The following is a 136,219-nucleotide window of genomic DNA, read 5'->3' as shown; positions in this document are numbered from 1 at the left end:
CTACTCTTTAAAATAAAACATTTTCTTTTTGTGGGGCTCAGAGGGATGATGTCAGCCAGGCAACACAAGTGAACACACTTTCCCAAAGTCTCCGACCTGAGATCTTCTCTCCGACGGTTGGTTTTCCCGGGGAGTTTTATCGCTCCTTCAAACTAAAAGTCCGACTGCTGCGAGATCCAGCCGCGCTCTCTCTGGCTTACGGACACGTGTTTCTCCCTCTCTCTTTTGAAGGTACCACCACGCCGGGCTAAATTTAGCGCCGCAGCCCACCGGGGGGATAGCTGATATCTCCACACAAGCGTGACATAGATGAGCCACCAAATCAATAGAAGCACCCTATTTCTGCACCGCCGCTGTGGCCGCCGCTGTGGCGCACGCAGACTCAACCAGAGTGGGAGGGTTTGGCGGCCTGATTTGTTTTTTTTAATTTTTTTTTCACTCTGCGTCGCCCGATGACGCAACACGGCCAAGTTGGGACTGTACTGGAAATTCAACACGCTGCTGATCTGAGGGGAGGGGAAAGGGGGGGGGGGGGGGACGACTGTGAGGGCGGGTGCAGTGTAAGTGGGTGGGAGGTTCGATCTGCCTCCGTCAAACACGTCGCAATCGTCTCTATAAAAGTGGGACACGAGTCCCGTCGTCGCGCTCGAGGGACGAGTGCGTTTTCGGTCGTGACAGTCTGCTTGTTCCTTTTCTTTTCTTTTCTTTTCACGTCCACAAGGTCGACGCCGTGATCACGGATCAAGTCGGCTGCAATCAATCAAATCAACGACCTTTGGCTCAGACTGGCCTCTGACGCTCGTGACCCGCCGGACGCCGTTAGCCTAGCAGCAACGCCTGGAATGTCTTTACTCTTGCAGCCCAAGGAAACGCACTGTACTGTACTGTGCTGTGCTTTGGGCGGGCAGGCAGGCAGGCAGGTACAACCCCAACCTCCCTCCCCAACCGACGCCCCCCCCCCACGGTGTCGGGAGATCTCGCCGCTGGTGTGACTTTCCATTTATCTTGCGTATCGGGTGACTGAGGAGTGGGAGTGCCGCCGCTGAGGTTATTTGTCAGATAACACCGAGGTCGGCCGGAGGTCGAGGGCCGAGGAGGGAGACGGGAGCCTGGGAACAGCGCATCGGCGGCAGCTGACCTCAAACGCGACCAGTGCACACGGCCACAAATTATGCCACCGGTTGATTTTTTTTTTTTCCATCCAGTGGACTCACGTGATTTGAAAAAATTCCTTAAGATCTGAGAGCAGAGACCTTTTCTCAAGATGGAAACTCAAACAACCCACTTCTGTTCCAGTCTATTAAAAAAAAAAAAATTCACCTGCTTTTTTTTTTTCACACCTCGTTCCTCTTCTTACAGCCTTTAATTCGCAGCCTCAGTCTGATATAAAAGAGCAAACGACCACATTAATAATTCATTCTGCGCCCCTACAATTAAACAAAAGTCAGAGCAGGGGTCGGCTAAAAATAACAGGAGCGCGGCCATGAGGGATTCATTATTTTTGGCGTTCGTCAACAGTGACAGCACTGAGTCACGTGACCTGAAAATCATTAGACAATTAGCCAACCCCAGCGCAGCGCGGCCACTCAGTGGGTGGCGTTTTGTCAGCCGGCGCAAAGGGACCGAAACACGCAAATAAATCAATTTAAATTGAGAGAGAAAAAACCCCACAAATGACTGAGCTATTTTTAACCACGGTGACGTCAGTAGGGGTGGGTGTGTGTGTGGGGAGGTGGGGGGGCTGAGCAGGTGCGCCGTCCCTCATTTCACGGCGGCTCAACGAGGCTCAGCGGAGGAACATGGCGTTATTAGATTCCACATCACGCGGCGCAGCTCCATCGCACCAGCCGCAGACGGAGGTTTGAAACGTTCTGTAGCGTCAAACCCAGTCGTTCCATCTGGCTTCAGGTGCGGTTCGAAAAAACTCAACTATAATAATCAACAGGAACGTTGGATCTTGGCGTCTCCTGCTCCTGCTGCTGCTGCTGCTGTTGCTGCTGCTGCTGCTGCTGCTGTGGGGGACAACGCTGCGTCCCTCACTGAGCTGAGTCACAGTATGAAGTCATCTCACAGGTTCAGACATCACCCATATCTGCCAATATGTGGATATATACCCCATGTCCACAGACTCTATGGACGACTTCAGCAACATGAGAATCCAGAATTCCATTCAACTTCAATTGATGCTCTGCATCATGGAGATACTTTGTGTGCTTGACCACAAAAACAACTCGTCCTGAAATGTTACCGGTGCATCTTGCCTCTTCCAATAGACAGCATCATTATGAGCCAGCCGTCATGATAAGGATTCACGACCAATCAGCTTCTTTCACGGGCAATGACGATAAGCAGCCACAGATCTATCAGAACTGGACAGCTTCCCCACATGAAGCCAGTCAACAAAGACAATTGTATCGGCCGCGGCAGGAATCGTTCCGTCCTGCGTGGCTCCTTTCTTTCAACAGGCAGCTTGTACTGATTAAAAAAAAATCAGTACAAGATTAAAAAAAAGATTAATCTTGTACTGAGATTAAAAAAAAAAAAAAAAAAAAAAACACGGAGTGAGACTCACTGGATCGGCCGGCCCACACAACTCCCTGAAGGTCTGCGGAGCGTCAGGGCCCTGGATCTCCAGCACCAGGCAGGGTCCAGAGCACAGCTCATTCACCATGTCCTGCAGAGGAGAAGATCCACACTGTATATCAGTGGTTCACAACTGGTGGAGTCTCAGCAACCCGACTTCCTTATCATGAAGTCACGACCCAAAATTCATCGCACAGTGCTCAAATTTATTCCACAAAGACAAAAATGCTAACCCGATGTCTATCATGTCCAGTAAATAAATCATTGAAATTATTGAATTGTGTGATCTCCAAAATAAATGCCCAAAAATGTCTCGATAAATATATATATTTAAAAAATTCGTAAAATTTGTAAAATTCTTTACAAATAAAGGGGGGTGGGAGGGCAGCCCATGAAACTGGAGCTGGATATTATCATTGCAGCGAATCAAAGTATCACACTGATGCAAACGACTTGTCTCGCTCGCATGTCTAAACACAATATTGCTACTTTCTCTCCTCACAGTGTTTGTGTTCAAACCACGAGGCCAGATTGCTGCTGCAGATTGCTGCTGCAGATAGCGGCGGCGGCAGCGGCGGCAATGTTGGCAAAACAGAAGCAGCGTTCACACTCACTGAATATTCCTTGACGACACCTTTGTAGACCTCGTAGAACTCTTCTGCGTTGGCCCGGTCCACAGTGAACTAGCCGGGAAAGTACAACAACATATAATAACATGTTTTTATTAGGGAGGCTCCGATACCACTTATTTTACAGAACGAGTAGATAGATAGATAGATAGATAGATAGATAGATAGATAGATAGATAGATAACTTTATTGTCTGTTTCAGGTAAAAACAGAAATGTGTCTTTTGTCACGGCTATTGACTTAAAACTCTCACACACATTGGCCATTAAAAACAATAATAATATAAAATGAACCAAATCGTTACAACAAAATCAGCGTCGTTGAAGCCCCACGGTGTTTAGCTCTTTAATGAAATGACTCTTAAAATGCTGAAAGAAAATGATGAAATACAACTTATAACTATTACTTACTTACTATTAATACAGTTTCTTCAAGTTTGGCAGGCCGGATTAAAAAGCTTAACGGGCTGTAGTTTGCCCATGCCTGTGCTAGAACATGGGTGTCTGTCACAAGTTTGGTGTTCGTGCATCCATGGTTTTATTTTTTTTTTACTACCCCCCCCCCCCCCCCCCCGTCTCTTTTCCAACAGGGCTCTTGTGATTTCACAAGCCACAGAACATCAAGGATGCACCGGCCGTTCGACAGGCACTTAGTTCATTTGCATTAATGGCCCGCCGTGCTCCGCATACATCTGCACTGATAAACAGCCTCGGTGGATCGACCCGGCGCCGCTGCGAATGGACGTCAAATCTAATGCAGCGCCGCAAATGGACTGCGAGAGGTCACCGCTGGCCGCGGCTCCACACCGCTGAGGTCAGGGCGGCCAGGAAGTCGGCGGCGGCCTGGAAGCCGCGTTGCATCGATAGAACACAAAAGCATTTTTTTTCGGCTGTTAGAATATGGGCGCGCCAGACCAGGGCGGAATGAAACAGAGGGAGATTAATATTTACCATTCTGAGGGCGGAGATCTGAAACCCAGCAGCAGAGATGGAGTTGAGGATTTTGCCAGTCAGACCTGCACAAAGGAGAAAAAGTTGTTGTTTATTATGAATTAGCTGTACTGATAACAAACTGGAACTGGCGACTTGTCCAGTGTGTCACCCTGCCTCCGCCCTGAGACAGCTGGGAGAGGCTCCAGCAGACCCCCGTGACCCTGAGCTCGGGAAGAAGCGGGTATGGAAAATGAATGAATGATAACAAACTGCGCTGGTTCTGCTGCAGCAAAAAACACAAAGTTGCTCTGGGCTAAAACTGTTGCTTTGATGAACATGGAGGAAAAACAGGGCTGGGCGGAGGAAACACGGAGGAGATAAGGGTGAGGTCGCCGCTCTGTGTGACATCACAAAGGGCCAGTTTCCAGAACTGTGTGTGCTTGCTTTCTGAAAAAAGAAATGGAGCGAGCAGAGGAAGAAAAGAACGGACTCAGCTCTGCATAGCTGACTGAGAGATGATAGATTTTAAAAATGATCTCGAACTGATGTTCTGCATTATTACACGCAGCCTTAAAACCATGATGTCATCATGTTGCCATCCAGACAACAGCCTTCTCACCCTTTTTTTATTTTTGAAAAGGAGCAGTCGGGCTGTCTCACACACACACACAGACACCTGTCGGAAGGAGAGAAGAAGACATTATTCTTGCCTGCGCCGTGATGTCGGTGTGCCTGTGAACGATTGCGCGAACATCACGGCGGCTCGGGCGGAGGTGGAGGTGCAGAAGCAGCAGCAGCAGCTGCAGCAGCAGCAGCAGCGAGGAAGGTCAGACGGCAGCAAACTCATTACCGAGGGAGGGCGCCAGTCACATGATCTCAGTCTGACATCCCCCGTGATATGAGAAGAGGGGTGGGTGCGCTCGTCTGCTAGCCCTTTTTTTTTTTTTTTTCCTCTATATAAATCGTGACTTTGTGTTTTGGCACAGGTGTTGTGCGGTGAGTGCTGATGAGGGTGGGTGGAACACACACACACACACACACACACACACACACACACACACACACACACACACACACACTCGCACGCACGTACGCAACCTCCCCAAACAACTGGGCCTGTTGCTAGGAGACGTGGCGCCGGGTGCCTGGCAACAGAAGCTTCTCTATTCCAGTCATGTCTGGGCCGAGACGTCGTCTGTCGCTGCGGCGATAGGCTGCTTCCCTGGGACGCGTCGCCACCACGTGACGCCCCCCCCCCTCCACCTCCCACCCCACCACTCTGTCATGTTTCAGAAAAAAAAAAAAAAAAAAAAATCAAGGTCTCCTTTTCTCGCCCCCCTTGAAACTCCATTTTGTCTTTGAGCCGCCCGATGACCCTTGAACCCGCTGCCGTGGCTATTTTCTTTCCTTCAGACCAATAAAAAGGTCACCTGACATCTGAAAGGTAAACAGACGCTCACCAGCGCGGGCGGCCGGATAATTAAAGACACAAAAAAAATAATTAGACAAACAGCTTTTACAGCTTCTTTCCAGGAACTTCAAACAGGCCGTGGCGCTCTCTGCCTGTCGCATCTCCTGCAACTTCTCTCAACAGTGTTTAAAAACAGGTTCCACGCCGCATAAGGCGCAGCACGTGCGAGTCCTCGCAGGAAGCAAAGGCGACCGTGTTTTGGAAACAGCCGCGACAGCGCGCGAAAGAGCTGCATTTCAGCGACGGCGGCCTCCTTAAAAAACATGCGGAACAGTCAGAGGGAGCCGATCGCTGTGTGTGAGGTCACCTCCACATCTGCAGGCCCTCAGGAGAGACGTGCAAATAAAGTCATCTGTGCCGTCAGGAAGCCATCATGCATAATTAAAAGCCCTGGAGTCAATGAAGAAACTTCAATTGAGTTTTAACTCTCGGCAAGCACCCAGAACGCTCCGTCCGAATTCCAACACCCGTCTGAGGGAGAGATGAAGTTTCATTCGTTGCTTCGTGTTGCTCAACTCTTTTTTTTCCTTTTATTTTTTTTTTAACCCTGCGGCGGAAAATCGAGCACGTCTTTCGCTTTCCGCGGCTCGCCCTCCCTCTACACACAAAGTTTCACAATAAAAGCCACTTGGATGAAAACACTGGACCTGTCGTGGCAGGCTTCCGCTGACAGTTACTACAGCACTGAGATTAGGGATGGCGCCGGTCCCACATAGGTGTGGCGCTCCCACGGGCCGCTAGCGTGCCTCGGTGTTACGCTTTGAACCTGTTTCAGGCGTGACGTCTGACCTCACAACATGGAGGACTGTGCCAGTTTACTTCCTTTTAAGGGGAAAAACAAGGATTCCAGGACGAGGTTTTAACAAAATACTCCAGAAAGTCTTCCATGGGGTCGAGAATGCTGAGAATTTTTGCAGTGATGTAACTACATTCATGATGACTCACATTTGAAAATACTTCCAATGGGGTGTGGTGGCTAATCAATGGTACAAATTGAAGCAAAGCGCCAGTGATTGCTGAGTGTGGGCTCCATGTGTTCACAGGCTTCTTGTTGTGTCGGCAGGCTGACCTTTCTACCTGCTCAAGGTCATATGACAGCGACGCCGCTCCTCCGTGAGAGTGACAACAATGGCCGTTCCTCCTTCCCAGCAGACAGACTATTTAAATGACTCGAACTACTGAAGAGCAAGTAAATGTTTCTCTGATGCCTTTCTAGTATTCTACTGCCATCACAGCTTTTTTATACTCGCATAACAAGTGCTATTTGGCCCTAATGCTCTGAATGACTGCTACCATTCACCATGTGTGTGCGCGAGTTTATTTGTCCAAGTCAACCTGCTCCTGGGCTCGGAGGCTCTAAACAACCGGGCAGTGTCAACACTTTGTGTGTTTGCATTCTTCGGCCCCTGTGTGGAGAATTTCACATTTCACAGGTCACAGCTCCGGCGGCATGCTCCACCAGCGGGGATCAGGGCCACCAGGCGGGTTCGGGGAACAATGCCGAGCCAAACTTGGCCGGCGTGTTGCCTCGGGGTGACACGAGAAAAAAACAACAACCTCAGAGTCGTCGGCGGAAGGAGGGAGACGCCATCCAAACAGGTCAATGGGGCCTGCTGCTGCTGCTGCTGCTGCTGCTGCTGCTGCTGCTGCTGCGGCTGCGGCTGCTGCTGCTGCTGCTGCTGCCATATCCAACGCAACTCTTTTATTTTCTTGAAGAACGAATGTTTATGAGCAGGCTGCAGAATGCGGCCACCTCCGCCCCTCCCTTCCCCCCTCTCAGCCGCCGCCCCCTCTCCCCTACCTTCGGTGACGGCGTGAGGCTTGATGATGCAGCAGGTGCAGTCGGCTGCACAGACGGCCGTGTTGGGGGGGCTGGAGCCCACCGTGGACGGGAAGAAGAATTCCAGCTCCTGGGCAAACAGCAGGAGGAGGGAAAAACGATGATGAACAATGATTAGTACTCATCACATTTGGTTTTTCTTGACAGTTTCGGCTGGTTTTCATGCCCTCGTTAGAAGAATCACACCAAAACTGTCAAGGTAAAGCACTATGTTTTATATACTGTTGTCCCTGAAAAGAAGAAAAAAAATTAACTGGAATTAATTCAGGACATAAAGAACTTCCACAATTTATTAAAGGTCCACTGTGTAAAATTTGGCCTGATTAATGATTTGTATATTGGTAAAAGCTTAATAGAGAGGGGCACAGCTCGGGGTGTCCAAACAGATTTCAGGGGCAGCCAGTGCCACCTCTGGCACCCCCCTGGCTCCGCCTCCGCACCATAGTTCACTGGCAAGCTCAGGAGAGGGAGGCAGAGTGAGGACAGCGCAATCTAAAATGTAACCACTTGATGTCACTGTCTCTTCCTCAAAATCTCCAAATCTTTAATGATTAATACTTCCAGCATGGGCGTCAAACTCAAATACACATTAGGGCCAAAATTTTAAACTTGGACATATTCGCAGGCCAACATTGATATTCATTGAAAAGAATCTTCCTCCAGACGTAACAGGGAACTTTTTCATATGGACCCAAATAAGCTTTGCTTCAACCTGAATATGAAACAAGCAAAGCTTAATACTGCACAATAAATAACTTAATATTGTACACATGCAAAATCAAATATTAAAGAAAAAAACGAATTAAAATAAATAAAATATAAATAAAAACCATATGGCTCTTTTTTATTAGCAGACTTCTGACTTAAATTTCAACAGTAACCCTTTTCCACGGGCTGATGATAAATTTAAAAATAAAATAAAAATGCACCAATTAAGTAACAATAATATCCTTCAATTGAACGTCCTGTCCTGATTGTCGCACCAAAATACCAGTAGAGCATTCTGGGATTTGTAGTATTAGCAGTACATGTGCTGTGTAATACCGGCCGGCCAGCTCTAGCAGTGGTTTTGTATATAATTACACTATGGACAAGAATTTGGCCCGGAGGCCAGAGTTGAACACCTAAGGGCAAACCATGCTGAGCCTCACGTGGCACACGCCTCCTCACCTTCGCCGCCGCGGCCAGCGAGTCCGAGCCGTGTCCGACAATCTGGGCACCGTCCGTGGCAAAGCGGGCGCGGACGCTCTGCGGCGCCTCCTTCTGTGCCGTGGCCGCGTCTGCGGGCCCCAGCAGCTTGAGCCACACCGACACGGCCAAGTTCCCCACCAGCTCCATCGCAACCACAGGGCCCGAGGAAATAAACTGCACCAGGTTACTGGAAGAACAGGGGAACCGACGCAGAACATTATTATTACCAGGTGGTGTTTTTGTTGTTCATCTTGGACTCAAGCTGAGCAGCTTTGCACGATTCATGTCTAGAAAAGCCTTTCTACTTGCAGCCACATATGATGCACTCAGTTGATTGAATGTCTCTGTGAGGTCACAAAGGGTTCTGAAAAGTGAAGCTAGTCAAACCAAGAGAGATTCACTGACAGGACAGAGACACTGGCTGTAATATAACAATATCACTAGAGTGACTTCTGCTTCATTATTAGACCTTCCAAATGTCGGCAGAGTGTCGCGACACAAGGATTATAATCTGTTAATGACGGTCGCCGAGTGACACAAATGCTCCCCAGCGGTTGGGAGCTGGCCAATCGCTGACGGGCACGCACTCACTCACTTATAGAGGGGCTTTGACTGATGCTCCGCGTAGAAGTCTGCTGCCTGGCTCCTGTAAGGCCAGAGAAGCACACAGCACGAGTTAATGAGCAGCCAAAGTGTACAGTGTGAAGTATCAGTGCAAACTGCAGATAAAGACATTTACAGGCATTGAGGCCGATGCTACTGCAAAGCTCGTCCGTGTTGTGGTGGAAAATCTAGACTGAGCAGATCGAAGGAAATCTAATGAAAGTAAAATTGAATTAACATTACTACATGTGCTTTAGGCTGAGTGAGAACCTTTGCACAGATTTTCGGACACCAGTAGCTTATAATTTTTACACATTTTTAACTTTGTAAAATGGAAACAAAAAAAAAGTTCCTCAAAAATGATTTGGAATGGAATGACGTCACTGTCGTATAAACTGCAATCTGCTCAGTTTTTTTTTTACAATTTCTTCATATTCCACTGCATTAAATTGTTTTTGCTATTTTAGTGGCTAAAAAGCAGTGGCGGTTCCTCGACCTATAATAGGATCAGGGGGGGCGCAGCGAGGGGAAATTGTGAAATTGCTCGGCACAAAGCCTCCTTCGGTGAGTCAGGTTTTTCATACGCACTTCAAGCTGAAATAAAATCAGTTCAAACATTGAGTTCAAAGCTTTTTTTTTGATTTTGGAATGATGGACATCGTTCTCTTGTTTTGTCCTCTAAAAGGACAACTAAAGACGGCGGTTGGGAACAAGCCAAAGGCCATAAGACATAATACAGACATCTAAGCCTTGCATTTTACTTTTTACATTACTTTAGTTTCAATTTGGCCTCCTCTGCGTTTTAATCAATGTAAAAACGGTTCTTTTGTGGCCAGACTGAGGCGACGACAGCTTTAACGACATAATGGCATCAGAGGCAGGCACCTGCTAAAACCGTTAATTAAATGCCAACCTCGTCTGCCACTCTGCCGGCCATATGTTCCTGGTGTGTGAGAGGATCCAGAGCCACCCATCTGTCTGTGTGAGGGCACCGCCACCAAACACACTGTGTGTCCACCCTGGCACGAGTTTGTGTGATGTGAGAGTCACGAAACATCTCTCACGTTTTAAGGTCTCCGGCCTTACCAAGTGAGCTTCGTCATTAAGGCTTTGGTCACTATCAGGTTGGAGGAGTAGATCAGGTCCAGGACGTTCCCCATCTTGTTGAGTACGTCTGGCTTAATCAAAGCGAGAGTTCTGAGAGGAGAGAGAAGAGGACGACTTTAATAATGATCAAAAGGCCTGCTACTGTGGATGTGACTGAGCGTTGTAACTCCCGCAAGAATCAAACACTGCCTGATTAAAATCAATGTTCAGTCAATATGTGTATATCCAGCTTTAGTTCTCCACTGTGCGGCTTATAATGTGGAAGCAAATCAACAGAGAGGGTGAAAATGTCATCCATAAGTAAACAACTGGCAGCCAAACAGCATTTTCAGCCCCTTGTTTACAGCCACCTGCTGAAACTCAGTGCCTTTTGTGACATCACAGAGTGATGATTTTGAGAACTGTGTGTTTTAGTGCACATTATCTAAAGAATTGGAGCAAGAAAAAGAAGGGTGGACTTCCTTTTCCTTATTTCTGGAGAGTCCACTTACAGACTAGAGATCAATTTCTTCTTTTTTGTAATTAATGACAATATTCACAATTAAATAATTTAAAAAGAATGTATGGAGTTGCTGGCAAGTGAAGTGATTTCATCCAACTGCCTGTCAGCTTCGTGGATTGCGACATGACTTGCGACGAGGCTGAGGAGTGAAGGCAGTGTGGCAACAGTTTACATGAGCCGCAAGGAGGAGCAGCGATATTGTGCTGCAGGGTGTGCACTGAGTTATTTGCATGGTAACGTGAACGTGTCACTGGAGAGGGACAGAGCCGGGGTCCTCACACGAGCTTCACAATCGCACCTTTCCTTCTTGCTGCCGAGCTTGTTTGCCGTGTAGTGGTCTCCGTAGTCCACCAGGCAGAGCTGCCGCGTGAACACGTTCACTCGGTTCCCGACAAACAGGTCGTCGGGTTGGAGGCCGTCGTATCTCGTCCTCCTCAGAAATATTCTCTGGTTCTTCACATCAAACTGTTGCAACGAGGAGAAGAATGAGAATACAGATGAGATAAACATGTACAATAACCAGATTGTACAGAATGTATCCCAGAGTATTTAGAATTAAAAAAAATATATATACATATATATATATATATGTGTGTACACAAAATACACAATGTTTTGAGGCTGTAAATCTCAGTAAATTCCAAAGAAGGCTGTAGATGCTTGCTTAACGACTAGTTGAAAGATAGTAAACAGCAGTAAAAAGAAAAGAATGCAAACCATTTCCACGGAGCTATCTTTGGGGTAGAAGAACAGTTGGTAGCGCCGCAGGAGAGCTGCGGTGGAGTCATACCACTCGGTGAGAAAGGCGTAGCGTTCATCCTAACAAGGTGAGGGAAGAACACTTTCGATCAATGAAAATGAAACGCGCAGAGGATTTAAAAAGCTTGCAGACTGGTAGCTTTAAAAAAGAATTTTTAGGGTGTGTTTCATAAAAAGTATCGTGGACGCCTGGAGGTCTGCATCTCATTTGGCAGTTTAACTTGCTGATTGTTATGCATGACCACACGGCAGTAATGAGCCACAAGAAGTCTGTCTTCGCTCAACTTGTGGCGAAATGACTGGGAGATATTGGAAAGACATTAAATGCAATAATTAACTGATCTCCTTTTCTGTATTTTGGACAACTCATTAGTTTTGATCTGACACTTAATCGTTCTGTCTATGGAAAAGACAAGCTTTATCCACTGCGACATGTGCAATACATGAAGGAATATCACATTTGCACTGGCATCGAAATGATTATGTGGCAATGTAAAATTATAAGATGACGAAAAGAAAAGGCTGACAATAAAAAGCAGCTGCTTGCAGTCTGCAAGCAAACTTTTACAACGCTTTTGGAAAACAAAACTAGAGTTATAGAACACAGGCAAAAATGCTTTCCGCGCTGTTACAGCTACGGGTCATTCCTGTGTATAAATACTGGCGTCTCCTAGCAACCAGGGCCAGTTTCCTCCTTAAGTCATACAGGTCAAAGCCACCAGAAAGACTCTGTCAAGGACACCCGCACCAAGGTGTTGCCTACCTATTGTTAAAAATAAGAAAACATCCCGACAGCGTTGGTGAAGAATTTACGTAAACAACTGATTGCCGCGTGACAAAATAAAAGCCACATATGAACTAGCTAATAACAAAGCCAATTCCTTTAAAAACCTAACATGCACCGACCTATCGAGTAACCTTCCAATCAGGCTTACTATCTAAATTATTTGACGTGAAAACTGTTTGGTTAGATGGACTTTTATCTAACCCTGGCAACTATTGACGTCGCAGCAATGAGTAGTTACCTAGTCTGCATAACTATGCATCGGCAAATTAGTTAAGCACGTCCCACAGTAATGCATTTAGTATCGCCATTAATCGATATAACTTAACATACAAAATAAAAGCTTGGAATTATCGTCAGCGGATTTTTGTTTTGTTTTGTTGTAAAACTAGTAATAAATCAAATTTAACTGTGGGCTAGCTTGTTACTAAGAGCTGATAAAACATCGGACAGTTTGCACGTGTTTTAACATCTAAACATTTATAGTGATCAGACAATATTAGTGCACATCATTTTAATGGGCAGGAGAGAAAAAAAACTCACCATTTGGTCGGTAGAATTAAGCCTACATCTCTCAGTGATATTTTAAGTGGCTAACGTTAGCCGTTACCTACGGAAGACGATTAGGGTCAAATGTTTTAAAAAGTCAAATAGGTTCTATCGCCTGGAACATTGATGTTACTTCAAAAACTGTTGTCTCTTATCCCAAGATTCTGACATAAAAGTTCAAACTCAAAACCAAATTTAAATGCACCATTATATTTGGAGGAAATGAGGGAAGGTAGTAAAGTACAACAGTCGAATAGCACGTGATCCTAATGGCTTTCCATAGTTTACAGGGAAATGTTTCGTTGCTATAGTGACTCTACTGAACGAGTCACATAGAACCGTCATTGACGTAAATGAAGTTCACTGCTGTATCTTCATTGTGTAAGATAAGCTATACAAGCCATAGTCACAGTTTACTAAGGCACAATCTATATAATAAATCACTATATCTGATATAGATAACGCGAGAGTGAAAGCTGAAAGAGAAGAAGAAAAGAAAAAAAAAAACTCACTCACCCTGAGTGCAAGTGTTAATTATTTGAATTATTTGAGCCTCCACTCCATAGGTAGACTATGGAGGCTCAAATAATTCAAGGAATTATTTGAATTATTTGGTAGACTCTACCACAATGCAATAACTTTGCGCCGTGCGCCCTCTAGCCGTGTCGTCATGAACTGGGCTATGTCTTTGACCCCGGAACAACAACGCTGAGGGTGACAAGTCAATAAACAAGTGCAGGATGTTGTCAAACCTTGTTTTCAACGCCAGCAGCAGCATTGTCAGTTAGTTCCATGGGACACGTTTCAATGCAAGTCCGCAGCCGTTCGATTTGTCTGCTGCAGCGTTTACTTCTGTGTGTTTCCAAGACAGCGTTCACTCACTTCCACCCAACCACCTGAAGCGTTTCCATGGCATCCTCGGAGCGTATAAAACAATGCCTAAGGGACGAAGCGCCGTTAATATTGGATGGCGGACTGGCGACCGAACTCGAAGCGCGGGGTGTCAATTTATTGGTAAGAAAAGCACGAGGTTACCAAGATGAAATGGGAGTCAGATCTGAATATTACAATTGATGAACAACTCTGGGCAGATCTACGTCAAAATAGCCTGTAAACTATCACCAATGCCATATATAGACTAATTCTTAATTATTAACTATAACATTTTACATCAACTATACCTTACCGCAGAAAAATGACATTCAAGGAAGTTGGTTGCTTTTTGCTCTGTACTTGGTTATGTACGAAAGTGAAACCCTTCTGGCATGATATCTGCTCCACTTTAACCAAGATCACTGGAGTTAAAGTTCCAGTGGACCCTGAATGGTGCTTACTGGGGAACTTAGCAAGTATTCGTGGCCTGCCAAACAAAACGCAACTCAAATTCATAGAAATTGCTCTGTGTAGCCAAAGAAATGCATCGCAGTGTCTTGGAAATCTGATGTCTTGGAAGTCCTTTCCAACTGATAGGTGGTCGTTTGAAATGAATAGTTGCACACACATGGAAAGAGTCACACATTGCCTCAGAAAACACCTTTTTGAAAATATGGCAGCCATATCTAGAACATACTTGCTTGTCTCTTACACCAAGTATCTAAGTCAGTAATTTGTGATGGCTTAATACACTGGCCTGTTTTTTTCTTTCTTTTCTCTCTTTTCTTGGGGAGGGGGGGGGCTTCCTTGTTAAGTTCTGTGTGTATATATATATATATACATACACATACATGCTTTCTTCTGGCAACTCGACCATGCAGCCCATTTTTCTTCAAGTGCCTCCTTATTGTGCATCTTGAAACATCCACACAACCTTTTTCAGAGAGTCCTGTATTTCAGCTGTAGTAATCTGTGGGTTTTTCTTTGCATCTCGAACAATTTTCCTGGCCGGTGTGGCAAAAAGTTTTGTTGGTCGACCTGATCGTGGTACACACACTGATTACAAGCAGACAGATCATAGGTGTGGATGGTTACTGGAAACTTTGTCTAAATATCAGACAAAAATCAGATGTGTTATTTTGTTCCTTTCTCTCAGGGAGATCCTTTGTGGAGCGCCAGGCTTTTGCATACAAACCCCCAGGTCATAAGAGACGCTCATCACAGGTCAGTCAAAATAATGTCATGCTCTAGTCAATGGTTGCGCAAAAATAAACAAAATAAGTTGCAATTCTCCCGATAGTTGAAGTTGTAGTTTAAGCCAAACTTCCAGGCATACTTTGGTCCTGGGTTGTGGTGCATTCACAGTAGTTGCCTAAAAACGGTCTTAAACATGTTTTTACAGCTTTCTACGCAGCGGCTCTGATGTCATCACCACAGCCACGTACCAGGCCAGCGTTCGAGGTTTCATCAGCCACCTGGACGTGAGCCCAGAGGGCGCCAGAGAGCTGCTGATGTTGGGAGTTCAACTGGCCAAAGAGACGGCGGAGCAGTTTGTCCGCGACTGTCGTCCTGCAGGTACCAACATTGAAACACGCTGAATTGTCGGTGCTCTGATGTACGTGTGGCGTAACATTGTGATTCCTGCTCCTTTAATTATCCGTCGAGGTCAGAGAGGCCCCCTGGTGGCAGCTTCTGTCGGCCCATATGGGGCTTTTTTGCATGACGGCTCCGAGTACACCGGAGTTTATGCAAAGGAGATGAGTGTTGAAGTAAGTGGCTCTTCATGGTTGTAATGGGTTTCTAATGGTTTTTAACCTTAGACAAGGTTGCGCATGTCGCAAAGGTGACGGAGCGAAGTAAACCAGAACTGCAGATATTATAATCTAATGCCCAAAATATTAAAAATCATGTGGTTAGTCTGCAAATCAAATCGCTGCAAATTAGAGGAAGATCCACGCTTTACGTCTTCATATCTTTATACTTGCATCACTTTTCAGGAAGCGTGGGCTTAACGACACAGTTCAGTAAATCAGCTTTGCGTGATGTCACAGAGGGCATCAGTGATTATATAAACCAGTGAGACAGAATGGTGTTGGAGTACAATGGCATCATTTTAGCATGCTGTTATTTATATGGTTAAGTTAACATAAGGGGTGAGCTATGGGGTTGTAATACTTTTCATATTCTCTTTCTGATCTTCCGTGTGTGACTACATTTCCTTGTACTTCACCATCTCCGTGCTTCTTGTTTCTCCCCCCCGACAGGAGCTGAAAGATTGGCACCGGCCACAGGTGGAGTGTTTGGCAGCAGCAGGAGCCGATCTTCTTGCTTTTGAAACAATTCCCAGTATCAAGGAAGCGCAAGCTGTGGCCGAGCTGCTCAGAGAGTTTCCAGACTCTGCCGCCTGGCTCTCCTTCTCTTGTAAGGTAAGTCAAGTCTGTTTGTTTGCGCTGCTCGGGAACGAATGAAGGCAAGATTCCAAATCCTCATCGAACTTGAACAAACGCTGCTGCTCGCTCTGCACAGGACGGGAGGTGTATTTCAGACGGCAGCCCCTTCACAGACGCCGTGAAGGTGGCCAGCAGGTCCCCGCAGCTGCTGGCCGTGGGCGTGAACTGCTGCTCGCCGGCGGTGGTGGAGCCGCTGCTGGACTCTGCCGGGTCCCTGCGGAGCCCAGACCTGAGCTGGGTGGTCTACCCCAACAGTGGAGAAGAGTGGGACAGCGAGCGGGGGTGAGTGTGAGCTCACAGCTTCCACAGTTCTGAGGCACTGGCGTGCCGCTAACTGTCGTCTTCCTTCACCGAGGTGGTTGAGCGGAGGGCAGTCGGCAGCGTTCACAGCGGAGCTCAGCCGCACGTGGATGAGGCAGGGCGCCGCTTTGATAGGTGAGACAAACCTGACGAGCTGCCTGAAACAACTGCTGCGAAACAACTACCAGACTTCTGCACTTCAGCTGCATCCACGCTGACCCAAACGCTGTTTACAATCTAGCTGTTTTGGTCACAGCTAATCCCAGGCTGTAGCTCCACCTCTAGTATACCAGTGGACCAAAAGCAGCTTTGCAATGTGAATCTAATAGAAACCCATTTTTCTCTTCTGTCCACTAGGGGGCTGCTGCAGAATCAGTCCAGTTCACATTGCTGAGATCCGACAGCATCTAAAGGGAAACTCTGAGTCCTCATCTTGAAAGCTGACAGTCATTGGGGGGGGGAAAAACATGACAGATTAGGAGTTTATAAAAACTTTATTGTAAAATAAATAAATAAATAAATAAAACACAACATCAAATGACACAATGGCATGATTGTTTTGGTGGTTGGGCAACAGGAGGGCTGGAGTAAAATGTTTTGATTTTGGTTTTGTAGAAGGAACCGTGCAGCCTTCTTCTCTGCGCGATTTCACATTAGAAATGTTTCCGGGGGATTTCCCAGCATCACCTCTGCACGGCTCGAGGATTTCAAGAACACACTGGGATCTTCGACACAGAGATTCTCACGGAAGGTTTCACTGACTGCACCACAAGGGAACGTCAGCCGACAGACGGCATTTCCACAGACGCACAACATGCCTGTCTAGCTGTACAATGAACTATGGGAAGTGCCTCCTTTCAACAGCTTCCTGCAAAATGTAAGACAGGAGTTTTGTCGGTATTTTTCAACAAACAATTATGTCATACACAACTCGAAGTGACTGAGGTTACCATGACCAACAAGAGGGAACATGAAAGGGAAAAAATTGTGTTCTCCTTTTATCCAAATAAACTCTTTAGGAGACCGTTTCTGTAATGTAATAACCAGCATTTTTTAATAATAAAATTTATTTTTTTGTAGCGCATGTGGTTTTAAGAAAATGTCACTGAATGCGGTTTGAAACATTTGCACTTTTCCCAGCCAAGCAGCAGTGGTTTCTTCTCCTTGCTGAAATATTCTCATAGTTTTTTCCTGTAGCTGCCTGCTTTTTATTAAAAGCCATGACATCAACGCTGCTGGAAGACCGAAAAGTGCCTCATCAACGGCACAAAACAATATTATGTGGCCCCAGAATGACTGTCAAGAGTTAAATCTACGGGGAACCGTCTGCAAAGACAAACTTGAGACTGAATTCACTAATGTTGTAGCACCGAGATATCCCATAATATTGTAGCAACAAATCCCATCAACAGACAACAGAGCACTGGTCACAGTAAAGGTCCACTACCATGACCACATGACATTATGTTTCATCCTGGACTCTGAGAGAGCAACTTTTGTGTGATCGTTATCATAATGTCTATACTCTGAAGCAGCATATTTAACCCTCTGTTTACAGCCTCCTGCTAAAACTGGGATTTTGTTGGACTTTCGACATCTTTGGCGGGAGACAATGACACGGCGGACTCAAGACGGTGGAGCCAACACCTCGCTGGGGGTGTTGTCACTAACCTGGGTGAGGCAGCAGTTCCCTTTGTGACATCACAGAGGGTTACTGCCAGAACCGTGTTTAGGAGCAAGTAAAGGAAGTAAGTATTCTTCACTTCCTTCCAGAATCCAGGACCTTCAAAGCTACGTGGACTGTGTGTGTTGGAGTCACAGCTGAAGCCTGCAGCATCTTTTTCCAACACGAGGAAGCTCCCACACTAGCGGGAATCCTTCTGAATAATAAATTTAATTTACATCATAATCAACTAGTGCCAGCATTTTTAAAGGTAAATTATCACATTTATAAACTATTTGTCTCTGCAATAGAAAGTATCTTGACTATAATGCGATAAGGTGCAATAGGCTCCTATTATTTACGAAGCTGCAGGAATTTACAGAGTGCAACATCCGCTCCGGTCACTCCTACACAGTAAGACTGGCCTGGTTGTTAAAGCTATTTGGTGCCATTTTCCAGTCCACCGCAATCGGCATCAAACTGCAGACTGGCTGCAGGTTCCAACACTGACGTTGGCGTAGTGCGCTTGATTAATTTGCTTTATGTTAGTGTATTGCTCGCTATCACCCTAAAGTATCCCAAAAATGGTTGAATAAAAAAAAAAATTGACCGAAGGAAAGGAAACAAGGAAATGAAGTCATTCACTATGACCTAAGAGAGAACTAACTACACCCAGGATGTTGTGATTGTTCAGACTAACGCACTGACTGACTGTTTGTGGGAATTTGTTGGCAGAGAAATATGAAGCCAAACAGAGAGCAGCTGGATAAAAACGTGCTCAGTCCGTCATGTCTTCCTCCAGGTCGCTATCAGGCGAATTTCTCTGTCTGTACTCGCCACTGTTGGTCTGCCGTTTCCAGCTCGCGTCCTGCTGCTGGCTGCCCGTGCTGTGCGAGCGTCCCAGGCAGGCCAGGCGCTTGGACGACGTCCTCCCCTCCTCGCCGTCGTCTGCGGAACTGCCGCTGCCGCCGCCGCTGTGATGCCGCTCTGCGCCAAAGTGGTGGACGTCATGCCGCAAGTTCTCCAGGTTGAGAGCCCAGGGGCCGAGCTTCTGCCAGTCCACCCTCTGGAAGGCCATGATGCAGTGCAGGTTCCCCCCCACCTGTGTGCCAGGAAGCAGTTTGGTTTGAGCTCCGACCAAGTCACGTTGTCATGTCATGGAATGTGTTAAAGGTTCTATAATATGTGAACTAGACTTTGCCAGATGCTTTCGGACATTAAAATGTATTAGGTCTACCAGTTTTAGCAGGAGGCTGCAAACAGCGGGCTACACATGCTGTTTTTATGCACATCTTTACAGGCTTTTTTTGGATGATAACTAGGGGTGGGCATCATTTGAATTTGAACGATTCCGGTTCGGGTTTCTATTTGGATTCCTCGTTTTGATTCCGATTCGTTTTGAACGATTCTTGATTTGATTCTTTTTAAGAGGCAGGGTCAAAAAGTTCTTTCTCCATGAATTTTAAATCTATAAACTTTTATGAACTTTGCTATGAATTTCTGACAAAACCAAATCTATGATTATGAACTTATGTTCAATAACAATAAAAAAAAAAATCAATCTTAAAAACAACAACATTGAGCGTGGAATAGATACTATTTGCGTGCATTTCTTGTAGCAAAGCTTAAGTCTTAAAAAACATTGATAAAACGATAAAACTATTTTTTTTAAAGTGCAAGTACACAAACTACAGTGACATGAGTAAATTTAAGTGCTGGCTGTTCACTTCTGTAATGATCCAGTGGGTTAGTGCTTGACTTTTGTTTACATATTATTTAGCGCATTTTAACCGCATTTTCCGAGTTACGTCGTCACTTTTAAACATGACAGGCTTTGTCATAACGTGCAGTCGATGCTCGATGCCCAACCCCAATGATACCTAAATGCAAGTCTGACGTGAGAGGGGGTTAGAATGAATGCAGCACCTTCTTGGTCTTGCGTCGCTGGATCCCCCGCTCTGTGTGGCGGATGTCCAGGTACTCTGGGTTCTGCGTGTTGAGGTCAGTCACAATGTCCATCCATCTGAGGAACAGAGCATGAAATGCGCTCAGGAAGCTCCACCTGCAGCAGAACGTCAACCACCAAAACGGAGGCCGGCTCTTACTTTTTGCAGTGGATGGCCGGATGCTTCCTACTGGGTTCTCCAATCAGGATCCAGTGTTCCATCTCGTTGGTGGGGAGAGGAGCCCTGCAGGCCACACGTTACAAACCACCACGTTTTAATTGAAGTGCAACTGTTAGCCAGTAGGTGGAAATTACAATATATATATATATGTATAATGATGCGGTTACCTGTATGCTTTTGCTGCTTTGAGTGGCGTTGCCTCGAAGCCCACTGGGCAGAAGTAGTGGTTCTGGCAGTGGTAAATGTAGGCCATGGACTCGTCCTTCAGGCCTTGTGTCAGTTTCATCAACGCTCCCTCGGCTGACGTAAAAAGTTTTAGAAAGATCACCATCGCGTCTGTTTGAGCAGAGCGCGAGCGGTGAGCGACTCACCCGTCTCTCCGGCCGTCTTGTGTTTTCCGTGCGGTTTATACAGGATGTAGGAGCAGCCTCGCACCCGGAAGTTGTCGTTGATCCGCCTGAACCACCTGTGAGGGAAAAAAGGGCTCAGCTGCGTGGCTCACTGAAACTGACTCTAAACCAGAGTTTCTCAATTGGTGGGTTGTGACCCAAAAGTGGGTTGCAGAGCTCCTTTTAATCGGGCCCCCCCCCAGCCCCCAATGTACCGCATCAGTGTTGCATTGCCGGTGAAAGGGCCAAATCTGATTTCTTCGAAAGGCGGCTGGAATCCCAGAATGTGCAGAGCCTCCTCCTGAGAGATCGGCGGCAGGCTGGCGATGCAAATTCAAAACACATAAAGGTGTCTCAAAAGATACAGTCTCACACCAAAATACACCATACTGAGGCTTCATGCTCAGCTCACCTTCCCGCACCCAGAGTGCTGTACAGGAAGTTCCAACAGGACACCAGAGAAGAGATCCCACATGAGGTCTTGTACTGCGGCCGGCTTATGCAGTACCTGCAGCAGAATGCAAATACATCAAGAACACACAGCTGCAGCAGAGTCTCTCCCAACAAACATCACGCCAGCTACAGAACTCATTACCATCGTCGCAGGTCCAGAACTTTCCTCTGCTTGATGTCCTCGAAGGAGGCGTGAGTGGAGACGTCCTGGAGGTTTCTGCTGGGCCTGTCTGACGACTTCATCTTCTTGCTGAGACTTTTCTTTGCGTTGCCTGCAATACAACAGTCATGATGAGGCCTTTCACAACACATGAGGCTGACAGTCAATACACGCAAACGTGCTCTCTAAGCAGAGGATGTGGCAGAATGTTCTCAGCTGATGTTTACCCTTTGTGACGTCACAAAAAGATCATTTAAAGCACTTTCAATTATTATTATTATTATTTATTTATTTTTTAATGGTGCAATACAAAAAAAAAAGATCCTTCTTGCTCGTTCTTACTTGTTCTCGTCTTTCTAGTGAGCACAGCATTAAAGTCCGTCGTGTCGATCTCCCAGGCCAGAATGGGCTTGCTGGGGACCTCCACCATGTCACAGTCTGCATCCGAGCCCACCGGGGCTCCACCAGCCTGGCAGGAGTCACCGGCGGGCTTCGGCTTCACCAGGGTCGGACCGTCGTCCGGCTTCTTGGCCCCCAGCTCCCTGTGCGGGGGCCGATACACGGAGGGGGCCTGGTTCAGGAGGGCATAGTCGGAGCACACCGTGTAGAACTTCTCGCGGGAATGCGTCACTGGGCAGGTCCATGGCAGGTGCAGCTCTGCGCTCGAAGCCCTCCTCACCCTGACAGCATCCCGGGCGAGGGCGCTCATCAGGCCGCGCTCGTCCTTCCCATCTGCGGGTCGTTGCTGCTGCACCGTCGCCCCGGAGATTTGCGCTCCTTGACCTTCCGATGTGTTTGGCATCGAAGGGCCACTCATGGGATGTTTGGCAGAATTAGCTTGCGGTGGTGATGAGGCGGTGAGGTGATTGGCTGAACCCCCACCCCTCTGGGGAGGACAGCAGGGGGGTAGAGAGGTTGTGATTGGGGACGACGGGAAAACAAGTCGACACCGTGGCAACGTTTTCGTTAAGCGTCGCCACGGCGGAATGTACGTGCTTTATGTTTGGTCGGCAACATAAAAGAGGAACGCTATTTACCTAAGCTAACATTCCACCTGCACTGCTGTCCCAGTGACGAGCAGTAGCAGCAGCAGTAGTAGTAGTAGTAGCGGCAGCGGATAGCGATAGCATCTCAGCGTGAAGCTAGCGGATGTAAACAACGCCGCGTCCTTCCGTCCTCTTCCATTCTATCCGTACCTTGTGCAATGTTTCGGAAGAGCAGGTGCTAAGAGAGAACAGAGCGTAACGACAACCGCATAGCAAAACAGATACTAGATGCTTGGTTGAAATGTTAAAATGTGGGTGATCTCCGCCACCACCGCCCTGGTGACCCACATCCACTTCCTGTTTAGCCTCAGCGGATTGTACCATTGTCAAGACACAGCGGGGGTGTCGAAGTCGAGCTTTTAATACAGAAGAGGGGACATTAATTGGGGGTTTATGTGGTCAAATAATGACACCAACAAGTGGAATGCAGGAAATTATTTAACGCTTTATGTCAATTACCTGTTATCTTAAGTATGTTAAATTGTAAATGGCACACTTGGCCTCACTTTCACTAGAACTTCATGGAACCCGTCTGAAATGTTAGCCAATTATAGGAGCCACTGCTCTGAGCACGTGATCGATAAAAACAAAAATGTAGAAGGTGGGATTTTTGAAAACAGCGATCGTTGCTGAGTACGATAGAAAGTCACTGTTTTGAGTGATTTCAATTATACTTTGCATCTTTTTTACTTTGTGTCTTGCATGATATTCACTGGCTGTAAAACAATAATTTAAAGGTGTTTTCAATGGGTTTTTTTTTTTTGTTTGTTTGTTTTAATCAGGTGGTCAAGATGTGGTCGATTACACTGGGGAACTAATTTTTTTTGGGTGCGGAATCCAAAACTGATCTCAGTTTTTGTCAAGTTTTTGAACTATAGGATACCCGTTTTCTTAAAAAATATGAAAAATACAGTACAAAAATACAGATATGTGCTTGTTTTTATAAAAAAAAAATACAAATATTGACATACAATGAAATATGAAAGAAACAGGAATGGCTGCAATGTTTATTTAACACTATTATGTTTTTACAAAGGATATGGCTACTGTAATTATAATTGTGTGCAAGTAGTTAAGAATTTCAGCTGAATGAGGCATTGGGCTTATAGCTGACGGTAGATGAGGATAGTCTATTTTACTTTTATTTTTCTTGTTAAACACTGATGTTTTCACTAAACAAAAATAACAGTCTGTGCAATGATCTTTTGGCTCTCGCCAAACCATGGGGATACCAAATGCCAACTTTTCACGTGTTCCGTTGGTCCACATCCGTAAACTCTCAGCACGCTGTCTGCACACTTTGTGAGAGGCCCATGGCTTGTCTTGATCACAGAGTTTTACTTTAAAATAGGCTAAATGTGCTTGTTTGACAAATGCACTGATGTTTGCCCTCTAACTTGGAATGGTGAAACTACCACAAATATAGCAAAAGGAGTCAGGGTTGTTTCGGCATTTACGACGAGAAGTAGCAGGAGCAGACATGATCTGGAACAAAAGAAATATATACCTATGTAAATAAAACACTAAGATGGAATAGTTACAAGCTTTAAAAACTCATTCATCTTCTATACCCGCTTATTCCTATTCAGGGTCACGGGGGTCTGCAGGAGCCTCTCCCAGCTGTCTTAGGGCGAAGGCAGGGGACACCCTGGACAAGTCGCCAGTTCATCGCAGGGCCACATAGACACAGACCACCATTCACACTCACATGCACACCTATGGACAAATTTAGAGTGTTCAATTGACCTCACATGCATGTTTATTGAGTGTGGGAGGAAGCCGGAGAACCCGGAGAGAACCCACGCAGACACAGGGAGAACATGCAAACTCCACACAGAAAGGTCCCAGGCCCGGTCCCCGGAATCAAACCCACGACCTTCTTGCTGTGAGGTGGCAGCGTTAACCACTGCACCACCGTGTCGCCCCGCTTTAAAAACTAAAAAACAAACAAAAAAAAACCCAGCACAAAACAATATAGAACTTACAACAGTATGCCCATGGTTACAAGGTCAAGAGAAAAGCCAACACAAATCCTCTTAATTCCTACTATGCTAGCTTTCTGTTTGCAGATATTCATAGTACTGACCTATTGGGAGCTGCATACACCTCTCACCGCACTGTCTCAATTGTGACTGCACAAACAAGTTGCCGCATAGTTGTAGATGAGTCCAATCGTAATCAGCTGGCAAGTCTTACTACAGCTAATCAGTGGAATCTTGCTTATCTGGATGGTAAGCTGTGAAGAAAAGAAAAATTGACGTGCTAGAAAAAAGATGACTGCAATTTTTGAATCAGTAAGCCAATTTTAGTTTTAATCAGCAACAAAATCTAACTCAACAGAATTATTTTTTTTCAAATTGTTCCCCAGTGTTATTTATCAACTGACTGTTTTCTTTGCGGGAATAAAAGCATTCTAGAGACAATTGGATGGATGGAAATTGCCTTTCTAAGAACCTTGCACTGGTTGGATTTCTTAACAAAAAAAAAAAAAAAAAAAAATCCAAAGCAGATGTACGATGTACTCTTTAAACTGTACAGTCCAACACAAGTTGACCTGACACAAAATTTGACATAAACCAGGCTTAGTGGAAACCTGTTAGACCAGTCCACGGTCAACAGGCCATATTTCCTCATCTCAACGATGCTCATCTAACGGTATAGCTGCAGACCATTGCCATCGTCTTCAAGGTAGTACTACAGACACAATGAACTCGGAGTTATGAACGTATAATTAATGTCGAAACGAAACAAATATATAATTTGGCTATGAAATGATCCGTCTGTTATACATGCAAAATTGTGCAACGGGAGAAACAAATAAAAAGCCTCCCTCTTGAACTCAAGAGCCCACTTCACTGATTAGGAAAGAGGTAATAAATTATTCTCTGTTTACACTTCTCAATGATACCTTTAAAAAAATAAATAAATAAATAAAATAAATAAATAAATAAAAATAATAACAATAATAATAATAATAATAATAAAAAAAAAACTTTACATGACAGATTTGTCCTCAAAAAGTGATGTCATATGTGTATTATACATTACTATTTTGGCAATACTACCGTCAGAGTCATCGCATGCATAAAAAAAAACAACAACTTTAAAACGTTTGGTAAAACTTTACTAAACTTTGCTATACTGTACATGTTGCAGGAACGGAATGTACTGCCGTTGAACAGCCTCGGGTTTTGACTCGGCTTTGCACTCTGTCCATCGTTTCGAAGTTACCCATTTGGCACTGGGAAAGAGATAATTGTTAAGTGGGCTACAAATCAACCTGACCTTCGAGCACACATTAACTTCCCGAAAGGACTGAATAATGAGTTGGTTAAAATTCCCACAGTCGCACAACCACTTCCTGTTCAGTTCCTGTCTGACTAAACCACGATGGGAGCGCGCGGGGAGGGAACATTTAATATTCTTCCACATGTAACAAAAATAGAACATAACATTAAAAAGTGAGTTGACAGAAATATATTCTTACTTGTGGAAAATTATAAGTTATAATCGCCTGCTGTTTTGTACTTTTTTTTATTTTGTGTATAAAAAAAAAAGAAAAGAAAAAAAGCCTCCCCCCTGCCATGGCATCATGGGCTCGTTCTTGAAGTCAAGCCACTCACTACAGCCAGTGACTGCTTTCTCCCACATACGGCCGGCAGGTAGGTCACTTTATTTCATATCTTGGGACAATGCACGTGCAATGTTAATTTTTTTTTTTCATGTCGTTGAAGTATGGTATTTTGTAATATGCCTTTTTTTTTTTCTTTTAAGGGAGAAAGAGTTTATTGGTTTGTAATCATGAATGAGTTTTCTGAAGTGTCATTGTGTGTATAAAAAAGCTGAAGTTTGACACATAGTCACAACAAAATATTTTATTTAACATTTTTAATGCATTACTTTTTTTTTACAGAGCCATGGAAAACAAGCGGGTGATTATCGACACAGACTGTGGCATCGATGATGCCCAGGCCATAATGATGGCCTTAGCTGCTCCCAATATTGAGGTGCTGGGAGTCACCTGTGTGTTTGGGAACGCGGCAATCGAGAATGTGTGTCAGAATGTCCTACAGGTGCTCTCTGTTTGTGAGCGTGAAGGGGTAGGTTGACTAAAGTACTTTGCTTTTAAACATTGATCATCTTTGTTGTTAATAATTAAAAGTACACACAGACACAATCTCCTTTGGCAAATCTGTCAATGAAATAGGCTGTTGACTTTTTATTCGTCACCATTTTCATTTTTGAGTGGTTAAAAAGCTAAGTTTTACATCGAGAGGATCAAGGTAAAGCGTCAGCACTGCTGCAGAAATGCTGTTAGCCTATCCAAGACTTAAGTCGTGGCTCTTACTGATTCAAAAATGTTGCTGTGAAATTACTCTAAGCAGAACAATTTCCTCCGCAGGTTCCAGTGTTTCGAGGTTGTAGTGGTCCCCTGGTCGTAGCCAGCAATCAGGCTAGTGACCACTTTGGAACTGATGGACTTGGGGATGTGATCAAAGAGAAAGATCCGCAGTGGCAAGAAAAACTTCAGGAAGAGCACGCAGTCAATGCAATGATCAGACTGGTGACTGAAAACCAGAACCAGGTGAGATGGCTGCCTTTAAGATTTTGCTGCTTCTCTCAGTCAATAAAAGACTAAAAATATACATTACACAGGTCTCACTTGTAGCCATCGGACCACTTACAAATCTGGCACTGGCAATTAGACTCGACCCAAGTTTCCCCCAAAAGCTCAAAGATCTGTACATTATGGGTGGCAACAAGGAAGGTAAAACCAGCATTAATTCCTACGTTTCTTCACAATCCATCTTTGCATCACTGTTTTTTTTTTCTGTTCACAGGGATAGGAAATATAACCTTATGTGCAGAGTTTAACTTTGAACTGGATCCCGAGTCTGCATACATTGTTCTGGAAGAATTCCTCTGCCCTACATATGTGGCAACATGGGAATATTCTTGCAGGAATAGCCTGCCATGGGTAAGTCATCGTCTTGTGATGAACTACACAACCCCTTACGGCCATGTGTGAATTTGATATTCTTAATTGGAATTGCATCTCTGCCTCACATCTGCAGGAGTTCTTCACAGAGTTGGTCAACCAGGATGCACCTGCTGCTGCCTTCATGAAGAAGATTACATCTAAATGCTGGGCCTACTCCAGAGAGGCAATGCTGAACAAGAGAGACATTTACTTTGGATCGGGCTTCGTATCCTACGACGCCTATGCGATGGCAGCCTGTATTGACAGCAGCGTGGTAACAGAAAAGATTGAGTGTCCCGTTCGTGTGGAGCTGCAGGGTTCGATCTCTCGTGGCATGATGGCGCTGGATCGCACAAATCATCTGAAGAAGGGCCACAGTGTGTTTGTGTTGACTAAATGTGACACAGCCAAGTTCAGCAAGTTACTGATGAGCTCTGTGAGACAACCTGTCAAGAAGTAGTCTTTATTGGCATTCGTGTAATTAAAGGTCCATTGGGTAAAATTTGGCCTGATTTATGATTTTTATATTGGTAAAAGCTTAATATACTGTCCATAAATACATTAAGAAAATTGTTTGCTTGTAGAAATAAAAGTCATTTGGTTTTCCTCCCCAGCCTGCCTGACAGCTGTCAAGACATTTCGTGTTTGGGGCGAACACTCATGTCCTCAAATAAATGCAAAAGATAATAATGAAAGTGAAGAAGGTGGACAAGGTATCCATATTTGTGTGTGCAGGCCACTGTAGCTCACTTGGCAAGTTTGGGAGAGGAAGGGTGATTGAAAGAACACTGCAAATCTCCAAACATGGCACACTTAACCTTTGAGCAGAACAAAAGATTTGGTTTCCTGAGCCAGAGCAATTTTAAAATGATACTGGCAGTCAGTGTCAAAAAGTCTTTTGCTGGTTAAGAAAATAACCATGAAATAATTTCATACATTTTACCTACTCATCCGTTTTTACTATTCATCTTATCCACTGTCACATTAGATCTCATAAAGACCGGATTGGGAGCTGCAGCGTGATGTGCACTGTGGCACCACAAATGTTCGGGGTTTTTTTTCAATCTTTGTCACAGCAGAAGTGTGCATTGAGTTTGCTGGGGTGAAAAATGCCACGGCAGGGGCACGGTGTTAGATGAAAATTTATAGGAAATGCTGTATACTTGTATACAATAGTGACATGATAATTCAAACACAACCTTTGATCCCATCCTAAGCCGATTCCTTTGAAGACTTTGATCTACTTTAAAGACAGTGTTGGACCATAAGATATCTTTAAATGATTTGGCCAGCCGCGACAAAAGAATTTGTTGATACAGCCTTCAATTAGCCAAGAGAAGTTCTGAAATGGAAATAAGTGAAGAAACAGTCAGCGAACAGGAACACATTTCTGAATCTCACGTATCTATAGATGCAGCAACACATGGGAACCCAGCAACGGTGAAATCACAGGAACAACCAGCAGATTCCAAACCACATGTAAAACCAACAGAAGTAAAGGTGAATGATGAAACAGAAATGGATTTAAGTTTGCTTGTGACAGAGACCCATGTGAAGCCTCAGGCAGACTTAGAAAGTGCCTCTAATAAACAAAAACATGCACAGCTGAATCAGCTTCATTCAAACTCAAATGCACAACCTGCAAAATCACCTGATGAAATGCAGGTGCAAATAGAACAAAACCTACACCGTGGTGTGGAAATTGAGGAACAACAAGTAATTGTGAATTTTGAGAAGGAAGAGAATGAGGAAACTGTAAGAACAATAGAGGGTTTACAGGCAGCCATGATCCCAGAGGAACCATCAACAAGTGTGCCCTCTGGTGATGCACAGGCAACCCAAACAGCTGTGGTTGACATATCTATCTCAGAAGTTGTGCGTGAGAAGGAACAGACAACAAAACAGAAGGAGCCAGTTAAGCATGCAACACATGTCAAGCATGAAAAGTCCCACATTAAACCCAAAGGGCCTCCAGCAGATCCTCATGTGAAACCTCATCCACATGCAGTAAAGGCTCTTGTAAAATCAAAGGGTCACCAAGAAACATTTGATAGTCAAAATGCTCATGAAACAAAAAACACTGAAAAAAATCAGGTCCACTCAGCCAAGACCCCTCATACGAAACATCATCCAAAAGGTCATGTCAAATCAAAAGTAGACTCTGCAAGACCTCAAGATGCAACACCGGCCAATGTGGCCAAATCCCCACAGCCTGAATTAGAACAAGATATAGCATCGTTAACCGAGATGTCAAGGCAGGAGGAATTCGTTGAGGCACCGTTGCCACCCCTGGAACAACAGGAAGACTTGATCCCAGAAGAACTTGGAACTGTGTTCGCTGAGGAACCACAACTCGATGAAACATTGGACGAATCCACAGTTGTAGAAACTCCATCTGTCTCCAACTATCAAGAGGTGATATATGAAAGTGAACCTAAGGAAACTGAGAAGCACGCAGTGCTTGTGAAACATAAAACCCATGTAAAACACAAAGGTCATCCAGTAGATTCTCATTCAAAAGCGCACCCAAAGTCAGCAAAAACTCATGGTAAACCAAAGGTACACCATGAAACATTTGACCACTCAAATGTTCAAAGAGCAAAAGCCCATGCAAAACAAGCACAGCAAGCCAAAGCCCCCCATGATAAGCATGTGCATCAGCCAAAAGGCCATGCAAAAACAAAGGTACATCTGGAAAGGGCAAGAGATGGAACGTCAGTCGAGACCACTGAAATTGCACACCCTGGTGTGCAACAGGATATACTACAGATTTCTGTGGACCCACAGCAGGAGATGTTCGAGGCAGCACTGTCTCCAGTGGAACTGTTGGAAGATGTCATCGGAGAGGAAGAACGAGCGTCTAAATCTCCTCAGCAACTAGACCTAGACGAAGCTGTGGAAGAACCCATGGTAGCAGTCTCTCCATCTGCCAGGTCTCCTGAGAGCATCTACGAAGTGGAGCAGACCGCTGAACTTAGGGAACCTGGGAAGGATGCAGCACATGTAAAGCATGCTAAAACTCATGGCAAACACAAAGGACATCCAGTAGATTCTCATTCAAAAGCGCACCCAAAGTCAGCAAAAACTCATGGTAAACCAAAGGCACACCATGAAACATTTGACCATTCGAATGTTCAAGGAGCAAAAGCCCATGCAAAACAAGCACAGCAAGCCAAAGCCCCCCATGATAAGCATGTGCATCAGCCAAAAGGCCATGCAAAAACAAAGGTACATCTGGAAAGGGCAAGAGATGGAACGTCAGCCGAGGCCACTGAAATTGCACACCCTGGTGTGCAACAGGATATACTACAGATCTCTGTGGACCCACAGCAGGAGATGTTCGAGGCAGCACTGTCTCCAGTGGAACTGTTGGAAGATGTCATCGGAGAGGAAGAACGAGCGTCTAAATCCCCTCAGCAACTAGACCTAGACGAAGCTGTGGAAGAACCCATAGTAGCAGTCTCTCCATCTGCCAGGTCTCCTGAGAGCATCTACGAAGTGGAGCAGACCACTGAACTTAGGGAACCTGGGAAGGATGCAGCACATGTAAAGCATGCTAAAACTCATGGTAAACACAAAGGACATCCAGTAGATTCTCATTCAAAAGCACACCCAAAGTCAGCAAAAACTCATGGTAAACCAAAGGCACACCATGAAACATTTGACCATTCGAATGCTCCAGGAGCAAAAGCCCATGCAAAACATCAGGGACAACAAGCCAAAGTCACTCATAGTAAACATGTGCATCTACCAAAAGGCCATGCAAAAACAAAGGGACATACTGAAAAGGGCCCAAGTGCAACACTTACGGAAGCAGCTGAAATCCTACAATATGATATGGAACAGGATTTATTACAGCAAACTGTAAACTCAGAACAGGAGGGGTTTTTGGAGGCATTAATAACACCAGATTATCTAGAGCCAGCTGTGACACCAGAAGAACTACCAATAGACTTGTTCTCAGAAGAGTTACTGCCAGATGACATAGTTGACGAGCCGCCAGTATCTGTCAGCCCATCTATCTCAACCTCTGAGCTCGACTTTAAAATGAAAAGGACCAAACATAAAAGGTCTGTGAAACATGCAACACAGAAGAAGCATGACAAGGCCTCCGCACATCCCCAAGGGCATCCAGCTGAGTCTCATTTGAAACCACATCAAAAACCAGTAAAAGCTCATGCAAAAATAAAGGAGCACTATGGATCTTTTGACCAATCAAATGTGCATGGAACAAAATCTCATGTAAAACATCCAACCCACCCCGCTAAAGTTCATCATACAAAACATCTGCAGAACACAAAAGGGCATGTCAAATTTAAGGTGCATTCTGGAAAAGATCCTGATCAAACATTTGTGGAGGCAGACCAAAATCTTGAGTCTGATTTGATACAGGATATGCCCCAAGTAACTATGACCTCAGAGCAGGAAGAGTTCTTTGAGGCAGCACACTCATCAGTGCAACTACGGGAAGATTTAACCCAGGATGAAAAACTTGTATCTGAGGAATCCACTGAGGAATCCACTGAGGAATCCACAGAGGAATCCACGGAGGAATCCACTGAAGAATCCACTAAGGATTCACAGTCAGACAGAGCAGCAGATGCATCCCCAGCAGTAGCGAGTCCTTCAGAGGTGCTATTTGAAACTGACAAGACTGCAAAGCCTAAGGTATCCAAGAAGCACTTGCGTAAGAAACAAGCGAAGGCCCCCATTAAAGCCAAAGTGCATCCAACAGCTTCTCAAACAAAACCTCACCCAAAACCTGTAAAGGTTCATGCGAAGCCAGAGGAGAGCCGTGAAACATTTGATCAATCACGTGTGATTGGGGCAAAAGGCCATGCAAAACCTCAGGCACACCCAGCAAATGAACATTTGAAATCTGTGCATCACACCAAGGGATATCCGAAATCAAAGGTGCAAATTGCAAAAGCCCCCGATGGATCACAGGTTACCGCAGTGAAAAAAGCTGATATAAAACAGGATCTACCACGGGTAACTGTGACCCCAGAGCAGGAGTTCTTTAAGTCAGCACTGTCTTCAGCTGAACCACGAGGATATTTAACACCCGAAGGAGAACTTGGAACTATGCCTCCTGAGAAGCCAAAGCCAGATGAAGCCATGGATGAACCCCAAGGAGCACTTACTCCATCTACCTGGTCTACAGAGGTGATCTATGAAACAAGTCAAACTGCTCAAACAAAGGAACCTGAGATGCATGCTGCACATGTGAAACATGCTAAAGCCCACGTTAAACCCAAAGGACATCCAGTAGATTCTCATCTGAAACCACATCCAAAACCTCAAGCAAAAACAAAGGAACACCATGAAACTTTTAATAAATCAGATGTGCATGCAGCAAAATCTCATGCAAAACACCAGTCACATCCAATCAAAGCCCCTCATCCAAAACATGTGCATCCCCCAAAAGGACATGCAAAAACAAAGGTGCATCCTGAAAAGCTTCCAGATGGAACATTGGTGGAGGGAGCTGAAACCCCACAGCCTGGTGTGGAAGAGGATGTACCACAGGTAACTGTGACCCTGGAGCAGGAGGAGTTTTTTGAGGCAGCACCTTCACCCGTGGAACTGTTGGAATATGTAATTCCAGAGGAGGAACTTCCAACTGTGCCCTCTGATGAAGACGAGCCAGATGAAACAGTGGATGAACCCCCAGTGGATGTCAGTCCATCTAGCAGGTCTCCAGAGGTGATCTATGAAACAGAACAGATTACTGCACCACCGGAATCTGCAGCACACAGGAAGCATGCTAAAGCCCATGTTAAACCCAAAGGACACCCAGCAGAGACCCATTTGAAGGCACATCCAAAACTTGCAAAGGCTCATGTCAAATCAAAGGGGCACCTTGAAATGTCAGATTGGCATGGAGCAACAGCCCATGCTAAACATCAGGCACACCCAGTAAAAGGTCCTCCTACTAAACATGTGCATCACCCTAAAGGCCATGCAAAAACAAAGGTGCATCCTAAAATAGCTCCAGAACAAACATCTATGGAAACCGGTGAAATGGAACAGCCTGATATGGATCCGGATGTACCACAGGAAGAGTTTTTTGAAGCACCACAGTCTCCAGTGGAACTGCAGGAAGATGTGATCCCAGAAGAAGAACTTCTAGACATGTTCCCTGAGGAACCAGAGGCAGACAAAACCATGGATGAGCCCCCAACAGCAGTCAGTCCATCTTCCTGGCCTCCTGAAGTGTTCTATGAAACTGGGCTGACAGTTGAACCTGAGGAATTTGAAAAGCGTGCAGCACACGTGAAACATGCTAAAGCCCATATCAAACCCAAAGGACATCCACCACAGTCACATTTGAAACCACATGCCACACTTCCAAAAGTCCAAGCAAAAACAAAGGAGCACTATAAAACGTTTAATCAATCGGACGAGCATGGAGCAAAATCTCATGCAAAACACCAGGCACACCCAATCAAAGCCCCTCATCCAAAACATGTGCATCCCCCAAAAGGACACGCAAAAACAAAGGTGCATCCTGAAAAGCTTCCGGATGGAACATTAGTTGAGGCAGCTGAAACCCCACAGCCTGGTGTGGAAGAGGATGTACCACAGGTAACTGTGACCGTGGAGCAGGAGGAGTTTTTTGAGGCAGCATCTTCACCCGTGGAACTGTTGGAATATTTAATCCCAGAGGAGGAACTTGTTGAAGAACTTGATATTGTGCCCCCTGAGGAATCATGGCCAGGTGACGCAGGCAAAGAACCTTCGGTAGCAGTCACTTCAGCTTCCCGGTCTCCAGAGGCGATCTATGAAACTGAGCAGATGGTTAAACCGAAGGACTCTGAGAAGCATGCTGCACAGGTGAAACATACAAAAACCCACACTAAACCCAAGGGTCATCCAGCAGAGTCTCATTTGAAAGCACATCCAAAACCTTCAAAAGTTCAAGCAAAAACAAAGGAGCACCATGAAATGGTTGATCATGCAGATGTGCATGGAGCACATGCAAAAAAACCAAAAGGTCATGCAAAAACAAAGGCACATCCCCAAAAGGCCACATATGGAACATCCCTGGACACAGTTGAAATTGCAGAGACTGGTGTGGAACAGGATACACCGAGACCACAAGTAACTGTGACCTTGGAGCTGGAGGAATCCTTTGAGTCAGCCCCTCCATCTGGTGTGTTGGAAGATGTTATTCTACAGGAAGAACTTGATCCTGTTTTTTTTGATGACACACTGCCAGAAAAAGTGATGGATGAGCTACTCGTAGCAGTCGCTCCATCAGAAGAGCAACTTGTTGAAGAACTTTTGACTCCACCCTCTGAGGAATCATGGCCAGGTGAAGCAGCTAAAGAACCTCCAGCGTCAGTCACTCCAGCTTCCTGGTCTCCAGAGGTGACCTATGAAACTGAGCAGACACGAGGTGATATTGAACCAGAGGTAGACGCTGCAAATGCCCGAGATGCAACACTAGCTGAAGCTGTAGCCGAAAGCTCACAGCTTGATATGGAACCGAATTTTGAACCAGAAAGTGAAATCCCACAACAGGAATCGTTTTTCAAGGCAGCACTGCCACCTCTGGAACAACAGGAGGGTTTGATTCAACAAGAGGAAGAAGGTTTCTATATAACTGAGCAGACAGTTGAAGCTAAAGACCCTGAGACGCATGCAACAACTGTGAAGCTATCTAAGGCCCACGGTAAAGCCAAAGGGCATTCAGCAGATTCCCATTCGAAACCACACCCGAAACCTGCGAAGGTTCATGCAAAACACCCAGACAGAGCCACCAGTACAAAACATGCACTTCAAACCAAAGGTCATGGCAAGCTGAAAGTGCCTCATGATAAAGCTCGTGATGGAACACCAGTGGGGGAATTTTTGGAGGCACAAAATGCGCAAAAAGAGCTACAGACAGCTGTGATCCCAAAAGTACTACCGTCATATGATACGGACGAAGAACTACAAGATGGTGCCACTTCACCAACGTCCTCACCGGAGATAAACTTTGAAATTGAGATAAGATCTAAACCCAAGGAGTCTGTGAAGTATGCCACACATGAGGAGCATGCTCAGGAACAGGCTCAGGACCATGTTAAATCCAAAGGGCATGAATCTCACTTGAAGTCCTATTCAAAGACGGAAAAAACTCCGGCAAAAGCAAAGGTGCACCCCGAAACAGTCCATCATTCAGATGTAAACAAAGCAAAATATCAGACTACTGCAGCCAAAGCCTCCCACGCACATCAGTCGAAAGACCAGGCAAAGCCCAAGGCCAAAGATCTTGATGGAATATCAATAGATTTAGGCAAAAAGCTACAGCTTGATTTGGAACAGGTCAGCGTGACCTCAGAGCAGGAGGAGGAGCTGCCAGGGGAGGAGGCTATGATAGTGGATGAATTACATACAGCTCTGATCCCAGAAGAAACACTGCCTGATGAAGGAGCCAAGAAACCACAGACAGCCGTCAGCACACCTCTCTCTTCCCCAGAAGGAAACGCCCAAATCAAGATGAGTGTCAAACAAGCAGAGCCTGCTAAGCATGTGACACACGTGAAGCCCCCCAAGACCGACGTGAAACCAAAGGTGCAACCAGAAAACGCTGCAAAACCAGTACAGAGGCTGACCAAAGCGCCTGAGAAACCCACTGCGCATGTCGTCAAGGCCTCTCAGAAAAAGGACGAACAGCACAATAAGGGACCAGTGAAATCAAAGGTCCAGGCGGCCAAAGCACCTGATGGGACAAAGGCGGAGGCACTGAGAGAACGGGAAGTAGACGTGGTCTCACAGCAGGAGGAGCCTACGGAATTGGTGGCGGTGGCAGCGGCTCCAGATGAAGTGGAGGCTGCTGTGATCCCAGAGGTACCAGTGGAAGTTGCGCCCCCTATGCACCCACTGCCTGATGGTGCAGCTGAAGAAAGCCCAGAAGTAATAATGACTGAGAATGCCAGTCCCTTGGAGATCAGCTAACTATTAGTAGCTCCATTTTCATTTAACAAACATAACTCATCATGAATGACATTTTAAATTGCAGCTTAAAAAGTTGTGCATTTGCTCTAGTGGAAAATGTTTTTTTTTATTTATTTATTTTTTTTATTTTAAGTTATTAAGATATTCATATGGTTTATGTAGGTGCCTAAACGTACATTTTATTTAAATTACTATATCAATAATTTACGTTCATAAAGGACAATATTGAGATTTGGTTTATTTCAATTAAAATTATAACTTTAAGAGGAAGGCTTTTATTTTGAAAGGTGATCCTTGGTTTAAGTGCGTTGCATTCTGGGTGGCAAAAAAAAAACAAAAAAATACAACAGAAAAATGTTTGTTTGGAAGAGGAGGGAAGCCATTGTGGGTCAAGCCAGATTTTGGAGCCCAAAATTCTTTTGACCTGTTTTTTTTTTTTTTTTTTTTACTCCACGTTCTTGTTTCAAACTGTAAAAAATAAATAATAATTAATTTATTTTTTAAATAAAATCAAATCAGTTGATTTCACCTCCTGGTCGGACGCTTTACGTAGAAGAGAGACTGGACTGAACGGATCGACATTCTACAAACACACACGTACACAATGGTTACCAGCACTGTCACTGGGTGTAATGCACATTACTAATTCCAGAAACTAAATTATTCGAGGACACTTGACTTGTTATTCCAATATATATCTGCCACCCCCTAGTGGCGAAGAATAGACAGTACAATACGTCTTGCTGAAGTACTTTATTTAAATTTGCTGACAAACAGAGGTAGTGTATACAACAAACCTCAAACTCAAACCTTCTCGGGTCCTGCACTTTTTTTTATTTTGAGGTGAACCAGATGAACCAGAAAACGAGGGAAAACAACCAATTTTCTAGCCATTTATTCCCAATTTTGGATTAAGATCCCTGCTGTCAAATTAAAGTCGAGTGCAACAACTTAAAAGTCAAAACTTTAAAAAAAGAAACAATAAGAACCAAAGTGAGTGTGAAGACAGGGTTTTTTTTAAAAAAACCAACTGCAATACTGTGTTTTGGAGAGCTTATGGGCCAAACAATGTAGCAATACCAGCAGCTTTCGTGACAGCAAAATGTTTCCACTGGCATTAGCATGCTACGCTTATCTTTTTTTTTTCTTTTCTTTTTTAAATCACGGGCGCCTTATTAAAACAAATTTTGAATAAAACTTTCCCCCCCGTCAAATAAAAAAGCTGCAGAAAATGAAATTGTAGGGGCTTTGCTGACCAACATCTGGGCCGCCAACCACGTTTTGGGAAACAAGGCTTTCTGCTGGGGTTTCTTTCTCTCGTTGGAAGAGTCGGATGTGGCGTCCGGGCGAGTTGCTGTCAAGTGCCGTCACTGCGTGTTGTCGGAGGAGCTGGGCCAGGGCTCGGAGCTGCTGCGGCGGCCCAGGGTGGGCGGCCACGCGTTCCACGGGTTGTAGGTGCGAGTCATCTCGGCGGAGGCCGGCGGCGACGGCGCTGGGCTGCTCACGTAGTCGGTCAGCGTGGTGGTGCTGGTCGTCTGCGTGAACGGGTTCAGGGTGGAGTCGGCGCTCGTCGACCAGATGGAGCTGCCGAAGGGAGCGGGCGCCGACCAAGGGCTGCGGGAGTTTCCCAGGAGTGACTAGAGAAGAAGATAGGAAGGAGGTTTGTGAAACGTTTGTGGTGAACCGGAGCATCATGAGGCATTTTTTGAAAAAAAGAAAACAGAAAAAAAGAAAGAATGATGCGTTCGGAGGCTCCTTACTGCAGTCGGGACGGTTGGAGAGCCGGAGCTGCTGGGCCAGGAGTGCAGGGCGTCGTTGGTGGGGATGTCCCAGATGGATGAGGGCACGGTGCTGAACTCGGCCCAGCTCTGCTGAGGTTCCAGCGGCTTCGGGAGATTCATTCCACTGAACACTGAGGCACACAGCAGACACTTGTTGGGGTGGGGGGAGAGAGAGAGAGGGGAGGAAAAAAAAAAAAAAAAAAAAAACAACCGGCCGCTCCCCTCTCCCTCCTCATATATTTCAAAAATCATGTAGCTAATTATATTATACTGTTTATTATGTTTATTATAGTATACTGCACTATTGGACTACAATTACAATTATTTTACTGATATTAATACGACTACAACTGTTGATATTATGTTATATTATGTCATATTTTTCATTCCATCGTTTCCAACTAATTATATTATATTGTATAGTATTGCATAACGCTTCAAACACCCTTATTTGTACTTGCAACTTTTTTAATCTTTTAACTTTGTATTTATGTAAAACATATGTAAAACTTGCCACTTATTAAATCCCCCCCCCCCCCCAAACACTTTCTTTATTCCTTGTATGCACAATGACGTCGGGTTCAGCCACACCAGCATTTCACTGCCATGTAATGTGACATGTGGCAGATGAAATCTGTAAATATTGAATCTTGAATCTCCATTTTCCTCCACCATCAGCAGCTTTTACCTCGCGTCAAGTTGAAGGAATTGCTGGATCCGAACGCCGAGAAGGAGTTTGCCGAAGGCAAGCTGGGACTGCCGACGGTGTCGATGGGGCTCCACAGTCTGGAGCTGCGGCGGGACAGAAGCAGAGATACAGAACTTGAACTGTGGATGCGGCTCCGAACGCCGCACGTTGAGGGCGCGAGTGGATTTGAGCTCGTCACCTGTCGGAGCTGTCGCTCTCCACCGAGGTCATGTGGGCCAGACTCTTCCCCGGGATGTCACTTTTACTGGGACCAGAGCCGCCTGAAGGACATCGCAGACATGTTACATTCTCAATAAGTTGAAGAAACAAAAAATAACCGTTCCAACTATGCCGCTGGCCCGTTCGGCCTGCAGGTCACCTGTGTGTATTTACCTGGACTTTTATCGTAACCTGCAGCCACAGCAGCAAATGTCGGGTTCCCATTCTTGCCTGGAAGTGGAGCCGCTGCAGGTAATTTGTTTCCTGGGGCCTTCTTTTGGTTCCCCTCACTGCAAGAATAATGGAATGGACAAAAAAAACCAAAACGATTACTTCTTGAGTCACAGCAAAATTGTCAAAGGATGTCATTTTAATGCATTTGTAGCTTGGAGTCCTTCAGCAGTAAAGACCTGAGGGAATTCATGAGGTTAGGTTATCAAAGGCCTCAAAGTTGGTTTTTCCACTGAATAGGATAATTAACAAACAAAATAACCTTAACTGGGCTGGGCGATTTTGAACAAAAATATCATCCCGTTTTTTTTTCTATGAAAGCTGGGGTAAATCTCGTTAAATATGCTCCTACAACGGGACAAGTGCATGTCGTACGCAACTTGGGAAAAATAATTTACCAACAGGTAGTGGCGAGGGCAGCATACGGAATCACTTCCTGGTTTAAACATCGGCTGCTAGGACAACTACAAATGCGAGTAAACAAAGGTAGCCAGTTAACAGCTTCTCGAGAGGGGAGGACGACTACGGGAGCCCAGAGGCACCGACCTGGAAGCATGAGAGGAAAATCCATTTTCTGATTTTTCTCTTTTTAACATCGTCTTGACTAAAAGAAAAAAAAATCCGATTTCAATTTAAAATTGATTAATCGCGCTGCCCTACACAGAGGGTAACTTAATTTCATGAAGTTAACAATTAGGATGAGGTCTTTTGAGACACACTGAACGACATTCATTGACATGTACAGAGTAAAACTGAACAGAAACCTTTTGATAGAACAATTAGAGGTACATTACTAGGTGGTAATTAGGTGGTACATTATCAATTTTTAAGTAAAGTTTTATAAATTTTCATGATTCTCCGCCTCTCAAACCGTGTTTTAAAGCACAACAGTTCTGGTAACAGTCTCTTTGTGATGTCACAAATGGCCCTGCTGATAAGGAGGCTGTAAACGGAAAAAATATGAAATATGTTATATAAGTAAGACGCTGTCTCTTGTGGAGATCCAGATGGCTGGTGCGCACCTGTTGCTGTTGAGCACGCTGCTGTAGGTGACCCGGGGCTGCAGGATGGGTGATGTGGGCGGCGGGGAGCAGGTCTCGGCCGTGGCCGCCCTCTTCAGGAATGGGTCGGCGTTGAGCGTCTGCAGGGAGATCTGCTGGAGGCTGTCTGCTTCTGCAGGGGGAGAGCAGGGTGGGGGGGCGAGGGCGCGGCCCTCAGTCAGTCTGCTTCTGGTTCTGGACGGGATGCTGGTGGAATCCCGGCGGTTACTCACGCAGGCTGTTCTTGGTGAGCGGCACGTCCCACTCGGGAGCTGCAAACTCCTTCTCGCCCTCGGAGCTGCTGCTGTGTCCCGGTTCGGACACCGAGCCGCTGGACAGCAGCTTGGACAGCAGGGTGGGCCGCACCTCCTCCAGCTTTCCGTCTGCTGTCGCAGGAAAACACCAGGTGTTGAAGCAAAAGGCCCGAGGGGCAAGATCTTCTTTTTTTTGTTACTTTTTTCAAAACTCACATCTCTGTTTCTGCACTTGTCTGGCTTTGGGGATGTTGGTGTGCGGGTAGAGCGCCTTGGTGGTGAAGCTCTTGCGTTGCTTGTTCTCCAGTGGCGTCACGTATGGCAGCTCCAGCGAACTGAAAGAACGGTGAAAAGGTTTCTGTAAAATCAAAATAGTCTGAAAAACAAATCAACGAGCCAAAGACGATGAGCGTCGCTCAACCTGGACTTTTCTATTGGATTCTCTTTCTTTATGGATGCTTGTTTCTTTATTTTGGGTTTGGTGAGGAAGCTTGAAGGTTCTTCTTTTGCCTTGACTGTGGTTACTGTCCGACCTTTCTTTTTCACTGGTTCCTGGTTGAGAAAAATGTTATGCAAGTGTTACATGGATCTCAGGAAACTGCAAGGGATTTCTTTCCAAAAAAAAAAAAAAAAAAAAAAGAGTCCTTGACCAAGTTACAATGAACAGTTCTTACAAAGAAGCGGAAGGTCCAAATAAAGGAAGCTGAAACAAAGCATTTTCAGCAGGGGACTGTAAACAAAAGGCTAATATTTTCTGGAGACTTTGAGATAATTGACGGTGAAATGCTGCACCACTGATGTCCCAGATGAACTTTTTAAACTAAATTTTGAATTTCAGCTCTGAGACTGACAAGATCAATTGGAAAAAAAAAAAAGATCAAGCACAACCTTCACTGGGATGGTGAACGGTGGAAGGACCCAGAAGGCGTCTCACCTCTTTGATGCTGTTCTCCATGTCGGGGTTGGAGGTCTCTGTGGTGGTGGAGGAGCTGTCGTCGTTGTCGGCCAGGCTCTCCTTCAGCTCGTCTCCCTGAGTCTTTGCTGCCGCCTTCTTCTCCTTCTCCTCCTTCTTCTTCTGGGCTTTCGCTTTGCCCCGCAGCTTCCCTTTGGACTCCAGCACTGCAACACCACAACAAGAAAAACAACCTCAGCAACCCCTCTGTCAAGTGATGGCACAGACAGACAGACAGGCAGACAGAGAGACAGGTAGGTGTGGGTACCTTTGCTCTGCAGCAGCTGGGTGCTGGGCGCCTCCTGCTGGCTGTTGTCTCTGCTCGGAGGCTCTGGACGGTCCAGGTCGTTGTCCATGGCTCCAATCAGGCTGTTGTACTCTGCGTCGTCGGGGCCGAGGCCTCGCTGAGGTGGCTGTGAGGCGGCCAGACTCTGACTGGAGAGGTCCAGCACTGGCTTGGAGCTCCGAGCTTTCCGGTTGGTCAGCTGACAGGGGGCCGGCGGGCCGGCGTCCTGGCCCGAGGCCGCGCCCCCTCCTTTGCTCGGCTGGGAGGAGGCCGTCTGCACGGACGCGCGGCCGAAGCCGATCCTGGACCTCTTGTCCTGGCCGTCGGAGTCGGACAGTGAGCGGCCGCCGCTTGCCCGGCCGCTGCCGCCGCCCCGAACCGCCCCGTTAGTGGAGGCGTAAGCCCCCCTGGAGTTCTGCGGTGGGTCGCCGAAGTCGTTGAGCCTGGACGGAACGAAGGAGGAGAGTCGGTCAACAATCTGCTGCCTTTCTGCAACCTTAACAATCCTTCCAGAAGCCAGCGGGGGGCGCTGTGAGCAGCTTCCTTTTAAATATGTCACCTGTTGCCTGATTTTGTAGTGGATGAACTGGTTCTACTGAAAGGCCCAGTGTCAAACATTTCAAAAGAATGACGTGGAATTAGTACGACATATGGGAGTGTATTTTTCCTTTTTTTCAGTAGTTGCTTGAGTTCTGTTCTGCTTGTGAATTTCTCCACATGTACCAGACAAAGAAAGGAATCAGAGTTACGTTTCTCACTATTCCATGGTGAAGATAAAACAGGACCTTTCTGACACAAGTAAAAAAAAAACAGTAAAATGAAAAATAACTACATAATTTCATCAAAAATAAATGACGAAGCAACTACGGTAACATTGGGCCAAAGGCTAGCTGGAGTTTACTTCATTTGTCTCATCAACAACAAATAAAATAATTTCCATTTGTTTCTGTGCGTCTGATGCAGCCAAACCTTTTCCAACACACACATAAAAAGCATTAATTTACCAAATACTTAACATAACAATAATTGAGATTGAGTATAAAAAGAATTAAGGGTGTCCAAAAACTCCCCCCCCAATACTGTTGGTTTCTGCACTGGATAATATGGGGGAAGATAAATAAATAAAGAATAAATACAACGTACTTTGAATCACTGTGATTTTGCACAATTTCCCTGAGATTGAACGGTCGGCCCGTCTCCAGGCTGGAGTTGGATTCCACCGACACGCGCTTCTTGAAAGGCTCCCAGATGCTCTGAGCCTCCAGGTAGGCCGTGGTGAGCACCAGCAGGAACATACAGCTGTGGAGGCGGGGAGGGGAGCACCGGAGTGAGCCGCATATACAAAATACCAAACCATGAAAAAGAAACGAGGTGACACCGACCTCATGATAAGACACACGATGATGTAGAGCTCCAGCTCCCAGCTCGGCCTCGGCAGGCTCTCGGCACACGCGGCCAACATGTGGTAGGGCAGGGAGGCGTTCAGGACGAACACGAACTCGGAACCGCCGCACGTGACCAGTTTCAGCTCCCGGATTACTCGAGACGAGGTGAAGTCGGGTGTAAACCTGACGTGGAGAAGAGAGACGAGTTGTTTGTGGGCCTGGAGCTCCGGGGTTATAGGCTGTTCCAGCAGCACGCTTCACACCCACTGTATGAACGCCTACAGCTGATCAAACCACCCACTATTTGGGCTTATTTGCTTTGCAAATCAAGTCTCAAATCCTCCAGGCGTTTAGTTAGCAGCGCATCAAAATCAAAGCTCCTGTGTGCGCAGCAGGGATCTGACACTGAGGTTTCTCACTGGCTCCTCGGCTCCTCGCCAAAAGACTGTTATTCAGAGGTTAAAAGGTTAAAAAGTCCCGCAGTCTTCCAGCCCTGCTCCGCTCTGACAGGTGCCGGGAAGTCGCACAACGCTCCCTCTTTCCCCTCTCACAGACACACTTGCACCAACGCAAGCTTGTGAGCTGTAGGCTGCAGTGTGGCAGTGGGGGTCTTTGGAGCAAACATTAGTGTTTCAGCTGCAGGACTGAGACAAAAAGTTCAGGTCACTGGGTCAGTGCCTCTCCTCTCCTTAAACTCTTTATTCGATCCAAATACAACCTTCGATTTCAAAGTACAGACAACAAATATCTTTAACTTTGCAATTTAAACATTAGAGATGTAGTTGTTGTTTTTTTGCAGCAAGACTTCAAGCGATGAAGAAGAAGAAAAAAGAGACTTGAGGGGACGAGCAGGGACACAAGGAGCGATTCATCCTCTTACTGAGGGCTTACTCAGTGCAAGAGGCTGAGGGGAAGTATAAATAGACCCTGTGGGAGATGTGGGGGTGGGGGGGAGCGCGCGCGCGCCACACACACACACACACACACACACACACACACACACACACACACACACACACACACACACACACACACACACACACACACACACACACACACACACACACACACACACACACACACAGGTTCATAGGCTGCAACCCAGAGTCGTCTTCTCCAGCTCCATGATCTCATTAGACACAGAGAGACACACAGGCAGCGTCGTCAGCAGCAGCAGCAGCAGCAGCAGCAGCAGCAGCAGCAGCAGCAGCAGCAGCAGCAGCAGCAGCAGCAGCAGCGTCTTCACTCACATTATGATGAGGTCCCTCGAAGTGTTTGGCTTAAGTGCAAATTCTTGACAGTTGAGGACTTTGAATCCGTAGCCCTCGCAGGGCAGCCCGTTGATTTCTGCCGACTTGATGGTGATGGGCAGCAGGCCCGTGTTCTCCACCCGGAAGATTTTTTTCAGGGTGAAGTTTGGCTCTCTGACTCTTGTCTCTGAAATACAGCACAACACGCATGAAGAGTTAATTAAAAAAATAAAATAAAACATCATTCATCATTAATATATCACTGTCACTTTTGGGTTGTCTCATGATTCTTACATAATTTTTTGCAATATAAAATATTGCACATATTTGTAACATTACACTGTTACAGTTTGATAAATCTACATTAAAACTATGTATATTCTAGTTAAAAAACAACTAAGGCTGAGCATCTGCAACTTTTTCTAAAAAGTAAATTGAGATTTTTCTTAGGAGCAGAATTCAACAAAATACCTACAACTTCCTCTCTTCTTGATCATTAAATGACCTTATTAAAATACAGTCAGGATTTAAACACACGGCCTCAAAAACAGCTGACAGAGCCGTTCTATGTTTAGACTGATTTGTCAGAGCACGTCCACACGCAGCTTTATTTACATCATTAAAAATGGGTTTCAGCCTCTCTGCACATACGGTTGTGGTCATGTAAGACTCACGTTCCGCTCACGCGGCTCCGAGGCCGAGTGCTCACACAATCGGCTCCCTCGTGCAGGGCAGAGTCGATTTGAATACAACCGCCAATAAATCGCACCAAATAAATCAATCAAGACTGGCGTGGTCTGGCCACCGGGGGGCGAGCGGAAACTCTTAAGTATTAAATCACACCCTGGCTGTGTAGGAGACGGCAGGCAGGAACAGCTGCGTAAAAAAGCTGCGGCGGCAGCCTGGCGTGAACAGCTGACTCACTCTCTGTGCACTCTTTGAGCAGCGCCTCGGTCATCTTGAACCTCAGCGAGCTGCCCTGACCCGGAGGCTTCCCAGCCACCTTGAGGCTCTCGGTGGCACCTCGGCCGTGGAGGAGGATCGTGTCGATCACCGTCAAATTGTTCCTAAAGAGGGGAAAAAAACAAATTGAGATGATTTAGAGACTTAGAGAAAGAAATACACACACACATATATATATATATATATATATATATTTTAACGGTGCTACCTGACGATGAGCAGTGAGGAGACGCTGTGGTTGCTGACGGGTGTGAACCTCACGCTGAAGGACCTGACCTCCCCCGGCTGCAGCAGCAGGTTGTACACAAACGGCCGAGTTGATCCCTCCACAAACCCCGAACTGCTCTTGGTTAGAGATGTCTAACACACACACACACACACACACACACACACACACACACACACACACACACACACACACACACACACACACACACACACACACACACACACACACACACACACACACACACACACACAGAGAGATAGAGAGCAGCCTGTTAGAGATAAACAGCTCGCGGACGATGAGTCTGTCACGCAGCGCTGCGGTTTGATGACACGGCAAACAGCTGATTCCCTCTGCGTGGCGACACTCACTCGGTTTCTGTAGACCTGAAACTCCAGGGTGTTTGTGTCGATGTTGATGTTGGACAGATTTCCCAAAGGCAACCTGGGAAAAGTGGTGGGAGAGGAGAGACGGTCACAGTCCGAAAAGGGACGAGGGGGGGCTAGAAAGAAAGAAAAAAAAACAAACAAACAATACAAAGTGGCAGCAGCTCTCTGACCTGTCGGCCAGCTTTCCGGAGAACACTGAAGGGTTGGGCAGCAGGGCCAGGGGCAGAACCTGGACGTAGAGCAGGACGTCTGCGGGGTTCTGCAGGACCACCTCCTCGTCCTGTCGCATCAACAACACAAAGACGGCGAAGCCGCCGACGTTTAGCGACGCCTTAAAATATCCCTCCGCGTGTCGGAGGCGCTCGTGAGACACAACAAGGGTGGGCTTGGTTGGCACTCACAGAGGAGCTGTTTGTGTTGGTGAGGGGGAACATAATTTGCTGGGAGGAGTTGACCACCGAGGGCCAGGTCAGCTGCGCCGTCACTTTGGCTTGCACGTTCTTCTGCAGGTCTGTGTTGATTTCAAAGACGGCCTCGATCCTTTGAGGCAGAGCGAGGGAGGGAGCGAGAGAGAAACGAGAGAGAGGGCGTCACATTCTATTACCGAAGTGTCCACACAAGGGCTGTGAAACGATTTTTTTCATTATTTTTTAATTGCGATTAATCGCAGAAGCTTCATAGTTAACTGTGATTAATCGCGGTTTGCATTTGCATGTGTAAAATTCTGCTTTTATTCTGAAACTTTACCGGATTCTTTGAGTGACTTCCTGTGCAGCTTAACGCAGATTGCCCGCGCACAAAATAGACCAGATGCCGAAACTATCGCTGCACGGTGTGAGCCGGCTGCGGAGGTGCGCGCCGCTTCGCGTCTGGTCTGAACGACACCATCGGTCAACCAGGGCGCCGAAAGGAAGCGGGCTCTGTTCCGAGGGGCTTCCGGTGTGAGCCAGGCCTCAAAAAATGTACGCGTTAAGGATTGCATTTAATTAATCGCGATAAATGCGTTAACGCTGACAGACTGAATCCACACGCTAGCTGGCTAGCTAGCTTAGCGGTCGTGCTCACTGGTGGCCCGAGCGCTCCTTCAGCTCCTTCCACCGCCGCAGCAGCTTCTGGTGCAGGTCCACGTCGGCGTCCCATATGTCCTCCTGCAGCGCCGGCCCGTGGGGTTTGGACTCGGCTGTCAATAACAAATGTTACATTTTTATCCCCTTGATTTTTCTTTCCTGAAGGAGACTCCAATGTCACACTGACTCCCAAAATAATAAGGAGAAAAAAAAAGAATAAAAATAAATATAACAGAAGCCCCTTACATTTAAGCACAAATGGCAGCCCCACATAACAGTGATCACCACACTGCAAGCTGGCGTCAAAATAAATATTTGCCACCTGAAAAAGATGGAGGAAAGAAAAAAATCAGTCGGCAGCAGACGAGCGCGGCGTCGCTCGCTCCGGGGCGAGGGTCGGGGGTCTGGAGGGCGGGTTGAGGGGCGTGGCTACCTTGGACTTGCGCCGGGGCTCCAGCTCGTCCTTGTTGCTGCGCAGCCGCTTGTAGTAGAAGCGGATGTCTTCGGTCAGCGAGCGGATCTGCTGCAGCCTCACCTTCTGCGTGAAGGAGCTCTGAATGCTGTAGCTCTGGTGGACCACTTTACCCTGGCACAACAACAAAACAAATGATACAATTGCAAACGTGGCGTTTCAAATATGCATTTCATTTGGCCGAGAGAAGCGCAACCTTCAGTGACGTGACTTACGGGGAATGAGGGCGGAAAGACGATGTGTTTGGGCGAGCTGCTCAACGTGCCCACTGCGATGACGGCTTTCACTGGGATGGTCAGTATCTGATGAGGGGGAAAAGGGAAAAATTCTGTCAGACGACAAATCCAATTTTCTGCCTGATGGAGCCACGTCAGATTATAAAGAAGAAGGAAAAAGTGCAACTAAATTGCATAAGGTGGTATTTCAGGCACGCCGCTAAAGGCACGTTTTACAAACGCTACAATATAAACACTTCATTGCATTTACTGGTCATGTGATGCACAACAGAGAGACACCAGCTGCGCTCTAATCAGCAGGACTCGGCTCCCCGGAGCACGACGGAGAGATCCTCCTGCTTCCTATAAAAGGTCATCCTGAAGTTTCTCATGCAGAAAAGATCTCTTCTCTTCCCTTCCAGCGGAGCTCCCTGAACACACCCACACTGCCTTCCAATAGCAATAATGACAGCGAGTGCTCTTTGCAAGGTTTTTTATTCTCATTTTGAAACACATCGCTTTAGTTTCATGTACAAATGTGTAATGGCTGCGTTCAGACTGCCAGCCAAAATCCGATTTTCAGCCCATCCAGACTGAAACCGGATGGCTCTTTTGTAGTCTGAACAGTCACAATGTCACATGAAATCCGATTTTCACAAAACGGATTGAAACCACATTCAGGAGGTAGTTTCAGATCACATTTAGACAGATGCGTCTCAGTGTGAACAGCTCCAAACACACTGATGGGTTTTGACTGTCCGTGACGTCACTGTACGTGACGCAAGACCCAATGCGCCAGACCAGAGAGCACGATTCCAGGTGCGGAGCTGTAACGCAATGGATCAGACAGAAGCAGTAGAAAACAGCAGTCCCTGGACAGAGGAGGAAACTCATTGGCTCATCAGTGTGTGGTGAGATACTGTAGCTCCATTCAAGCCAAGCTCCTGGCCATGTAGCGCAACAAGTGCTGCTGCCGCAGTTATATGACGTCACACACTACACGTGCTGGACGACGCCTCTGCTCTGACCTTGTTGCTACAGCAACCTGTCAGATCAGTCGATAATGTGGCCCAGTCTGAACAGAGTCAGATCCCATTTGGACACTTGCTAAAAACAGTGTGGAACGCAGCCTAGTAGTTGGATTATGAAGCGGTTTTCGGGACGAGAGCAGAGGATGTGGAGTTGGGTGACCCACCTCAAAGTCTGTGGTGATGTGAACGGCTCCATCATACAAGCCCTCCAGCTCTTTGGCCACCAGCGTCACCCTGAAGGCAGCGTAATATCCGGAGGCCAAGATCACCTGGGAAAGACAGAAATACAACAGTATGAGTTTCGTTTTCACACCTACACTGCTACACACTGACACTCGCAGGAGGAAGTGGTTGAGAAGCACCTCTGCAGTTGATTTAGCGACTTCTGCAATCTATCTGGTTCCAACCTTTTTTCCCTTCTCTCTCTCTCAGATGATGCAATGATCACGCTCAAAGAAACTGTTTTGCATTCAACAACAAAAAGTAATGTTCTGTGCCTAGGCACTTGTTGCGCATGTTTTGTATATGTCTGAGTTTTGTTTGTCCTGCCTGAGTCTGGTTTTCCAACCACAGATGTAAATCTGAGGCAGGTGTCAGGACGGAATTGTCTGTGTGCATGTGCCTGCTCTGTGCGTGCATGACGCTAACTTGCTAAGTGTTGCTGGTGAACAAGAGCATGCAGACGAGTTGTCGCCCAAAGACAACGAATTCACTTGAAAAAAAAAATGTCAACCATTCTCAGAATTTAAAAAAATGTGTTTTACGAAGACAACGAAACAACCTTGTCAGCTTTGAAGTCAGGGAGAGAAAAAAAGGAACCAACTGGTTCAGCGAAGTGGCTCAAACGTTCAAGGGGTCATGAGTTAAAAGTAGAAGTAATTTTATCGATAGAAAAAGACAAAAACTTCCACAAAGCTGCTGAAAGAATAAATGTGTGTGCTGACTTCCATTCACTTTTGACTGGACGGAGTCTAAATATTTACAGTTAGCCTCCTCTTCCAGAATGTTCTTTGATCCATTTTGCATGAACAGATTTGAGAAATCCATTCCATCTGCTCATCACTTGAACATTCATGGTTATTTGTAGCTCTCTCTCTCGCACACACACAGAGGACACAATGAGCTCGTACCGTCCTGTGGCTGGAGGCTGATGTGTTCTGCAGCTCTCGCAGGCGACTCAGGGCCACCGTGGCGTTTCCCTTCTCCGTCTTCAGCAGCTCCATGGACAGACTCTCACCGGTGACCAGCCACGACTTGATCTCCAGCTGCACCAGACAGGAAGGAGATGCGAAACGTTAAGTCAAGGACGACCAACCGCGTTCAATAATGGATTTCTGGATGAATTACAGGTTGCCGAAGGGGTTGCAAAGTTCAAATACACTAAGTCAGCGAGCAAAGAACCTGCATGAAGGCATCTGTGGTAATTTGTGTGCGGCTGCTGCTGCCACAAAATGATTTACAAGGCGTTACACAATACACAGTGACAGAGGTATTTCTTAAATCACATTTTAAAAATTCCCTGCTGTCACACAAGCAGCTGCTGATTGTATGTGAGAGGCAGCCACACACACAGGATGTGGTGTTTCTACCTCTTACCTCTATGGGATTACTGTTCACCACCACAAATATGATGCTGCTGGTGTGCGTTGCGCTGCACACGCCAAAGTCCAGCAGGTTGTCCATCAGACTTGGGGGCAGAACCAGTGGCTGGACATAAACATGGGGTTCACAGACACACACACAGACAAACAGTTAAATCAGAGGAAACTCTTACACAGGATATTTTCCTCATATTTAATTTGGAGGCAGTTAAATCCAATTAGCACAAAGGAAAGACGGCGGCTAATTTTTATCGTTTTATTTTTTTGGGAGTTTGACTCCAATCAAATAAATGCAGTTATGCAGGTGTGGTTCAGTGTCCTGCTGAACGTAACCTGTAGAGGTATTAAACAGTTGAGATTTTTCTGCATATGGCAGCGATGGTGAGACACCGAGGCAGAATTTACTTTCTCAAAGCATCTTATCAAAAGATCCCGCGTCACTGTCTTAAACTATAAAAGGAGATGAAAAGTACACACAACTTAGACCTAATGTTTCTGGAACAATTAACTTTCATCCAATTCCACTGTGAGGAAAACTAATGAACCACCACAGAGATTTTTTTTGGATACTGTCCAGAGAATAGTTTGACAATAATTTGACACAAAGTGTTTTGTTTTTTCTTTGTACCTCCAGGAAGCCTGTGTAGGCCCGAATGGGCAGGTGGAACTTTGACGCGTTTGTGATGAGCAGGATGTTGCTGTCTATGTGGATGGAGGGCCGGACTGGCCGGAAGAGGAGGGAAAAAATGTAGCGCGATTCGTGGGGAGCGATTACGATGGGGGAGCTGAAGTTCTGCGCCTGAAAGCGACACAGTGGGGAGAAAAAAAAAGGGTTTTAATATTTTTGTGCACGTCATGGCTGCAGCTCCGGGTTCGCTCTCAGTGTCGTCGCTCCAACCTGGAACATAGTTTTGGCCTCTTCCGGCAGGGACACGTTGTGTATCCGCATGGCGAAGCTAAAGGCGTTAGTGAGGAAGATGGGTCTGTCCACCGGGTCGACCGGACTGTCTCTGATATGGAACAATGTGGCTGTGTGGTCGAAGCCCAGGTAGCTGACAGACGAGATGGAAAAAAGTGATTAACAAAACTAAAAAAAACACAACTAAAAACTAAAAATGTAATAATCTATTTCAGTCCGATGTGTTTTTATCCCCCTGTAAAGTAACTCACCCTTCTAAAACTTCAGCCTGGTATGGGATTTCCAGTTTGGAATAACTCTTTTCTTTTGCTTTAACTGTTATTTTCCCAGAGAACTGATATGGTCTTCTTGCTTTCGAGGCTGTAAAGGAGAAATAAAGAAAATCATAATTACACAAGCGCATTGTAAAGGAGGAGGGAGGGCCGAAAAAACAATAAATGAAAAAAAATAACACGCACACAGACGCGAGCATCATTGAGGAAGTTGTGCAATGCAAAAACTAAAGAGAGGTTACTAATTCCTTGAGTGAATGTTATGTGACCGAAAGGCACAACGGCACAGACAGACAGAAAGGAAAGTTGTTGTTGTTTTGTGAACGCGCCGAAAGCTCTCGTTACGCCCCGCGGTCGTTAAAGAAGCAGCGGGTGGAAATAAGGACCGTTTTCCCCACAAGCTGTCCTCTAGCACATAAACGAGGGAGAAGTGTAATCTCCTCCGACAGCGGTGGTCAAGGTTGCATTGCTGCACGTGGCAGAAAAAGGGAACAGGATGGAAACGAAGGCAGCCGCTTGGAAACCACAGCGAGTGCGAGGGAACAAAAAACACACACGTGCTGTTCAGCAGCAGCAAAGTCTGCATTTCCCCCCCCCCGCAACTGTCTATCTATTGGTCTTGTGCAGGGACGTCCCGTGACCGCGTGGATGTCTACTCACCATCAAAACTGATGCTTGCAACTTTGGTATATCTGCTGTCTCCAGCCTTGAGTGTGACGGCTCTGAAGTCTATTGTCACGGCCTCGTTGGATGGCGTTGTGCGCACACTCTGAATAGAGGGAAAAAAACACAAAAAACAAAACGTCCAGTCAGGGTGGATGAGGTTACATAATGCTCAACATGTCCCCCATGGCTTCTTTTTTCTTTTTTTTGTAAGGGAGACCTGCAAAGACACCTACTGTAATGGGGACATCTTTTGTTCCCGAATTTAAAAGGTGTAGATTCAGCATTTTGGGACGATCTGCGCGAGAAAGCAGAGGTGATTAATGTCATTGACGAAGCACAAAGAGCATCTGCTGATAAACTGGAGCTTCCTTCTTTTTAGTGGGGGGGGGTTTGGTACCTTGTGATCGCAGTGTACCAAAGTCAAGCATCTCTGTGGAGGAGTAAATACCAGGAGCTGCAAAGGAAGGAGGGAGTAAAACATCAGCCTGATAGCACAGAGAGGGCGCCCTCTATTCACTGAGAGGTGGGGGTGGACGCACCCGAGGTGACCTCCACCTCCACTGGGAGGATGATGAACTGGTCCTCGTCGGGGGCATTGGTTTTGATCCTGATGAAAGCCGTGTGGTTGTCCACGTCCCTGGACGAGAAGCTGGCTCTCATCACCCCCTTCGTCTCGAACGGAGGAATCTCCTGGAAAACAGGAAGAAGACAGCCGGTTCGTATCGAAACCATACTGCATCAAAGGTTCAGCGGGGACGAGGGGACTTACCCATAACTTCCCAGTTCCTCCCTGCTGACCTGTGGGAAGCTCTAGATGAAGATCTCCGCCACTGGAGTACATCTCCACCACCTTGAGGCGGCAGGAGCAGAGCAGAACAGAGCAGAACATCAAACCCCGGACCAGAGATGCACAACGATAGTTTTTTTTTTTAAACCAATGAGAGGCTCTGTGTAGGATACCTGCAGCGGTTCACTGTAGGGGTTGTGGATGTGTATGAGCGGCGAGAAGCTGCTGTTGACGGGGACTCGAGCCCCGATGAAGGGCCGCAGTCTGTAGGGGTTGGGGATGCCGACCCCAAACACCTTGGACAGAGCAAAAGGACACAACGGAGCAGAGTGAGCAACAAAATACAAAACAAAACAAATATTCCTCCAACAGTCGAGGAGGAAGCCACTTCAATATTCTGGTCGCTCACTGACCTGGTATGTGAACACTCCGTGGTGTGACGTGTTAATAAATAAAGTGTTTTCTACATTCCCGACCACTCGGGCGAGAAACACCACGTCGAAGGACGTGTTGCCGCCCGGCGGGATCACCTGTCGGCAGAGAAGAAAGGGAAAAATAAAGAGAGGGCGTTAATGAAAAGGAAGCGGCTGCCATGCTGACCCCCGCCCCACTTTCCCCTGAGCAGCCGCCTCAATAACCCGACAAGTCTCACACCTCCCGACCTCAAGGCCGGCTGTCGCCAACACGTTACAGCCAAGGGCGAACTTTGAGTCTAACATTGGGGGGGGGGGGGGGGGGGGGGGGGGGGGTTGAGGTTTCCACCTGTGAAGCAGGTCTGAGGACACTGAGGCCCCAGTCAGATATGCTTAGGGATCCTATCAGCACTCTTTTTAATACTTTGAGAAATAAAAGAAAACTTGATCAAATTAGGAACAATAACTTATTTATTTTTCCACAACATTAAGCAAAAGCACCAACGACCTGTTTACGTATCTGTGAAACAGAAATTAACTGTTTGCAGACCGGCTTTCTGTCTAAGGTGTCCAACTTAGACAAACCACTACATGGTTCTGCCTTTTTTGCGTCACAGTTGAAAGTACCCAAGTCTTCAACCTTTTAAGAGCACTAAAGCTCCTCCTCCCTGCTTCAGGGGATGAGACTGACTGGTACAACAAGGAGCAACCTGACCAGAGCAACCGACCTCAGTAAATAAGCCACGCACCATTTTTGTATTCAAGTTGTGTGCCTTGTGTGAATGCAGGAGGTATCAATGAATCTATCAGCAGTGATTGTATGGCGTGTATTTTCACATTTACTCAGCAACATAGCATCACATTTTTTTCTATACAAAACAAAAGCTCGTTTTAGCCCTGAAGTGGTTCAGAATGCGTCATTTTACAAAGCTCACTTTACATTTATATTGTTCTATTGTAACAAAAGGTTTATGTTCTCATCAAAAAACAGGCAACATGCCACATGATCTACATGTGTTTCATATGTATTTTCTTTGTTTACAGAAAAAAAATAAGGCATCACAAAGCTTATGATCCAATACAGGCACAGATTAGTGCTGAATACTAAATAAGCCTGATCACTGAAAATACTCACAGGTCTTAAAGAATGAATGCATGTATTCAAATACATGACTTACACGCTCTTATCTAGATGCACAACGTGCAAAAAAACCCTCAAAATATTACACAAAGAAAAGAGAAAAATGCTTTATAACTGATACTGAGATTATTTCTACCAATTACATTTTCTATATCCCCCTTAATTCATGAAGAAATGTGGAAAAAATACTTTGACTCAATCACTGGTGATGTTACTGATCACTTTCAAATTGATTAATCAATTAAATAAGTCACATACAATAACCTCTGTGTCAGCTAATTATGGATTTTGAATATACCACCTAACCTTTCATGTATCACGTATGACTTACCTGCAACTCTGAAGTGCTGGCTTTCTCTAACTCGCCCTCTCTGACCAGCTCAACTTCACCTCTTTAGTATGAAAGCAGACATGAATAAGGTGTAGAAAAATGCTGATGGGAAGCCCAGTCCAATATGAAAATCATGTTTGTCTTAATGTTTTATTTTTTTTTTTTAAATTCAAACATAATCACTTCTTAACACGTGGAACCCTTCTCATTATCAATAATACAAAATCATCTAACTCTTCATATAGCACCTACCATATAGCAGAAAAGGAGGCGTGTCCCTCAGAGTTGCCGTAGGGCGGAAGTGAGCAGAGTTTTACGGCAGTTGTGCGCCGTGTGTGCTCTCTCTGGCCTGTTTAATATTTTATACACACACCCAGTATAGGTGAAGCCAGAAAGCTCGGCTACACCACATTCAAGTGTACCTTGCAAGAGTGTAAATTGCAAGTTAGCAAGACGTTGAATCAGAATGTCCACTTAACATCAACAGGTCGTCTAGACATAAAAAGTGATTCTTCTCCTGGACAAAACACATTTTTGCTTCGTTTTGTTTTTTGTCGATGTTGTTTTTGCATGGTAAAACCCAGATAGAAGCAACATTTCTAATCTGAAAATAAAAGAAAAGCTACACAAAAGAGTCTTCATGACGTCTTGTTCACAGACAAAGGCGGGACAAAATGTACTGCTGATAGTGGAGGGAGTAACAGGGTGGAGGAGTTAAAGTCACTGCAAAGTGGGACAAAGTTGCAAAGAGCTATTGGAAGGGGGCGGAGCCTGGACAGTAATCATAACAGGAAACACACTTCAGACTCCAGTTATCTTTCTTTCTTTTTTTGTAAATGTCTTGCATGATTGATCATCCCCTGAAACTCCCTCAATTCCCCCGACCACCTGGATATTTTTAGCCTTCTGTTTACAGCCTCCTGCTCAAACGCCAGGATTCAAACGCCCGTTCAAACACTGGCTTTGTTAAAACCTCCACGTGTTTCAGAGGGAGACAGAAACACGGTGGTCTTACATTTTCTGTTCTAGGACAGTGTTTTGATACAAGTCAACAGTATCAAACAAAATCATTCTAAGCCCTACGAAAATGTCCTGCGCCGAACAAAACAAAACAAAACCACAGGTAATACAAAAAGTAAATCCTATGGTTTCGGAGACACGGGAGGAAAAGGGAGAAAAGGGAGGCACAAAAAACGTCCAAGGACCTTCGGTTCGCCTTGCAACCGTGACTCCGCCCACGCTCAGGTACTGCTCAGGCTTTTGGAAATGCTTTCCAGCTGTGCTGTCCTGTACCGTGAACGGCTGGCACTAGCCGCACAGGGCTAGTTGAAAAGTGTCTCCAGAGGGCGGCGCCTGCCCCTCCCTGCCCCTGGGGGTGTGATCACTGACATGGGAGGGACATTAGAAAAGAACAGAATGGCTTTATGTATCCCACATTGGGGAAGTGTACATCCACTAGCAGGCAAAAGAAGTGAAGGATGGTCTTTTGTAGTTTTTGGAGACTTGTTAGAGGACGCTGGTAAAAAATAATAATAATAATGATAATAAAAAAAAATAAAGACTTCTGCATAATATGGGACACTTAACTCCTTTACAATCGCGCTTACAGCAACTTCTGCTCTAAAAGGTGAGTCAGTGAGGGCAAAGATCCTTATTTTACACAGACAACTGCCTCCACTTCCACTTTTAGTTTAATGTGAAGAAACTAAATCAAGCCACAAAAAAAAAAGAACCTTCCGCTTCTGGGGGAGCGGGGAGAACCCACAACAACTAAATAGTTTCAACAAAACAGAGTTTTACAAACAAATAAACATCATAAGTCATCAGGTTTGAATTCAAAACACAGCAGAGACATGTGGGGAATGTAGTTCCCGGCAAGATGTGGGAGACTCCTGGTGCCACTAGACAAGTCGAAACAACAAAACTAACTGGAGGTGGAAGACACACACACACACACACACACACACACACACACACACACACACACACACACACACACACACACACACACACACACACACACACACACACACACACACACACAATTATCTGTGCAGTTAAACGCTCAGGTGAAACTGGGAGATGCCGCCTTTATTGTGCGGAGAGCAGGAATGTGAACATTTGACTCCCGATGAAGACGCCGATAACTGCAAACGGGCCTCATCTCAAGCGCCGAGAGGTCGAGGCAGGACATTCCACCCTAAAGAATGTTTACCAGCACACCACAAGCATGACTGCTGCTGCAGCATTTGTTTTGTTCTCTGGTGGCAATAAAGACCAATAATCCTACTTTTGTTCCTGCTCCTACTGACAACCTTTACACGAAAATGAAATATCCCAGTCTGGAAGTGGATGTGTTGTGTTATGACTCAGGGTGTTTGTGAACCAAGAGCTGGGTCCCACGTCAAAACACACACATGACTGACGAACTGCACACTGAGAAGTTCACTTGTGAATGGCTCAGACTTCCACGACACTGTGACGCTGCCAGAGAACGCAACACAAGCTATTGCACAATATTGCGCGGCAGACTGCTTTATCTAAACTTTATCTGCGTGTGCGTGTGCGTGCGTCCCTTGAGGCCAGACAAGATGCTCATAGCTGCACAGTCTCAGCATGTCTGTGGAGCAAAACGCACATGCAAGCCAAGTGATGCTGAAGTGAGAGAACAAGCTTTTCCTGTAGCAGGGCCCCGGGGGTGAGAGAGGTGGTGGTGGTGGGGGGGGGGTCGCGATGTTTTGGTTCGCCAAGCAGCAAACTACAGACACACGCACACACAACAAAACAAACAATCATCTTGAGCTGTTTTTTTGTCTGTTAAAACTTGCGCAGCTTAAAGGGGGGAAAAAAAACGCAACAAAAAAAAAACAAGTATAACCTCCTTAACACAGTTCAACAACATAATCATTATCAATTTTAAGATCAATGTGTTGGCAAAAGCAAGTGTGACGAGCATATAGTCAGCACCCAACACTGCAAAAACGTAAAGAGGTGTTGTGGTATCGCTGGCGACAGCGGCTGAAACTTAAAGGAAGAGATCAGCGAGGAATGAACATTGGTTTTCATTCCTCTGGTTTCTCCACTGAAGCGTCTGAACCCGTGTCATTGGGCGGAATTCCACAAACCTGTGACAATCTCAATCCGAAACACGCGCCATAGGCAAAACCCAAAACAACAGATAACTTCAGCTGCTCCAAATTAAAACCTCCTCCAATCAGGTTTCCAATCTTGGGACAGTGAGACAAAATTGCTTTGTGCCACAGCAGCAAATCCCTTGCAGAGACGAGCGTACGGTCCGCTGTCCACCGATAATGACCCCATTTGCTAATTTATGGATGAACTGCTCCTTTATGCGACCTAAGCAGAAATGTGACTAACGGCTTTGGGCATGTGTCTGAGGTCAGCGGGTCCCTCCCCTTGCACGGCGCAGCGCTGAGGCACAGCGAGCTCGTGCTCCTGGGGTTCAGAGGCTGCGTCCTCTGGGGAGGAAGGCTGCATCCTGCCGCCTTAAAATAACACTTCACGCTTTCAAATCAAAAAAAGAAAAGAAAAAAACTACTAAGAAAAAAAAGAAGCTGCAGAGGTAAACTTCCTCAGTTGGTCCTGATAACGAGAATCAAAGAGATCAGAACTGAGTGTACAGGAACCTCTGTTGCACGCACACATTAGCATGCCCCTAAATATAGTTTGAACAAAATCACCACCTGCCGCCTCAGACACAGCAAATGTGTGAAATGTTTCCAGTTTCAATTACGTCAAATCAGTCAGGCAGAACAAACTAAAACGAAAAAACAACCTCTGGTCAGATGTTAATTCAACAGTGATGTCAACACACTGGCTGGTGAATTTAAAGACGCCCGAGAGGTGAGTTGGAAATGAAAACGATACGTCCTGCTGTCCAAAGAGTTGTCGTCAGAAAAAGGAAATGTTGACAGGAAACGGCAGCAGTGGTGTTGGTGTTGGTGGTGGTGGGGTGTTTTACAGAGGTGCCGGAGGTACTTACCCTATTTTGGAAAAACGATGCGTGAAAATGCGCCGTCGTCGCCGATATTGATATCAAACTAATTTGTTCTGAGCTAGGATTATGTAAATAAACTTTCTCCAGTTTTGGCATTCCAACGGGCCTACAAACACAAGAAGAAAAACAACAAGACAAAAAGCTGTTAGTGCACAAAACCACGTGCTGCTCATCTTGAGTTACTTATAAATCCACTCGATACAGAGTTGTGGCACGTGAAGCCATGAAAAGGCTCAGGTGAGGTGATGGATGTCAACCTGGTTAATCAACCAGGTTAGTTATGGATCAATGGTGATGAACCTCAAAAGGAGGATGAGAAACGGTGGAGGCCTCGGCAGCCTTGGGAGGCTTTTTTCAAATCAAACTGGTTTATTAAGTGACAGCGATGACCGGCACTTCACATTCTCCGCAGTCTTTGGCCGGCGCACAACTGGTTTTGCATGCCATGCCTACTTACTTAATGTGACAGCACAGCGTGAACGCTTGAATTTCCCTATCTGCCAGCCGGCCGTGCGGTTTTCCCTCATTTCAATACAGTATGAAAATCAGGCCGGCCGGGGCTGCTTCTGGATGGTCGTCACGCGACCAGTCAGAACACACAGCTTAGCGAAAGTGTTGTGCTGGCTGATGGCTCACACGGTCCATCCATCCATCCATCCATCTATCCATCCAATACCCACCATCAATACTCCATTCTTTCTGAACTCAGGGTTGTGGGGGTCTGCTGGAGTCTATCCCGGCACCACACACTATATAAGACCTAAAAGTGGCGGCTGGAGGTTATTTATTAACAGGCTCCATCTGGAAGCTGCCTTTGTTTCCGTCGCTGGTGGACGGGACGTGAAATCTCTCTCAAGGTTTCTTTTCATTCATTCGCAGCTGATAAGACGGATTGTTTGGGGAGGAAGTGGGACGGAGGAGTTGCAGGGCTTGGCAGCTGGGTATGTGTGTGTATGTGTGTGAGTGAGTGAGTGAGTGAGTGAGTGAGTGAGTGAGTGAGTGAGTGAGTGAGTGAGTGAGTGAGTGAGTGAGAGAGAGAGAGAGGGAGTCGGCCGAGGGCGCTGGCCACACCCTCTGCGAGTACTAAGTCACACAGGGCGCCCTGGTTGGGTGTGCTCGCCCGTGTCTGGCTGCTGGCTCGCACCACATGGGTGTGAACGTCCCGTCAGGAATGGAATGCGATCCGATAACTGAAGCAAGGTGCCAGCGTCGCACCGAAAGAAAAAACAATGTGATTTTTGTGCTGTGTCACCGCATTGTTAATGACGGCTTGTCCTCAGCTCGGAGCTGAACTTGGCCTCAAAAGGCTCAACGACGGAAAGAAGACATTTTTTTTTTTTTAATCTTAAGAAAAATTGTTTAACGTACAGCGCTCACTAAAATTTGGTCGAAAATCTGTTAAAAACATATATATATATTTTTTTTTCACACAGTAGAGAGCGGCATGGTGTGTATTTCTGCTGGAAGGCACTTACTGTTCGTGAAAGTCCAACATTGGAGGTTCAAATCGTATAGGTCGGCAGTTCCCACGGTGCGGAGATGTGCTGCAGGAGAGAGGGAGATGCGACAGCGGCAGCATCAGAAGCAGCAGCAGCTGCAGCACGACGGGCAAAATCGTATCCATGTTTGGGTGCATTTCAAAACAAGTCAGGAGGCTAAACGCGCGAGGGCACGGCGAGAAAGCCAGCGGCCGTGTTTCCGCGGTTTCGCCATGAGGGGAAAAAGTGGGAGTGGAATCTGCATGGGGAGCGAGAGCGGCGCCCGCCGCTCGCTGGTTTAATCTCTTCTGACACAAAGGTAGCAACTTTCGGAGCAGCCCTGTGTGCTTCCGGGACACAGACGCGACTCACCGAACCTGCTCAACAACCGGTGGATCCACAACAATGGGCCGCCGCCATCGAAGAACTGGAGGATCCCTTTCTCCAGCAGAGGCCTGCCAGCCTTTAGCTTTAATCATAAATCCACCATGGATTAAGGCGGGGTTTCTTTTAAGATAGGGATTTCATATTGGACTTAATAAGGTTTTCCCCCTACAGTCGAATGTTGTGCTCATGTAGAGCGGTCGCTTTGCGTGAAAAGCGTCCGACAACAGGAAGTGTAGATTGTAGCGGATTAAACGGCAGGAAGGACACGTGCTGAGCAGGAAGTGATGGCGTGTCACTTTTGCGGAAGACTCGACGGGACGCCGAGAGATTTCACGCGGCCGCTCCGCAGTCACAGAATCCACCCGAGATCCATTTCACCCATTGACTTCCACCACGACGTGTACGGCAGGAGACAATGGGCTGCAGGCGGGGTGGATTTCCATCCCCCAACGCCCGAGGCAGCAGGTGATCCAGGCGGAGGCCTTGAACCGGCAACAGGTGATCCGCCCCCCCACCCTCAGTCCTCATGCCTCTGAGACGTATAGATAGACCTTTCTATCTATACATCAGGCAGACTTTAAGGAGAAGATTGAGCAGGTCGGAGGCACACCAGGGAGATGTATATTCTTATGGACTTCACGTCTCTGTGAATCCTGCACAAACCCCTCTGGTTTCCTGCTTTGAGCGCCGATGTGTCCACGCGCAGCCGTGTGTAACCGGAGCAGCTGCAGCAGCGGCTGGGAGGGTCCAGTCGCACACAAACCCGGTTCAGGCGGCCCGCAGGACTTCACACGGGGAGGTTTGCTATGCCTTCGGGTCCCTGCGGAGGTGACTGGCAGGGCGTGAGGGACAGTAAACGGTAACCAGAGCCGCCTGGCAGCCCGGCAGCAGACTTTAAGGAGAAGAGTGAGCAGGTCGGACACACACCAGGGAGAGTCGAGGCTGAGAGATAAAAACCTGTCTGCACAGCAGAGCACGTGGCACGAACATCAGACACACAACGCTGGCTGCACTCACACGCTCAGCAACCCCCCCCGTCAGGCCAGACTGCGGGCGAGGACGAGGTCGAGCAACAAAACTTTTCCCAGACAGGTTTCCTGTCATGTACGACAGTGTTTGCTAGCTGGAGCAGTTCCACCAGTGGGAGAACACAACGCGACGCCTCCCGTGGCTCCAAATCTCAGAGTTCGTCCAGCGGCCTCGGCGCAGGCGAGTCGGGTGGCCGCTTTTTCTGAAGCGCGCCAGGACGTCACCTGATCGACGACACCTGCCCGCTTGCTTCTAGCGCTTGCAGTGACACATGTCACACTATCTGCCCGGGCCGCCCGGCCAGCCCGAGCCTTCTGCCCCGCTGGGATCGTCTCCAGTGGATAGCTGCGGTGTGATCTGGCAGCAGGTGACGCCGAGCAAGTGCTTTCCCAGAAGATGCCTGCCTTTCTGATACAGAGGCTCCATGTTTGAGAGGGCAGGGGTCAAGACAGACTGGGCCGGTTCTGTGTTTGCAGAACAGCGTCGATCCACACACTTTCTCCCGGCGGACTCTGGACAATGTCGACAATGAGCGTCTCAGATGCAGCAGCCTTTACTGACAGTCAATGCATTTTGCAGCGCCCATTTGACTTTTGTTTTTTTAAGTTACTGCAGCTTTTATCCTTCGCGCTGGCATCACAGTTACAACGTGTGTGTGCCCTGTGCAAAAGAGAATTTTAGTCCTTTTCCAGGTGTTTTTTTTTTTTTCCACACGTCCTTGCATGTACGACACATTTCCAGTCTCCAAGGTGACAGAATTTAGTGAACAATCACTCGCTCCATCACTCAGGACTCAGAGGTGGCTGGGAAACTGCTCACCTCTCTATTTTGGGATAAGTGCATTTTATGTTTTTCCCCCCAGCTTTGGGCTGACATGACGCGCTCAGCGTCCGGAACACTAAAGGCCCTCCAGGAACGGTCTCCACAGACAAAAAGGTTCCTCTTCTCACTTGTGTTGAGTCACACGATATTCCTTGTTTAACAAGAGGTTCCATTTACGCCGCAACTCAGTCCGTGATTGCGATGCCTTTGCGACTTGCTGTTTAGGTTTAAACACCCCTTCAATGTCCAGGAGAAGAGACAGAACCACCACTGACTGCTGAATCTCGTTTCTACCTGACTCGAACACAGACGCTGGCTCGAACAACACAAGGTCGCTGCCTTCTCTGAACTCAAAAATAAGGTTTAATGAGCACCTCTCGCTCTCGAGTGACTCACTCCCCCTATGGAATCTATAAGCGGACTGTCTGCCGCTCACAGAGCTCCTCTCACTCATTGTCACTGCTCCCAGAAAACACGTGAGGTGAAAGTTTGCTGGGATTGATTTGCCAGCAGCGTAGGGGATTGTAATAAGGTCGCTAAAGGTGAGAAAAGGTTGCATTGACGGCTAAAGGAAAATCACTACTTGATAAAGCAGCCGAGAGCCGATACAGCGATGCTGCTGCTCCCTCGGCGTCAGTACAACAACTCCTCAGGCGAGACCCACAATATGATCTCGGCGGTGCGACGCGCACAGACGCTAATAGATGCAACCCAAGCGCGGCGCGTGCTGCACGCTGAACAAACGAGACGTTTTCACAGAGGAACCTGCCAATCAGATGACACCCGCAAGTAAAGGCATTTCATCAGACATGCACACACAGACGCTCCCATTTTCTTGTAATGTTGCTTTCAAATATTTCCATGCAGTAAAAGTAGAAACTTACCTTTGATGATGATATAAACTAAAATCAATGTCAGACTCTGCCTGCAAAAAGAGAGATGAAGAGATGAAACACTGATTTCAACACTGACTGATTCATGAGGTGTTCAGGAAGAGGCCACTCGCGTGGCGACTCAAAGAGCTAGCGGAGGAAATAATGTGAGACGTACCTGTAAAAGTCTTCCCTCGTCAAAATGTAAAACTTCTAGTATTGTGTCTGACTGAATGAAAGCTGTAAATGAAAGACAAAAACAGACAGTTAATGTCAAGAGAAGGGGTTTGCTCTTCATCAAGTGGTGCTTCACCCTCGTGCACATCTTTAAAACCCGTTGTTGAGTTTTCCTTCCTTCCCCTCCGCCAGTCAATATCTCCCCCTGATCTGTGGGGTGATACTACGAGGCACGATGATAACAACTCGCTGGCTGAACTTTAATCTCAGGCTTCAGAGGAGGGACCGAGGCCGGTCGAGGCCAGAGACTGCACACACATCTTCTGAGGGAAAGTCTTCTGCCGTCTCATCCAGGTTTACCGAAAGGTAAACGCTTCCCCTGCTACGGCCAAACGCGGGCTCAGCGCTTTCAGGACGTTGGAAGTGTTTCATTTCACTTTTTACAGCGACGCTGAACCCTCCGAGCGTGGAGCGGAACCCGCACTCCCCACGCCGCACTCAGCGTTTCTTACGCCGTTATTCCACAGGGACGCCGTTTCACCTGACACCCGCTAAAACCCGAGGCTTACGCGGCAGCGTCGGCCTCTCGGCAGCTCGTGTTCACAGCGCACAGCGGCGACCGCGGAAACCTGTTTTTAGCAAAAGGCCCCGGCTGACTAATTAAACTGCTGCACCTCTCCACTAAGCTCAGATAAGAGTCATATTTTAGATTACAGTGGGCTGACAGATCAGAGCTCATCTGAATGTTACAGTCACAGTCGTTTTTTTCTTCTATTTTAGACCACGCCGCCCGTCGACATACCTGAGTGCATGATGCACAGCCGCTCAGAGGCACTGTGGCATGAGCTTCAAAGAGGAAATTGAACTATTTTAGAATTCAGCCAGTCGAAAACAAAGTAAGCACTTTTTTTTTTGTTTGTTAGTGCGGTGGGTCATGGTTACTCTGAGGAGCTTCTGGGCAGAGCTCAAGTCAGTTTCTTCCCATAACTTATTTCTTTAATTTAAAGAGGAAGGAAAGAGATTCCCGCTGACCCTCATAGGACATAAGAAGTCTACAAAGACAACCACAGTGCTCGTCCATAATGGCTTATTAAAGGTGCCACATCACAATCACTTCCAGATCTTGTTTGTTAAGGCCTTAAAATGATTAATTAACCTAAAAAAAAACTCCCTCTGGAAAACAGCAAACAGAAGGCTCTAACCGTCTGTTTAGAGCCTGAAACAAACAGATTCTTCACCAGACCGTCCACGTTTGGAAGGTGACAAAAACAAAGCGGCCACAGAGGGTGGAGCCGTCACTGACCTAACAAAGGCCTGAATTTAAGAATTGGGAATTTTTTAGCACAGTTTCTCAAAGGTAGAGCAAGAGTGAAAGGACAACATGGGCCACTCACAATACTGGAGCAACAGACTATAGAATACTGGCAGTAAACACTGGTTAAGTAAAGTTAATGGAATTAAGTAATGTGACCTTTAACAGAAATTTCTCCCGGAGATCAATACGTTCAATGTTGGGGCTCAAATGCCACAACATACAAATACAATTTGCTGAGAGGGGGAAAAAAAGCTAAGCAAAGGGCCTGCGTGAATCTCAGCAGAGTGAAGTTGACTTCGCCACCAAGTGATCTTGTTATCATTGCGTCAGATTGCTAAACCTGCAGTGTTGACTTAAAACAGTGGCATGACGAAGAAAGACAGAAAGAAAGAAAAACTCATCGCCCATCCAATGCACAAACACGCGTTAGATCGCAATAGGTTGTTTTTGTACAGGAAACGATAGTGTCGAAAAGGAAACTGCCCGTTGTTGTGACACATTTGGCAGCCGTCCACCCAGGGACGGACGGACGGCTTAACGCGGTGACCTGACCGCGGGTGGCTAACGTGACAGCTGAACACACCGTTTATTTCTCCACTCTACTGGAGGATGCCGTCACTTTGGGCCGTGAACACACACTGAGCTGGAGGGGGCAAACACCAGGGTCAAGACCAAAAACCAGCAGCCACGTTTACAGTCACCCGACGGTCCGGTCTCCCCACCTTTATTTTACTCTCCGAACGCTAAGAGCTAAGTTACGTTAGCTGCCGTGCTAGCAGCGAAAGGACAACGTTGTCAATTTAGTGGCCAACGTGACACATCTTTTCGTTCCACTAGAGTTTCGTCATCCACGGCAGCAGCAACGGCGGCGAACCTAAGCTAACGCCACGGCTAGCTATTATGCTAACGACCGTCCTATGGTGTGTGTGTGCGTTTGTGTGTGTGTTTTGATCGATGGACTGTTTGACTAACTGAGCCATATATGGAAGAGATAAAAACACAACAACGTCCTGCCGTAGGAAGCCCACAATGACAACAACCAAAGAGGCCACACACACACACACACACACACACACACACACACACACACACACACTAGCTAACTAAAGGTTAAGTTAGCTGTGGTACTCTGACTCGAGGTCCCAGTAACCGAGACACAACTGCTATTTAGCACAGCTCGTACGACTGTTTCCGAGGTGGCGAGCCAGTTGATGGGAAAGTTAGCCAACATACACATCCACAAAAGCACACTTGAGCGTCTAAGGAAGTTAGCGTTAGCCACTGCGGAGGCAGCCAGCTAAGTTACAAACCTTGATTATTGGCCCGCGTCGTGTGCATAAAAGCAATAAATAACATCCTCAATAATCCCGCACACGCCGTTCTTGTTCTTGCGTGACACGGGCGAGAACTTCGGACATCCTCATGTCTCTCCATGCTGCCGTTGTGTCTGTCACAGTGACAACCGAGCGAGTGTGAGGGCATGTCCGTGTAAAGCTCTGCTGACTCTGTCAATCATAGCCACGGGAGAAAGCGCTCGAACTGCACTGAGAGCAGAAGCTAACTAGTGGGCACCGAACTGAAGGCTGGCTTTCATCCTGTCTTCTTCTGCTCGCGCTCTACATCACGTGTTGACACGAGGAGCGGCGAGTGCTTCCCCTACTGGTTTAATCCGACCATTGACGTTTCAGAATAGCCATCATGTTTTGTTTTGTTCAGGTATTTAAAACAACTGCAATAGTCTCTAACTCACTTTGATTTTTTTTCTTGAATTAAAAAAAAACCCCGGATATCCTGTGGCTTAATTATTCAAGTCTGAAGCCTTATTTTAGTTTCAAGTCACCCACTTCAATAATTATAGAAAAATAAAGATTTCAAAACCCTTTACAGCCATTACAATGCCAGTGACTGATTACAGAAGCTACCTGTTGTATTTTTGTACTTTTTTGTAACAACTGGTTAGATTTGAACTAAATTATTAAATCAAAAATGTTTAATGTTTTTTTTTTTTTTTAGTTTTCTAAGCCATGCTAACATAAAAACACGGGAAAGAAATTAACATATTTTACTCAAGTACTTCATAAGAAGAACCATGTTTACTTTTTTAATTTTAAATTTTAAATTTCATACACTCAGGTTTGTTCCTCAATTACTGTTCAGCACACTGAGGTTTGATTAGCTTCCCCCTTTTATGGTCAGTCTCTGGTGGCTGGTGGCCCCATGTGCAACAAGCAGGTTTTTGAGTTTATTAGAGTCCATGGTTGAGGGCAATAAACAGAGATAGAGGCTGATAGCTGATATTTATGGACATGTAAAGAGGGGATGGTATAGATAAAGATAAAGTACACTGTAGATACAGCATAGTGTTTCAGAGAGCAGGTGGAAGATGATTAGTTGATGAACCTTGTTCTGTGGAAAAACAGCAAACTTCACACAAAGCAGAAATAACTAATAAAAGCTCCTTCAGCAAATCATCAAAACGTCTCACGTGAATCGGGAGAACACACAAGTAGATTTCCTGTTTGATGGAAGGTGTCAAAGGTCGGTTACTCTGTGCTGCATTCAGTATCAGCCCAAGAGCCATATAACCAGCAGCCATAACACAATAACTGCAGCAGGTTCGTCTTCCCCATTTTGTGGCAGCACAACTGTTGAGTCCATCTTCAATTTGCTTTGCTCCAGCATGGTGCAATGGATTGCCACTCTTTAAAAGAACACCAAACTTATTGGCTCTGAGTGGTTAAGATGAGCACACTAAAAGTGGGTTTAACTGTCACTGGTAAAATTGTTACACAAGTTATTTTTAGTAGTGCAGTTTCCTGTGTGTTGAAATGAGTCACCAACTCAGTGTTTACAATTCTTTTATATTAGACCTAAAAGTGTATCTGACTGCCCCACAAATCTGGACGGTTGATAAGTGACTATGTGGAAATCTGCCCTTCGTTGTTTGGACAATGGACCACTCAACCCTTTAGTGCAGAAGAAGATCAACTCCACTCATACAATTGTTTTATTTCTGCATTACTCACATTGACTATATAAGTTTAGAATATAACTTAACTTTCTGGACTGTCAAGGACAACATTCTGAGTTGATGGTGATGCTAAAATGATGTAAAAAGTGTGAAAATCAAAAACACAAAGGACGGATTAAAGAGAAGGCTGACAATGAAAATGATCAATCAACATTTGCCAACAGGGACATTGGGCTTTGTGTCATTCCTGAGCGTCAAGCCTGAGGTTGACAATGGTGTCACCTGTTGTGGCAATTTGTCTGATGGATGGATGACGGAGGTGAGGACGAGGAGAAGAATGTGGACCCACATCGGAGTTGGAGATGAGGGTTAGGGTTAGGGCAAGCCAGCAGGCTTGTAGCACAGTCACTCTGTAGCTCTGTAATAAAATTTTAGTGTTGAGCGCCAGACAGGATTCACGTTGCCTATATTTAAAATGTATATATATATATATATATATATATATACATATACATTATATATGTATGTATATATATATATATATATATATATATATATATATATATATATATATATATATATATATATATATATATGTATATATATATATATACATATATATATATATATATAGTGTGTTTATATATACATATACATATATATATATATATATATATATATATATATATATATATATATGTATATATATACATATATAATGTATATGTATACAAAATTAACACCACAATGCAACCAAAAAATTAGTTTGTAGTTTTAAGTTTTTTTTTTTTTATGGTCCAACAGAATTCATTACAACTGAAATTTTTACATTCATAGTCCAATTTCCAACAAATATATCCATCAACAAACAAACACTTATGCAAATGTGACAGTTTAGGGTCCTGTCACTATACCTCCAATTGGCCCACTGGTTAGCGTGCATGACTATTACCTGGTAGTCTGTGGTTCTTAGGCCACCCGGGCCTTCTCCACCTTGCCACACAAACGTAAAAATCATGGAGCCGAAAATCAATGTGAAAATGATTCCTTTAGAAATCAGTGTGTGAGTGACTGTGTGTGTGTGTGCAGTAGCACTCACAGAGGGAGAGTTTGTGTGAAGAAGCGAGAGATGGGGCCTCATGTACAAAAGGTACGCACGCACAAAAACCCTTTGTACGCACCTTTCAATGTCAACGTTCAGATGTCCAAGAAGTGACTTGACCGTGGAAGGTGCGGTGCTTCACGCCAAGTCTCAAACGGGCATACGTACATTTCTGGTCCGTTGGTGATACTCACTGGTGATGTCAGGAAAGGTTTTCTGAAGCGGAATCAAATAAGCTATGATGAACAATTACCACATCCACGTATCTGCAATTAGACTGATGGATATAAAAGCATGCACAGAGGTAAAGAAAATGTCGCCAACAATGGCAGCATTGGCACTATTGGAGGACGTGGCTCATGGAGCAATCCGAAGTTAACGAACAATCAAAAGATCAAAGACCGTCAGGATCTACTGGCCTACTACTGGATGACGATTTGCTCCTTAGGGCGGTTCTCTTAGAACTGTGCGTCGACCTGCAGCCCGTATTAGGGCACAACACCAAAAGGACACACGCGTTACCTGTACCCAAACATGTGCTGACCACATTGAGGTTCCTGGCAGTCCGACCTGCGATCGGGGCTAACCCAGTTCACCCTGAGCCGAACCATGCGAGCTGTGTGGGACGGAATCATCCACACGCCAGGTATATAAAAAAAAACGCAACTTGCAGGGAGAGTGGGATTTCCAAATGTAATCGTAGCTATTGACTGCACACACATTGCAATAAAGGCGCCATCAAACGATGAATATGTTTACGCTACCGTAGGCATTTTCATTCCATCAATACACTGATCATCTGTGATGCGCGCTTATGCAGCTGCTTAACACTGTGGGGACGCGGCCTGGTTCAACGCATGATTCATTCATTTTGGCCAACAGCATAGTGGACATTTTTAAAGCCCTAGATTTTCTTTCTGTTAAGTAGCCCCAAGTACGTCAATAAAATATGTGCGTAATGTTCACATCGTGGCCCTTGTACTGCGTAATGGAAGCAAAAAATATTTTTGCATGTCGTGTTGACCCTAATCGACCTCAGGTGACCGTGGCTACCCTTTGAGGATGTGGCTGATCACACTGCTTAATGACCCACAGACTGACCGAGAGCGACGATACAACAAAGCCCATTCATTGACTCGGTCAGTCGTGCTCAAGGGACGGTGGCGCTGCAAAAGTGTGTTGCATTGTGATGGCCACAATGTGGCACACCAGCATGGTTCCACTGCCAGAGCAGCACATCCCCCAAACCACAGAACCCGAAGCTGGCCCCATCCATGCCATTCCTGCCCGGGAGGCCATTCAAGCGCGGCAAAAGGTTATTTCAATAATGTGAAAAGGCAAGGACACATGATTCACCTTTCCATTTTTTTTTTTATCGTTTCATTGATTGAAACTTCTGTTAGACTGTCCATGCGCTCGTTCACTCCGTGCATTTCATCTACTATGGCCTCCTGTGACACCAGCACAGCAAAAGTGAGGACTCGGAAGTCACCTCACCAGCATCCAGTGGCAGGGACACGCTGGAAGAGGAGGAGGTCTCCAGAACCCCTGAGGAATTACATGCATGCGCAGAAAGAATACATTGAACAGTAGTAAAATTAACAAACGTATCAGTCAAGATCTTTAACCATGCCCAACAGTTTATCGGTCATTTATTGTTTTAACCATTCAATCAATGCAATTGCAAATGAAACAAATTTTCACCTTGAGGGTGGTCTGAGTTGCCCACGTGTGCTGCTATCACCCCAGAAATGGCAGACCTTCCAATGAGGGATGCCACCCTCTCCTCAAATGAGGTGAGTCTCCCCTCTCCTCTTCCTCCTCTCGTTTGGGCCACGCTTTTGCGGTGGGCAGCGGCCCTTCGCTTCACGTCCATTTTCACGTTCAACCACTTTATTCTTATTCCTCGGGTTGTCCAAGCCTCCAATCCAGCGGCGTTGGCCGTCCAACACGCACTCTTTCACTCGGACCATTTTCTTTTATTGGTCACCCCGGATGACAGGCAACCAAATAAAAATGTTTTTCGTTGTTGAACGACACATACGTTTTTTTTGTATATGAGGCCTGAGGTGACTTCAGCAGCCAGGTGGAGAATGAGATGAAGTGATTTATCTAGGGAGAGTGGCGTTTGAGCCCGTCTGAGAAAGGGTTGCTTCCAAACATGTGACTGCCTGCCTGTTCCATGGAGTTCAGTCCTCTTCCTCTTTAAAAACACGCCTTGGCTGTGCCACCTCCAGTTCACTCCTGTTATTTGTTTTTTCTTAATCCCAATCCAGGTTTCTTATCCTTCTTTTCCTTGTCTCACTTCTCACTTTCCTTTGGTTCTGCTTCAGCTCCTTTGTCCTTTTGTTTGAAGTTCCCTCTCTTTTTCAGCTCTGGTGTCTGATTTCTAATCTTCCCTCCTTCCATCCTCCTCATCCTCCTCCTCCTTGTGTGATGTCACTTCCCATTTACAACATTTCCTGTATCCTGCTTTGCTACAGCTAGTTGGCTATTCACTGAGTTTGAGTCAAACAAGTAAAAAAAAACAAAAAAAAAACAACCAGCTGAGCAGCACTGATTTACGACTCTGTGTCAGGGTCAGTCAGAAACAAGCCAAGTCTAAAATACTGTGTGATCCGGTAAAGTTGTAATTGAACCCACATCGCCCTGAGAATGGTTGCAGGTGTTGAAAGAGCGCAAGCACTTAGAATTACACCCACACAGTCATCAGCTTCCAAAAAAATGTAGCAGCAGTCTGCAGGAGTCGACGACTGGCAGCTACTCTGAGCACACCGAGCAATCAGGACCTGCAAAATGACATTGAGCTCACTGACAGGTTCTCCTCCTGCTAAAAGACAGTTCCACCAGTTGGTAACATTGATGGCAGAATTGTGTCAGGTAGCCACTTCAATTTTCCAGATTCTGGCCAGAGAAAGACTTGATCTTTTTTTTTTTTTAGACGAAAAAGCAGGATTGTTTTTGTTATTTTTTATTTTATTTTTATTTTTTTAAATATCTGATCCTACTCATCATTTAATGATGAGTGCATAAAGTGTGAAACATTGCAGAGAAATCGCCTCCTTTTCTAAATGAAATATAAGTAGTAACCACTTTTTCCACCAGAGGGCGCGCAGTACTCAGATGAGTTGCAGCGTTATTTCATGTATTATAATTATTATTTATTAGTTGATTTGTTTGTAAATTTATCGTAATGCAGACATTTTCTTATTATAGATTGTTATACAGACTGCAAAAAAACAACAAAAACAAGCACTTTTTTGAAAGTATTTGGTTGCACTTTGGAATGTAGAAAAACAAGGATGTTGAAATAGCACCAATTTTGTAAATGCCTCAAGCAGTTTCCTGCAAGCTGGGGTTTCAGATTTCAGTCGAACAAAACATCTTGTCATCGCATGAATTTCTAATCTGCAGTGTGAGCCTGAGGTTTTATTAGTGCAGCCAACTCAAGAGTCACACGTCTCCTTTGAGCTGAAATGAGTCTGGCGGCCGTGCCTTATTCTCTGTGTGATGATGAAATCATCTTTATTCCGTGACATTGGATGCGAAGCGGCTCCTCAGATGTGCTTGCGCTGCAGCCATCAGCTGAAGAGGCGCCGGAGCCGCTCGGAGGCCTCTTCAGCTGATTAGCTGCCTCCTGCTCATCAGAGGATCACTTGTTGTACCTTGTTGTTGCTTCAGAGCTGAGCTGAGAGGACAATTTATCATCCTGCCGGCCAAACACTCACACGGGGGTGATGAAGCGTCCTCAAGGGCAAACGCTCGCTGTGGCCGTCGGAGACGACAGGCCGGATGTAAAGGAAAGCTGCAGCAGTCTGAGACAAAACATTGTTTTTTTCATAATCCTGAGATGAAATGACAGCGTTACTGGTCTGAAAAAGACAACATTCATCACCTATTTAGATATGCATATTTGCAGCATTTAATGCGATCTTTAAATTATAGGCCTGGGTGTGAGACAGCTCAAAATTAAGTAGAAACTAGTAACTTGATACTAAAATAAAATATTTATGGGCTAAAGATTTAGCATAACAGCGTACAGACGACAATCAAAAACAAGATGTTCACATTAAATTGACAGTTGTATTATTTACAAATGATGTACATACATACATAATGTTCACATAAATGTTTTATTGCACCTTGATAAAGTGATAAAGTGTAAGTGTCTGAGAAGATGAGAAAGATTGTTTTACTGAGTGCAGAGGAATGACCTGCGGCAGTTCCTTCTTGCACTGAGGGCTGCAGCAGTCTTGAGCTGAAGGAGCTGCTCAGGCTCTCCACAGTGCGGTGCAGGGGGTGGGAAGTGTTGTCCATGATGGATGTCAGCTTGGCCAAAATCCTTCTGTCCGCCACCTCTTGGATGGAGTCCAGTGGACAGTCCAGGACAGAGCTGGCTCTCCTCACCAGTTTGTCCAGTTTCCTCCTGTCCCTGTCTGTGACTCCACTCCCCCAGCACACAATGGCGCAGCACACTGCAGAGGCCACCACAGTGTCATAGAAAGTACGGAAAATGACCTCAGGTAGGATGTGGTAGCAGGTGGTGGCAGGTGGAGACGACTCTGGCCCTTCTTGTAGATCGCTGTGGAGTTTGAGGACCAGTCCAGTTTATTGTTCATGTGAACACCCAGGTACTTGAAAGAGTCCACTATCTCAATGTCCGAGCTTTGCATGGATGTTCATGGTCATGTGAGTTTGGGTGGTTCGGTGGAAATCAACGACAAGCTCCTTTGTCTTATTTGCGTTGAGCAGCAGGTGGTTCTCCTCAACACCAGTCCATAAATTCCAAGACGACCCCTCTGTACTCCTGCTCGTCCCCCTCTGATATGCAGCCGACAATGGCTGAGTCGTTGGAGAACTTCTGCAGGTGGGACAGGTTGGAGTTGTATCTTCTTCGTTATTTCTCTGGACTATAAACTGATGTATTGAAAGTTCTTCAGCAAAGCCGGTTTTCACAGATCTTAATAACACCAAGGCAATTATTTTTAGTTGGTCAGAATATGACTGGACCTACCAGCATTCTTTGAGGATTTGGAGGCGGGGAGCTACGGCCAGGGTTTGGTTTTCACCTGAACAGGAAGTTACTACCAGACTGTAAAAGATGGTTTTAAAGAGTCCATGTTTATTGATGTGAGCTCTTGTAATGTATTGATGTATTTACTGCTTAGTGGTCGTCACCTATGCTCAAGGAGACGCTCATCTCTGCAGCCGGACATCGAGGGCAGTCATCATCATCATCATCATCATCATCATCATCATCAGCTCTGATTCAGCTCATTGTCGGAGGGCTGCTGTTTGCAGATGAAGTGTCTGCGCCTCGGACGCGCGAGACAATAGTTGCACTGTGTCAGAGGGAAAAGCCAGGCTTATGGATGCAGTAATTACCATTTGCCTCCTGGCAGAGACGCAAAGAGGCTTTTCAATAGATCTGCGCGCACCTGGAGGCGGTGCTGAAGAGGTTTGCGGGAGGGCGCAGAGTGATTGGAGAGTCATTCTGTTTACCTCAGCCGTAGCAGCAGCAGCAGCAGCAGCAGCAGCAGCAGCTGGCTGAAACAAAGCACGGCTCAAGTGGTAAGAAATAAATTAGTAAAACATGGTGATTCTGATTGTTAAAGCCATTACTAATTTATTTTATTCTGATTAAAAAAGTGGTAAAAGAAAGAATGAGAGATTTCTCTCTCTAGGCATTTGTATTAAAATATTTATTGAGTTCCATGTGGTTTTTATGAGCTGAGACAGCTTGAACCGGTCTGGCTATTTTGGAAATTCTGAAAAAAAAAAAAAAGTGATGCGTCTTGCATTGACCACAACCATGAGGGGGCATTAGGTGGCTGAAATAGGTTCTCAAGTCTAAGCTGGGATTAGTAGTGCAGCTCCGTACACTGCCAGGGGATTTCTCTTTTAACCTTATGCCTTGAGGCAGGTTTTCGTGGCCTGGGTGGGTGGAGCCAAACGAGGGCCGCTGGGCTGAATCGATGACTGGAGAAACTGTTGGACGGGTGGATGAGAGTCCACCTGAGCAAAACCACGGCAGTTACAATGACCAAATGTTTTGTTTAGACGCCTCCAGCCTCTCGGGGTCAGACAAGAGTTGACACTTGGACCAACAGTGAATCTGCAGAGAGAAAATACATCAATAGAATATTGCCGACTACCATTGATATTTTGACAAACTATACTATTGACATTATTTGTCATCGAAGAATAAACATTCTTTTTCTTTCTTTGTCCACTTTGTTGTTGTTGCGGCGCACAAGACTTCACAGAGTAATAATCACAACTGAATCACAACTGTCAGTAATCATTTCTATTAAAGTCTTATCTGATTTTTGGTTGCATTTCAGTAGAACATTGTGACTATGATGTGCTTACGCTATTAATATACGTGGCTGTTACATAACGTCATAGAAAAGGAGGCAACATCTTTCTTGTGTAAATGAACAATGAATAATGTTAATGCTTGTTATTTAATGATTGAAAGACGTTCTTGCCTTTTTTAAAGCTGGTATGATAGAAAACGTGTGTGTGTGTGTGTGTGTGTGTGTGTGCTCGTGCTCTGATGGCAGCTACGTGCTCAGGTCTCCCTCTCCTCCCCCTCTCCCCTCCCTCACTGCCTCCTCCTCCCCTCACCCTCCTCCTGCACCTGTCTGCTGTGACTGAGCCTCTGCTGCCAATCATGGAGATGTTCTGTCCGTGCTGCTGCTGCTGACGCTCCTGCGCTCTGAGCAAATATACCAGGAAAATATTTCATCCCGGGGAGGAAATTCATGCCATTTCTGATTACTGAAGATGGACCTGGACGAGGGCACTCAGAGCAGAAGTGCTTGTTTGTTGAACTCGGTGTGAGGAAGATTCAAACAGGTGAGCTGGCCATGCCTTCTTTCTCTCTCTCTCTCTCTCCACTGTTCGGTAATGTAGAAAGATTTTATTGAAACTATTCTGATGTACTGGTAGTGAATGCTGGTAATTTCTCTACTACAACACCTTGACTTGTAGAAAGACTGTTTTAAAAACTGCACAAAAATAAAAGCTGCTAGCTGACTTAATTATAGGACTCTGGCCTTAAGTCTCGCATAAGAGTGGATCAGGTAGTCAGAAAAGGGCTGTATTATGATAAAAATAGCATTTAGCACTTACTTGAATCAGTTGCAATGCAGAAGACTTGTTGTGCCCGTGCAGCGGCCGCAATGGGCTGCTTCACAGGACAAACGAGCCAAAGAGTCTTTAAAATCTGATTTATCAAGTCACATTTTAAATAGCTGAGCGTGATAACATAGCGTGAATGTCGTGGTTCACCGGGAATCTGTGAAACATCAGGGAGGGAATTCAGTGGGACCGACGGGAGATATTATGGGTGGGGACGTCTGGCTGAAAACTACACCTCAAGCCTCTTAGTGAGTCTTGACACCCGGGTGAAGCCGAGCAACTAATCCCTGGCAACAAAGGCAATAATCCCCTAACCTCTGATTTTGATGATTTCTTTTAAATTGAACGCTGTTATGAAACTGAAGCGTTTGTTGTTCTCAAGAGCCTGGACTGCTGAAGAAAAAAAAAATGCTCAGAAGTGTCTTTGGTGCAGTTTTCAGGCTTTCAATGTGGAAATAAGAAGCTCACTGGTGACTATGACAACTCAACCAAGTAGTCCAACCTCAGAATAAAGAAAATTGGTGACTATTTTATTCAGCTGCATCGTCTCCACCTGTCATCCACGTCCACACCGATTGCACTTGTGACTTAAGTCACTGGGGGCCGATAAACTCTGTGGTATTAGCGCTAATCTATATGGCTGCACGTGTTACAATCATGGGTGCTGCCCAGAGGGATAAGTGAGTCATTATTTACCATTGGGTAACAGGAAAACAACAGCATATGTTTTATGTGTAAGAAAATAACAAAATCACTGTCCATTTAAAAAAAAAAAAAAAAAAAATCTGAATTAAAAAATGGCTCTAAAAATGGCCAAACACATCCTGACAGATGAGAATGTAGACCTTGTCCCTGCTTCTGCAGCCACTACAGCAACGCATGACTGACCGGGCTATTTTTTCCACGCTCGTACCCAGAACCTGGACAGGAGTTCACAGTTATAGATGGTTGCGTCTGTTCTTTAAGCGGTGCCTTAATTGACTTAACCTTACGACATAAACGCCTGAAGATAGCAGCAATAGTCCGTCTCGCTGTAAGCCATAGCTTAGTTATTTAAAAAGGCAGCTGATCGTTAACAGGCAGCGGCCACTGATCCTGTTTAGTGTTAAGGACGTAATGAGGCAGGTATTTTTAGGCGCTGGCCGCTCTCAGACGGAGTGAAAAGTGGCCTTCAGTAAACAATCAGCAAACAAATGAACCACGTTTTTGCAGGAGGCTTTGGTGGAAAGGTATTGGTGACATTGTGCAAGACAAGCAGCCTGTTCCCATCCCTGTATGTGTATGTGTATGACCCAGGTCCCGCACAGCTGGACGGGACAACATGGCAAAAATCTACAGCGAAAAAGCCTTTTTGAACAGGCATCAACGGTCGTCCAGCAAGACGCCCGACGAGGAGCTGGCTGTCATCGAGAATGGCGACAGCAGGTTGGCCGCTCAATCCAAACACAGCTGAATCGCCACCAGGTTTTATTTCCTCTGGTGGGGAGAACCTGGTACACTGTGTCACATCTGTCTTTCAGGGCTCACTCTCTTTGTGAGGAGATGTCGGACCGGACGTTGTCTTCAGCTTCCCAAAGAAACTCGTTCAGAGGAGCGGGGGGCGTGGCCAGGTAGAGCATTTGTTAGCAGTGGGACATACTCATAATGTTAGCCCTTCTTATACCCTACACTAATAATTAGTTGGACTAAGTCCCCATAGACCCCTGATGTGAATACTGAAGTGTTCCCTTTAATTTTTAAACAAATGATAGAACACTGGTTACCAACACTGATTGATCTGAGGGCCAACAAAATAACCAAACACAGCAGCCAGACCCCTGAGACTTCAACTGAAAATGTAATCTCACTTATCCATCTTGCCAAGCTCCGACAGAACCTGTCTTCAGTCGATTTCAGCGTTATTTAGTTGTGATGAAACCAGGAAGCCACTGCTGCAGGGTATGTTTGAAAGTGCCAGGGGAAGACAAAGAACAAAGAAGAAGAACAAAAAAACACCAGTGGTTGATAGAGGTCACCTTCCAATTATTTTTATTGGCAAGTTTTAATTCCCTTTCCAGAGGCTTTCCATAGCATCTTTACTAGATGGATGGAGCTTAATCTAAAGGATTTCAAACAGTTTCAATCTTGTCTTTTGCGTTCGCAAAAATGTCACACAAGCCTTCACACAAATCACCAAAGGTTCAGTCCACTTCTTTAAATTATGTTTATTGCCCATGAGATTCATTCTTGGACCCCATGAGATACCCCAAGACCTGTGTTGGGACCCAGTCGTTTCTCTCTCTGCCCTAAACTCTGACTACCATTAGCATCTGTCTGTATGCAGAAGTAGCAGAACTAGGAGTTAGTTCCTAGACTAGATTGATGTCACCCTGTTCTGTCTCTGCCTCCTGCTAACCCTTCCAGGGTCTCTTACTTCTTCTTCATGCTGTGGAACTGGGCATCTCACCGAAGGAGCCCAGTAACAGAGAGACACGACTCTTTCCTGGAGCGCTTTAGAGACCCTGACCTGAAGGAAATCAACAGTCGAGAGATCAACGCTCAGGCTGCGGGCCACGGCGATGCCGTCCGCGAGAGAAAGTGAGTAAATGGGTTACGGGTGACTTCAGGTTTCACTTTTCCCAAACTGATGAAAAAATCTGAGCTCAAACAAATGGATGAAGACACTGGAACTCAATTTTTGCAGCAAGATTAGGGCCAGAACTACGCGCTCTTTGAAGGACGAGGAGCCTTATTGCCAAGATCACTGAGCAAAGAAATCTTGTCCTTTGTGTCTCTCACAAGTCATTGCAGCAAGTGGCCACTTGCTACTTACAACATGAACAACTGCAACAACACAGACGAGTAAGTTCGAGCGCAAACGCTGCTTGAAAGTAGAGTAGAAAGTAAAATCAGAACTAGCAGAGGACATTGTGTGTATTTCCCAGATGTACCCAGCAGAAAAAAGAAGTAGAAGAAACATAGACATGTGTGTGTCGTCTTGCCTCTCCCCACCCAATCCTTATATGTTTGTTGGCATTAGGGTTTTTTTGGTGCAAGTGGTCAAAAGGAATTAACATGTATGTCTGATAGCCTGGCGCAGCCAATCTCATTTTTTCAGCTTGCAAACGTCTTTGCTGCAGAAATGAGTCTAGTACCAGTTCCCTAAAACTGCTCCAGCCAATCGTGGTCTTTGACCTAGCATGCCAACTGCAGGTCTGGCCACTTGAAGGCTGGCTGTTTGCTCTAGGGTGACAGATGGCGTATGTCGTGTGATAGGTTGAATGTTGAACATAGACACCTTTGGCACTTACCCAGCTATGAAAAAAGACTGAAGACTAATTGTTAATATTTGAATATTTGATTGTGAGTAAAGCCACTTCTGGTTATCTTCTGGCTGCCAGTAAGGTACAGAACTGCTATCGGGGAAATTTTGGGGAGGCAGGCAAACCAGTGCGTCCAAGGACAAAGACAACCCATGCTTGTACAGGAACAGTAAAAGTAGGTGTCATGCAGATGTTAACGTTTTCATTGTCACGCACCTGAAGATCAGAATGTGAAATGCCAGCTTGCGCTGGGTAATCACAGTATGGCACAGCGATTTGGCGGACCCTGGTGGTACAGTGTGGTAAAAGTGAGAGCAGAGGGAGCTTACCAAGGGGACACACATTACACCCCTGATGCAGAATCTCTAACTCTCAGTGTCCCTGAGCCGAGCTATGTGCACTGGAACAGGCTTAAAAGATTCTACAAGCTATTCTGCCATCTGTTGGACAATGCAGTACATGCACCAAAACTGCCAACTAAGCAGTGAATCCCAAACCCTGGCTAGAACCCTCTCATGTAGACCCTGACAGATCACTTCCTTGTCCTGTAACACCAAACGTAAAATAACAAGACCTGTGATCCGTAGCAAAAAGGAGGAAATTAAAAAAGATGAGAAAAAGGAGGAGAAAAAGGACGAGAAGAAAGACGAGGGCAAGAAGGAAGAGGAGAAGAAGGATGAGAAGAAAGATGAGAAAAAGGATGAGAAAAAAGATGAAAAGAAAGATGATAAGAAGGATGATAAGAAAGATGATAAGAAGAAGGAGGAGCCGCCGTGAGTAGCTACACACTGGATCCAGTTTGACCAAACATCTCGAGACAGTACAAAAACTCTTGCATTACGATGCAGAAAGCTGAAGTATAATATATTATATTTTAGGAAAGAAATCTGGATTATGGATCCAGCCGCCGATCAGTACTACAGGTGGCTGACCATCATCGCAGGCCCAGTGTTTTATAACCTGATGATGATCGTAACAAGGTACCACCCACATCAAACTTTCTGCTGAAACATGTCACAGAGAAATGTCTTCAAATTTTTAAAAACATTCCACTTTTGTCTTTCAGAGCCTGTTTCAATGAACTGCAGAACAAATACACAAAGCTCTGGTTAGTCCTGGACTACACCGTGGATGCGATTTACTACGCAGACTCATTCGTGAGATCGAGAACAGGTCAGGGTTTTGCCTTGAGAAAACAAATTTGATATTCACACGCCAGTTTGTGTCCTTTGTGAGTTCTCAATTTGGTACTCAATGAATGGTTTGCTCTCTAGGTTATCTGGAACAAGGCCTGTTGGTAAAAGATTCAAAGAAGCTGAGAGATAAATACAAAACAACGTCCCAGTTCAAGTACGACATGATCTCCATGATACCCACCGACCTGCTCTTCCTAAAGTATGGCTACAACAACCCTGAGTTCAGGTTTAACCGCCTCTGCAAAATCTCCAGGCTGTTTGAGTTCTTTGAGCGAACCGAGACCAGAACCAGTTTCCCCAACATATTTCGTATCGGCAACCTTGTACTGTACATTCTCATCATTATCCACTGGAACGCTTGCCTGTTCTTTGCTCTTTCGAAAACCATCGGTTTTGGATCCGACACATGGGTATATCCCAACATCAGCCACCCGGAACACGGCAGACTGGCCAGAAAGTACATCTACTCTCTTTACTGGTCCACACTAACCCTCACCACCATCGGAGAGACACCGCCACCAGTCAGGGATATCGAATATGTCTTTGTCATTTCGGATTTCCTCACCGGTGTGCTGATCTTCGCTAGTATCGTCGGTAACGTGGGTGCCATGATCTCCAACATGAATGCCTCTCGCGCCGAGTTCCAGGCCAAGATTGACTCCATCAAGCAATACATGCAGTTCCGTAAGGTCTCCAAAGATCTGGAGGCTAGGGTCATCAAGTGGTTCGATTACCTGTGGACCGAGAAGAAGACCTGCGATGAGAAGGAAGTGCTGAAAAACCTGCCAGACAAGCTCAAGGCCGAGATTGCCGTCAACGTCCATTTGGACACGCTGAAAAAGGTACGCATCTTCCAAGACTGTGAGGCCGGCCTGCTGATTGAGTTGGTGCTGAAGCTGGAGCCGCAGGTGTTCAGCCCCGGAGACTACATCTGTCGGAAGGGCGACATTGGCCGGGAGATGTATATCATCAAGGAGGGTAAGCTGGCTGTGGTGGCTGATGACGGAGTCACTCAGTTCGTGGTGCTCAGCGACGGCGCTTATTTCGGGGAGATCAGTATCTTGGGTATCAAGGGCAGCAAAGCAGGAAACAGGAGAACAGCCAACATCAGGAGTGTGGGCTACTCCGACCTGTTCGCCCTGTCCAAAGATGACTTGATGGAAGCTCTGACAGAGTACCCGGATGCTAAAAAGGCTCTGGAAGAGAAGGGGAAGGCCATCCTGATGAAGGACAACCTGATCGACGAGTCGGTCGCCAACGCCGGCGCCGACCCCAAAGACTTGGAGGAGAAGATTGTCAAGCTGCAGAGCAACATGGACGAGATGCAGACCAGGTTTGCCAAGCTGATGGCGGAGGTGACCTCCAGCCACACCAGGATGAAGCACAGGGTCACGCAGATGGAGGAACAGGTGAAATCTGTGCGGCCGGAGGACCTGGCCGAAGTGGTAGCCGACAAAGACAATAAAGTGTCGTAAGGGAGGGTGCGTGAGGGAACTGGAGGACGTTTCCGTTTATCACAGTTGTGAGACTTTCCAAAGGCTCACGTTTGTATCAATTTATACAACTGTTCATGTGTCAAATTGCATACGCTCCACGCAGCAAACACACGTTTTTGTGTCTGTATGCTGTGTTTGAAAGCCAGTTTCATATTGTCATAATCGAGACGCAACTGTGTACGTGAATGAAAAAATAAAATTAGAATTAGAGGGAGCAACGACTTCCTCCAGTGTCGTTCCTCCTGAAACGTGCGGATTTATTTGTATATAAGAACCAAAAGAAAAACCGTGAACTACAATACACTGTAAGAAAGTTTTAATATCTTCTTGATGAAGTGTGTGAATGTATATAATAAATCCAAATGCAGTTCTGTTCATAAATTAATTGTCGACATACTCCATCAGCTGTGAATTGCCATGTTGTGTGTACATAAACATTAAAGTGTTCATATAACCAAAACATTGACAGCAGTGTGTTACTTTACATGAGGGTTTCTCTGTCCTGTGACAGTCGTGATTTTTACTTTTGCTGACCACTTGGGGGCAACCAAAACATGACGACCACACAACCCCAAACAAAGCGCTACATATCTCAGATCACGTTATTATTTAAGTAAAAAAAAAAAAAAAAGAGGTTTATCACAGACAAAAGTCACAGTGAGTATAACTGGAATCCTGGGAAAAACTTGATGAGATACTGGACAACATTTCCCTGTATGGTATTTTTCAACAGCCAAACTTAAATGAGGCACATGCAAAAAACATACTGTATGTTTGGCATTACAAATTGACACTTCAAAAGACTAGGCAACACAACGCTGTTGTTTAACACATTGTTAGAAATGTCCTTATTTATTTAATAAATACAATAATGTCTCTCTACCAGCATGAATGCATATGTTAATGACAATTTATTTTGTGTGTGTTTGAAATATTATTTCTTCACATTATCTGCACATTCTTGGCACCTGAGATATTTTAGCTCCAAAAACAAAAAAAACTTTTCTTTTTAAAACAGCAGCGTGACACATTTGGCAACAGGTCCGAGAGATGTGCAGTCAGAAACGGTACACAGCTCACAAACCAGAGAAACATAACACACACCTCTGCACTTTTTTTTTTTTTTTTTTTTTTTTTTCTTAAAGAACATGCAAGTTATCGGTACTACGCCGTCGGTTCAGTTTCCCAACACACTGTGTTATCTCTCTTCTATAAAATACAACAGGCACAATTTTAATAAAAATTGTTGAAATAACCGTTGGTTTGAGTGCTCAGGAGAAACAAAGTTATGCTTTTCACACACCTTATTTGCTGGACACCAGGATTATTCAAATCTCAAAAGAGATTTTAACAACACTTGTTGTTTAAGTTGACGGAGCAAGAATCAAGAAAAGGCCAAAAAATTTGTGATGGAAGTAAACAAAAGGTGGGTTCCAGACATTTGGATTTCTTCCTAAAAAAAAAAAGGTCTTGTAAGCATTTCTGTGCTTATTTGCGTTCATGGAAGGTGAAACATAGAGGTGCGTGTGTGCACGCCCGCACAGCTCAATGACATTTTAAATAGAGATAAGTACGTTTCAAGCTGATTTAGTGCCTTATTACAAAGGTGTAATTATATAAGAGAGTTCAAACCTGAAGGCGGCAGTGCCACACAGTGAATCTCTTTGTCTGCCTCACTGAACTACTGCGACAAGCATAAGTAGCACCGGTACGCTGAGTCCAGAGAAGAAACTCAAATCAAAAAAATACACACAAACGCATAGGAAAACCCAAGTCAATAAATAATACATTGCGTGTGCTGTCACATATAAGTGCACTTTCACAGCTAAGGAAATCAAATATTGTGCATGTGGAAAATGTAACACAAGAAGAAGAAAAAAAGAGTAGTGGAAGGCGTGTTCGACTCTTTGTTTGGTGTTCTGGGCTGGCGAGGCACTGGGTTTCACTGCAGCATTTGGCTTTTTTTTTTTTTTTTAAGTACATTAACACTGTTTTTTGTTGTGCAACTCCCTTCTTTTTTGTTTTCCGTTTTGATAAAAATTGAGTTCATCACACTTCACAGCATACCGAATCCTTTGGCGTGAGTGATGGCCTTCAGCAGTCGCTCCTTCAGTTTCTCCTTGGACGAGTACTCTGGCAGCAGCAGCGTGTTGAAGCAGGTGTGCGACGTCGGCAGCCTGAAAGGAACCATTGACACAAAGCGTGACTGGAAACCTTCACCTGAGACAACAAGCCTCAGATCAGCTCAGGTTGGCCGAGAGAGACTTCAGGGAAGATGCAGTAAAAGATCATTTTGCCTGTTTCATGGCTGTTTGGTACCTGTCCGAGTCGGAGCCGTTCTTGATGATAATCATGTTGAGCTGTTTGAGTCCGCCGATCGGCGCCCTGTCTGTGCCGGTGGTGAACTGGAGGAACAGCCTCTTCTGATCCTCCCCAAATGAGTGAATGGTTTCCCAGAAATCCCTGCGAACCAAACGTACTACATGGGTCGTTTCCCAGAGTCCACTTAATTTATCTCACACGTCCGTCGAGCAAAGAGCCAGCAGGAGATGTTTGGAAAAGGGAGGAACCTCTGAAAACTTGAGGTGATTGGACAAACCTTTTGTCAATTATTTTTTTCATTGTCAACTAATTGAGGCCTCCTATTGGTGTATGACTTAAAAGTGCATCATTGCTAGACCTGCTCTGTGAGTTGAGAGAAAAAAAAAGAAGCTTCCAGTCAACAATTTGACCTCGACTTCTATTTAGTGATTTCACCAGTGTGCTTACTTGATGATCTGACTGTCTTTGCTGTAGCCTCCGTCATAGACCGCCGCCTTCTCCAGTGCCTCGAAGTCCAGTTTCTGTAAAAACAAATAAATCAATACAAGATAATAAAATGCAGTAAATGAAAAGGAGGCATTTCAACAAGTGGATAAAACACTAAAGAAGCCTCGTTGCTATTTGTCTCCTCACCCTGTTGCCACAGATGAGCAGCTCCACCTCCTCGGGCCGGTACAGGTACATGAGTGGCGACTGCTTCGTAACCATTTGGAAACCTTTTCTGAAGGCTCTGAATTGTGTCTCTATGCTCCGGTTCAGGATGTAGTCGGTGTACATGTTCACAAACTCCTGAGAATTGCAGAGAAACAACAAAAATAACCAGTTGGGAAAAGGAAAAAATGTTGTGTTTTATGTCTTGTAACTACCGAGAGCACTGGACGGAGCAAAGCTACAGCTTTGTAGTTCTACTGCAGCTCTATAAAAAAAGTAAAAGCCATGCATTTGGTCTCTGTAAATGACACACACAGGGCCTTGTGGAGTAAGAAACTGGACTGGGAGGATGGAACATTTTCACAATCACCAGGATTCATTTCACATAGGCCCGGAAAGCAGAAACAGAACATGATAAAACGTCTGTCCGTCTGCCATTGTCAGTAACAGCTCCAGGTTCCTCAGGCCGTGCTTGACACCAGAGGTCTCACCTGTCTGTTCTCCTCGGTGACAGGGATCTGCTCTCCGTCCTCCTTTAAATCAAACAAGACAACACTTCCAAACATGTCGGTGTGTGAGATCTGGAAGGTGAGAGACATGTCCTCCTCCACGTTGCCCGTGTAGTCCAGGAGCTCTTTAAGACTCTGGTAGAGGACCTGCAGGAAAAGAAGCATTAAAAAGTTTGTTGCTGAGACCACATAAAGAACACTGGTGGAGGATTCTTAATAATTTCACTGATTAATCATTCAAGCGTCACCCATCACTGTACCGGATGGGAGTCCTCAAGGTCAGCGAAGGTTCCTCTCTTGCCCATCAGTTTGCGGTAGACCACCATTGGGAAGTGCACGTCCAGGATGCAGTAGTTGTAGATGGCCAGGCCCAGGATGAGCCCCACCAGGTTGTACTGGGCGTCGTTTTCCAGGGAGGACGAGTTGAACCAGAAGAGTTTCGTCTCGTCGTCGTAGGTGAACATTCCTGGAAGGGAACCGATACAAAAAAAAAAATTCAAATTCACTATGTTAGAGTCCGTGTCACGAGACGCATCCAGAACCCATCATCTGCTTATTCTACTTGCTTCACTTCTAGTAGGTTAGCGCTAAGATACCCAGTTGTAGATGTCACAAACGCCACCAACGCCACCTCTGGAAGGTCCCACAAAGCAGCAGTTAAAACTAAAAACCCAGCACTTTACCACAAGGATGTAAACAGAGGGCTAAGAACGTTGTTTTCTGGAGATCTGGAGACGTTTTTGAGGCCTCTAGTCCTGTGTGTCAGAGCCTATGTTGAAACACGTAATAAAAAACACAGGAACCTGGCTATGAAGAAAAAAAAAGGCAGTTTTGATGGTACAATAATTCTGTATAATTTGGTGGACGTGTAGGCTGACCGATGTCAGGGTTGAAAATCTCCTCCAACACCAGCTGGAAGAACTCCTTGGACACTCCTCCCTCATCCACACCTTCCTCCCCTTCGAATTCAACAAAGAGCTGCTTCTTCAGGCTGGACGGGTTCTCCATGGAGATCATTTCCAGCTGCAAAAGGACAGGGGGCAGAGGGGTCAGAAGGCTGGTCTGAGGCAGCACTCACTCATCCCTCACGGTGCAGCGGTGCCACTCACCCGGACCAGGGCGTCGTCCATGATGTGGTCCCTGCGGACCTTGAGGCGGAGGAACGGCTCCGACTGCTGGTCGTGCACCATGTTGTAGAGGGCGGTGAGGCGGCGCTCGCCGTACATCCTGATGCGGTTGTCGTAGTACAGCCCCTGGCTCTTGGTGAACACGCTGAGGATGAACGGGCAGCTCTGGAAGGAGAACTTGGTCTCGCCGTCCACCTTGAAGAAGGTGAAGTCCTTGTCCATCTCCAGCACCTCGTTCAGAGACTCGTTGACGAAGTCCTCGAAGGGCAGCAGCGGCTTGACGGAGTCGATCGGCCGGACGCCCAGCGCCCTCTCCAGGTGGTCCACACGGGGGCCCTTCCTGTAGAGTTGCTCCTCGCCCAGCAGCTCGTGCAGACTCAGCTCCTCGGTCTCGCCGTCGTCCTCGTCGGCGTCGTTGTGGCCCACGTCCACGTCGCCGCCCAGGATGCAGGCGTAGAAGACCACCTTCAGGCACTGCGTGGCCGCCACCACCGTCTGGTCGTCGTTCACCAGGTTGCTGCCACCGTACTCGTTGCTGACCACCGTGAAGGTGATGAGCTGCTGGAAGGTCTCCATCAGGCGCCTGAGGTGGGCGGGGCTGAAGGCGGACCAAACCCGGGCCAGCCTGGCCAGGGCGCCCACCGGCAGCTGGGTCATGGCCTTGCAAAACTGCGGCAGCGCCACCTCCAGGTACTCGGGGCTGTGCAGGTTGCAGTTCTCCATCACGATGGCAAAGATGTTCAGGTAGTCCGGGTTGCTCTCATACGCGTCCAGGTACTCCAGGTCCAGCTCCACGTTGGGAGTGAGGTAGATCAGCGCGTTGACGAGCGCCGCCTCCACCTGCGGGACGGCCAGGAGTTTCCTGTAGACCCTCCTCACAGAGCAGATGTCCACTGAGACGTCCGCTGTTTCACCACCGGCTGCAGAAGAAGAAGAAGTAGGAGAAGAAGAAGAAGAAGAATCGGCAGCGGCAGCCTCGGAGCTTCGCTTGCGCTCCTCGCCGCAACTGTCCGTGTTCGGAGACGGCTCCCGGTCTCCTGTAGCGACGGCCTCATCCTTCCTGAAACTCTTCATCAAGGCCTCAGCGCTGGAGAAGAGCCTGCCGATGACGCGCACCAAGGCCGAGTAGTCGCCCTTCTCCTCGCAGGAGCTCAGGATCATGCAGACGGCGTTCTCTGTGAGGTGGTGGAGATCTGGCCAGAACCCAGAGGAGAAGATCGATTCAGAAAAAAAGAAGCTCAATGAGCCCGAACTACACGACAGAGAGAATTTCACTCTACCTGAGAAGTCCTCTTTGAGGGGAAAGAGCTCGGCGCTGCTCATCTCGCGCTCCACGAAGGAGTTCTCGCTGCCGCTGGTCTCTGAGAGCTCTGGGGCCACCGCCTCGGGTTCCCTCTTGCCGGGGTGGAGATTGCAGAGCTTGGCGTTAATCTTAAAAAGCTCGAGTGCCCTGGCGGCCGCCAGGTTGCTATCCAGCGGTTGGAAAGCGCGGCACGATGCGCAAAACTCATTGGTGCAGGCGCCATTTCCACAGCCATCCGTTAACTGGCGGAAGTAGCGCTCGATTAGATGCTTGGCTGCCGCTCTTTTCCTAAATAACACAGTCATCACAGAAGTTATGAAACACAAGCATGGACCCATTGTTTTATTATTACTATGATATTGTTTGATTTTATTTTTTTATTAGTGTATATTCTCGAGAGCCACTATTGTACTTTAACGACTTCATTATTCTCTTTGATGGTTTTTGGGTGTGTGTAGAATATTGAGAGGTGCTACTGCACATAAATAAACTTTATGATATTCTTTGGAGCAGCTCAGGAAGTAGAACCATTGTTTGCTCGCCAACCCCCTGCAGACTGTGTGGACTTGTCCTTGAAAAACCTTCAGTGAAAACCTTACATGCACTTCAAAACCTTTAAGTGTGTGGAAGAACACACACACACACACACACACACGCCGCTCATTTTTGTTAAGCTCCTTCAGTATTTAAAGGTGCAGAAGCCATTCAGCATGTTTTGCAATACAAACATATAACAAGGGGAATTTTTCTGGACAGAATTACAAGTAACTTTCAAGCATTATTTTTTTTTTTAAAGGTTGACATGTAATGAATGAACTAGAGGTGCAAGCCATACATTAGAGACGTGAGTTTTACTAATTGCACGTTGTTTTTTTTAGTTTGGTTATGGCACAACAGTTCTTCCAAACATAGGGACTCACATTCAGCTAGATTCTGGTTTCCTCCTGGAAGTCCAATTGCAGTTACCTGAAAGAGAGGGTGTGGTGTGATGTAAAATCAATGAGAAAAAAAGAAGACGACATAGGAACACGTTTTTAGAGACCTTAAAGCCAGGTTGCAAAATACAGCTACTTTTTGGATTTAAAAAAAAAAGAAGACTTTTGCATTTATTTATTTATTTATTTTTTTTTAATGTTGCTGGACTGCGGAGCATCACTAGATAAGAAATTAGTCTTGATGGTAGGTGACAATAATTTTGTTATTTATTTGAATTTTTGTTTATACTATGTATCATAATTGATAAAAGCCTCTAACTTATTTTTATTATTTACACGTTCTGGCTTGACTGGGTCACTGATATTAATTATTACTTCAGCCAACGTAAAATGATAAATTCCTGGCTTGTATCTCTGTCCAGCAGCGAACCAACACCCGCTCGGATTTGTTTTTGAGTATCTGGGTCACATGACACGGCATTTAGTGGAAAGAAGCGAAGAAGTGGAAAGAGACAATTTTCAAAATAAAATGCCGACAAAAAGCGGAGGTGACAGCAAAACCACACAGTGAGGTGAAGCTCTGTCACTGCTAGAGGACAAGAGAAGCGGCGTCGAGGTGACAACACCACACCATCCTCAGCACCATGACTAGTCAGCATGATGGTGCAGAAAGTTGAAGGCTGACTATTTTTACCGGTTAGCTGGAGCAACTTTTAGTGCCACTGGCTAGCTAGCTAGCTAGCTGACGCTCAGTTTGTGTCGCGGGATAACGGAAGCGGAAACCAAACAACGGATTTCTTAAAGCGTGACGACATGCCGAAGGGCCTGTCTTTATTTTATTATGTTACCACTAACCTTAGTAATTTTTTTTTTCAATGGGACACGGCCCCAGTCCTTCGGACGGTGACGGTGCACAAACCAAACGGACTTCTGTCAGGGCGACACCTGTTCTTTCATAAACAACATTCGGTCCGAGTCGCGTCGTTTTGGACACCTTCAGGAGACGCGCGGGAGAAACCTGGGTCGACTTGTTTTCTGTTTAAGTGCGTGATGTCTGTCAGCGAGAAGTGTCTTGCAACTGTCTTCTTGTAAACAAGAGCGCATCGTACGTATCCCGGCATGCAGCGCGGAGCTGTCGCGCATCGTCACGAACCCCCCCTCTTTCCCCACCGTCGGCGATCCGCAAAATGAGAACGCAAGAAATATCTTGTATTCAAAAGGTTTTTGTTTTCTCGCGGACAATCACATTATCTCCCCTTAAACTTCGTTGTTTTCTCCAGTTCGATTTTGTGAAAGTGTGTGATAAAGCGCCAAAATTCAAACCTAATTCATTCCGGTGATTGTGTTTGATAATCAGTTTACTTCCCTAGAAAACCCAAACACATACAATAACACAATAACCTCTCGTTTTAATCAGTTACACTAAATTAATGTGAAAACAACTTTTGAGTTCTCTCTCTGTTGCAACTTATATCTGTAATACCGGTCACTGACACTAGGTGTCCCTGTGAGCACACGTCACCACCAAAGACTGGTCAGAGACGGTGGATCATTAGGTAAAGAACCGCAGCTTTCCACAGTGCACCTTCAGAGGGACCAGTCTGGATGTGCCGAACTGGGACCAGGATGCCCGAGTTGATGATAGATGATGATCGAGTGATAAAACAAGTTCAACCCCATAGCGGAGAGCTGTGTGAGAAAGACAAAGCAGTCAAAACACTCCAAAAATAGAGCACAGCTGAGCTAATGTTGATGTTGACTGATGTCTTTGTTCTCCTCACTCAAATTCCTGAGTCATAACTCATACATAAATACAGAAAATCCAAGCAGCAAACAAAACAACCACAAAGCAAAGCTGCAATATTAACCAAACACCAAAATAAATCTGTTTTCGCACTGGCATCCTTTAGATCAACCCACAGTTGAACTCCAGGGACAGGCCACATAAATCTGGCAAGGTCCAATTGCCATGTGAACCAACCCTGATATGAATAAAGTTGTTTGTGTCAGGACAAAACCCTCATACGGGAGATGTGTCGTCTTGAGTGTATCAACATGCAAACGTTGTTGTCCCTCCACTTTCAAACTGTTTGCTTTGCAGAAAGTGGCACACCCAAACAACACAGACCACAGTGACCAGCAGCAGCAGCACCAGGAACGACCTGCACAGTTGTATGTAGTACAGCACGCTTCCCTTCTCTGCATGTGTGTTTCCGGTTTGGACCCCGGGAGTCATGGAAACGCGCTGCCCTGCCAGTGAAGTCTGCACGTGGACCTGAGCGTAAACAAACGTGTGTTAACACAATTGATAGTGGCTGGGCACTGACACAATGCACTCATTGCAGTCATTTTACATAACATCTGGCGTGCAACCACGTTCAAAACTTCAAGTGTGAGAACACTCGTGACAAACAGGCCTTTTCACTGAGAACAGAAAAGTAACACTTCAAACACCAAGGCCACACACACACACACACACACACACACACACACACACAGAGAAAGAAGACAAAAGACACATCACTCACACTTCAGGCTTTCAAAGAGTAAGGAGGCAGAGGAGCCGTCATTATCTCCACGGCCGGACCAGGAAGCTGTTCCTGCAAAGTGCTGTAGCAGTCAGTTTGGTTCTGCTGCAGAATCAGCAGAGCTGCACTCGCCCCCCTTTTAAGACACACTAATAAAGTTCAGTCCCTAGCAAAACAACTGCACGAGTGGTGGAAGAAGTGAAGAGGCCCTGCATCCATCTGGAGTGATCTCATCACGAGCGGACAGATTAAAAAAAAAAAAAAAAGGTTAAAAAAAAGATTTTAAAAAATGTAATACCAAATATTTTTAGTTTTCAGTAGGCCAAAATGTGTATCCATGAAGTTGTCAACAACACCAGAGAGAAAGAAAAACTAGGCCCCACTCCTACTTGAAGTATTTCTACTTAAACATTCTGGGACAGTTACCAGAAATCATCTTCTTGGAGGAAACAAATAAGTAGTAAAGTATAAATACTTTATTGTTGTTGTTGTTTTTTATCATCATTTTAACTTTTGTTCACAATATAGCAACGGTGCCCAGAAACAATAAAAAAAACAAAAAAACTTTGAGAATTAGAAATAGCTTTTGCAGCTGTTGCAGGTTGGAGCTCCTCAGTGTTTTCCAGCCTGCTTCAACCTGACGTTTTGACAGAAGCCTCCAACTCAATTCTGTGCAGAAGAAAAACCATGACGCTGAACTCGGTGACTCCGCAGTCAAGAGGTGCAACCTGCAGCCTCCTCTGCAACCAGCATAATAATGATATGTCAACAGACGGAAATTAAACAGAGCTCAGATATGTCTGAGACCATGAAATGTTGCAGCTCAACAGTCCACCAGAACAGGCAGAAGCTGCGGAAAAAGACCGAACACAAAACAGAAAGTGCCAAAACAAAAACAGCCTCGTGAAGGTATGACAGCAACTGAAAAATGATGCCCCCTAGGGGTACAAAGAAGCACCATCGGCTTGTAATCCTGCATCGTAAGCAAATCGTTTTCAATTCCAGTGTTAAGGCACGAGGTGCTGCTCAAAATACTGACACGAGAGAGATCTTTGGTAAATGAGACTGCGACAACGCAGCTTTGATAACAGTCAATAAAGGTGCTGATTCTGTGAGCCCCAAACATCCTTTCCAACTCTTGACGTTCATTTGGCAGAATGAGGGAAACATCCAGAAAAATAGTTGCAACGGGAACACACTGCGGATATTTTGACGGAAACAAATGCTCTCAAAGTGCAAATTTTAAGCTGCATTTTTTTTTTTTTTTTTTTTTTAGCATTTTGGCACAGAAATGTTTTTTTGTAATACGAAGCTATGGATTTGGGAATGGTAAATTTGGCACGGCAAAAAACAGAAGAACAAAAAAACAAAAAAACAAAAAAACAAAAAAACAAAAAAAAGTTTAAAACAAACCAAAAGGACCTTTGAGTGACTCCTGAACGTGATGCTAGCTTGCTGTTAGCTTTTAGCATAGTGCGAAAAGAAACTAAGATTTAAAAAAAAAAAAAAAAAAAAAAAAAAATCTGAACAACCAAATATTTTATGTAGATTTGACAGCACTCTGACTTTGGGCTGAATGTGAACAGTAAAAGCTTAATTAGCTTAGCTTAGCCTAGCACACAAAACAGCTAGACCGTCTTTTCCTGAAAATGGGAGAAGATTTGGCCCCAAACAGTCATTTTGAATGAATAATAGTTCTTAAAACTAACGTATATTAATCGTCTTCTTAACATTTCCTCCTATCCAACACACAGAAGTGTAAACGGTGTCCATCTCCGCATAAAACCTTTTGTATGGAAACAAACATAAAAAAAAAATATTTCCCAAAGTATTCCACTTGAGACACTCAGGCCGACTTTGCTGTATGAAGACATAATAAAACATTAAAAAAATTGGCCTTTTTTTTTGGCAAAAACATAAACATTCTAGTAATTATTTGGTGGAATGTAGAGATGGAACAGCCATAAACGTACGCGTCAGCCACTCTGAAACACAAACATGAAGTCAATGCCACTATTCTGGACGTCCAGGTCCATCTAGACTTTGAGAGTCTGTGTTGAAGACTACTTCTTTGGTTTGTTTACACATAAAAAGCATAAAACTCTGAGGAATGTGATTTAAGGCCTCAGTGGCTTCTGATCCAAGACAGGCATAGCTTTGAAAAACACAAGCTTAATCATTTTCCGGGCAGCGATACCTGGTGGTGGAATCTCTCTGCTCTGCTTTTCATTACATCCAGAACCTGAACAGGTATTTGGATGTAATTGAAGATATATATTTATATATAAAACTCCCCAAGTTACAAAAAATCTAAAGATGCTCCAGTTTCTTCGATATAAAAAAAAATCTTCAGCTTTAAAAGATCTAAAATATAAAGTACCTATTTGTATATTATATAAAAGAATCTCCTTGAAAAATACAATAAAGTTAGATCAAAAACCATAAACAACGACGACAACAACAACAACAACAAAACTAATTGTGCAAATTGGAGTTTGGGCGACAAACTTAAGACTGTGAGATATCACAAGGTTGTGTGCAGCAAATGCTGGGCCTCCTGCTCTGTCCTGTGTGGTGGCGGCGATGGCTGCACGGGCAGGCCACGCCCCCGTCTGTCCATTGAGCTGCGAGTGTATTTGACCGACTGTGAGTCCCCGTCGGGGAGCAGCTCCAGCTGCACGCCGTCCGCCGGGGCCAGCAGCGGCGTGGAGGTGACCCAGCCGGGCGGCCCGAGGTTGGGGTCCTCGGGGCCTCCGCCGGCGTCTTTGGTGTAGGGGAGAGTGTCCGTGGCATGCGCCTGTCTGTCCGTCTGCTGGACGGGCAGCTGCGACTCGCTGGAGTTGTGGAAGCCGCTCGGGTCTTTGTCGTTGGGCTTGGCCGGCGGCAGGAAGTGAGGCCTGGGGCCGAGCGGCGGCGACCCCGGCTTCACCCGGCCCAGCGTCAGGATGTTCCTGCGGACCTCGGCGGGGATTTTATCCAACTGCCTCCCGACTTGGACCGGGCTGGGGAACAGCGTGCTCTGACACGCCCTGTAGAAATATCTGGGAGGCGAGAGAGAGACGGTCAGACACGAAGAGACCAACACCAGAGACTCTGCAGGCGTCTGCTGCAGTGATGAAAAACTGCCCCAGTAAAGTAGCTATTGGCCGTCCTATAACTCGCTAAACTACATAATTTGCGTTGTTGGACATGTGCACGTCATTGTACTGGACACTGTAGGGCTGAATGAGAGACGTTGTGGGAGATAAATAAATATGCTGAATATGTTTAGAACTGCAACTTGCATCCGAGATAAAAGAGACACTCTGGTTTGGTATTTATGAATCTTACTTTATAGGAGCCGACAACAAGTGAAAGCAAAAATACCATATGACCATAACCATAACATTTGATTCCAAAACCAGTCTACATTCACATTTTTTGTCGTTTTTTTTTGTTTTTTTTTGGCTTTGCACAAGCGCAATCCATTTCCAGACTGGACACGGGGATATAAACATCTGCTCTGACTAGCTTGGAGGGAAGGGCTGCTGCGGGAGGACTGCCTCTGGGTGGAGTGTAGGGGGGCTGAGCAGCACGATTTATTTTATTTTATGTTATTTATTTTATTTTGTTTGAAGAGGACAATGCACATTGATTTACATTCCTGTCAATGTGACGGTGTTAGCCCGAGGCCAATTTTCAACCGCAGTCCTCTGGCCTGATGTTAAGAACCATAACATCAGGCCACATGGGTCATGTTATATAAAAATAGGGATACAGGAGACATTGAGATTCGTGAGCCGGTAAGGAGACCGATATGTTGTGACACGATCCGAGTCACCAAAAGTCTCCAAGAGCAGCAGAAAAGAGGGCTCTGAATACTCGCCATGATGCTAAGTTGGCATCACCGATTAGCAGCACCACCACCCTCTCTCCCTGCAAGCACTTGCAGAGAGATCTGAGAAAAAAAGGTGGAGCTTACCTGGGCAACAGTGCCGCCACAGGCGTGATGAGGACGAGCAGATAGAAGACGGGGTCCTGCAGGAGGCGCTGCATAGTCCAGTAGGGGTTGGAGGGGGAGTAGCAAGTGGGGCAGGAGGCGTTGTAGCACAGAGATACCGTGAAGAACAGGCTCACACTGAAGGCAATGCAGAGCCAGTTCATCCAGGTCTGCAGGCCAGGAGACACACAGGGGGTGATGCACGTTAGTCGCCAAGAATACACACACAAATGTATATGTACATTTTAAAACACTGCATGATAAACAAAGTTCTTATAACATGGCACAACAACACAGCAGTCTCCCAAATGCCGAATAATAGGAACAAAAACAATCCAACAGGAGCAGAAGATAACGACTGTGACTTATTCTAAGGTGCCAATGCTGCGATGAAATGTATAAAAATAAACCATCTTTTACTCCCATGAAAATGGACGACAACAAATCATCTAGAATGACGACAAAATACCGTTTAATCTTTAAAAAGCTTCAGAAAAAATACAGATGTATTTATTCTTCATTCAATATAACACTTCAGATAAAAAAAAACTAAACAAAAACAGTCCCTTAGCACAAGAATAAACCTCAAAGGAATAAAGTTAATAATAAAAAAAAAAAATTAATCCAATTTTCTCAATGAGACTGACACTGATCTCAAATGCATCATTAAACACCTCTGCTTATCAAAACCAGTCCAGCCACTTAACCTTCAACTGCAATGGCCTGGACGAGCGAGACCCTTCACAGACACACGTCAGATAATTAGCTTAGCTTAGCTTAGCTTAGTTTAGCTCAGCTCAGCTCAGCTCAGCACAGCACACTCAGCAGCTGTGCTGCTGTTCTGAGCTCTGCGATGATCTCAGGCCACTCTGATGAGCTGACGGGCTAATCGACGCCTGACAGCATCCCTGGAGCTGCGGCGCCGCAGAAGTGACCGCTGACATACAAGCCCTTAATTAATTGTTGCCTCGCAGCTGCCACAGAAAATGAGAAGCGCCTGCCGTCACCTCCAATACCCTTAAGTGACTCTCGCAGCTGTGGAGCGCTCGCACGTGAAGGACCATGATCGGGAGCAGCCTGACAATGACTCACCTGCCGGACGTTTCCGTTCAACAATTGACATATGTCCCTCTTGGAACATTCACCACATCACACTTTATTCGGCAAACTTGTTCAGTTAAACTACTATGTACGTTAAAGAAAAACTACCTCAGGTCAGCGAGGTTTTTTTTCACGTTACGGTTTCAACAAGTTTTCAAACGTGAATGTGTGTTTAAAAGCTACATGGGAACTCAGTCGGCCTGTGCTTTGCATAAATTTGAAGAGAATTAAAACCTAAACCTCGATTAGGTCACCTGCTGTCTGAGTGCAACTCCATCGCAAAAAAAAACTCTCACATCCCTCACATTTAATTCAAAAACCTTCTCATGAGCTGGAGGGCGACGCCTTGAAAATCTTCAAACCTGCACTTTCACGCAGACAAATGAGTTTTTAACGTCCACTTCCTTTCTTACCCAGGTTTTGGTTTCAATGCCCAGGTGCACCAATATGGTGAACAAGGCAATGGTGGTGATGGGAGTCCCCCATGTAAACAGATCCACGTCAGAGTCAGCATAGGCCTGAGAGAAGAGCAGGAGACGGGTTGGAAAAAAAAAAAAAAAAAATCGGTGGAAGTGAACAATATGGGGATGAGCAGGAAACAAACACGACCAAAACTGTACTCACAAAGTAAGGAATGAAGAAGCAGACCAGACTTTGGTAAAAGGCATCGATCATGTTCATCCAGAACATGTATGGCTTGTATTCCTGCGAGAAAACAACAAACACAAAATGGTGAATTAAATTTCAGAAAGATGGGACTTTCATTTTTTTTTTTTGCGTGTTTCCGCATCTGATGCTTCTTCCTCAAATTCGCCAGATGCTCCATGTTACAAGATGCCTGCCAAAAAGTGATTTGAACTTTCCGCAAAGTCAGCAAATATTCAAAGAGTCACCGAGCCCAGGCTGTAATTTAGCGGCTGACATGCAGGAATCTGACCCAGGAGATCAGGACGTTGGTCGTATTTGGCTGGCCGATGCAATTTATGATATTAGAAGAACTCTAAAGGTCCCAAATCATAGAAAAAATTGCTTCTGTGCTGATGTTTTAGAACAATAATGTATGTCTCGAGCCGGCGAATAAACTCCCCAAAGATGAGAAAAGTCTGTGCACTGCTGCGTTATCTTGTGTGTCCCACAAATTCAGCAGAAAGCTAGCAGCTGGCAGGAGGCTGCAAACAGAGGGTTAAATGGGCCGTTTTCTGCAGAATTGACTGACAATTAGCAGTGTGAAGCTGCTCCACTGAAGGTCTGAGTCAAAAATACAGATGTGAAAAAGGCCGACCTCCGAGTTCTGGCCGTTCACGTAGAGCTGAGGTAGTTGCTGGAGAGTCTCTGCCGACACGTCCTTGTCCAGTGTGCCAGTGATAAGTTGTGGGAAGGCAGAGAACATCAGGTTGAAGAAGATGAGATACCACTGGTCGATCATGGCCGAGCCCGAGAAGCCGCAGTAGAACTGATACCAGAAGATGAGCGCCACGAACATCTGAGGGACAGCAAGAGACAGAGAGCAGTTCAACAACATGGAGAGGGTAGGAGTGGGGGAGGGGGCTTGATGCCCTGGCAGGGATCACATGACTGCGTGCAGCAGTCTGTCACTCACGGCGTTCTTGTAGAAGAAGTAGAGGATCATGTTGGCCAGCCGGGAGTAGCACCAGTGTCCGTGGACCAGCAGGAGCTTCTGGAGGTACCGGAAACGAGGCAGAGCAAAGTCGCTCGCCATCACCGCCTGGCAGAAAACCACACACACACGCGCATAGACAGACACAGACACAGACACACTCCTTGTGAGTTCAAGTTTATCGCGCGAGGACGGCAAGTTCCAATTCAAGGTTTAAAATTTTGGATGAAAATGTGGCATCAACGTCAAGGTTTTGATACATTTTGTTCTGTTCTTCTCATTAATGGTCGAGTTCAAGGCTCCCACAGACTGCTGTTTTATTGCTATCTGGTGGATTTTATTTCACTGAACAGTGCCAGTTTCGCAGAATCTGCATCAATATAGCTGTGAGTAGAAGTTAAAAAAAATAATTAAAAAATTTGAGGTCAACTACCCCTTTAACTTGGACGACGGGAGACACCCCCCTCCCCCGCCTCCTATTTCTGGCGACCTGTCGGAGGCCATCATCCTTCCGAGAGCAATAAAACCCTGAGCGGGGCATCGGCCTTCCGGGATTCATCAGCAGGAAGTCGCCTGTCTCAAACGCCAAACGCCTCCCTTCTTCTCTCAGACCGGGGAGGAGGATGACCTTCGACGCCGCCGCCTCAGACACCTTCTGGTGCAGCGGTTCACTTTCTGCTGCGCTCCAATAACTTAGAGCGGCTAACGACGGTGCAGGGCTCATCGGAATGCCGCATGCGATTTATATAGAGGGCCCCAAGAGGGGAGGGGCGGTAGAGAGGTGTGTGTGTGCGCGCGTGTGTGGCTGTCTCATTAAGGGCAGCTTTGATTAACGATGATTAATCTGGCCGCCCTGCTAAACGTGGGACACCGGAGCTTTTAGCAGATGTGCTGCGCAGCGGCGGCTCTCCCAGGAGTTAATTGGGAAGTTCTGCACACCGGCAGGCGGGACAAACCTCCCGGTGAGGAGAGGAGTGGGGGGGGGGGGCGTTCAAGATCCAGGGAGTCGGGCAAGTTTCACCGCATTAAAAAATAGTGCTGATTTAATATTATTTGCAGGTGAAAAAGCGCAGCAGGGCAGCATCGTTTAATTTTCTACTTTCTTATTCTAGTTTTTTTCGTCAGCCCAAATACACAAAAGGCCAGCACCGCTATCCCCTATCTTTCATACCACGTGATTTCTCCTCACCTGCATGCCCTCCTGTCCGGAGATGCCCACGCCCACGTCAGCCACCTGGATCATGCTGACGTCATTGGCTCCATCACCTGAGGAACAACAGAGTCGCGGAGACAAAAGACAAAGAAAACGTGATAAAAATTAAACGTCTGCAAAATGAGTCATTGCAGATCGTCTCCATTTTGCGCCTCGCTTTGTCACCTCCAGATTTTTGCAAGAAGAAGACACAGCTACAAAATCTTTTTTTTCTCTTTGTATCACAGAAAGGCGATGAAGTGGGGAGGCTAAGTGGCAGCAAGGTGGTGACATTTTTTCATTTTTCACCCCGACGGCAAACATGAGCGAAGTGGCGAAGAGCAACACTCCTCTGTATTTAAACATAATTGGCACAGCAGGCCGAGGCGCCGCTCCCGTTAGTCGCAAACAGCCGACGAGGGGCCGAGCCGCTCGCGAGGAGCTAATAACTGTCAGTGCTTCTCATCTCATCATCATCGTCATCGTCCGCTCTTCCCCGCCCCGCAGAGAAATAAGAGAACCGCCATGGTGTTTTTGTTTTTTTTCCCTCTGCGCTACTGCTAACATGGCAAGTAGCGGGCGGGTGGAGGGGGGTAAAAAAGCGCTGGGCTAAGCTAAAACGGGAGCCTCCAGAGAGCGGCGGGGAACAAACAAATGCTAAACAAGGAGAAGACAGTCGTAAATCACGTCGGTATCCTCACGTCACCTCCACTTTCATTAAAGAAAAAAAAAAAAAGCCTGGATGCGCAATCACTGAAGCGCCTTAAAATAACATTATTTGGCTCGCCGGAACCAGCAGGGGTGTGTGTGTGTGTGTGTGTGTGTGTGTGGAGGGGGGGGTCGAGTGTGTGACGGACGAGCTCTGCTTTGGGAGAAAAAAAAAAAGTTCAAAGTCGTCTCGCTTTGACATCAAATGTAGAAGGACGTCCAGGAGTTTCACAGCAACCCGAGTCCTATTTATAACCAGCAGCACCAGGACGAAGGACGTGACGTGAAAAAGACAGATATGGCTAAATACTGTAGGGATGACAAAAATTGAATAATCAAGGGTCGTATTCCACAGACGGGTCTGGAAAATTTAGAATAACAGCAGAATCTCTCCGACCGTCAGATACACGAAGCACAGGAGGGTTTTTCTTCGGGAAGATCGGGGCCAGGTTTTTGGGAAAGGTCAAGGCCCAAGTGTTTTTCAGTTCGACCACTAAACATGATAAAATGTGGTTCCCACTATGTCTCACTGATGAGCTGTCTGTTGACAGCAGCCTCTTTATTTGGTTAACAGCAAATACTTTGCCAAAATTCCAGTCATTGAGATTTTCCTCTGAGTCTGGACTCACGCTCCGCTCTGCTCTCGCTGAGCCAGGTGAACTGAGACTCAAGGTCCAGCTAAATTCATTTACTGCAGGAATGTGTTAGCGTTTAGCTCCCACAGCTCTTATCCAAACATTTTTTCTTCTTCTTCAGGAGGTGGGTGGAGGTCAGTTTAGGATTTTTCAGCTATTTGTTCGTAAGCCTTCTCTGGATCGTGGATCAATTAGATTCCAAATCTTAATCATCACACCATCTGTCCATCTGTCCAAAAAAAATCTCATTGGATCCCAGAGCTAACTGGGTTTTTGTACCTGACATTAAAAGCCAGCCAGCTAGCCACCTTCAAACACCACAGAGGAAGATGAGGAGGGGAAACAGGAAGTGTGTTTTGGCCTTGCTAATGCTAAAGAAAGCTTATGCTGCTTTGTTTCCCTTTTATTTAATCCCTGTCCTGTCAAACAGTGAGTTTTGGGTCTGGATGCTTTTATATTGAAAGCAAGATGTATTCCACAATAGCCGATTATACCAGAATAAGCATTAAAAATAAGCATAAAAAACCCAAACTAGTTCTCCAGAGTTGGGCCACTAACTAATGGAAGATTCATGAGACTTTGGGGGTTAGGAGAGCAGCAGCCTACCTATGGCCAGGGTCATGACCTTCAGCTTGTTGCGCACCAGCTTGACCACCATGCTCTTCTGCAGCGGCGTGGAGCGGCAGCACAGCACCGAGCGGCAGCTCCGGGCCACAGCCAGGAACTTGTCCTCCAGGCTCTTGTCCAGGGCGTAGGCCAGCGTGCGGCCGTCGATTACCAGGCCAAGCCGGTGCACGCCGAAGGAGGCGGCGGCGGCCGTGGAGGTGGGGCCGAAGGTGGAGGAGGGCGAGGACGAGGAGGGGTAGAAGTCGAAGGGCAGCAGGTTGCCGTGGTAGGCCCTGGCGGCCTGGTCGGCGCCGCCGCCGCCGCACAAGAATTTGGCCTGGAGGTAGTGCAAACTCTCCTCCAGCAGCAGGGCGCATGCCTCCTGGGTCGAGGGAAAAAAAAGAGAGAAAGAATATGACTAAGAGAGAGGAAGAGAGAGTGAGCGGGAGAGAGAGTGAGAGGGAGTAAAAGAGCAGGTTGGGAAATTGAGGAACGGCCCTGCGAAAGATGCTTTGCGGCGTTGCATCTGGAGAGCAGATGCTGCGGCAGAGCGGAGGTAAACACGGCCGCGTCCTCACATGACCTCACCGCCTACCTCCATTTTGTGAGGCGTAGTGTTGAGATAAAAAGGCAACAACAAATAATCATCAGCTGGGAGAAGTTTGAGCTTAAACGTGAGTGTCTTTGTGGAAAACAGACAGGGAGACTCAGCACTGAGTTACGGTGAGCTCAGGGTTCAACACACAGAGCGGTGAGAGAACAGCACTTCTTCTGTGTGCATTTTGTGTGCGGTCGCAATTAAAAATATGTATGTAAAAAAAAAAATTTTTTTAAATGAAAGGGAGTGAACTGATTCGACACCTGGGAGTCGGCGTTCAGCGTAATGATCTCCTCCTCGGGGTCGAGCAGCTTGCAGGCGTACGCGATGTTGACGGCCGTCTCCTGCTTGTCACCCGTCAGCACCCAGATCTGCAGGCCGGCATTCCGCAGGGCCGCGATGGTTTCGGGAACGCCGTCCTGCAGACGGTCCTCGATGCCCGTCGCCCCTGCGGGTCAAAATAAACACGTCAGCTGCGCTGCTTTTTTTTTTTTTTCCTGTGTGGCAACGCAAGAGAGATGCTGCAAATCTGTACATCGATATCTATTTTCTATTTCTATTTTCTTGCAGAAAACTGCCGGAACAGTCACCCAAGAGATGGAGGTTCGTCTCCAGCCGCAGGGCCGATTCGAACAGCAGCTCCTCTCGTCCCTGGATGGCCGTCTCTGCTTCCAGGTGGTGCTGAAGCCAGCAGGCGTACTGCTCCTTGCTTAAAACCTGGTACAAATAAAACACTGCAACATCAATTTCCCCATAATTTGCAAAAGAAAAATTACCTTTCACCCACGCTGATCAACAGCAACAGAGATATAAACTCTGGAGAAACGAGAAAATCTCATCTCACTGTGTGAGTGGAGAGTGGGACCCGAAAAACACGAAATTTCATAGTAAATCCTTCCTTTGTGATGTCACAAAGGGAAGCAACATCTCTCCCCACCTTCCCCCCGAGAGACCACTTTCTTCTGAATGACTCCTTCAAAGACGCGAAAGGTTTGACAGCACCTCAGTTTTAGCAGGAAACTGCAAACAGAGGGCTAAATACGTGTTCAGAAGATCCAGAGAGGGTTTTGTTTTGAGAATTGCTTGCAAGGTGGTGCCCCCTGGAGTCTGGGAGGATAACAGTAGTAAGTGGGCATAATGAGGAACATTTACATGGTTCTCGATCTTAGTGTGAATTTGAGAAGCCAAACAAAACGTTCAAACGTGGCCTTTATCTCGGTGAAGCCCCACGGTGACCCTGAAGCGCGAGGAGGAAACAGTCTATTACGGGATCTTTCGTAAGGGACTGTCGGCGTGGCGCCGACAGGAAGGCGTTTTCGCGCGAGGAGGCGTCAGGATTCGCAGGGTTACTGCGAGAACGCGGATTAACAGGCTGTCTGGGCCGGCACAGATTGCCGATGAGTCACAGGGAATGTCAGCGGAGGAGCGCCGCCGTCATGTGATCATCTGTGGCGGGCTACAAATAGGCTGCTGTACAGAGAAAAAAACGACAAAGAAAACAAACAAAAAACAAACAAAAAAACACCCCAGAGTCCGACCCGTGAAGCAGATTAGTGTTTGTGTGTGTGTGTGTGTGTGTGTTTGTGTGTGTGTACCTTTTTGGCGATGCACAGCGTGCGGAGGCCGTCTGCAGCGTACAGGTTCAGGTAGTTCTGAGTCCGGCTGATAATCTTCTTCTGCCGTTTTCCTTTGGAGTGACCTAAAAAAAAAAAAAAGAGAAAATAATACAAGACACACATGAAAATGTAGCCGCCAATCTTTTTGTATTGGGAGGGGGTGGGGGTTGATAATTTGCAGAAGTGCTTCAGCATTTGGTCTCCAGATTGCTGAAAGCTCCTTCCAAGAGACTGATGGCAGCCATCTGTCCCTCACACCTAAATTAACCGTCTCTCCCCCGTCGAGCTGCACAGAGACTGAAAAACTGGAGGGAAGCGCAGAGTTTTACAGAACAACAACATTGATGTCAACTCTTTTGTTGTTGTTGTTGTTGTTGTTGTTGATTTAAGCAGTCTCACCGACGACGCGACAGCTCGGCAGAGCGTCACAATATCTCACTCTGAGGCGTTTGAGCGCAGAGGCAGCGGCTGATGGCGATCATTTGGTTCGTCTGATGCGGGAAGATCACAGCAGTTTGATCTCATTTGAGGCAGAAAATCTCTTTTTATCTTTTTGGCAGTGAGGGAGAGATTAAAAAAAGAAGAAAAAGAGCCAAGGACAGTCAGTCTCTCTCCCTCTCTCAAAAAGATAAACGCCAGTTTAGAGTATAATTATCTTTGATTGATTTCACTTTTTTGTTTTTTTGTGTGTTTGTCATCTTTCACCACATACTGACATGAACATCACGTTCAAGGCCATTTTAATTTCTTTCTTTTTGGTTACCTGATGATCCTGGCAAGGAAGACTGACTGTCGTTAGCATTCAAGAGGTACTGTTGCTCTTTATGACATCACAAAAAGATTTAAAAATGTATATACACTTTAGGACAAACATTCTGAAACTCTGAGAAGTTGGACTTTTCTGACTTCAGAGGGGTTCAAAGAGAGACCGATTTTTGCACAATGTTTGATCTTGAAAACCAAGAAAACCTCTGCAGCAGGACAATAATAAACAAGAGAGCGAAGAGAAAGTCCACCTTCTAACTCCAGACACTCTGCAGCCTTATTACACGTTTCCTGGGATGACAGCGAACCACACACAGCCTGAATGGAGCCATTATGAAGTCATGAGGAGGCCCTGGTCACACTGCCATCCCATTGGCTCGCTGCGCCCAATGGTGAAGCAAAGCAGTGAGCTGTCCTGCGTGTGGGACACACCCTGAACTGGGACACATGCTGCAGGAAGGGTGTGTGCTCATGTGACTGTGTGTGTGTGTGTGTGACGACTGGATGGAGCTCTCCAGTCAAGCTAAGAAAATGACCAATGTTTTAAAAGGTGCATTGTGCCAGCTCAGCTAATGGCCTGTGGATGGGGGGCATTAAACCAGATGAACAATCAGCCGTGACCATGAACGCTCGAATAACACACAATGCGGTGGTGGTGGTGGTGGGGAGGACACACAATCAAGTGTAATAAGGTGAACCGTGAGAAGTTCACAGTTGGATAAAATGCTAAATAAAATAAAAAAACAGGAAGGGGGTGCTTTCCTCCAGGACGTTGACATCTCTACTGTGGGAGGATCATCTAGTGGAGAACTTCCTCTGAGGAGCAGAAGAAGACGCACCCACCACCATCACATGACAGGACAACGTGCTTTACACCCAGGAAGTCTGAACACTGGTCTAAATGAGGGGAACAAAACTAACTGAAGAAGCATCCGACCCAGCTGTGAACCCACTGCAACTGTACCTTTGATTAACAGTCAGGACGGTTCATCAAGGGGCAGGAGGCAAATGAAGGAAACTTGTTTGGACAGTCCGACGTTTAGGGTCAAAAAACGATCCAGTGAGGGAATGTAATAAAAAGCCGGACAACTTGGGAGGGACCGAGGGCAAAGATAAACGCAGCGGACTGATGCTGGTTAGAGACGTTGAGTCCACAGCATGCCGCGGACCGTGAAAACAGGGAGAAGCGGAAGAGAGGAGGAGAGGCGTTTGTCTCCCAAGATTTCTTTCCGGAAAAATCTGCAGAGTCCGGCGCTCTTTAAAAACCTTGCAACTGTTCACACTGAGACATTAACAGAGCCTTGTAAATCACATATTAAAATACTGTGTGTGCGTGTGTAAACATGTTGCCTTAGGACTCAATATTGGTCACTTGGTTTCTTGGTAGAAAGCCGCAGAATTCCGCATTAGAAACACTTCATCTTATGCCAAAAAGTTTCAACGAAGTCTATTAAAAATACTCATTTTTCTAGTGCGGCATGGTTAAAAACAGAGATAATGAATGTAAAAGATCTATTAGTTATATATGTATAAAAAAAAAAATCATCACTGGACAGTTTAAATCAACCGAGATGGTTGATGGTGCGAAGCCGCCGACCGCTCTGTGTTTTGTCAGCGCTGAGTTTTAAGCAGGGAGTAAAGCAGCAGCTATCTGCGGCGCTGTGAGCGGCGTGCTCAGTCAAGCCTTGAGTCGACGGTGCAGAAAGGCGCCCCTGGACAGATGTCTGGCGACTGTGTACAGAGCATTAGTGAAAAGTGCCTGTGTGGCTCTTTGTGTGCCCAGAATACTAACGAAGCTCGTACACCTCGGCCATTAGGACACTACAGAGGCGGAGGAGAGTGGAACAAGATTTTAAGATCGCGGGGGCACACACACACACACACACACACACACACACACACACACACACACACACACACACACACACACACACACACACACACACACACACACACACACACACACACACGTTGCTTTTTTTTTTTTTTTAAAGGCACCAATTTCATGAGTTTTGCAGAGGCGACGTGCTCTAAAAATACCTCTTATGTAACACGTTACCTTATAGGTTTACATCAGTGGAAAGTGTGAAGGTCTGCAGAGACAAAAACACGCTCCTCCCTTTGCAGGTCTGTTAGCGCAGAGTTTCCCCTCAGAGCCTCGGAGTCGCTGAACACTCCCAAAGTTTCTGACCACTGAAGCTGTTTTGACACTGACGGGATCACAGTCGCACACGTCGCTGCCTGACTGACACCCAGTCCAACACAATCACTTCCCCTTTCCATAATCCTGGAATCTTAAATCCCACATTTTTCTTGTCCCCCCCCCCCCCAGTTTCTCGCTTGCAACTTCTGAGCAAACTGTCACCGCTTCTCTTCCACAGATAACGTGGCAGTATTCCAGTCACAGACCATCAGATCTTGTCGGAAAAGCCGCAGGGAATCAATGGCGTCATCAACCTCACGCAGCTGAAACGTTCAAGTTTTCCACTCGCTGCACTTAAACGCTGCACGTCGCGTGACCAAACCTGGAGCGTCGCAAAGGGGAACGGCGTTTTCATCTCCTCGCAGGGTTTGAGTGAAATTCAGGCCTGACGCAGAGACTAAAAATTGACAACAGCTGTTTAAAAAAAAAGGCCACAGAGAGAGACAGGTGGAGGGAAGTGGGAACCACAGTGGTGCCGCCTGATACAGATCTAGAAGTTGTGAGGAATTGGTTGAGGGCAGAACCAGGCAGAAAGCATGCAGCGCAGCAAGTTTTACATTGGATGTGTGAAAGTATTTTGCAGTTGAGAAACAATGTTTCTCAACTGTGTGAAGCCCTTCGTCATCATCATCATCATCATCTGTCAACTCTATTTAAGGTCCAGCGTGCAATATTTGCCTCGATTTATGGTTTTTATATTGGTCCTGATATACTGACCATAAATACATTAATAAAAATGTATTATCGCAGTACGGAGTGAAAATTACCACAATCTAAAATGTAACCACTTGATGTCACTGTTTCTTCCTCTAAATCTCCAAATATTACACGCTTAACCTTTAAACTGGGGTGAAGTGAGCACCAGTCCAAAAACATGCATGAGGTGAATTGGAAGCTCTAAATTGTCGGTAGGTGTGTATGTGAGTGTGAATGGTTGTTTGTCTCTATGTGGCCCTGCAATGAACTGGAAACTTGTCCAGGGTGTCACCCTGCCTTCGCCCTATGACCAGGACAGACTCCAGCAGACCCCGGTGACCCTGAGCTCGTGAAGAAGCGGGTATCGAAAATGGATGCATGGATGAAGTGAGCGCCCCCTACCTGTGTCGGGCGGTTTGATGAGGTCCATGATGACCGAGTCGGCTCCCTTGGTGTACACGGTGATCTGGTCGGTCAGGGGGTGGCGCACCACCACCGACATGCGCTTGCGGGTGGAGTCGAAGCCCAGCGTGTGCAGCAGCTCGAAGCTCAGCTTGCCCAGGTGGGGCAGCTCCACGGTCACCTGGTCGGGCAGGCGGCCCACCAGCGAGCACTTGTAGGCCCTGGCGGCGTAGACCAGCGCCGCCTCGTCTGGCGACTCAGCCTCATAGCGCAGCTCGCCCTCCTCCTGGTTCCAGGCCCTGCCGTCGTAGCAGGGCGGCACGGGGCTGAAGGCGTGCTGCAGGCCCGCGGGGGGCCGCTCCTCGTCCAGCTTGGTCAGCGTGCTCTCGGCCGACGGCGACGACAGCAGGCTGGAGCAGCCGCGGTTGGACGAGCGGTTGGTGACCAGGCTGGAGGAGCTGCTGCTGTTGGAGCCCGAGGTCAGCCGGCTGGGGGTGAAGCGCTTGATGAAGTCCTCGATGGTCTTGACGGGGGACTTGAGCTCGAATCTCACGCGGACCTGTGGGGGGGGGGGGGGGAGAAGGAGGGGGTCAAGAACCGCAGAGCCAGTCACAGCTGTCTCAGCAGCTTAACACTCATCTCATTAGCTGCGTTTCCAAGACAGTTTTTCGCAAAATAAAAGCGATATTTCTAAAATTTCGACAAAGTGCAATTGTGATTTGCAGGTGTTTCCATTGAATATTGTGATTTTACGAGAACTACACATAAGCCGTAATACTCGTAAGATCTCGTCCCGCGAGACCCCATTTTGAGGAGGATGGAGGTACAAAACATTGCGCGATAAATCTGCATTTCGATGCTCCGTCCAAACGTAACGCGCCATTTTCACTTCAAGTGAACCGGTCACGTGAGCCCGTACGTCACGTCCGGTGATGTGTAAATGTGAAAAAAGTGTTTCCATGACACTTTTGCGATATACCTCCATATCAATACGTCTGAAAAACCACCTCATGAGAGCGTAAAAACCTTTTAGCGATATTTAGAGGTTTTTCAAAATGTTGTTTCCATTACGAGTTTTGTATTGCGATATTTAGGTTTTGCTCAGTTGTAGGGGTAATGGAAACGCAGCTTCTGACACCAGTGACAACCTGCAAGAAATATGTTCTTTACCCCAAAGAAACAATCTACAGCGTACATTTGGGGATTCATGAAGCAAAAACAAAAATGCACACACACACACACACCAAAAGTCCTAAACACAAAGACTTGCATCAAGCGGTCACATGCACAGATATGAATCATTTTGTTGCAGGAACGGTCACAAGGGCATCAAAATAAGGACGTAAGCAACTTTTACTGGCTGAGAGGGCAGACAAAACAGAAATACTGAGCATTAATAAAAGGGGGGGAAAGGAAGATAGCGTCTCCTCTGAGATTTACATTTTCCTCTGTCCTATCAGATAACCTCCAAATAAAACGGAGTGGAGAAGGAGTGGAGCGCATGAATATTTCATCACTTTGCGAATCCCAAACAGCTGGCAGGGCGGCGAATCAGTGGCCAGGACAGGATATCAGCCCTTTGAGCAGGACGACCACACCCCGCAGCTCACATAAAATAAAAAAAAACCCAAACACAAAAAAATGCAAAACAAAACACGGATATACAACTGAGAGCACATCAAAGACATAAATCAGTAAAGGCAACGTGCGGGAGGAGGCGTTTGGTGCTTTCAGTTGCACACAGCGCAACACAAAATGAATTCATGCTTCCTGAAAAGATGGAAATGCCTTCGGCTTTGTTAACAATAAGAGAGAAAGAGGGAGAGAAAAAAGAACCCAAACACGCAGCAGCGGGGAGGAGGAAGGATATTTTTTGTTCTGCTTGTTTTGTATTTTTATACACTCGGAGCAACAGTCTAGCGGCCAATGGCGTCACCCGAGGTGACCCGCGGCCAGGGCGTAAGAGTTGACGCTACCTTCTGCCTGGGCTGGTTGGGGGACGACACCACCACCGTGTTGCAGATGGTGAGAGCGATGAAGAAGTCCATGATGTCGGCCAGGTCGGAGGGCAGCTGGGACACGGGCTGGTTGTGGAAACGCATGAAGTCCATCTGACTGCTGCCGTCGTTGACTTTGTCCAGGAGCTGTGGGTCGGGGGTGATGTCCTTCTCCTGCAGAACAGAGAAGAGAAGGAATTAAAGGCTTGTGTGTATTATGCAGGGGGGGAGGAAGAGAAATGTGAATGTGAGGTTTGAGGTTGAATGGGTTTGAAAACTGAAATCAGCCAATATTTGCTTGAAAGTGAAAGGCCCCAGGTGTCCAAATCGTGGAGATCTTCAAAATAGAAAAATTGACCCGCACTTGGAGAATTCGAAAACACAAATGGATTGATTTCACAATCCCAACACCAGTAGCGTTTGTTTAACCCTAGTGGCAGTTTTAAGGAAGCGCTCTTTGTTCTGATGTCTACACTGCACAGAAGCCCCCCCATCTTTCTTTGCCCCCCTTTTTTCCTCTTTCTTCTTTCTCTCTCATTTTATATGTTAATGGGGAAAAAATGGAAAAGGGCAACATCTCAGAGTTTCCTGTCAAATTGACCACTGCATTTGCCTTTTTTTCCCAAATAAAACGGCAAAAAAACAAAAAAAACAAAGTGAAAAGGCCCCTTCATGGAATTTTCACAGTGGATCTCCAGGACGGGGTGGAGGCGTCAGAACAAGGCCTGGTCGCAGGAACACAGCGGTCCGGACCTTCTTTTTTTTTTGTGCACAGAAGGCCAAACACGCTGCCTTTTGTTGGACGGGAGGCTCTTTCTTTTGGATAAATAATTGCATAACAACTCTCTACTGGAGTCCAGGATGGAAAAACAAAACATGAAAAATGTCTTGCGAGCGAGCAATGTGAACCGACCATGGGGCTGCTGAAGGCCGTGTGCTTGGACAGGATGCTGGCCCTCTTGGCCTCCGCCCTGCTGCCTGTCCTGCGGTGGGACTTGGTGCTCTGGGAGCGCAGCACCACCCGGGCGCTCTGGTGGCTGGTGACGCTGTCCCGCCGGGGCAGGGTGCCGCCGTGAGAGGTGCACTCCTCCTCCTCCGAGTCCATCTCCTGGTACATGGCCAGTCTTCTTGCTGCGATGCAAAAAAAAAAAAGGAGTCAGTTTAAAATGTGTCCTTGTGTGAGGATACGCAAAGGCTGCGTTCAGACTGCAGGCGAATCTGATTCAAATCAGATTCTGTCTCAAATCTGATTTTGAGGGCTGACTGTCCACACTGTTTTTAGCAAGTGTCCAAGTAGGATCTGGCTCTCTGACTGGGACACATTATTGACCAATGTGTAGGTTAGCGTGTAGTGTGTGACGTCATATCATTGCGACAGCGGCACTTGTTGCGCTACATTCCCTGGAGCTTGGCTTGAATGGAGCTACAGGATCTCCCCACACACTGATGAGCCAAAGAGTTTCTTCCTCTGTCCAGGGACTGCTGTTTTCTACTGCTTCTGTCTGCTCCCTTATGTTACCGCTCTGCACCCGGAATGGCGCCCTCTGGTCTGGCGCATTGGGTCTTGTGTGGCGTGAGAGTGACGTCACGGACAGTCAAAGCCCTTCGTTGTGTTTGGAGCTGTTCAGACTGTGACTCATCTGTCCAAATGCCATTAGAAACAACCTCCCGAAGGTGGTTTCAATCCGTTTTGCAAAAATCAGATTTCATGTGATTTATGACTGTTCAGACCACAAAAGAGCCATCCGGTTTCAATCTGGATGGGCTGAAAATCGGATTTTGGCTGGCAGTCTGAACGTGGCTAATGAGCCCTCTCGCCGCGCGGACTTACCGTTGGCGTCGTGCGAGTACTCCACCCCGGCCACGGTGCAGCGGCGGAACACCATCTTGTTCTCGGTCAGCGTGCCCGTCTTGTCGGAGAAGATGTACTGCATCTGGCCGAGGTCCTCTGTGATGTTGAGAGCCCGGCACTGCAGGTGGGTGTCCGTCTCCTCGTCATACAACTCCATATCCTGGTGGATGAAGTACACCTGGCAGATCTTCACAATCTCGATCGACACAAACAGGGAGATGGGGATCAACACCTGGAGGAGGAGGACGGGAGAGAAAAGATTGTTAGCGTTCAGCAGCTTTTTAAAGATTCACTCCACCACTCTTTATAGATAGATAGATAGGCGTATTATTTAACAGACTCAAGGTCCAGATCAAAAGATTACAAAGCAGACACACAGACAAACAAGCAACCAAAGCAAAAAATAAAATAAAATAACAAAAAAATCACAAAAAAAGATGGTGGACTGTAGACAAAGAAGTACAAAGGTCAATAGAAACACCAGATATTTAGTTAGTTTTGAATGTAAAACATGTTAACAACAATAACAACAGGAGGACAACGCTGTTAAAGCTCCCACTATGTGTTTTGACAGTGCAGTGTTGTGCGTTTGTAGCCACTACAACTTCCCCAGAGACTTTTCCCCCTTTTGCATGTCTGCTCTTTGGGAAAAAAAAAAAAAAACGAAAAAAAAAAAACCACACAGTTCTGGAAACTGGCACTTTGTGATGTCACAAGGGGAACTGACAGCTCTCCCAGATTGGTGCAGCACCCTCATCGCCCCTCTGTCTTTGTCCCACTCCAAAACACAAGGAAGGTTCAAGAAAGCATCAGCTTTAGCAGGAAGCTTAACACCCGGTGTTTTAGCAACTGGCTGCATACATCGGGCTAAAGTTGTAAGAATTAATCATTAATGGGGTGAGGCTGATCCACTGGAGCTCAGGATGGGAAAAGAATAAGATAATACAGTAGATGATGAAAAAATGACCTGAAATAGGAACACAAGTGAGTGTGTGAGTGAGGCAAGTGAGTGAAATGACTGTTACAGCAAAAGCTGGTGTAATAGTAAAATAATAGATAAACATTGTAACTGAACAAGTGGGTTCATATATCAAGATAGGGAAAAAAAAAGAGAAAGAGAACTTTTGTTTGTTTGTTTTTCCAGCGGCTAAAATTGTCTTGAAATAATTTAAGATGCGTCACACTGCGTGGCCCAGAGGCTTTCGATTGTTCAAAGTTGAGCAATTTCCCCGCAACATTTCAGGAAAAAATCGGAGCGCGGCTCAGAAAAATGAGTCACAGCCGTTTTGTGAGCATGACCCTTCCTGTGTTTCTTTGCAATGTGCATCGAGCAAAGTCGGTGGCGGTGGCAGCTCGGGCCTCAGACGGCCGACTGGAGCGCCTGTCTGACATGGGACACGGTGACACGGTGACACGATCGCTGTCATGCAAACATGAAAGCTAAACAAGGAGAGAAAAAAAAAACCCTGACCAATGGATGTGTCGGGCCGCATATTGACCCCCCTGTTCTCAGAATCAGTTTGCAGCACAGTGGAAACACTTTCCCACTGCTGCTGCTGCTTTAATGTGGAGATAAAAATGCAGAGGTCACACACACACACACACACACACACACACACACACACACACACACACACACACACACACACACACACACACACACACACACACACACACACACACACACACAGGGCAGTGTTTTGATTTACCGCAGCGCGATAAAACATTTCAAACTGGGCAGAAGCTACTCGGCTGCTGCTTCCGCCGCTATCGCCCAGAGTCGCTCCTCCGTTCCGTACCTGAAAGACGATGATCATGGTGAGGAAGAGATAAATGGCCGACATGATGGGCGATAAGTCCGTCCCCTCCCGGCTGAGCACGTCAAACACGGGCCTTTGGACGCCGTACTGGAACATCCACAGGCCGTGACCTGCAAGCAGGAGAAAACGGCCGTTAAAACACAAGTCAGTGACTAGAGGAGGTTTTCTGACCAGCAATATAAAATATGTATATATATGTTTACGCACCGACGGCTGCAAACAGGCACATGACCAGCAGGATGACGACGCACCAGAAGACGTCTACATTCATCTGTCTCTCCAGTTTGCTGCGCTTGTAACGCGGGCCGTTGTTGTTGAGCATGGCTTTGGTTTCGTGCCCTGCAGGAACATGACACATGTTCAGGACATTTCAGAGATCCATCAAACAACATTTTTTGTTTGTGTTTTTCTTTCTTCTTCTTCTTCTTCTACTTCTTTTTAAAGGGCTTCACCTGCATAAATGACGATCCCGACAGCCTCCTCCGTGTTGCGGACGGTGCAGCCTCGCAGCAGCAGGTTGTCTTTGTAAAGTGCATCTTTTTTACCGCTGCGATGAATTCTGCAAAACAAAAGGGGATTCCATCAGCGGTCGTCCAAATCACGGCTTTACACTAGAAAAGAAGGAAGAGAAGGAAAAAAAGGACTACGCAGAAGAGTCCAACAACAGCAGCAGATTTTTTCTGCCGACTCCTCCAGCTCAGCGCCTCCGAACGATCGATCATTACGGTCTGGTCTCTGTCTCGGTCTTCCCCCCGGCCAGGATTCCTGATCTCAGCACAAATCCCCTCTGATATACAGGCACCGACAACCTTCCAGCTCTGCCGGTAAACTCCTGCACGCACCCAGTCGATCAGGAAACATGGCGCTTCATCTCACGCAGATTTAAAGCTTCTTCCACTCTGGAGTCTGGAGGGTCAGAGTTGTAAATACCAAGAAGAAGAGAGGGAACCCTGCTTCCAAAGCTGCTGCACGTCTCTTTCTCTGCGTGGTAGCCAGTGACACGGAGGAAAGAACTTTTTTTTTTTAAATGCGCAAAGTGGAGCAAACCACTACAATTTCTTTTAAAAACAGGAATTTTGACGCCTAAACATCTCCGCTAGTGCCTCTCTTAAAACAACCACAACAACAACAACAACAAACCAACTAACAAAACCAGTCGAGTGTCACCGCATTTCCCCACCAGTGCCGTTCATCCTTCGGCCTCTGACAGCAGGAGAACTGACCCGTGTCAGACGCTATAAATTAATACATGCAGTGAACACACACGGCCCGTCCCCGTTGCTCCCACAGCTCTCGCTCGTCGACCCTCAGAGTGCACCCGAACCAGCCCCCACCCGACCTGATTAGACTCACCACCGTTGGGCCGTAACTCAATAAAAGCTGCTGCCTCGCCGTAGCCTGGCAACCCAACACCCGCAGCATCTGCTCTCCTTCATAGCGAAGAATAAATGTCATAATCATGCTGCTGTGATTCGGGGGCCTCGGCTGCTTGGCTGTCACACACACACACCTAGACACACACACACACAAGGTTACACAACAGCGAGCAAACATCCCGGCGAGACTGGGGACAGGGGAGCATCATGGGACGGCGCTGGTGCCGGTGAATCCGTGGAATGTGGTCATGTGATTCGTCAGCGTGACCGACGGGGAAACGATGCGACTTGGTCGGAAACTCGGCCGCTTTTTTGGGGGGTAGAAACCATTTCAAGCACTTCTTTCAAACACTGGGAAGATGTGGTGATACTGAAGAAAACTACTTCAACACTAAAGTTTGGCAAACAAGGTTCTCTAGCAGCGCCAGACAGTTCCATCCAATTTGAGTTTTAAGAGTCTGTAAAAATGTTTGTTGTCTCTTTCAAACAAACAGACAAACAAACACACGCCATGACTAAGTAGCTTTGACTGTTGCAGGGATGTTACCATAAAACAACAACCTTGTCTTCCCAGGCCTTTCCCCTTCTTGACACAGGGACCAAAAGGCAATGGGAGTTCTCTAAACTTTCATTTCTGCTGTTTCTTCGAGACGCGAGCGTTGCTCTCTCCTTCCTTTAAGGTTTCCGCTACGCTGCCAGGAACACGTGAGCACAAGAGTTCTGAAAGGGAAACTCCGGCGAGCGGCCGCCATCTTTTCCGCAGTCACAAAAAAAAAAAAAAACATGCGCGAGACAATAGAGTGAGAGCAAAAGCTTTGCGGCGGTTCGCGGGGTTCAAGTGCAACGACGTGGCAGGTTGAAGTGCCGCACGCGGACAAACAGACGCCGTCTGGACGCTGATAAACACACAACAGCAAAGCGCGCGCCGCTTGGCTTCGGTGTGACTCACAAACAAGAATCGCAGAATCGCCGTGAGCGACTGAGCGCAGCATTCCTGCGTCCTCGTCTCCGTCAGCCAAAAACTTCCTGCAAGTTTGTTTTTTGTTTTTTTTTTTACCCTGGGCGCTCGGACAAGAAGAGAAACGAGGTGGAGGGCAGGAAAATCAATCGGCTGAGAGGGAAGAAAAGAGCAGTCGGCTCAAAAAAACATCTTTGCATGTGCTCATCCAAACATGGCAACCGCAACATCCCAGGAGGGCCACGCCGGAGTCGTGACTCGGAAAAAAAACAAAAAACTTTATGAGTCTTAATTAGCGGTTGTGAGATTCCTGGCCGGTCAACAAACTGCTGCTGGATCACATGATTTCCCCTCGCTTCGAGGGCGGGAGGCGCTGCTGGAAAGTGTTGCAGGGATAATTTGCGGTGATGAGAAACCTTGATTAGCGGCCATCAGACCACTGCAGCCGAGCGGCGGACTCACATGTATCCTCGGAATCGGTTCAGGTCGTTGTTGGGCTTCTCGCACTCGATGACGCTGTTGTACTTCAGCGGGTCGAAGTCGCAATCCTGCAGGGCGACGAGCACAAACAGCGGGTTAACCAGCGAGTGGACAGCAAAACGGTGCACTTGTTCAGAGGACGCGCAAGAGGGCGCTACGCCGTGACCTGCTGGTCCGCTGCCCACAGTGATGAACTGGAAACTCATGGGAGATGTGTGTGTTCATTCTGTCTTCAATTTTGAATGGATTTATATCTTTCTTTTAAACAGACATAGGTTTTTTTTCTTCCTTGTACATATTTCAGCGGAACTTCTGCCATCCTCAGAAAGTGAGGCAGAAGTTCCGCCGGGAAAAAAAGGTAAAAGGGAGGAAAAAACCTATGTCTGTTTAAAAGAAAGATATAAATCCATGGAAGGTCATGAGGCCGACTTAGTGGCCTCAGGGGAAAATAGAGGCTTTTAATTCAGTCCATTGAAAAAACAAAAACACAGCTACGCTGCAGTAAATTTGAGTGCATTCATAAAAACAATTCATGCATCACGATGCTTGGGACAGTATAGCAGTATAAGATTATCTTAAATATGATGAAGCAATAATTGGCTGGGTTGACCTGCTGTATGTCAAACTTAATTCTAGGACTGAGAAAAGAAAAAAACACACAAAAAAAAGATGTTTCCAAAATCATTCTAATGGACAAGCCAGGCAAACTGTGTGACCCGCCAACATTCCTGAGCCCTAAAAAATCTCTGCAAGTGGCAAGATTCACAAAAATGTCAAGGTCCAGTCAGCGCGTTTGGTATGCAGGCCACTGTCAGGGGGGCTTCCTTGAAAAAATGGTGGCGCAAGATGGCAGCTAACTAGGAGCAAGACCCTTATGTTCTATATTGCACTAGGTATATTCTTATATATATATATACGCGAACCAATCTAAGGATAGGAAAACCCAATTACTTGCATTGTACTGTTAGTATGCACTATTATTAATGTATTTAAGGACAGTATATTAAGCTTTCACCAATATAAGAGAGTACGAAAACCAAAAATCCCAGAGTCTCACCAGGTCGAAGAAGCTGCGGACCACCTGCCTCTGCTTCAGGTTGGTCTCGCCGTCCAGCGTGGCCGTCTCGATGTGGCAGAGGCGGTCGGGGTCGCTGGAGGTCAGCAGCAGCACGTCGGCTGGGAGGATCTCGTTGCACCGCAGCTTGATGAAGTCTCCCACCCGCACCTCCTTCCAGAACTTCTCCACGTAGCGCCGATCCGCCCTGGAAGGCATCAGCCAGAGAGAGAGGGAGAGGGAGGGAGAGAGAGAGAGAGAGAGAGAGAGTCAGTCGGGCAAATAAACTTAAATGTGGCGTCACGGAGCATCATCTCTGGTTTACACAACCGCTAGATGCGGTCGGATATGCGGCTTCGTTGTTTTTTTTAGGGGGATAAACAAATGTGATTTGAGAACCGCGGCGGAAAGGTCCAACTTTAACGGGCAAAAGTCTACGACTGATTCTCCTCACCGCAGAGCAGCGAGCGTTAACGACCCCTCGGTGCCCTCCGGGATCGGAATCACACACTGATCATCCTGCAGCGCAGGGCAGAGTCTCAACAGGAACAATTCCATGACCGGGCTGGGCCGGGCTGTTGCGGGAAACTAACGGTGCCAGTCAGGACAACCCGCCGCCCTTGAAACGTAAGGAGACGGGAGATGGAAGAGCAGCGAGAAACAGCTGCTCCGACAACAAACGCTGGTCACCGGTATCAACCTGCAGCCAAGCCAGAGATAGTTTCACAAGAAAATATTGCTATATTGATCGCTATGTACAAACAAGATTAGTGCTGTGCAAACAGTTGAACTGTGTCTCCACTTCCAGCCGTGGCCGCCCTGATTTTCAAAGGGCGATCTTGATTAAAGAACAACTAGAAATTGTTCATAACGCCGAAATATTTTTAAAACTCCTTTTTTGGGAACACAACACTTGCAAACAATTGCAGCTTTTTGCAAGCTAAAAAACACATTTTTTTAGCTTGTCCAGCCAAGAGTAACATGTGGGAGAACGCGAACACGAAAACAAAGACCATCTATGTGGCCAAAATGAATTCATTTCTGCCGTCTGCCAGGAATCTGCCCTTAAATGCTGTCCGGATGAGAAATTGTCTGCGCATGACCGCTAGATAACTACAGAACATAGAACACAGCACAGGCACGCCACCCACTCGGTTTAGAGAGGACAATCAGTCAGTTCTGCGGAACATCAGCCAGATAGAGGTATCAGGGTTGAATGAGACATTCGGTGACCTGGAGGAGCAGCAGCAGCAGCAGTTGGTAGTGCAGTGTAAAGCAGATCAACAGCAAACTGATGAATGAAAGGATTTTTTTTTTAAAAAGGCAACTTAGGGGAAAACAAATTTCCTTGAAGTCGTCCGTACTCGGGGTAAATTCTCGGATTCCTCTTCATCCAGCGGAGCTGCTTCAGAGGAGCAGCGCGTGGCCAGACAGCGGCAGATTGTGTAAACACCGCAAACTTTTGATAAAAGTTGACGTTCATAAGCGCACGAGCAACATATTTCAAAGGCATTTTTAAGGGGGGGGGGGGTCGAAACTATAGTCAGGACAGGATGTATTTGTGAAAATATTTAGACAAGTTCTGACTGCTGCTACGACACGGGGAGTGCGTGTTCCAGAGGACGGCCGATAGCGGGGCTGGCCTATTTAAACGCCAGCAGCTTACAGCAGGACAAGGCTGATAAACATTTTCAGCGCTATCAAGCCACCACCCCGTGCAAATTGAGTCTGTGGGATATTATTAAGTGGCTTTTTATGAGAAAACCCCCGTGAGAATTAGCCGCAACACTAAAAACCTCTGACTAGCGGCCGAGCAGCTTTCTGTGTGGGGAAACGCAGGATGCCAGGACTAATGCAGAGGTCAAGTGACACCAACAAAATAATGTTAAACTGCCAGCCTGTCCTTAAGAGATAAGGCAAACACACAGCGTTGGCCATAGTGAGACTAGGAAGCCGCACGGCAGAACGGCTCACTGGCAGCAGCGGGCAGAGAAGCTAACGAACCAAAAACAACCTTCATCAGATTGATTTAGACCACTCAGACCACTTCACAGCTCTCTGATCTTGCATCTTAAAAAAAAAAAATCCATCATTATCTCGGTAAACAACAGAGAGAGACAAAAAACAAATGACAGTTTATCTTGCGGAACTTGGCCGGTGTTTATAATCCTCAGTGCTTCCTGTGAAACACATGAGGCATTTGTCACATCATGGCTGAGCAGGGCTCAAAGTGCCTCCCGTGTCAAGAGTGTCTGATAGCATCTAATCAATCCCTGCCGTCTCTTTAAAGGCCCGGTGTGCTGCACAATTCACTCCGTATGAGTTTTCTGACAACACATCCCCCTGACAGCCCGACGAGGAACTCCAGGATCGTCCACTCTGCCTTTCAGATTTCAAATGTGCGCTAAAGAAAACTCCCTCCGTGATGTCACAGGGGGCTCCGAGACGTCTGATAGGCAGGAGCGAGCGTTTACCCCGTCTTCGCTGAGACACCTTGGCAAGCATCCTTGTTTATGTCGACTCCTTTCAGCCAAACATGTTGTGGAGGTTATGGCCGAGCTCTGCTTTTAGCAGGAGGCTAATTGTCAGGCATTTCAGTGGGCTGTTGTCAACAGAGGGCTAAAGCACCCTGTTTTAAAGCTCCACGTTGTATTCAGCAATTATTTATAAGTGTCTTTTCAGTGGTCCAAGGTGAAGAGTAGCAAACAGAAAATTGGGCGCCTCGGGTTAACGCATTAAACCTATTTTTAACAATACCACCTGTTGCATGCCAACTTCTCCAAACTGAAGCTGAGTCTCAATTTTCAACTCCACGGTTGACGTCTGCACAGCTGTTAGCCACAGCCTTGTGACGTAAACAAACACAAACAAGCCATCCAGGGATCATCGGGACCGGCATCGTTGCACAACCCCCAGACGATGACATGACCCGGAGGTATGGCCCGGCAGGTTTACCCAAGCCTGCCAGTGGTCACGTTGGGAAAGAGAATTTTTTTTTTTTTTTTGCACAATGTGGCAGAATGAAACTCGATTATACAGCGTCCAGCAGCCTCCCAATGAGAACAACTCAATGAGGAACTTGATGGAGCCACCAGACACTGAGCCTTTTGACCGCGTGTGTGAATTATGCTCTGTAACACGGACAACAGTGCTGCTTTTCATTAGCGACGTACACTGCAAACACACGAGCGCATATGCACACACTAAGGAAAATAGTAGCCGGGAGGAAGCCCGGGACAGCAACAGGTTGTTTCATAAGAGAAGAAGGCTGACGTGCTGAGGTCACGGCTGACTGACAGGTCGCAGAGGGCCACGCGATAGAGTTCCAGGTGTGATACATACCCTGTGATCCTCATGTGTGTACCAGTTTGAGGTGTTGTGCTTCTGTGAGGAAAAGAAAGGGCTTGACCAGAGCTTTAACAGGAAGTGCACTTCAGTGCAGGGAGACACACGACGGTGGCGGCGAGATGCTTCAAATATTTTTCCAACATCTGGCTGGGACCCCCCCCCCCCCCCCCAAAAAAAAAAAAAAAAAAAAAAAAACCCCTACCTGCTGTACACCAAACAGTCCATGTGGTTGATCTCCTTGTCGGACCGGTGCCTCCTGTAGTCCTCCCACAGGTCCTTGATGGCGGTGACGGACAGGATGAAGACGACAGGGGCGAGGGCGAGCTCCGGCTGGAACGCGTTCACCACCGGCACGAAGTTGAGCAGCGCGATGAAGACAAAGTAAACATTGGCGAAGCGGTGGAACTGCTCGAAGAGGTTCTTGGGCAGGAAGGAGAGCACGGTGTACTTGGTGGTCTTGATCTTGTTGCTGGCGTAGTGTCGGTTGGGGTTCTCCTCGCCCTTGGCGCCGTCGAAGAGTATGTTGACGTGCACCAGCCGCGTCTTGCTCTCTTTGCTCTTCTTTTTCCGCTGCCGCTTGACTTTGGTGGGAGCCTTGGCCGTCCCGGGGTCCTCGGTGTCCCGCGCCATAACCGCCCCGGGCCGAGCCGAGCCGGGGCTTCAAACTTTCCCACACTTGAGCGTCTCGCGTCCTCTCATGCGCCAAAGTGCTCGGGCTAGGTTATCATTCTTTCACCGTGTAAAGTTTTTTTTTCCTCCTCCCTCTTCCCCCCCTCCCCTACATAATCAGTCAGCTCCTATCCGAACTCACTCCGATAGCTCGGCTTCATCCATGTCGACTCCTCTTTTCAGCCCAGACAGAGGAGGGAGGAGGAGGGCAAACTTTTGCTTGTTTAGCTTCCTTTCGCTCCCCCCCCCCCCCCCCCCCCCACCCCCCTATCGCCGGGAAGGATGCTGAGATAGTGGCCACGCACAACTGTAAGCGGGCCCGCGATCTATAAATCACCACAATGGGCTACTGGCACGGTGCTCGCGCGGGTCTTGTCGATGTAGATCAGCGGAAGTATGGCGGCCCTGCGCAGAACCCGGATGTTCGTCAGCTAGTATTTTTGTTTGGAGGGGGGCGAACCGCGAACTTCTCTGGAAACCTGAGCCGAAGGCTCCACCTCGATCCCACCCGTTTTTTCCTTTTTTCCCTTCTAGTCTCCAAGTGCCACGCGGTATTATTGGAGTTTACATGAGTCACAGGAAGCAGCCAAACATCAACTCTGTTTACACTTTTCATTTTAGCGGAAAAAGTTACGTTTGAGAAACTCTGTCAGTGAAACTCAGAAACGAAACCCAACGAAACTTACGTAAGCGTTTGCTTTAGAATTCGAAAAATGTAAAAAATAAAACAACAAAAATTAACAAACTAACATGAACCCGGCTCAATTTGCTTGGACTAAAAGTATTTCGTCAACAAAAACACAAATAGTTTTGTGAAGATTAACTCGCCAGTTGAAAACGTGAGATATGATTTTTAGGGAACGGAATATAAATAACATGGTATTGCTCCAGTCGAATTCCAACTTATTGAATTGAGGCTTATGCAGGAAATGCTGGAAATGTCTGTTTAATATTCAGGTCCCTGAGAATTTGCAGTAGTACCCTTAAATTGCATTGTACTCAAAAGAAGGCAAAATCTTTGTTAGGCGTGCCTCTAAGAATGGTCAAATGTAAAAAACAAACAAACAAACAAACATAGCAAAACATGTAGATAGATAGATTGAAAGCCTTAAAGGCATGTGAGTAAATAAATATATTTAGCGAGAATGGACTACTTGTTTGAATGCTGGTTAACTTCACATGGGTAACAGGTTATTAGAATAATGTTAAATGTTACTTTTAGTCAAATAAGTTTAATCTACACTGTAAATATTGAATGTGATGGCCTTTGTTGGATTTTGTTTCTACTTGAACATGTCAATGAATATCAAAGTCTCAGTGAAAGTTGGTCTGAAATACAGCAATGTGAGGCATGAGGCAACACAAAGTCATGAGCGCTGGTAGATCGGACATGTGACCTGCAGCTTTTGATATATTGTTGGTATTTCAGCCCCAGTCATGAGATTGACTGGCCACTTAGCCAGCAGCTTTGCCAGTGGAGATAAATCAAAGGCGTATCCCAGATCAGCCCGCTGCCGTTTGCCAGAGAAGCATCCAGTTGTTGGACTAAAAAGCACAAATCAGCCATCGTACATGGTATACGGTGTCCCGTCACAGGGCAGAATTCAATTCCGCCCATGATAAATGGCCGAAGCAAGATGTATCTCTGCCGGCAATGGCCTCAAAAAGCCAGCAAACGACAGGAAAAATTAAATTGGGTTACGTTTCTCCTCTAAGAATAAAATCACATCATACTTTGTTTGAGACACAAGTGAAGCTTTGTGGGTTGTTGTTTTTTCTCCGAGAGACTGAAGCATCTTGAAATCTACACACAAAAAATTTGTAATATGGAATCACTTTTTTTCATCCGCTGATGCAATTAATTTGCCGGCCTCTTAGCTCTGCCGCATTAAAATTATTTTGAAAGCAAAGCCAAAACTATTTTGTGTGTTGTAGAAGTTGATGTATAAGGTAGGATTTTAAACATAATTTAGTTCCTTATGCTGAAAGAAAAAAAAAAAAGAAGAAGACTCTGATTACTTTCCTCTTGTGCTTTTTAAGTACAAATTTGACTATTGGGAAATGCTCAGTCAAGAGAGCATCCACATCCTGCCAGAAGAGGGCATGATACTCCATTCAGAGGCACACACGCAGACACACATAAACACAGTGTGTGTGCACATGTGCATGTGCATGTGTGAGTGGATGGATGCAGAGATTCACATACAGCACAAGCAATATGCATTTCTTCACATGTTAACTGTGCAAAAGGCCTTGATGAAATGAGGGGGGTTTCAGTCAGGAATCCTTCAGCTGGATGGAACTCTGACTGTGCGCTGAGAACACTCTCCAGTTGCCTAGAGACGGAGCGCTGTTTGCCACCTCCGTTTGTCTGGAGAGTGATCCAGGGGTGTGAAGAACCCACTAGGAAGGCCGGTGTGTGTGTGTGTGTGTGTGTCTCTGTCAGTGAAAGAAAGAAAGAAAGAAAGACAAACATAATGGCTTCATCTTGCAAAATAACACTGGCAAATTTGATCATCCGGCTAACCTGGTGCATGCCAATGCGTTTCCGATGCCCCCCCCCCGGTGCTTAAAATAACACACCTGGAACTCACACAAATATGCAAAAGCAAACACAAGCTCGCACTGCAAAGGTCAACGTTCAGCATTGCCAAATAAACTCTGGCCAAAAAAAGTCAGACGGCGTGGGAGGAGGAGGAGGACAGACAAACAGACAGACAGACAGACAGACAGGAAGGTGAGAAGTGAGGAAGTGTGTCTGTCTCGCTGACCTGCCTTGGTTATAAATCGGCAGGTTGGATATCACACGGATAAGCAATAATTCGCCAGCCTGCTGATTTCCAATCGGGGAAAACCTGCTGATTCCGTTGAAGGACAGATCAATCTGGTGGAATGATGTGGCCCGAGGCCGTGGTGGCAGAGGCAATCAGTTAGCGCAGATGGCATCCGCGGCACAAGAAAAATGCCCTCCTGCTGCAACACATGGCAGGCGGCGGATTAAAAACCTCACGCGTTTAACTTTTTTTTTTCTTTCAAAAAGAAAGTGCCTATAGCTGTTCAGTCATGGTGATTAAAAATCTACTTTGTGTAAGAACAAATATATAAAAATCTGTCTTCCACAGCACACCTTCGTCTAGTTCATAAAAGTAAAAATACTGGCTTCGAATGGCTTGTTCCATGAATTTAGGGTTGAGTTTATTACCAGTGTGATGTGGGGAAAAAAATCTTTAATTTTAATTTTTTGACGATAACTTGGTGGGACTCCAGAGATACGGACGCCCGTAACATAAAAAGGCAAGTGACAAACTGCACACTCATAACTGTGAGGCATTTCTCAACTCATAAAGGGCAGTATCTGTCGGTTTTTGTCACGCTGCACTGCGCAGGATATGATGGGCCGACATTCAATTACCTGCCACAGCGTTCACCATAGCGCAAAACTGTTAATCTTGCATGCAAAAGTTCAAATAAAGGCAAGGAATTTGTGGGATGCAATATTAGAATTTCGAGAATTGCCACCACTAGAGGAAATTTGAATTAAATAAAAATTATTGTGACAAAAAACCCAGAATGAGTTACTGTCCCAATAGTTTTTGAAGTCATAACACACCACAGTCCTAAAGATGAAGTCCAAATTTTGTTCTCATGAGGTTAACAATTACACAGCACCCAGCTTTTCGGGTGTGACGCATTTCGTGGAGTACAAATCCAGTGAATCTAGGAAAGGTTCCATTTGGGGCACCTGCTGCACATGCAAAAAATGAGAAAACAAAGAATACAGGCACTGGCACTGAGATTGTTCACCCTCTGCATGACTGACATGCAATCACTTGAGACACCACCCACACCAACAGCTACCAGATTCCCCACAACACTTCGGGAAACCGAGGACACTCGTTCCAAAATGAGTGCGCTGGAAGGCGGAGGCGTCGACCGGCACACGGTCTTGCGCAGGTGAAGCCTGCAGGACATTATTCTTAATTATGTCAGTGCAGTGGCATCCTCTGGGCTCTCCGAGGCGTTTAGGCTGTAATAGCGAGGGTTTATTAGCACATGTAAATTATGGAAAACCTGCGTATTTAAAAAAAACAACAAAACCATGTTTAACGAGAAGAGCCGTCAAGAAGTGTTTCTCTCAAGAGCTCCGGACGTGGAGGTTGTTCGGGTGCATTAAAAAGACGTGCTGCCATTTAGATGCAGCTGAGTTAAAAATGAGCGTCTCCCTCGGCTGCAGCTGAGCCTCCTCCTTTTTTATATTGTCAACCTTGGGGAATTTGGTCTCACTTCTTGTGTGAATGGGATGTTTATACTAAGAAACAACCCCCAAAACAAAACAAGAAAAAATTAATTGGTGCAAAAATATCCACGTTTTAATGTTTTTGCAGACACTTTTGGCCTACTAGTGAATTTTTCTATACTTTAACCAAGAAGAACAGACCAAGAAGAGAAACAGGAAGTGACTGTGAGCCCAGCTGCTTTGAAGTGGATTAGCATAGATGCTACAGTCGCGGCTGTGTTACTGAAGGCTTTTGCTTTACTCCTGTCCTGTCTGGCTTAGAAAATAATTTCATCAAACACAAATGTGCAACCACAAGACTGTGACCCAGTTTATGTTGCAGTGAAAAAAACAACACAAAAAAAGAAAACTGATTGGTCTATTTAAACGTGACACATGAATGGTGTGTTTAATTACATTTTCTGTACTGGGCTCCTCTTCCAAAATTTACTAAATTACTCAAAGTACCTCGAGTTATTACATTTTTGTTAAACTTAATACTTTTCCTGCACGTGTGATGGCTGTCTTGCGCATTGCAAGTCTTCAAAAGCAAATTCAGAAATCTCGACTTAATAAATTTAGACTACTGTTCTAAATTTGTTTTGTTTTTAAGAGAGCCACATTTATGTAAACACAACCAAATTATCCTTTCAATTCTCTACTGGTGTATGACTTGGTTAGGGTTAAAACCCATCCAAAATAGGCAGGACTTATCCACGTAGCTTACTACACTACACTACGCAACACTACACTGCACCTGCTGCCAAACATGTCAAACACAGACCTTCTCCAGCGGCAAGATTAAAAAAACAAAAAACTAAAAAAAACAAAAAAAAAACATTAGCATGCTTCTCACATTAATCTACTCTTACACTGCTATGGTGACTACACACACGGCTGCTAAATTAAAATCTTGTATTTTACAACAACGGCAGTAAATTATTCATGATGGTTCTGTCTTGCCACGACTGTTGATGCAAAGCATCTACGAAAGGACAACAGAGCGTTCACTCTGCTCAGCGTGAACGACCTGGTTATCAAAGGATTTAGCCCACTGCTCCTTGAATATGCAATGTGCTCAGAATTTCAGTGTGCTGATGCCCAAATAAACCAGAGTAATTAACTGAGTAATTGATTTGATGACTTTGCCTCTGAAATGGAAACATTTTTTTTTTTTGCTAAACATGCAGAAATGTGCAGTCGGTGGTGCTCGGGGAAATCACAAAGAAAGATCGTGCATAAACAATGGACACGTTGCGCCGGAGGGAAGGCCGCTTTTAATTACAATGCAGCGAAGAAGAAGTCGAGAGCGGTGATACAACCCTTTAATCAATGACCGGGTGGTGAGTACGAGCCTGTCAAGATGTGCAAATTCAAGCTGCGATCGGACGACTCAACTCCTGCCGAGCAGATAATGATCATTCTCAACGGCAATGCTCCTATAACACAAGAGCTAAATTACTAATTATTACGGTGAAATAAACACAGTGCCGGTTGAATTACTTTGTGCATGGCCTCTGCAGATTCCCCATTGGATTCATAGCACATTCAAGATTCTTTTTGCCATTGGTGGTGCTGGTGGTTGGAATTTTCGATTTAGTTTTGAGAACAACACTATACAGCTTACTGTAAATAGTGCCCTTGAAGGACTAAAACTTTTTGTTTTGAAAACCGTGCTGTCTGAATAGTCCTCAGCTGATCAAAACATGAGCAGAAGGAACAGTCAATGTTCTCTGAGATGAAGAGTCAAAGGGTGGGGTTTAGTTGTGAAAAAACAATTGGAGGTAGTGTAAGCAAACTGGTGTCACATAGAGTGAAGAATTCATGTTGAATGTATCTGACAGAATATTTCACCTTCCACTGTTTGGCAATATTTCACAGATAAAATGAGAGTTTGGCAAAATCTGCCTAGCAAAATATGTCCATGTGAAATGATCTAATGTGTTGGGAGCAATGGGGAAGAATAATAAAGCTCTGATATGGTCACGTCCTTTGATCTTTCCACTCTAAAGTCTCCAGAGCTCTCTAAGGACGGCCCTCCACGACTCGCCTCGTTGGCTTTTGCCTGACAACTGGGCTGGGTGGTTTCCCTGCTCACCCACCCACCCACCCACACCAGGTACTGCACAGCACAGTAACTGAGGTTCAACTGCAAAAAAGGAAAAGAAAAAAACCTCAGGATGTAAGGAGTGCAAGGATTTGGATGCCAGGGTCCTGACAATCCAACGTGTATGCCTTAATCTTTTGTGACCTGAAGTCTTGGTTTCAGTGTCAAGGAAGAGTGCCATGAGCAGTCTGGTGGTGGATCCAAAACTGGGTAAGTCGCTTCTCCAACAGAGGCTGTGATGACGACAGCCGCAGCAAACAGAGGTGTTAAGAAAGCGCTGAAGGCCGGAGAGGGTAGCCCGCAAGCGGCACCGCCAACTGGATCCACATCAGTCGGGACAGATGGTCCGAGAGATCCGAACAGTGTGGTGATGGGCGAGAACTCCACTTCCACACCCGATGCCACAGGCCCTCAGCCCGCTGTGCAGGTGCTGGCCTGCTGCAGCGACAGCAGCGAGTGTTGTGGCGGCCAGCTGTGCGTCCTGGAGCTCACGTACATCTCGCAGGGGAAGAGCTCGCCGTCAAGCAAGAGCTGCAAGTCGGGCAACACGCCGCTGAGACAGATCTCCCACAATGGCCTCAACCGCAAGAGGACGCAGGAGCGCATCCAGAAAGAGAACGAGGTGATCATGAAGCGGATCGAGTCGGTCAGGCCCACGCCCAGCCTCAAGTGCACTGAGCAGCTGGCCGACTACAAACGGATCACCGCCTACCTGGGAGGATCATTGAAGAACCACATCGTGCCTGAAAAGCAAGACAAAAATTTGCCTCCCAAGAAAGTCTTGAGCTCCAGCGACGCAGCCGAACCTTCTTTGCAGCAGCCGCAAGAGCAGACAGAGTGAGTCAGACAAAGTCTGTCCAGGAGCAGCGGGCTGCAAAAGAAGGTTTCAGATTTCTGCGCCAGAGTTCTGTCTTTTTCTAGTTTATGTCGTCCACAAACTTAGACCGTTGAGCTGAGAGTGTGGAGTGTGACAAGGAAGCGACTTCCTGAGGTACTCTAAGAATAAATATATTTTCCCTACTTCAATTGTGACAAACGTGTTGAGTTGTTGTTGAACATAAACAATTACCTACGTGAAAATCCTGAAGAGTGATATGAAACGTAAAAGAGATAACTGATGGTGGCTGGGGAGTTCTGGGAAGCATAATTTCACCACTAGATGTCGTAGTTTTGCTCTGTGGCGAGCGCTGACCTCCCACTGAGCAAGCAAGGATAAAAACTGGACCGCTCCGATTGTGCGGACAACGTGGAGTCATCGAAGTCGGTATTCCCATTTCGCACAAGATGTTTAATTTGCTCTCTGGCCGCTTCAGTCAAACCAGTGACCTGCAGATTCGACCAAGAGGGTTGTCACTCAGGCCAGACGTGGACCAAGGGGGCGAGCACATGCGTACAGTCGTCTCATTAACCAAGAGTGTTCCCGGGCGGCGTGCCAGCCGATCGGAGCATCGTAGGGCTTTAATGTCACTTAGAGGCATTACAATGATCTTACAGTGTGCTTTGTTACACGGCGGGTCAGAGGTGGGTGTAACAGTGGCGTCACAGGGTTGGTTCGGGATGTCTGCAAAAGTTTGGCCCTCGGGGAAGAAATAAGGAGGCGTGCGGACGCGTGATTGCCGGACCCCTAAATTCAGTCTGAAGCGTCTGGAGTGTGAAAAAAGCCCACCGCTCTCTGCCCCATCAGCCCCCATTCCGGTCGGTCAAGCGTCCCGGAAGCAACGCACAGTGTGGCCTCCAGATACACCGTCACACCTGGTCCGCGTCAGTCACACATCGGTGGGTCGAACAGATAAAACAAGAAATCGGGTTTTCCCATTGGGTACAACATTCTGGCTACTTTACTGTTCAGTGATGACCGTGAAATGACAATGATATGGTAAACATGTTGAATTCTGGGAAAACAGAATGTTGTGCGACACTAGTTGATGACAGTTTTTATTCCTGCGTTAGCTTTAGAAACACACCGTATATCCAACATTAGCCTGCAGAGTCGCATCCCAGTTTCCCCCAGCAACAGTAGGAGGCAATACACCAACTGACAGTAGTGATAGAGTCAGGGTGGGTGGCCGTCATTAGTTTTTTCCCAAACCAATCAAAAGAAGGTTTTTTTTTCCCTTCTCTGCATTTAAAAGAGACAAATCAGCATGAAACCTGCAGTTACCATCCAAAAATGAGAGGCGATCAAACCACTCACAAAGTCAATCAATTAATTTTTTTTTTCACAATAATTTCCCAGCACATGGAGTGGCGGCCTGGCGCCGCCGCTCTGGCTCTCAGCGGCGTGCATCGCCGCGCTCGCTGATCTGCTGGTGATAAAACACTTTGTTGATGAAGCCGGAGATCCAATTTTCCCTCCGCTTGCTCCGTGGTCCACCTGCTCTCCCCGGATTGGAGGGAGTGTGGGAGGGGGGATGAGGCGGGAGGCGATGGGGGAATTACTCACACAGCAGGTGCCGCTGATGTACGCAGCGCCGGTTCTAATAGATTCATTAATCTGCATTCAAAGCGCCTGTGTCATTAAAGGCATAAATTTATGATAGCCTGACTTTAATTAGCCTCCCCGCAGATTCCCGGGTGAAAACCTCCTCGATATTGTGCTCACATCGCCTGGGGTTGGAGGAACTGTTTGGAGAATGCTGTGGAGAAAAACTGTGCAATTTACCTTTACAAAATAATTATTAAAAAAAAATCATACATTCATGAATCTGTACTATTATTTCTCCCCGTGGTGCAAAGTACTATGATTTTACGACGCCCAGACCACCAGATTGCTCATTTACATGCCGCTTACAGAGTCTCAGCCATCAAACACGTCCCTTCCAGTTGGAGCTCTCAACGCATCAACATCAAGAATATACACATATTCGTTTTTATTCCCCACAAGTTGCCGGTTCTGACGTGCACGACGGCCATAAAGTGGCAATTTTACCGCACGTTAGTCGCCCTTGTGCAGTAATCGCACTTCATTCCTCACGGCTCATTTTGCTCTTTGCAGGGACGACGCATCAAACCCAAATGTTCACATTAGGCCGTCCTTCCTCCCTGCCGTACATTCCACCTCCTCTGTAGTGCAATCTGGAGGCAGCAGTTACAACAACACACAAAAGGAAATGTATGTTTGCATGAGAAGATCGTCCATCCATCCATCCATCCATCCATCTTCGATCGCTACTCAACCTGAACTCAGATTGCAGAGTTGCAATCTCACCTATGCATGCACAGGGAGAACAAGTGAGCCACAAAAAGAAAGGTCTGAGCGGGAAGTGAACTTGCAACCCTCTCACTGTAATAAATCAACACCACAATAGTGATGGGACGTTCGCAAACGAATCGGTTCTAAGAGCCGGCTCTTTGAAATGAACGAAGAGAGACGGCTGCTGATTGGGAGCCGTTTTTTTTTTCGGGAGCCGATTTATTGGGGTTTTTTTGGTTGTTGATGATTAGTCGAGATATGTGGAACCGTCTATCTGCGCTGAACACTTCACGCCTGAGCGCCAGAGAGGAGAGAGTAACAGGGCAGATAGCGGACGTTATGTCGAATGTCCCGGAAGTAAACCAGAAGACGGGTTGATCCATATCCAGTGGCAGAGTTGGCAACGATTTAGAAGGTGTTTTAGTGGAGATCTTTGTGTGTGTCAAAGTTTCTTCAAGTCGAAAGAAGAAACAGGATCAATCCCTGAAAGCTGAGGCATTTAGTTTCTTTGAATTATTTTCTTTTCTTTGATTTATTTTTACGGCACTGTGTTCCATGTTGAGTGTATAAATAATACCCATTTAAAATGTTTGATATCATGAACATTAATTATTAATTCTAGCACTTAATTTGGTCATAGAATAAAAGAAGCAACAGAAAATCTAAAGAGCCGCTTGGGAGCCAAAAGAGCCGACTCTTTTTAGTGAGCCGAGCCAAAACAACTGGTTCTCTGAAAAGAGAAGAATTTCCCTCACTTACACGTTTTTGGGTCCACACACACACACACACACACACACACACACACACACACACACACACACACACACACACACTGTTTTCCATTTGTAGGTGTGCAACTATAAATCTGTAAACCTGCGAATTGAATTATCGTAGTGCTGGCGTAACCCTCTACATCCCCCGCCTCCCCACATCCTACACCTGCAGCAACATTAACACGCGGGAGCGGGAGATGAGAGGCGCAACAAACGGGGGCGCGGACTGAAATCTGATTAGAATGAGTGATGCAGGTTGGGATGTAATACAGCCGGGACAGAATTACTAAGGAACGCGGTCGACTGTCGAGCGAGTGAGGGCACGAGGCCGCCGCCGCTCCCGTTTCTGAAAATTACCCCGGCACCGCGTGACCCGAACGTTGTTGATGCATACAAAAGCCAGAGAGGCGGAGCCGTGGCTGTTTCCTGATCCTTTCTGCTGATGAGGCCCCGCAAAGAGAAAATGACCTCCTCTGGTGGGATTATGCCGCCGCCACCGCCACTGAATATCATTTCTACTACGACTTTATCACCCTGGAGCAGTAAATATGCAGGATGCACAAACATAAAGTCTGATGGATTTCCCCAGTGTGTGTTTGCAGGAACAAGAAAACTGTTGAAAAATGGAAGCTGATCAGCAGATTCAGATGGTGTGTTTTGACCTAGTTAATTTAGCCTCGCTATTCTGCACCTATGCCAGATTTTTTATTTTGCAATTTGGAACTCCTAGGCTCGACCACACAGTTGATGAAAGATGGATTTTTGACTGGAGGAACACCAAGCAAAAAAAAGAAGTAGGTTTTGAATGGTTTTGAAACACACCATCTGAATCTGCTGATCAGTGTTTAGAAAGTGTTTCGGAAAGTGTTTAACCAACTCACGCAGGGAAGAGTTGCTGGAACAGTGGACACAAGGTACAGAGACTGTCTACCTTGTGCCGCTCCAGCGTCAGAGAGGTCTGACACTGTCCGGAGGGGAAGAGAAGCGCAGTTTAAATACGCAGCAGGGCAGAGAGACAACAAGAAACAGGTTAAACACATTATGGAATCAAACATTGCTGTGGGGGAAAAAACATAGGAAGGAAGACAATAAGGGGACCACACAATGTGAGATGAGCCTGTCAAAATACAAGAGCAAGGGTGTCCCGCAAGGTTTAGTTTGAAGCCATCTGCCTTTTTCAATCCATATAAATAACCAGTGTAGAAATATGTATTTTAATAAATTATCATTTCCGTTCTTCATCTTCAAATAAATATTTATGTTTCTGTCAACAATTTTCATTCCTGAGAAGAACAGAGGGTCTAGAAACCTTTTTTTAAATCATTGACACAGTTGTGACTGTGAAAATATTATTTTTAAGAGATATTTCAAAATATTGCACTCCATTAGTAATGTGCAACATATTGATGCAGTCTAGTAAGCAGGCAAACATTTAAAGAATAACATGGCTAGAATATATAAATAGAATAAGAGTATATAGCATACGAATATAACAATATATATCTATGTAGTTAAGGTCATGAAGATGAATTATATCGCTTAATATGAATAGAATTGAATAGAATAAAAACTTTATTGTCATTGTCAAGGTTGTTTTGGAGACGTACATTGTGTTAATAAAGTTTGAAAAAGTTTAAAGTGGTCATCAAATCTGGTGCTATGTTGTTTTCTTTTACGGTGACTCACGCAGCAGGAAGGCAACAGCTTTAAAGGAACATTCGCTGAATCTGAGCGCATAGTGAGATCGTCGTTCCTCCTCCGGGCGGTTCTGGGACGTCGCTCGCCATCGGCCCGTTGCTGAGCCACCAGCTCCCCTGACAGGTGGCGTCACTCCCACGCGAGGCGAACCGCTCAGCCGCGCGCTGCAGATGGCGCGTCGCAGCCTTCGGACGGCGACGTTGAACGTTTTCGGAAAATGTTCGAAAAACAGCGACAGCATTGCCACGACTTCTCCGCTTGGATATTTTCCACAGGATGGACACTTACTTACCTTTTGGAGGGAAAACGACAATTAAAAAAAAACGGAGGCGGTGCATATTGTGCTTTTATATTTACAACACAAAACGGGAAATCAAGAATGTCGCATTAAGAAGAAAAGAAACAGCAAGGCCTGAAAATCACAGAGGGGAAATAACAACGACGTGCGAGTGGCATGAAACCCGAAAAGACGTCGGTTCGGAGTTACAGTATGTACATGGAATCTGATGAGGAATTGATGAATCTCAAGGGAAAACAGAACTGACTTGATGACATGAATATGATATAAGAAAAAGGAAGAAACAAAAGAAAAAACAAGTCTGCTTCCAGTCTGAAACATAAAAGGCAATGCGAGTCACAGCGAGAGTGTTTACAGAATCACAGCAGCCCAGATTGTGGAACAACAGACAGAGAAGAATTGTTTCAAGTCTGGAAGCATTTTTCTGTTCTGTGTGTTTCTACTGTCTAGGCAAAAACTGGGTGCAGGTGGATGCGAACACGTCGATGTGCTGGCAGCTTGTATAGTTTGCTTTCTTGCTGAGAGGAAAGGAAAAAGGCTTCTAGAAAAAAAAAAAAAAAAAAAATTACATATATATACATATATATATATATATATATATATATATATATATATATATATATATATATATATATATATATATGTATATATATATATACATGTATGTATACATATATGTATATATAAAATTGCCCGCTCAATCAGCTCAGCGTCAGAGACCTCAAGCGGGGCTCAGGGACGGTCTTCTGGTATGATTTCAGGGATAAATCAGCCGATGTATAAAACATGTTTGTGATGTGTCTGATATCAAAACCTAATCTTCACCGAGTCCCTCATTTTCAGTCGCGAGAAGTGAAAAACAACTGCGACCTTCAGGGAAAAGGACGTGGAAGCGACTGATGTATGTATGTGTGTGTGTGTGTACCGCCGATTCTGCAAGTTGTCCCCCTTAAAAAGATGAGAGGTCTGTAATGTTCAGAATGTAAAACAAATATCCAGGATATCACATTGTATGATTTTCAAAGAATTTATTTATATAATGGTGCAGAAAATAAGTATTTAGCTCCTACAAACAAGGAAGAATTCTGGCCCTCACTGACCTGTTACTTCTTCATTAAGAAGCTCTTCCATCCTCCACTCATCTGTATTAATGGCACCTGTTTGAACTCGTTATCTGTATTAATGGCACCTGTTTGAACTCGTTATCTGTATAAAAGACACCTGTCCGCACCCTTAAACAGTCAGACTACAACCACTCCACCATGGCCAAGACCAAAGAGCTGCCTAAGGACACCAGGGACAAGATTGTACACCTGCACAAGACTGGGATGAGCCAATCAATGAGCCATTTTTTTTTGTATGTATGAGTTAAATGTACGAGAAAGGGTTTTTATGTGTTTGGGAGAGAGCTGCATGTTTATTGTTATTTGTAACTACTGATGTGACTAACGTGTGAAAATGATTTTCCCTATGGGACAATAAAGACCTAACTAAACTAATCTAAAATAGGCGAGCAACTAGGTGAGAAGAGATCAACTGTTGGAGCAATTATTAGAAAATGGAATTAATACAAGACCACTGGCAATCTCCCTCGACCTGGGGCTCCATGCAAGATCTCACCTCGTGGGGTACAAATGATCTTGATCTTGAGAACAGTGAGGAAACAGCCCAGAACTACACGGGGGGAACTGATCAATGACCTGAAGTGAGCTGGGACCACAGTAACAAAGGTTACTATTGGTAACACACTACGTTGTCATGGATTAAAACCCTGCAGTGTTCGAAAGGTCCCCTTGCTTAAGCCAGCATGTCAAGGCCCATCTAAAGTTTACCAGAGACCATCTGGATGATCCAGAGGAGGACTGGGAGAATGTCATGTGGTCAGATGAGACCAATGGGGAACTCTTTGGTGTAAACGCCATACTGTACCCACTGTGAAGCATTAGGGTGGAAACATTATGCTTTTTGGGCTGCTTTTGGGCAAAGGGGGCAGGACGACTGACCCGTATTAAGGAAAGGATGAATGGGGCCATGTATCGTGAGATTTTGGGCAAACGCGTCCTTCCATCAGTGAGAGCATTGAGGATGAAACATGGCTGGATCTTCCAGCACGACAATGATCCCAAACACACCACCAGGGCAACGACGGAGTTGCTGCGTAAAAAGCATTTCAAGGTTCTGGAGTGGCCTCGCCAGTCTACGGACCTCAGTCCAATAGAGAGTCTGTGGAGGGAGTTGAAAGTCCGTGTTGCCCAGCGACAACCCCAAAACATCACAGCTCTTGAGAAGATCTGCATGGGAGATCTTCTCTAGAGCTGCGTGCGCAAACCTGGTGAAGACCTGCAGGAGACGTTTGACCTCCGTCATTGCCAACCAGGGTTACATGACAAAGTATTGAAGCGAACTTTTGTTATTGATCAAAAACTTATTTTCAGCACCATTATACAAATAAATTCTTTGAAAATAATACAATGTGATTTCCTTGAGTTTCATTTTCACAGTTGAAGTGTACCTATGATGAACATTACAGACCCCTCTCAGCTGCCAAATACTTTTCTGCCCCACTGTATGTGTGTGTATATATATACATGTATATATA

At 46.1% G+C, this 136,219-nt stretch overlaps 8 protein-coding genes and 2 long non-coding RNA genes across 20 annotated transcripts in view; 4 read left to right on the top strand and 6 right to left on the bottom strand.

The window, feature by feature from the left end:
- Positions 1 to 13,841, bottom strand: part of nme7 (NME/NM23 family member 7) — a 19,039-nt gene extending 5,198 nt beyond the window's left edge. Inside the window, exons 1-10 of one of the 3 annotated variants that reach the window (XM_076045146.1) lie at positions 13,703 to 13,841; positions 11,576 to 11,677; positions 11,157 to 11,323; positions 10,336 to 10,446; positions 9,242 to 9,292; positions 8,626 to 8,833; positions 7,417 to 7,525; positions 4,163 to 4,227; positions 3,198 to 3,266; positions 2,573 to 2,674 (exon numbers count right to left, since the gene is read on the bottom strand). In XM_076045146.1, the coding sequence (XP_075901261.1) occupies positions 2,573 to 2,674; positions 3,198 to 3,266; positions 4,163 to 4,227; positions 7,417 to 7,525; positions 8,626 to 8,833; positions 9,242 to 9,292; positions 10,336 to 10,446; positions 11,157 to 11,323; positions 11,576 to 11,677; positions 13,703 to 13,744 (1,026 nt within the window). In that variant the 5' untranslated portion in view covers positions 13,745 to 13,841. Of the gene's footprint in view, positions 1 to 2,572; positions 2,675 to 3,197; positions 3,267 to 4,162; positions 4,228 to 7,416; positions 7,526 to 8,625; positions 8,834 to 9,241; positions 9,293 to 10,335; positions 10,447 to 11,156; positions 11,324 to 11,575; positions 11,678 to 12,380; positions 12,516 to 12,944; positions 13,018 to 13,702 lie in introns of those variants that run through there. The other 2 variants (XM_076045147.1, XM_076045148.1) reach the window with 2 other exon arrangements.
- Positions 13,825 to 17,031, top strand: LOC142900703 (homocysteine S-methyltransferase YbgG). The gene is made up of 8 exons (XM_076045152.1): positions 13,825 to 13,964; positions 14,980 to 15,047; positions 15,226 to 15,398; positions 15,489 to 15,592; positions 16,088 to 16,249; positions 16,350 to 16,555; positions 16,629 to 16,708; positions 16,931 to 17,031. Exons 1-8 carry the CDS (start codon positions 13,860 to 13,862, stop codon positions 17,008 to 17,010), a joined length of 978 nt encoding a protein of 325 aa, XP_075901267.1. The 5' UTR covers positions 13,825 to 13,859; the 3' UTR covers positions 17,011 to 17,031.
- A 1,169-nt stretch (positions 17,032 to 18,200) lies between these two features.
- LOC142900696 (basic immunoglobulin-like variable motif-containing protein) lies at positions 18,201 to 22,727 on the bottom strand. The gene is made up of 10 exons (XM_076045138.1): positions 22,402 to 22,727; positions 21,707 to 22,201; positions 21,347 to 21,476; positions 21,164 to 21,259; positions 20,967 to 21,071; positions 20,734 to 20,828; positions 20,530 to 20,662; positions 20,342 to 20,425; positions 20,163 to 20,259; positions 18,201 to 19,338 (listed from the first exon to the last, which is right to left on the bottom strand). Exons 2-10 carry the CDS (start codon positions 22,179 to 22,181, stop codon positions 19,015 to 19,017), a joined length of 1,539 nt encoding a protein of 512 aa, XP_075901253.1. The 5' UTR covers positions 22,182 to 22,201; positions 22,402 to 22,727; the 3' UTR covers positions 18,201 to 19,014.
- A 631-nt stretch (positions 22,728 to 23,358) lies between these two features.
- On the bottom strand, positions 23,359 to 25,315 carry LOC142900709 (uncharacterized). The gene is made up of 3 exons (XR_012928921.1): positions 24,497 to 25,315; positions 24,360 to 24,461; positions 23,359 to 23,963 (listed from the first exon to the last, which is right to left on the bottom strand). It is a non-coding gene; the product is annotated as an uncharacterized LOC142900709 (long non-coding RNA).
- Positions 25,316 to 25,783: 468 nt separating this feature from the next.
- LOC142900862 (inosine-uridine preferring nucleoside hydrolase) lies at positions 25,784 to 27,893 on the top strand. 2 transcript variants are annotated; one of them, XM_076045454.1, is made up of 8 exons: positions 25,784 to 25,871; positions 25,982 to 26,072; positions 26,185 to 26,201; positions 26,322 to 26,510; positions 26,813 to 26,995; positions 27,067 to 27,178; positions 27,252 to 27,388; positions 27,486 to 27,893. In XM_076045454.1, the coding sequence occupies exons 2-8, from the start codon at positions 26,003 to 26,005 to the stop codon at positions 27,849 to 27,851; spliced, it is 1,074 nt and encodes a 357-aa protein (XP_075901569.1). In that variant the 5' UTR covers positions 25,784 to 25,871; positions 25,982 to 26,002; the 3' UTR covers positions 27,852 to 27,893. The 2 variants fall into 2 exon arrangements, with proteins under 2 accessions (XP_075901569.1, XP_075901570.1); XM_076045455.1 differs by lacking the exons at positions 25,784 to 25,871; positions 26,185 to 26,201 and having other exon boundaries at positions 25,997 to 26,072.
- Positions 27,894 to 37,075: 9,182 nt separating this feature from the next.
- Positions 37,076 to 66,595, bottom strand: tmem131 (transmembrane protein 131). 4 transcript variants are annotated; one of them, XM_076045721.1, is made up of 42 exons: positions 66,325 to 66,595; positions 63,701 to 63,762; positions 63,535 to 63,575; positions 60,410 to 60,478; positions 58,920 to 59,040; positions 53,445 to 53,561; positions 53,205 to 53,327; positions 53,014 to 53,094; positions 52,784 to 52,934; positions 52,642 to 52,698; positions 52,478 to 52,539; positions 52,239 to 52,347; positions 51,558 to 51,666; positions 51,286 to 51,439; positions 51,016 to 51,186; positions 50,383 to 50,493; positions 49,917 to 50,051; positions 48,951 to 49,055; positions 47,756 to 47,842; positions 47,502 to 47,654; positions 47,315 to 47,390; positions 47,067 to 47,181; positions 46,403 to 46,541; positions 46,172 to 46,281; positions 45,984 to 46,056; positions 45,595 to 45,746; positions 45,348 to 45,490; positions 44,424 to 44,610; positions 43,171 to 43,356; positions 42,932 to 43,087; positions 41,771 to 42,231; positions 41,485 to 41,669; positions 40,972 to 41,102; positions 40,767 to 40,885; positions 40,530 to 40,682; positions 40,279 to 40,429; positions 39,655 to 39,720; positions 39,200 to 39,315; positions 39,006 to 39,087; positions 38,807 to 38,910; positions 38,098 to 38,249; positions 37,076 to 37,974 (listed from the first exon to the last, which is right to left on the bottom strand). In XM_076045721.1, exons 1-42 carry the CDS (start codon positions 66,494 to 66,496, stop codon positions 37,705 to 37,707), a joined length of 5,517 nt encoding a protein of 1,838 aa, XP_075901836.1. In that variant the 5' UTR covers positions 66,497 to 66,595; the 3' UTR covers positions 37,076 to 37,704. The 4 variants fall into 4 exon arrangements, with proteins under 4 accessions (XP_075901836.1, XP_075901837.1, XP_075901838.1 ...); XM_076045722.1 differs by having other exon boundaries at positions 40,530 to 40,679; XM_076045723.1 differs by lacking the exon at positions 39,655 to 39,720 and having other exon boundaries at positions 66,325 to 66,594.
- Positions 66,596 to 75,585: 8,990 nt separating this feature from the next.
- On the top strand, positions 75,586 to 82,625 carry cnga3a (cyclic nucleotide gated channel subunit alpha 3a). Its single transcript, XM_076045610.1, has 9 exons — positions 75,586 to 75,948; positions 77,530 to 77,658; positions 77,754 to 77,843; positions 78,685 to 78,810; positions 79,015 to 79,074; positions 80,123 to 80,308; positions 80,414 to 80,515; positions 80,602 to 80,708; positions 80,810 to 82,625. Exons 2-9 carry the CDS (start codon positions 77,555 to 77,557, stop codon positions 82,204 to 82,206), a joined length of 2,172 nt encoding a protein of 723 aa, XP_075901725.1. The 5' UTR covers positions 75,586 to 75,948; positions 77,530 to 77,554; the 3' UTR covers positions 82,207 to 82,625.
- A 1,060-nt stretch (positions 82,626 to 83,685) lies between these two features.
- Positions 83,686 to 90,064, bottom strand: ube3a (ubiquitin protein ligase E3A). 4 transcript variants are annotated; one of them, XM_076045606.1, is made up of 11 exons: positions 89,926 to 90,064; positions 89,060 to 89,105; positions 88,117 to 88,427; positions 86,819 to 88,029; positions 86,588 to 86,732; positions 85,970 to 86,175; positions 85,692 to 85,856; positions 85,183 to 85,338; positions 84,997 to 85,070; positions 84,547 to 84,706; positions 83,686 to 84,404 (listed from the first exon to the last, which is right to left on the bottom strand). In XM_076045606.1, coding segments are annotated over exons 2-11 (2,625 nt in total). In that variant the 5' UTR covers positions 89,062 to 89,105; positions 89,926 to 90,064; the 3' UTR covers positions 83,686 to 84,209. The 4 variants fall into 4 exon arrangements, with proteins under 4 accessions (XP_075901721.1, XP_075901723.1, XP_075901724.1 ...); XM_076045608.1 differs by having other exon boundaries at positions 84,547 to 84,690; XM_076045609.1 differs by having other exon boundaries at positions 88,117 to 88,231.
- On the top strand, positions 89,046 to 93,683 carry LOC142900968 (uncharacterized). The gene is made up of 2 exons (XR_012928951.1): positions 89,046 to 89,117; positions 89,935 to 93,683. It is a non-coding gene; the product is annotated as an uncharacterized LOC142900968 (long non-coding RNA).
- On the bottom strand, positions 92,064 to 121,636 carry atp10a (ATPase phospholipid transporting 10A). 2 transcript variants are annotated; one of them, XM_076045603.1, is made up of 21 exons: positions 120,809 to 121,636; positions 117,262 to 117,466; positions 116,187 to 116,272; positions 113,843 to 113,949; positions 113,598 to 113,729; positions 113,370 to 113,500; positions 111,550 to 111,802; positions 110,632 to 110,849; positions 109,698 to 109,892; positions 107,722 to 108,280; positions 103,635 to 103,738; positions 102,630 to 102,756; positions 102,303 to 102,487; positions 101,442 to 101,823; positions 99,490 to 99,566; positions 98,283 to 98,408; positions 97,965 to 98,165; positions 97,307 to 97,387; positions 97,096 to 97,200; positions 95,564 to 95,751; positions 92,064 to 94,643 (listed from the first exon to the last, which is right to left on the bottom strand). In XM_076045603.1, the coding sequence occupies exons 1-21, from the start codon at positions 121,234 to 121,236 to the stop codon at positions 94,127 to 94,129; spliced, it is 4,407 nt and encodes a 1,468-aa protein (XP_075901718.1). In that variant the 5' UTR covers positions 121,237 to 121,636; the 3' UTR covers positions 92,064 to 94,126. The 2 variants fall into 2 exon arrangements, with proteins under 2 accessions (XP_075901718.1, XP_075901720.1); XM_076045605.1 differs by lacking the exons at positions 116,187 to 116,272; positions 117,262 to 117,466; positions 120,809 to 121,636 and adding an exon at positions 114,116 to 114,376.
- Between the last annotated feature and the right edge of the window lie 14,583 nt (positions 121,637 to 136,219).

Source organism: Nelusetta ayraudi, unplaced genomic scaffold, assembly GCF_046127955.1.
Source record: "Nelusetta ayraudi isolate G7.1 ecotype Tasmania unplaced genomic scaffold, CSIRO-AGI_Nayr_v1 ptg000084l, whole genome shotgun sequence".
Classification (NCBI taxonomy): Eukaryota; Metazoa; Chordata; class Actinopteri; order Tetraodontiformes; family Monacanthidae; genus Nelusetta; species Nelusetta ayraudi.
This window is presented reverse-complemented; position numbering and strand designations above follow the sequence as displayed.

What these genes read in the sequence shown, in the direction of transcription:
- atp10a (XM_076045603.1), bottom strand. Translation starts at nt 121,236, where the DNA reads ATGGCGCGGGACACCGAGGACCCCGGGACGGCCAAGGCTCCCACCAAA. An exon ending in GACGAACCTCCATCTCTTGG is followed by an intron (nt 102,488 to 102,629) that starts GTGACTGTTCCG and finishes TTTGACCCGCAG; the next exon opens with GGGCGACGGGCATCGAGGAC. An exon ending in GCTTCTTCATTCCTTACTTT is followed by an intron (nt 97,201 to 97,306) that starts GTGAGTACAGTT and finishes CTCTTCTCTCAG; the next exon opens with GCCTATGCTGACTCTGACGT.
- LOC142900862 (XM_076045454.1), top strand. Translation starts at nt 26,003, where the DNA reads ATGGGCTCGTTCTTGAAGTCAAGCCACTCACTACAGCCAGTGACTGCT. An exon ending in CTGTTTGTGAGCGTGAAGGG is followed by an intron (nt 26,511 to 26,812) that starts GTAGGTTGACTA and finishes TTTCCTCCGCAG; the next exon opens with GTTCCAGTGTTTCGAGGTTG. An exon ending in TGACTGAAAACCAGAACCAG is followed by an intron (nt 26,996 to 27,066) that starts GTGAGATGGCTG and finishes TACATTACACAG; the next exon opens with GTCTCACTTGTAGCCATCGG.
- cnga3a (XM_076045610.1), top strand. Translation starts at nt 77,555, where the DNA reads ATGGCAAAAATCTACAGCGAAAAAGCCTTTTTGAACAGGCATCAACGG. An exon ending in GGAGCGGGGGGCGTGGCCAG is followed by an intron (nt 77,844 to 78,684) that starts GTAGAGCATTTG and finishes ATCTCACCGAAG; the next exon opens with GAGCCCAGTAACAGAGAGAC. An exon ending in ATTCGTGAGATCGAGAACAG is followed by an intron (nt 80,709 to 80,809) that starts GTCAGGGTTTTG and finishes TTTGCTCTCTAG; the next exon opens with GTTATCTGGAACAAGGCCTG.
- LOC142900696 (XM_076045138.1), bottom strand. Translation starts at nt 22,181, where the DNA reads ATGAGTGGCCCTTCGATGCCAAACACATCGGAAGGTCAAGGAGCGCAA. An exon ending in CACTAGAAAGACGAGAACAA is followed by an intron (nt 21,477 to 21,706) that starts GTAAGAACGAGC and finishes GTTGTATTGCAG; the next exon opens with GCAACGCAAAGAAAAGTCTC. An exon ending in CAAGACGGCCGGAGAGACGG is followed by an intron (nt 20,663 to 20,733) that starts GTGAGTCGCTCA and finishes TTTTTACGTCAG; the next exon opens with CCGAGGGAGCGTTGATGAAA.
- ube3a (XM_076045606.1), bottom strand. An exon ending in ACCTTGAGGACTCCCATCCG is followed by an intron (nt 85,857 to 85,969) that starts GTACAGTGATGG and finishes CTTTTCCTGCAG; the next exon opens with GTCCTCTACCAGAGTCTTAA. An exon ending in TGCTCATCTGTGGCAACAGG is followed by an intron (nt 85,071 to 85,182) that starts GTGAGGAGACAA and finishes TTGTTTTTACAG; the next exon opens with AAACTGGACTTCGAGGCACT.
- tmem131 (XM_076045721.1), bottom strand. Translation starts at nt 66,496, where the DNA reads ATGCCCTCACACTCGCTCGGTTGTCACTGTGACAGACACAACGGCAGC. An exon ending in ATCGTGTGTCTTATCATGAG is followed by an intron (nt 43,088 to 43,170) that starts GTCGGTGTCACC and finishes CCGCCTCCACAG; the next exon opens with CTGTATGTTCCTGCTGGTGC. An exon ending in GCTCACCAAGAACAGCCTGC is followed by an intron (nt 40,430 to 40,529) that starts GTGAGTAACCGC and finishes CTCCCCCTGCAG; the next exon opens with AAGCAGACAGCCTCCAGCAG.
- LOC142900703 (XM_076045152.1), top strand. Translation starts at nt 13,860, where the DNA reads ATGGCATCCTCGGAGCGTATAAAACAATGCCTAAGGGACGAAGCGCCG. An exon ending in ATAAGAGACGCTCATCACAG is followed by an intron (nt 15,048 to 15,225) that starts GTCAGTCAAAAT and finishes ATGTTTTTACAG; the next exon opens with CTTTCTACGCAGCGGCTCTG. An exon ending in GAGTGGGACAGCGAGCGGGG is followed by an intron (nt 16,556 to 16,628) that starts GTGAGTGTGAGC and finishes TCCTTCACCGAG; the next exon opens with GTGGTTGAGCGGAGGGCAGT.